This window comes from Glycine soja, chromosome 12 (genome assembly GCF_004193775.1).
Source record: "Glycine soja cultivar W05 chromosome 12, ASM419377v2, whole genome shotgun sequence".
Lineage (NCBI taxonomy): Eukaryota > Viridiplantae > Streptophyta > Magnoliopsida > Fabales > Fabaceae > Glycine > Glycine soja.
Window position 1 is genome coordinate 16,434,843 of NC_041013.1, and position 144,179 is coordinate 16,579,021.

A 144,179-nucleotide genomic window follows, 5' to 3' on the forward strand; every position below is an offset into this window, starting at 1 on the left:
AAATTAAAGGAATAAGACATAAGATATTGGTGAGTGCTATAAGGACACTACTGATGAATTGAATTCTTCTACCCAAGCAAGTATTTTATTTATCTCATGGCTTTACCTTCACCATGTTTCTAGCGAATCCTTTATGCATTTGGTCGGATCTTCACCTCTCAATCATTAATACTTCACGTAGACTCCTATCTCATTCTCACCATTATTATAGGGTTAATTCTCATTATTATCTTAGGATACATTCTTACCACAATCCCTATATAGTTGTCCACCATGATCAAGTCTAAGACTACTAAAGCTTTAAGATATATCTACTCAACTTATGGCATTTCATTCCTCATACTCTCCTTTTACATTAGATAATGACTTAGCCTTCTATTTTCTTATTCATAACCATCATTATCCAACTATTACCTTACAAAACTATATTATAAGGTATAGTCCCTCTCTATCATCAGTATAGATCTGGAATCGAATGTTGTGATCCTGTTTTAGTTTGTTTCCTCTGTTGGCTTCCTAAGAGGAGAACACAAATAGTAGCAGCAGCAACTGCAAAATAACAGATAGCTCCAACAATTAAAAAACACAATTAGCATAACTCAACAACATCAATATTTTAATGTTCCTCTTATTCAACAGTGCTTTGAAAAGACTTGATGATACTCCACAACCTAAATCCAAGGCTGCTGCTAGGTAGATTGTTGTTAAGGTATGTGATTTAAATTTATTCTACTTATATATACTGCTTATGTGTGTGTACACTAATAGTAGTTAACGTTTAATTAACATCTAAATTTCATTATGTATTTAGTGTAATAGACAAAAAGGAAGCACAGAGTGCAGCTATTACGTCATGCACTGGATGTCCACGATAATCTTAGGAACTTTCTGGAATAATTGGGAAACGGTAATTATTTATTTCAAACAAAGTTGGTTTTCTTATCATTGTTATTACATTATTAATTTATCTTTTATTTGATCATGCAGTATTTTAATGAAGTTAGACCGTTTGAAGCAGAGAGATTCAAGGCGCTTCACATCCAATGGACACTGTATTATCCAAAAGTTAGAAATCAAACATAGGATGTTAGGGAACTATGTAACTTTAGGTTACTTAATTAGTTTACCATACTTTGCATTACATTTTTTATAATTGTTGTTTCATTTTAACATTGAATAACCTTTGTTGATAGTTATTCATAGTTATGAATTGATTTTTTTCAATTAATAGTTTACTAGCTAGTTTTATGCTAAAACCTATTTGAAAGCAGAATGCAAATGATATATGTTGTGTGCTGTGTGGTTTGATTTTAAATTTACAGGTTAAATTTTGGTTTTTTTTGTAAAAACAGAGAGAGTATTTAACCGATGTAGAAAGTCATAAATAACCGATGTAGAAAACATATTTTCTAATAGTGTCGACCTTAAATCTCCCCTAATTTTTGGGCATGTGTTAATCTCAAACTCAGTTAGTTTGTTAATAGCCAGAAAACATGTGAGTTGCACATGCTTTTTAATTATTTTTTTCTTCTCCAAATTATCCTTACCTTTTTCATTACACAATTACATGTCCAGTTCTTCTTTGGAAATATCCTTACATTTCCTTGCAATGTTATCACTCATGTCCTTCACCAAAAAGATTCTTTCATAATTTTTTTTTTCAATTTGGATTTGGCCAAGCACGTTATGAATAGAAGTAAAACTTAATTAAGGAGATTTGACCACATTCTAGTGTTTTAATTCTCGAAAACTTTTCTTTAAGCATCTACTTTTTCTTTTAACCATAATTTTTTTTAAACTTTAAATCAAGTAATTACACATCAAAATCTTTAAATGAAGCTATTATAAAACACTCATACAAAATAACATAGAATCACGTGGATTGAACTAAAAATTTATAGAATTTGATATGAAGAAAAAGTATCACCAGTTGAATGTGAATTGATCAAAACAAAAACATAAATTGATTGAAACACAACTTGCACAACTTGTACACAAATTAATGGAGATCTAAAAAGTCCTCAACCTCCAATAATACTCAAAATGACAAAGAGAAGACTTGGATCTGAGGCACTCCAAGATCACTAATGCTTGCTCCTTGGCCACCATGGGGGAGATCTGATTTGGTCAAATTTCATGGTGTTGAGTCATATCTAGCGATGTCAATTTGGACTCATAAACAAGGATTTCCGTTGGGACTACCCTGTATGAGGCCTCGCAAACAGAGTTTTTTCTTGTAGGGATGGGGATGAGAATAAATATTCTCCTGTGGGAATGGCAGGCATGAGGATGAGGATCACACCCTACGTCCCGCGGGATCCTTGTCTCAAGGAAATTACATAATTTCCCCTATATTAATTGTTATTTTATATTTAACATTAAAGGTTGGTTATTGAACATTATATTTGTATTATTTCAAATTAAACTTGTTGCCCATTCTTGTTTATTTGAGTTTAACAATATATGGATTGTTTGAGTTTGAATATTATGTTGGTGAGACCTTTTAATTTTGTTTTAAATTTATTTGCATTAGAATTTCAAATTAAGGATTTTTTTTTAAAATTTCAAGGCCCCACAGGAACGAGATAGGAGAAAAAAATGCCTCACGGCGGGGATTGGGAACGGGGGGCGAAGGAGTACTCCCCGCCCCCACCCCACCCCCTTGACATCCCTAGTCATATCTGGTTGGATTTCATGATACCAACATCAAATGTGTAGTCAGATTTAACAAGCTTGATGTTTCTCGATTTTAGGAAGAGAAAGAGAAAAGAGAGGGGTGATGGTGGTGAGGTCAAATCTGACCAGATTTCATGGTGGCGGTGGTGGACTCGTCATATGGGTGGAATCTCAACTTGCTACTCACCTCGATTAGTGAACTTAGTTACGTACTTGGGGTGGAGGACAAGGCTGTGATGCTCGAGAAGTGTGGGGCCCCTATTAGGTACAACCCCGATGCTATAGGGAGCTCTGATGTCATGCTCATCGGAGGAAATTTCAAGGTGTGAGGGTCAAACAGGGTGCGCGGTGTGGCATAGTGCATTGATAACCTCGACTATGATGAGTAACAGGATTACATGGCAGAGGCAATCTTGCGACTAAAAAGAGATTATAAAATGACTGTGAGATCTGACGATTGAGGTGAAGGATCGATTGACGGTGAGGGTTGTGGAGGGGGTGCAACAAAGAGGGCGAAGGGGTTGAGAAAGGAAAATGGAAAGGGGTTGGTTTGTGGGTGGTGGTGGTGGTGATGAACCGTAAGGGTGAGGGAAGAAAAAAAGGAAGCTCATTTTGCCATTTTCTCTTCATTAATGAATCCTTTTTATAAAATTTGTAGACGATGAACATTGTGACTTGAAGTTGTAGGGTTGGCTGAACATTCTAAGTCTTCATTTAATAAATTTTTCAATTCTTTAATCCTAAGAACACCGATGGGTATAGCTGGTTAGCAAGATGTGTAAATAACATATTAGCTTAAAGGATGTGGTTACGGTAGAGAACTTTTGAAGTGATCCACCAGCGATTCACATAGTTTTCACTTTGTTTTACCGGATACAACAGGTATGTTGAGCTATGTAAGGTATTAATTTGTTTAACAAGTAAAAAAAATGGAAAATCTTAACAACTTTAGAAATATGAATAAAATATTATATGGATATTGTGTATACTCTACTTATATGAATGGTTTTCTTTTTGAAGTTACCAAATACTCAAATATGTAGGATGATTTGCATTCCCTATCACAAAAAAATTCAAGAGAAACAAACCCACCACGACGTTGCAAAAGAGCCGCGTTTGGGTGTTTTCATTAAAGGTTTTTGAGGCGAGAAGAAATAGGAAAACACTTGGGTGGTTTGCATACTATAATGTTAGACGGTGAATTCTGGTCTAAGGAGGCATTGGAGTGAACACCTTTGGCACTTGAGCTTTTCTTATGCAGCAAATGGGAGGTGCAGGGAAGTAATTCCCGTGGAAGGATGTTTGATCTGGTTTACTAAAGCATTAAGATTCGTCCTTCTCTTTTGCATGTTGTTCACCCAAAGTATATTTCTTCTTTCTTCTCTCAACCTTGTTAACTTGTTCAAATGATTGTTTGAAGTTGTTGATTGGTTAGGAATTTTATTTCTCTCGTGTTTTGAATTGAATCGGGAATGTTAGTGCATAGAAATTAATTGGCTTAAATATATTTTTGGTCCCTGATATATATCCGACTTTTGCATCTAATTCCTAATAAATTTTTGTTTGGTGATAGGTCCTTAATATTTGAAATGTTTTGTCCAAGATTCTTGCCTTTAATCGAGATTGTTAACTGCTTACTTGGCCGTTAACTAGACACATTGACATGCAATGTATGGTGTTGCGTGTATTTTTTGTCTGAGTGAGATTACATGTAGAAAAAAGATTTTTTTTATTTTTAAAAAGTAAGTAATTACGACATCTTTTGCGTAATATTATTTAGGTTAAAAGAATTAAGATTAAGAGGAGTTGTTACAACGTCATTTGTGTAATAGAGAAAAGACATAACGACATTGCTTTAGAACACAAACACGATCCTTTGTTGTTGTTATGCTTTTCATCAATGTTCTCCACAAAAGGCGATTAGGGTAACGATTTGCTCCGTACTTGCTATCATGGAGGGCTTGTTTAGATGAAGCGTGGGTGAGACGTTTGGTCTTCATCTTTGTGGTTATTGTGGTCCACACATTTTCAGGGTTAGGGTTTTGTGTGATTGGAAAAAGATTCTAGTGTTGAAGCTTGTGGTCCCAAAAGTGAAGGTGGTCCAAAAAGGTACATCATTAAGTCTTGTTTATTGCATTTCTATTGTTTATTTTGTCTTTTTGTTGGTTTGTTTTGTCACTATGTGGTGGGGAACATATGGTGGTTGTGTTATTGATTAGAATAATATTTTTTTGGGTTAATTTTTTTTATTGTTGGGCAAAGATGTCTTTTTCTGGGAAGGTTAATCACGGGAGTAATTTCAGGTAAAATTCTATTTTGGTATGTTTTAGAGCTTGAGGGACATGTGTAATTGTTGGACTTGATAGACCTGCCTAAGGGATGGTCAACCTAGATCATCCACTTGGATTTAGGATACTTGACCAAAGAACTCTCGAGCTGAAGACAACCCAACCTTGTAAAAGAGCTAAAAAGGAAAGTCTATTCTTGCACCTTTAGATATGAAAAGATAGATATTATATCTTTATCCCCATGATCCTCACCACCCTTAATGGTTCTTATATCAGGTAACTAGCCCATGAACCTATAAAACTCTAGATATACAACTTCAGGAATATCAAGTAATCCAATATGAATACTAACCTTGATCTCAATACTTGTCTCCTACCTTTGTACTACTGACTTGAATATCTGAGTGTCTTTATAAGTATTTCATCGTTGTCCAAGGAGGAGACATAGTTGGGAGCAACAGAAGGAGGTTCTACCAATTTTGGTAAGAACATTTTTAATTTCTAAACTTTAAAAAAATTTAATATCTCAAATCAATTATAAATTCCTAAATATATGGAATGAAAAAGTATTTTAAAATTTTAAAGTTAAAAATATATGATAAGAATAATTTTGCTTAATTTTGAAAACAAAGGATATTAATTAACTCAAAATATATTTTTTTTATAAAAATAACATCATATTTGACTCAAATTGAAGAAAGTAAAACCCATATGGTTGACATAGTGGTATAAGGTCTAGCTGAGTTCACATGAAGGAAAACAATTTATTTATTATCAGAAAAACATGTGCTTAATTATCCCTTCGTGTAAAATTCTCTTAAATCAACAATAATAATACATTGTGCGTGAAATTAATATGGACATTTCAATAAACACTACTAAGTTTAATATATTAATCAACTTATATATATATATATATATATATATATATGGAACATTTCAATAACAAATTGAACTAATCATTTTGATACTTTTACTTTATTACCGTTAACTAAATAGGTATAAATGCATTAAAATAGATAAAATAGAGATACAAAGACAAATTTGTTAATTAAATGCATGAAAATCCCTTAAATGTGAATATATTTCCAAATATAAATTATAAAATAAAAATATTTTAAAATCATATTAACTTACCATGGAACATATATATCAATTGATGTGAGATTGTTTTAACTTAATAAGTGATATTGAATTTGAATTTTGAACATGTAATTACATAATCAGTCCCCTTAAAGTGGCTGAGAAAGCCTTGTAGCTTGTAGCATCATCGCCACCATTGATGTACACCTTAGTTCAAAATGTTTGCAAATTTACCATGGTATTTGTTCACGACGGATGGTCTGTAGTCTTGGAAGAAAGGTAAAGCTCTTTAATCTATTGATCTTAGGTTTTTGGTCTCTAGTCTTGGAATAGAAACATACCGTTTTATAAGAATCCGCATCACGTTAATAACTTAATATCCCTACCTTAAGAATCTTAGGACGGTGCACGGTTGAGTTTGATTCGGATTCCGAAACATTGTAAAAATCGGCATCACCTTATTTTTTTTCTGGAATTTTAAAATTTACTTAAATATATTATAAAAAAATTTATATTATCATTCGGTTACAAATAGTTATGTATTATAAATTTATTGATTTTTTTAACAACTATCTTAAAAAAAACTCTTCAAACATCATTTCTAATTAGTTAGAATCATAAAATTACTTACACTAACTATCACAAATAAATTCTTTATTCATGTTTTTATTTATCTTTTGTTTCCATAAATTTAAACACAATATAAAACTAAATTACTCTACATGTTAAAATAGTTTATTTTTCTTACAATAAAATATAATAATTTATATAACATATTTGTCTTACCCTTTAATTTTGATCTCTCTGTTGTTTTCATTTATTTATATTTTTTTAAGAAATATTTATCTAAACAATCTCACTTGAATACAAACTTTCACCGAAACGCACACGAGGAAAGAGGAACGCAACAGTTAACAATATATAAAAATTATTATAAATTTTTTAATACTGTCTTTTAACTTTTAGGGATAAAAAAATTAAAATTTCACCGAAACACTTTCGAGGAAAGCGACAGAACCAGCTAACCATAGCCAGGAATGTTCGAAAGCCAAGTTCCCAACGTGTGCTATGGTCGGCGTTTTCAACCGTTTCAGTCAACCAGTTAACGTCCGTTACATAACGGCGCCAACATCACCACGACCAACCGAATCTCCCCGCGCCGTTACCGTTTCTCCTCCGTCAAACTTCCAACGCCTTTTCCCCCCTCCTTTTTCTTCCCCTATATAAACCCCATTTTGAACGCTCCCCGTTCTCAATTTGCGGTTTTTCAAACAACCCCTTCTTCACGTTACCTACGTTTTCATTCAAAACCACAGTACGACATCGAAAAAAACAAAAAGTCATAATATATATCAACAAAAGGGAACGATATTTTCAGCAAAGTTTTGCTCTCCACGTTTATTGAATCAAGGTCTTTTCTAATGCTAGGTGTTGAATTTGGTTAACCAGTCTTGGAGGTAATGCTAATAGTAATTGCTAAGTGCTTACAATAATGTTTTTTCACTTTCTTAGACAGTTTTACTTTCTCCATCACCATGTTGTTGTTGTTGCTTGTGAAACCGTATTATTAATCAGTTTATGAATATGTTTTTCCCTGTTATGTCTTTGTTTGCATAGATAGATTATTACTCCTTGGTGATTTGAGGGTCTTGCGTTCTGAATGAAGTTTTGCATGTTGTTGTTTGATTTAGAAAAATGATGTAACATGACTAACATCATTTCTGCTGCTAAAAGTTGCAAAATTTGGGTCTGAGTTGAAGCTTTGGATTTGGATTTGATTTAGACGTTTTGCTAGAATAAATAGTTTGGGTGGTGTGGATTAGAGGACTTTGAATTAGGAAGGAGATTCTTTTTCTGGGTTTCAAGGAATTTTCTGCATTTATTGGTATGGTATGAAAAGGTGTATATATGCTGTTTCTATAATCTCAGTACCAGGGGGGGTGGGGCACCTTCACAATAACAGTAGATAATTGTGATGAAGTTTAACTTTTGGCTACATGGTTCAGTGATTTCCCTTAGTTTCAAACTAAGGAGTTTTTGGGTCTGTAATGAGGAATTGCGACTTACATGGTATTGTTTTCGTTGTTGCGGCTGTTGTTTTTATTATTGCTATTGTATGCTTCGTTTACTACATGAAATTAGCTATGTTTGTGATGTCTGTGTCTTTCTTCCTGTGTATATAAGCAAATTAGTATATGAGCAGATTTTCTCTTGATGTGGAGAAAACTTATGAAGGAATATTTTCCTGTGGTTTTTCATAGCACATGGGATGGGTTTTGGAATTGCATTCTTTAGAATAAATTCTGATGGTGTACAATTTTCCATCGTTGTTCGGATGTTTTCTTTTACTCTATGTGTTTATATGCATAATTTGTCCTACTTTGTAGATGATAATATGTTGATGAGACTGATGCACCACCATACCAAAACTTTAGCATTCAAGGAATCATTTTGATCAATTCCCCCATCTAATTTTTTGTTCCAAATTCATTATTAGTTTCTTTATTTTATATTGACACTGATTTTACTCTTCAACCTGCTAAATCAGTTATTCCAAATTTCTGCCCTATTTGTTCCTGAGAGCTAAGAGAGTAGCAGTTAATTCATTCTACAAACTACAAGAAGTATTGCCTTATGTGTGTTAATCAGTGTATATTTTTTAGAGTATGAAAGTTCATCTATATTTATGTGTGACCATTTATGTATGTGATGTTTTTTCCTTCTTCTCCACATGTTAGGCTAGTAGATGATTGTTGTTGTGAACAATTAATTGTGTTACTGTTCTGTTGTGTGAATATTGATAGATTGCTTCTCTGTTTTTCAAGGTTTATCTGCTATTATTAAAAGTGTTGGGATACAAGTACCAAGCAGAAGTTTGCCAAGGCAGCTGCTTTTAGCTGATGCCATCATCATAGTATGGACTTGAATCAATTTTTAAATTTTAACGTTATTAGTTCGGAAGGATTCCCTTGCACATCGTCTTGTACTCCTATTTCACCAATATCCAACCAGTTGCTTGGATCCTTGAAACTTGACATAGGAAACTCACCTAACTCGGCCCTTTCTAGTCATTTTGATTCTGATACTCTTTCTTCTGCATTAAGTGACAGTCAGGAATTGCACACCTCTGGGGAAATTCACTCTGGTGTCAACTCTTGCAAGTCTTTGCAGGAAAGCAATCATTATTTGCACAGGCCAGTCTCATTTGTAGACCATCTCCAAGACGGTTTACATCTATCTACTAGGAGCTTTCTTCCACAGGATGCAAGTTATGACCATGAAACTAGACATGCATTGCTGGAATTAGAAACAGCTTTGATGGCACCTGATGGTGAAGATCAAATCACCACATCAAGCACTTCTTTGGGTGTTGGCAGTAGACCAACAACATCTTGCCAAAGAAATAGGTCCTGGAGCTCTGAGGGCCAGTCAAGTGATGTTGCACATGTAGAGAAGCACCACAAATCAGTGGAGGAAGAATCGCTGCAAGGATTTCCATCATGCAATTTGAAACAATTGCTGATTGTATGTGCCAAAGCCTTGTCTGAAAACAACATGCAACATTTTGATCAATTGATAGAAAAAGCTAGAAGTGCTGTGTCTATAACTGGGGAGCCAATCCAGCGCCTTGGTGCTTATTTGGTAGAAGGGCTTGTTGCAAGGAAGGAGGCATCAGGAAATAACATCTACCATGCCCTAAGATGCAGAGAGCCTGAGGGAAAAGATTTACTCTCTTACATGCAGCTACTGTATGAAATCTGTCCCTACTTAAAATTTGGTTACATGGCTGCCAATGGCGCTATTGCTGAAGCATGTAGGAATGAGGACCAAATTCATATCATAGACTTTCAGATTGGTCAGGGAACTCAATGGGTGACACTTCTTCAAGCTCTTGCAGCAAGACCTGGTGGAGCTCCCCATGTGCGGATCACAGGGATTGACGATCCCCTTTCTAAATATGTTCGTGGTGATGGACTGGAAGCTGTTGGGAAAAGGTTGGCTGCGATATCTCAGACATTTAACATCCGAGTTGAGTTCCACGGCGTGCCTGTTTTAGCTCCAGATGTGACAAAAGACGTGCTTGATGTTAGGCCTGGTGAGGCTTTGGCTGTGAACTTCCCTTTGCAACTCCATCATACAGCTGATGAAAGTGTTGATATGAGTAATCCAAGGGATGGACTTTTGAGATTGGTGAAATCACTTTCTCCCAAGGTAACTACATTGGTTGAGCAAGAGTCAAACACAAATACCACTCCTTTCTTCAACAGGTTTATAGAAACCTTGGATTACTACTTGGCAATGTTTGAGTCCATTGATGTGTCTCTTCCGAGAAAGAGCAAGGTGCAGATTAATATGGAGCAACATTGTTTGGCTCGGGATATTGTCAACATTATTGCTTGTGAAGGGAAGGAAAGGGTAGAGAGACATGAGCTGTTAGGCAAGTGGAAGTCTAGGTTAACAATGGCTGGCTTTCGTCAATATCCTTTGAGTTCTTATATGAATTCTGTCATAAGAAGCCTGCTGAGGTGCTATTCAAAACATTATAATCTTGTGGAGAAGGATGGGGCCATGCTACTGGGATGGAAGGACAGAAATTTGATTTCAACTTCAGCTTGGTATTGATTACATGCAGATAGGAAATAATGCAGTGGTAGAAATATGTTGCCGACTGAGGTTTATGTTGATTTCTAGGGCCTTGTGTTCCTTACCATTGTTCTAAAGGTCATTATTTGATAAATTAGTCTATTGAGTTTCATGTCATAGTGATGCAGATAACTGCATACCAATTCTTTTATAAACTATTTAGGTATGTACAGTGTTTTGATCTACAAATATTGTACTTGTACCTGAAACTTATCCTTGGTATCCAATATAAATTAAATGAATTCACAGTAAGGTTATTGACAGATTGCTACATTCATATACGATACGTTTTGTTACATAACCATTTTGTCTCGCTGAGATTGTTTGCCTAAGCTGATAATGGTGTCTGGATTATGTATGAGTTTATAAATGAGGGTCATTTTTCCTGTTGGGGTATGGTTGGTTTTCCATGTTACTGTCTGGGCACAAGGATGGTTGTTGTATATACTCGTTATGCTTGCGAGATATCTGTCATAACATACAGCTAGCCATACATTACTACAATTACACTCTGATCATTTGGTCCATCTACATTTAGAAACACAAAAATAAGTACATGGAAGCATAGGAAGCAACTTCGAATTCTTCAAGGTAGTCATGGAAACTTGTGAATGTAGAAGTGACTGAGTCACTCCAATGTATTCTCATTTCAATAAGTGCTAGGAGACACATTTCTGGTTGAACCCCCAAAATTCCTTTTTCATTTGTTCATTGGCACAAAGATGACCATAACATTATTTTATAGGGCTCATCAATGCCCAGTTGTGTGAAAACTGTCCTCACATCAGAGTTAGTATGATTGCAGGGTTTACTCTGTTCAAGGATGGTTACACCCTTTCCATCAATCTCTGGTTGTCTTTTGAATGAAAATCTTCTGATTGTTCCTTTGCTCATAGCTAGGATAATTTCTGATGATATATTGGCAGTTAGTGGCATAAAATAAATGACAGATGTGAGGGCTATTCTATACGCCCAGATGCTCAAATTGATTATGCATCAACTTGATTATATTTTTGAAGGAGGGTTTGGAAGCATAGTTTCTTCCTTTATTTCTTTTTTCTTGCTTTGTTCCTTCATTTTATTCTTGACAATATATTTTTGATCCTTGATATATATCCAAATTTTGCATTTGGTCCCTAATAAATTTTTGCTTTGCGATTGATCCTTCATATTTGAAAAGTTTTGTTTGAGGTTCCTGTCGTTAGAAGGAATCTGTTAACTACAAATGTGGTCGTTAGCTGGATATGTCAGCAAGCTACCTATGATGTCACGTCGGAATAAATGTGACATGTAAGATGACCACATGCCAGTTGACATGACATCATATTTTAATTAAATTAAAATTATATTAAAAAAAAGAATATTAGGGTTCCTTTCTTTTGAAAAAGTTATCGTTTGACACGAGGCTGTGTCTTGTGTGTCTTTCCAAACTGGTACACCTACGTATAGTGTTGAGTTGGCTTCGTTAAGGGCTTCACACAGTCCAGAGAAGAGAATGACATCCATGTGAGCTTCTTCTTCGTCATTTGGGTCCCTTTTTGTTCGTTGTTGGTGTGACAAGGCGACAATTCAACTAACATCTCGAACCAAGAAACATCCTGACAAGATATTTTGGTGAAGTGCTAAATGGAATGTAAGAAAATGTTACTTTTGACATATTTGGTTTCTGCTATGCGTTTTTTTCTGTTGCATAATGTGCAGGAAGATAGGAGGTGTAATTTTTGGGTCTGAGATGATGATTTTGTGAAATATTTAAACCAAGGTTCTAGAAGTTCTTTGGAGGTTAATCCTTGGTTTAAATGTTTCACAAGTGGAGGGGTTGAAGCATAAGCTTATAGCAACAGAAGAGAAACTTGCATATCATGAGGATAGAATTTGTTTGTATGATGAACAAATACAAGAAATTAAGAAGATGCTTGTAAAAGAAGAGGCTCAATCTCGTGGATATGCCCCTGGAGTTGAAGAGCTATGGAAAAAATTAGCAAAGCAACAGATGAAGACAAATATTGAGAGAAAAAGGGTGAAGGTCTTAGGGTGCATTGTGGTCTTCCTTTGGGGTTTGTTGTGTGTTGTCCTAGTTGCATTTGCAATTAAGTAAATGGTGTAATATGTTGCTGTTTTGTTCTTTGAGATGTATTGATTCAAATTATTTTGTGATCAAATTTAAGGTTTTGAATTTAGTGTTTAGTTATTATAAGCACGAGTGTGTATGAACCCATCATTAGCATAATGACATTTTGTGGAAGTAGTAATCCATGTATGAGGTCTATGTATTATGTAATTACATTGATGAACTGGGTTTTAGGTCCCTATCAAATTTTAGAACACTTTGTTAGGTCCCTATTAGTTTGCATAATTTTGTATTAGGTTCTATCCAATTACATAACATTGTACAAGGTCTTTATAATTCCAAAGTGTACGTTTATAGTATTCATTTCTCTCTCCAGGAGAATAAGTTACCCCTAAAGTGTATTATGGTTTGGGCATTCAAGATGAGATTGAACAATTTGGATATTGTTATTATTAAGTTTAATTGAAGTTTTTATCCATGCTTTTTTTTTTTTTTCATTTTCTTACAAATTTTATTTTCAGAAAGTTAGTTTGACATATTTTATCTTTAATTTTTTGAAAAAACATAAAATTTTTATCTTCTACCATTGTACTGACATGGTGAGAAAAATAACTATAGATATTCAACTTTTTATTTTTAAGTAAATTTTACCTTCAACTTTTTTATTCTTGGGCAAATTTTACTCTTTATTTTTTTTAACCTTTTCGATAAATTTTATTTCTAACTTTTATGTTTATGTCAACATGCTACATCAGCACAATGACAAATGGTAAAATTTATAAGTTTTGAAAAAAATTGAGATACAATATTTTAAATTAATTGGTCGAAAGTAAAATTTGTCAAAAAAATATAAGAATAAAAAATGTAATTTAACCTTATTATTATTATTGGAACAACAAATACTCATATTTGTTATCGATAAATATTAATTTTTTATTGTTTAAAATTATCAGTTAGACAGATTTGAATTTAGTACCTCTCTTTCCTCTCTTCTTCATTCACTCTTTCGCAAGCACTCGTGTTTGTCTGCCCGTCACAATTATATTTTGGGTAAAATGTCAAATTTCATTTCTTTTAACAATTTCTTTTATCTTTTTATAGTTTATTATGATTGCCTTAACATTGTTTTATTATTAGTATTTTATTATTGTACAATAAATTAGAATTACAGATTCTCAAGCAATTTTTTTTCTCCCTTTGGAAGGTGTATTTCCTACGCTATCCTCACAATTAGCAAAAAAAATATATCTCATTCATATCACACTAGTCTCGTATCTTATTTGTATATTTAATTTTCTTAATTATTTATCTATTTTAATTTAAAAATAACCTTATATCAAAATTTAAATGATCTACTATAAATTCAATTTATAATCTACCTATTAGAAATATAATATAAAACGACCACGGTATTGTATTCAGGATTGGTGCAGTGGGTGAAGCTAGAAATGGTTAAACTAATATAGTCACCGTTTTTTTTTATTCATCTAATATATTGAGGTTTTTTTCAATAATTAAATTCATGTATGAAAAATGTCAAATACTAACAAATTAATTTTTGAAAGATTAAAACTTTAAATTTAATCTTTAAATTTATAAAAATGTAACTAATTAGTCCTACAAATGTAACAATATTATTATTTTATCGCATTTCTGATACATTCAAAAATTAAATTCATATTTTCTATCTTTAAACGATCAATTTATCATTACTTCATATGAATAAATTTGTTTATTTACTTTTTTTATTTTCAGACATCCTTCTCTACGAAGCAAATATAATTAATTAATTATTAAAAATCCTCTTATTGTGGGGTATAGGCGTATTTTCTTCGCAACTTCTCTGACTTAACCTTCTCATAATCGGATAAGAATCTTCCATCCACATTACCTTTAATTGAGACTAATGTCAATTATCCATTAGCTAGGGCTGTCAAGTTGGGTTAAGTTTTCCATTTTATTATAAAGGTAATGTGACACATTTTCTACTGAAGTCAATATATTAACGCTAACATACGTGTTTTTTGATTTGTACGCGTTCAAGACGCGACTCAATTATATTTAACCAGAATCTGCGCAATGCGTGGTTAAATAAGTGAACTATTTAAGTTGTTGGTGATTTTAAAAATTTCTTAATATGTAATCTTTATATAAATAAAAATGGCAGAGTGAAAAGAAAACATAAACATATTCTTAATGTTGCTAGTGCTTTGAAATTTCAAGGCAACCTACCTATTTCTTTTTGGGAGTGAGTGCATCTTAAAAGTTGGATATCTAATAAATAGAACGCCAACACCATTGTGGAACCGAAAAACTCCCTATGAGGTGCTTAATGGGCAGCCACCTTTGTATGATCAGTTAAGGGTGTTTGGGTCTCTAGCTATGTTATGCTCATAATCAAGGTAAGAAGGGCAACAAGTTTGCTAGCAGAAGTAAAAAGTGTGTGTTTGTGAGGGGTACTCTCATGGACAGAAAGGATGAAAGCTTTTTTATCTAGATAACAAAACTTATTTTGTGTCAAGAGATGTTAATTTTTTTGAGAATGAGTTCCTTTTTCTTTCCACGCGTAATGTTGCAGCTAGAAGTGTTGAAACTGAAATTCAAAATGCAGTGAGTGAGGAGTCAATGGTGGCCACAAAAGATAGGATTCTTGAAGTAAGTGAGGGGGGGGGGGGGGGATGTCGAATTGGAGCTCACTCAAGATGTTGGAACATCAAGAGAAGTGCATCATCATGATGATGCATCTGAATCAAATAATGAAGAATCTCTTGGACGAGGTAAATGTAGTAGAATTCCCTCTGTGAAGCTGCAAGATTTTGTAACATACTATCCACAAGATGAGCCCATCTGATTGTTCACTCTCTCCACAACGAAAATCAAGTGCGCCCTATCCTATAACACATTATATGAGTTGTGATAAATTTTTTGTTCAGCATCACAAATTTCTTGCTACTGTGATTGCAGAGAATGAACCAACAACATTCTCAGATGCAGTTAAAGATGATAGATGACGCTCTGCTATGCAACATGAAATACAAGCTCTTGAAGACAATGATACATGGACCATGTGTCCTCTTCCGGCAAATAAAAAGGCCTTGGGATGTAAATGGATCTACAAGATCAGATACCATTCTCCGATGACACTATAGAATGATTTAAAGCTCGCCTAGTCATTCTTGGAAACCATCAAGTGAAAGGAATCAATTACACCAAAACATTTGTTGGTGTGGCCAAATTGGTCACTGTTTGGATTGTTTTAGCTGTTGCTGCAGCAAAGGGGTGGGATCTTCACCAAATGGACGTGCATAATGCATTTCTTCATGGTGAGTTGCAAGAGGAAGTGTTCATGAAATTACTTCCTGAATTTGGCATTGCTCAACCAGGTATGGTGTGCAAGCTAGCAAAATCATTATATGGCTTACAACACGCTCCCTGTTGTTGGTTTACTAAACTTTCCTCAGCTCTCAAGCATTACGGATTTTGCCAATCCTACTCAGATTATTCCTTATTCACTTTAATTGATAAAGATGTGTAACTTGTGGTTATGGTTTACATCGATGATCTAATCATTTTTGGAAATAATTCAACATCTATTTAGCGCTTCAAGGATTGTTTGTGTTAGTGTTTTCATATGAAGGACTTGGGATTATTGAAATATTTTTTGGGAGTGGAAGTGGCCAAATCTCATGCTGGGATTTTTCTTTGCCAAAGAAAATACACTTTAGACATTATTGAGAATATTGTTGCATGGTCGTGCTGATCCTAATTGATTCTATCTGTATTAATTCTAATTGTATTTTAATTTTGTTTTGTATCTTGATCCCTTGATTATTGGAATCACTTATTTTTAGGATATATGTTAGGAGAGACTATAGGAGAAATCTTAACTAGGTGATTGGATGACCTTATATATATATATATATATATATATATAGATTGTTCCTAATAGAGTCAGAACAACAAGTTCCATTTACTGTTTTCTTAGAAATCCATCTATTATTCTCTCATTCTTCCATTAATGTAATCACCCAAGCTTATTGAAAATAAAATTTTAAATGCACCATTAAGAGAATAAATAAATTGAAATGAATTAAGATTTCTAAACTTGTTTAATTTGTATATTCATTAATGTAGTAGGAGTTGAAGTTTTGCATAAGTTTTTTGTTTGACCGAAAGTTTTGCATAAGTTTTGTTTTTTTGACAAACAAGTTTTGCATAAGTTAAATCACGTTAGATTGAAGTTCTTTTTATGTAGTAAGCTTTTTTTTTTTTTTTTTCAACAAAATACATTTACAATTAAGTACAATGAAAGAATCTTGTAATAGGTTTTTGCATATATATGCAGAAATAAATTCAATAATGTAACTAATATGAATTCAAAGTAACAACGCGGATTGTGTTGGGTATAGACGATATCATGCTTGTAAGCTATAGAAGCACAAGCAAATATAAATCAAACAAAGTTATTTGTCAATTTCATACTTTTTATCTATTTGTCGTTTTCCCAACTAAAGTGAATAGCCTTGGCATTTAAAAGAAAAATATTTGTTTTGTTTACCAAGATTGTGAAATAGTGTAAAATGATTATTGAATTTTTCTTACATATTTTAATAGGTTTCTTTTTATTGGGTTACAAAAAAAGGGTATAAGGACAATAGACTTTATATATTGGAGCAAACCAAACAAATTTTAAAGAAATTACAAAGTTAAAGTTTCGGAGCTTGTCGTTGTTATTAAAATTAATCTTGTGACATATGAAGTAAGCATTGAAAGAAATTGACATGGAAGTTTTAAGTCTATACTTGAAATTTAATAGATTATAAATTAATATTTGTTTCATGACCACTTCAATTGTCAAAATAACACTTACCATCATTACACATAATTTGCTATCTTAATATTGGTTTTCCAAAACGCGCAAAAATAATACCTTGTAGTCCTATTATTCTTTTTTTTTTAAGTGAATTTATTTATAATAAAGTTAAAAAAATTGAACCCACAAAATTATTTAAGAATAAGTACATCCTTACTTGAATGGATGAACTTGTTTTTAGTAACTTTTTTTCCATCATTATTTTACATGTGACTTTGAGTTGAATTTTACTATATATATATATATATATATATATATATATATATATATATATATATATATATATATATATATATATATATATATATATAGTCACACACATATATTATATAGATTTTAAATTTCAAATTATTAATTATTCAATAATTAATGTAAAATAATATATAATAAGAAATAAGAAAAGAAGGGAAAAGAGATTCATGAGTGATGAGGTTGAGAGAGACAAAAAAGATAATATTACAGAAACTAAAATTTTATCATTTTCAATTTCTAATAAAAATAAAATAATTAAATATTTATATTGGCAACAAATTTACAAGTAGAAGTTGTGTAACATACATGTTTTGATGGAGGAGATGGGGTAACCAGTTTGATTGATTTGTCCAAATGATTTGTTTCTTAAATAATTACCTGGCTGGATATCTCGATCTTTTGTACTTATCCATGTAAGCCAAAAGAAACTTAATATCTTTTTTATTTTATTTTGAATTTGATACCTCAATTTTATTTCACAATTTCCCTGTCGTGATTTTGATGACACCTTGACCGCTCTAAAAGCTATCTAGAAATTGACCTGCATCAGAAACTTAATATTGACATAAACACAAAAATTCCTTTCAATGAAATAATTGTGTAAGCGAAAAGAAATTTGGACTAATTAATCAAATACAAGCATACCCTTATTTCATGTTATTTTAGTTTTTAGATCCTTTTTAGCAGCTATAGAAAAAAACAACTTTATTTTCACCATTTGAGCAAAGCACATCATGATGTCACATTGAATTTTATATAGCACCAGCCATCATAGATTTTTACTTTTGACAACATTTGATGTTACTAAGATGTTCAATTAAATCATATGAAAATGATAGTTCAGAGAAAAAAAGGTCATGTACCAATTAAAAAACAATATAGAAAATGGAATTACTATATCACGAGATTCTTCATTAGAATTAATTAAAATTAATGTTTGATGTCAGAGACATATGATTTATGTAGAAACTAATAAATAAATAATTAATAACTAAGGATTAAATTATAATTGAATTAACTAGGAAAAGTTTCAAGAGGTAATTACTACTTGATGGGAGTAGTGATTATAAAAGAGATTAATACCCACTAACTTAAAATAAGGTCCCTTTCATGATAGAAAAATATTCTCTCTAATCTCTAGTCATCAGGTAGAGAGACAGAAAAAATAGTCAAGAGAATGAAATCTTGTTTCTTTTCTCTTCCAAGAGATCAAGGTGCACCAGAGAGAAGCCTTACAGTGAAAAAATGTACGTATTATTTATCTATTATTTGTGAGAATCATAGGTTTGAAGATCTTATTGGTTTCCTATAATTGTTAATCTAGGAAACTCTTAAAATTTACATACGATATTAGAGCATAAATTATAAAATTTATGATTCTCTGATAATTATTTTTTTTCTCCCAATTATGATGAACCCTAATTATAAAATTTAGGAATTTTTATTCCGCTGCATATATTGCTTTTATCTATCAAAATTTTGCAACTGAATACTAAGAACTATTAGATTCAATTTATTCGCTACTTTCTTCACTAAACCATAATTGAATTGAATGGATGTTCAGTGTATTCTTGTTATATTATTTTGAACGTGGAGAAAGAAAGAAAAACTCTTTGCTGGCATGTACATTCATTCTTTGACCGAAAGAAATTTTTTGGAATTGTTATTCTCAACCCATTTTTTGTGATTCTCAATCCCACATATTAAAGGATTGAACGTTTATGTCCTGTAATTAAATTAACATGAATGCTTTAGATTGTCGGTATCAGTAAATATGTATATGCTATATATTTGCTTGAATGTGATTGAATTTTTATTATTTTATTGGTTATAATGTGAATGGATGATATTTATTTGGTCTGGAATGAAATTAATAAAATATCTATGAATGGTTAATAACAATAAATATGTTCAGGCCGTATATTTATTTGGAATTAAGTGTATGATGAATTTGTTAGTCATCAAAGTGACCAAATTTATAAGGTTATTTAATTCCAAATTAATGATTATTTCAATTACTCATAGAACAATAGATACTAACTTATATGATTATTGGTTTATGGGTAGTTGAAATTCATTGTTATAAGACATTTATGGATCGCCCAAAGGTTGATTAGTTTTTCTTATAATTAATGAATACAATTGTAGGTGATTTGTATGTATCATTAATTTTATTTATGTCCCAAAGAAAATAGGTACTACTAATTGCATATTTAATTGTCAAATAATGTTAAGAATTTTATTAGCATTATCATGTTTGTATGTTATGTGTTAGTGTATCACCCAAAGGAGAACATCAATATACATTGATTGTTATCTGAATGAATTATATGTATGCAATGTGTTTTATGTATCAAAACGCTTATGTGAATTTTGTTATGCAGTACCTATTCCCAATTCATTGAACTCATGTATCATCTGTGTCAATTTTTAATGGGCCTAATTTCTCTTACTGGAATGAGCAAGTCCAATTTCATCTCGGTGTTTTGGATCTTGATCTTGCTATATTGGAAGAGAAGTCTACTACTAATACTAATGCTAGTAGCAATGAAGAGAAAACCCATTATAAAGTTTGGGAAAGATCTAACATACTCAGCCTAATGTTCATGAGAATGGTTGTTGCGGACAATATTAAGACAGTTCCCCCTGAAACTAATGATGCTAAAAAAATTATGGGGTTAGTGGGAGAGCTCTCAAACAACTGATAAGTCTCTTACTAGGACATTAATGAGTACATTGACCACCATGAAGTTTGATGGTTCGCATACTATACATGAACATGTCATTGAGATGACAAACATTGTAGCAAGACTTAAGACCTTGGTAATGGTTGCGAATGAGAACTTCCTTGTTCAGTTTATTCTAAACTCATTACTGTCTAAGTATGACCCATTCCAAATGAGCTATAATACCATGAAAGATAAACAAAATGTTCATGAATTGCACAATATGTTAGTTTAGGAAGAAGCGAGGCTAAAGAATCAAAGAAGTCACTTAGCCCATTATGTAAGCCACCAAGGAAATCAATGAGCTGGAATTAAATTTGTGAAGAAGCATGATAAAGGCAAAGGGCCATTAAAGATCAATGATGGTCTTGTGCATATCCAGAAGAAGGCATCAAAGAGTAAAAATTGTCATTTCTGTGGGAAATCTGGTCACTTCCAGACGGATTGCCCAAAGTGTAAGTCTTGGTTTGAAAAGAAAGGTGAGCTTATTACTCTTTTATGTTTTGAATCAAACTTAACTGAAGTTTCCCATAATACTTGATGGATCGATTCTGGATGTATGACTCATGTTTCTATTACAATGCATGGATTCCTTACAATTCAGACCATAAGCCAAAATGAGAAGTTCGTCTTCATGGGGAATAGAGTGAAAGCTCCAGTGGAAACAGTCGGGACTAGGCGTTTAAAACTCGACACTACACATTATTTAGATTTACTGGAAACTCTTTATGTACCTAGTTTATTTAGAAATTTAGTTTCATTATCTAAATTTGATGTTACTAGATACTCTTTTAATTTTGGTAATGGATGTTTTAGTTTATTTAAGCATAATCATCTCATTGGTATTGGTGTTCTTTGTGATGACTTATAAATTGAAATTAGATGGTTTGTATGCTAAATTCAATTTAACTTTGCATCATAATGTTGACACTAAATGTAGTTTAATGAATGAATGATCTGCTTTCTTGTGGCATAAACGTTTAGGTCACATTTCTAGAAAATGAAAAGATTAATAAAGAATGAAATTCTTCCTGATCTAGATTTTATGGATCTAAATATTTGTGTGGATTGTATTAAGAGAAAACAAACAAAACATACAAAGGAAGGAGTTACAAGAAGCACTCAGCTTCTTGAAATTGTGCATACTGATATTTGTGGACCTTTTGATGTTAATTCTTTCAGAAAGGAAATATACTTTATCACCTTTATTGATAACTACTCATGTTACGGTTATGTCTACTTACTGCATGAGAAATCTCAGGTAGTGGATGCCTTAAAAATTTACTTGAATGAAGTAGAAAGATAATTGGACAGAAAGGTAAAAATTGTTAGGTCTAATAGAGGTGGTAAGTATTATGGAAGATACAATGAAACTGGGCAACACCCAGGTCCATTTTCTAAAATCGTTAAAAATGTGACATTTGTGCGCAATACACAATGCTTGGTGCATTGCAACTTTAGTGGATATGGTTTAGAGTATGTTAAGTAATTCAACTTTACCCGTATCGTTGTGGATGTATGCTGTGAAAACTGTCATGTATTTGTTGAATAGGGTTCCTAGTAAGGCAGTTCCAAAGACACCTTTTGAACTGTGGACAAATAGGACACCTAGTATACGACACTTGCATGTTTGGGGTTGCTAGGTAGAAATAAGGGTTTATAATCCACAAGAAAATAAAATTGGATGCAAGAACAATCAATGGATATTTCATTGATTATCCAAAAAAGTCAAAGGAGTGTATGTTTTATTATTCTAATCATAGTATGGGAATTGTCAAAACTGAAAAAACAAGGTTCATTCAAAATGGTGAAATTAGTGGGAGTACAGTTCCACGAGATGTGGAAATTAAAGAAGTTAGAGTGCGAGTCCTTTTAACAGTAACATGATTGCTTCTTTAGTTGTGTTTCCAAACAATAATGAGAAAGAGCAACACAATAATGAGCCCATGATATATAATGAACCTATTATGGAAGAACCACAAGAAGTAACATTAAGGAGGTCTCAAAGAGAAAAGAGACCAACTATTTCAAGTGTATACCTACATGAAACAAAAATAGACTTAAGCATTAATGGTAATAATCTAGTTTCATTTTCACAAGCGGTAAGTTGTGATAATTCTGAGAAGTGGTTAAATACCATGAAAGAATAGATAAATTCCATGGAATATAATGGTATTTAGGACCTTGTAGAATTGCCAAAGGATTGTAAGAGAGTTGGTTGTAAGTGGGTCTTCAAGACTAAATGTGACTCTCATGGCAACCTTGAATGTTACAAGGCTAGACTTGTTGCCAAGAATTTTACTCAGAAAGATGACATTGATTATAAAGAGACATTTTCACCAGTCTCACGGAATGATTCTTTCAGGATTATCATGACATTAGTAGCCTATTATGACTTGGAGCTACATCAGATGGATGTGAAAATTACCTTTCTTAATGGAGATTTAGAGGAGAATGCTTATATGGACCAACCAATGGGGTTCTGAGTTGAAGGAAAGGAACACATGGTGTGAAAACTAAAGAAAACAATATACGATCCTAAGCAAGCTTCCCACCAATGGTATTTGAAGTTTAATAATACCATTATTTCCTTTGGATTTAAGGAAAATACCGTTGATCAATGTATATATTTGAAGGTTAAGGTTATTTTTATAATTCTGTATGTTGATGATATATTTCTTGCAACTAATGGTCTTGGTCTTCTTCATGAGACTAAGAAATTTCTCTCTAACAACTTTGTAATGAAAGATATAGGTGAGGCAAGCTATGTGATAGGGATATAAATATTCCAAAATAAAGATTATTAGGCCTGTCTTAGAAAGCACATATCAATAAAGTACTAGAGAGATTTAGGATGGAAAAGTGCTCAACATCACTTGTTCCAATTCAGAAAGGAGACAAATTTAGTCTTGGACAATGTCCTAGAAATGATCTGGAACGAAAACAAATGGAAGCAATTCCGTATGCATAACTTGTTGGGAGTATTATGTATGCTCAGCTCTGTACTCAACCAGACATAAGCTTTGCAACTGGAATGTTAGGAAGATATCAAAGATCCGGGAATGGAACATTGGAAAGTTGCAAAGAAAGTTTTGATATACTTACAGGGAACGAAAGATCACATGCTAACATATAAGAGGTCTGATCACCTTGAGGTGATTGCGTATTCAAACTCAGACTTTTTTAGATGTGTGGATACGAAAAAATCCATTCTTGGATTTGTATTTCTCTTAGCTAGAGGAGCAATATCATGGAAGAGCACAAAACAATCAGTTGTTGTTGCATCTACCATGGAAGTTGAATTTGTAGAATGTTTTGAGGCTACAATTCAGGCAAATTAATTACAAAACTTTATTTCAGGGCTTGGAATTTTTGACAGTATTGCTAGGCCGCTAAAAATGTATTGTGGTAACTCCGTAGTAGTATTTTCTCTAAGAACGATAAGTACTCTAAGGGTGTTAGGCATATGGAATTGAATTACTTTGCCGTGAAAGAAGAAGTTCAAAAACAAAGAGTGTCAATAGAACATATTAGCACAAACCTTATGATTGTTGACCCTTTGACAAAGGGATTGTCGCCCAAGACATTTATAGAATATGTTAAAAATATGGACATTATTGTTATTGATGATCATTAAGTGTAATTTATCTTATGTATTTTACTGACACTCTAAGCTCATTTATGATATGTTTATGATTACCTATTCTCTATGTTTGCATGCATGTTTGAATTAGAGTAATGTTAACAGGTTTGTCTTGAATAAAGACATTATATTGGGTCAATTATGTACTCATAACTAATGATCATATTAAGGAGAAGACTAATTTGTAGTACATGGAAGGGACTATGTCGATTAGGTGATGTACAACCACCATGACTTGAATTGATTTCTATTCTTAATCATGAAATTATGATGTATCCAATCATTATTAGAAAATATGCTTTCTACATCGGTTATTTATGACTTTCAACATCGGTTTTTGAACCGATGTTGAAAGTACCGATGTTGATAGTATTATCGTTAACATTGGTTTTTAAAAAACTGATGTTAACGTAAAATTACCAACATCAGTTATATAAATAACCGATGTTGCTAATATGAATTACACCCAAAAAATGTATATTAATGTTGAAAGTTAACATCGGTTTTCTGTAACAAACCGATGTTAATAAATGCGTTAATGTTGAAAGTTAACATCGGTTTTTCGAAAAAACCAATGTTAAGGTTAGTTAACTTCGACTTTCTGTAAAAAACCGATGTTAATGAATGTGTTAATGTTGACAGTTAACATCGATTTTTTGAAAAAACCGATGTTAAAGTTAGTTAACATCGATCTTCTGTAAAAAAATCGATGTTAACGAATGTGTTAATGTTGACAGTTAACATCGATTTTTTAAAAAAGCCGATGTTAACGTTAACATCGGTTTTTTCAAAAACCAATGTTAATTGTCAACATTAACACATTCGTTAACATCGGTTTTTTTTTACAGAAAACCGATGTTAACTAACATTAACATCGGTTTTTTTGTCAACATTAACACATTCGTTAACATCAGTTTTTCCAAAAAACCGATGTTGTTTTCAAGAATTTTTTTTAAATAATGTCTCTGTTTTTACAAAAAAAACCAAAATTTAACCTATAAATTTAAAATCAGACGACACAGCACACAACATATATCATTTGCATTTTGCTTTCAAATAGGTTTTAGCAAAAAACTAGCTATCAACAAAGGTTATTCAATGTTAAAATGAAACAACAATTGTAAAAAATGTAATGAAAGTATGTAAAATAATTAAGTAACCTAAAGTTACATAGTTACCTAACATCCTATGTTTGATTTTTAACTTTTAGATAATACTGTGTGTCGCAACGTGCCCTTTTGCCGGCGAGCGAAGGCGAGGCTCACGGGTGCGCTTTCCAAAGGAGGAAAGATGCGCGGAGTCACCACCAACGTTTATTTGTGGAAAACGTCGGAAAAACCGAAGGAAACCGGTCAAAATGAAAATTCTAAGTTCGGGAGTTGTATTTACGCTTGAGGAAGGTATTAGCACCTCTCACGTTTGTCTCAAAGGACAACAGCCTATTTTTAGAATTGTGGAAATTGTGTTATCTTAACTTTTAGTTCTTTTTATTTTTTGAGGTCGACAAAAGCGGGGCTCTCGCTTCTACGTACCCTCCATCGAAGAGGAAATCAGACCTACGTAGTTCTTTCTTACGCGTGAATCAAGTGATTCTTTTTACTTGAAGGGTGATCATTTTAAGGCGTTGGACCTTAAAAATGATCCATTTTACTTAGTAAGAAACTAAAATGATAAACTTTCAAAACCCTATTTTTGTGGACGAGCTTGACTAAGCGAGTTGATTTTAGCCTTAGTTTCACTTTAGTTATTAGTCAATTTCAATTAAGAATGAGAAATCCTAAAGAGAAAACGTCCGATTGATTTTTCGCTTTATTTTACTAAAAGGTATTTTTTTATTATTATATTATTATTTTACCTTTTTTTTTTAATTTCCAACGTGGTTACGGCACGACCGAACGGTCGGAATTCATTTTAACCGAAATTAACGGATGATACAATTCAAACGATCGGTGGAAATTTGTTTTATTTTTAGATTAGGCGAGAAATGACTTAAATAAATGACTTAAGCACGTCAAAAGGGGGTATAAAAAGCGAATGAAAACGAGAATAAAAATACATGAAACAAAATGTGGACCACCATGGGTACATAGAATGAATTGAAATGCTCGGTTTGAGGTACTTACCCGTTGAAGACTGAAGAAAACGAAGAACGAACGATGAATGTTGAAGAACAGTCGAGAATCTTCGCGTAATTACTCACGTAAACGTTACGGAAGCGCCTCGGTTTGGATTTTCTTCACGGAAATAATTTTCCTCAGCAATTTCGAGAGAATAAGAAGTGCCAAGAAGGCTGAACCCCTTCTCCCTTCACTCCTCCCCCTATTTATAGCAAAATAGGGGAGGAGCTTGCCACCCAGCTCGCCCAGGCGAGCAAGGTTTCTTCCTCCAGAAGCAACAACCTTCTGGAGGAAGAATCTGGAAGGCCCAAGTGGGCCTGATTGCTATTTGTACCCCCTTTTTACTAAATGCACCCCTCTACCTTTTTTGGCAATTCTTTTTCCGTAACGTTACGAAATTTTACGAATTGTAAAATTTCGTAACGATACTTATTTTCCTTCCGCAAGGTTACGAGTCCTTATGGATTATGTATTTACTCTTTTTTAGCTTTCGAAGAAGTTACGAAAACTCACGAATTGCGAAAAATATCTCCTTTCGATTTCCGTCACATCACAGAATTTTCACGGATCGCGTAAGCCTGCTTCCTTTTGATTTTTGGCACGTCTCGGGACTTCACAAATTGTGCAACAAAGGGTGCCAAACATCTCGAAGCGGCCAATCAATGGTTGTATATCATCAAATTATAATCCCCGGACGAAATTAGGGTATGATAGTTGCCCCTATTTACTTACCTCTCATCGGAGATAAGAGGAAAGCAAAGATAAGACACAGATTTTGTCCATCCTGCCCTTTCCGTGATGATGATTCTCGTCTCTACTCCTTCTTTTTTTGCTGTACAACACAAAACAAAACACAAACAACAACAAGAACAACGAATATAATATACATATACACATATACACATGTTTGGCGAAGGAACCGATCCGAAAAACAATAGAAGAACATATTTCCCAGTCACCAGAGGCTGCACGCTTGATAATGGAGGACACATGAACAGCGCTAGGCAATGACATTCATGGGGCTCCGAAAAAGGTGGAGAATGGAGGATTGCCTTGAAGGTCCACACTTAGGCAATCATGAAACATAGCTCAAAACTCGAAGGTGGAGGACACATGAACAGCGCTAGGAAATAACATTCATGGGGCTCCGAAAAAAGGGGAGAATGGTGGATTGCCTTGAGGGTCCACACTTAGGCAATCATGAAACACAGCTCCAAACTCGAAGGTGGTGGACACATGAACAGCGCTAGACAATAACATTCATGGGGCTCCGAAAAAGGGGGAGAATGGAGGATTGCCTTGAGGGTCCACACTTAGGCAATCATGAAACACAGCTCCAAACTCGAAGGTGGAGGAAACATGAACAGCACTAGGCAATAACATTCATGGGGCTTCGAAAAAGGGGGAGAATGGAGGATTGCCTTGAGGGTCCGCACTTAGGCAATCATGAAACACAGCTCCAAACTCGAAGGTGGAGGACACATGAACAGCGCTAGGCAATAACATTCATGGGGCTCCGAAAAAGAGGGAGAATGGAGGATTGCCTTGAGGGTCCGCACTTAGGCAATCATGAAACACAGCTCCAAACTCGAAGGTGGTGGACACATGAACAGCGCTAGGCAATAACATTCATGGGGCTCCAAAAAAGGGGGAGAATGGAGGATTTCCTTGAGGGTTCGCACTTAGGCAATCAAGAAGAACAGCTCCAAACTCGAAGGTGGAGGACACATGAACAGCGCTAGGCAATAACATTCATGGGGCTCCGAAAAATAGGGAGAATGGAGGATTGCCTTGAGGGTCCGCACTTAGGCAATCATGAAACACAACTCCAAACTTGAAGGTGGATGACACATGAACAGTGCTAGGCAATAACATTCATGGGGCTTCGAAAAAGGTGGAGAATGGAGGATTGCCTTGAGGGTCCACACTTAGGCAATCATGAAACACAACTCCAAACTCGAAGGTGGAGGACACATGAACAGCGCTAGGCAATAACATTCATGGGGCTCCGAAAAAGGGGGAGAATGGAGGATTGCTTTGAGGGTCCGCACTTAGGCAATCATGAAACATAGCTCCAAACTCGAAGGTGGAGGACACATGAACAACGCTAGGCAATAACATTCATGGGGCTCCGAAAAAGGGGGAGAATGGAGGATTGCCTTGAGGGTCCGCACTTAGGCAATCATGAAACACAGCTCCAAACTCGAAGGTGGAGGACACATGAACAGCACTAGGCAATAACATTCATGGGGCTTCGAAAAAGGGGGAGAATGGAGGATTGCCTTGAGGGTCCGCACTTAGGCAATCATGAAACACAACTCCAAACTCGAAGGTGGAGGACACATGAACAGCGCTAGGCAATAACATTCATGGGGCTCCGAAAAAGAGGGAGAATGGAGGATTGCCTTGAGGGTCCGCACTTAGGCAATCATGAAACACAGTTCCAAACTCGAAGGTGGTGGACACATGAACAACGCTAGGCAATAACATTCATGGGGCTCCAAAAAAGGGGGAGAATGGAGGATTGCCTTGAGGGTTCGCACTTAGGCAATCAAGAAGAACAGCTCCAAACTCGAAGGTGGAGGACACATGAACAGCGCTAGACAATAACATTCATGGGGCTCCGAAAAACAGGGAGAATGGAGGATTGCCTTGAGGGTCCGCACTTAGGCAATCATGAAACACAACTCCAAACTTGAAGGTGGGTGACACATGAACAGCGCTAGGCAATAACATTCATGGGGCTTCGGAAAAGGTGGAGAATGGAGGATTGCCTTGAGGGTCCACACTTAGGCAATCATGAAACACAGCTCCAAACTCGAAGGTGGAGGACACATGAACAGCGCTAGGCAATAACATTCATGGGGCTCCGAAAAAGGGGGAGAATGGAGGATTGCTTTGAGGGTCCGCACTTAGGCAATCATGAAACATAGCTCCATACTCGAAGGTGGAGGACACATGAACAGCGCTAGGCAATAACATTCATGGGGCTTCGAAAAAGGGGGAGAATGGAGGATTGCCTTGAGGGTCCGCACTTAGGCAATCATGAAACACAGCTCCAAACTCGAAGGTGGAGGACACATGAACAACGCTAGGCAATAACATTCATGGGGCTCCGACAAAGGGGGAGAATGGAGGATTGCCTTGAGGGTCCGCACTTAGGCAATCATGAAACATAGCTCCAAACTCGAAGGTGGAGGACACATGAACAGTGCTAGGCAATAACATTCATGGGGCTCCGACAAAGGGGGGTTGGTGGGATCGAATGGTCCACCGGGTTTTTCCACGTTAAAGGCAAACATGCTTTTTGTAAAGAAAAATAAATCATTCGCGAGAGCACCATATCTTAGAGAAACAATATACTTGTGCCAAGGGTAATGTTCCTTGTAACCGAGAATGAAGGGCAGGACGTCAACTTTTAGCTTTTAAATGAACATGCAGGGGAAACATCGGGCTGAGCTGAAAATAAATCACTCATAGTGTATAAAACTCACAAGGCAAGTGTTTTATCCTATTCCCAAACCATAACTGCACCATGACTCTATTTTGCACACGACTTCCTATCGAATCAAAGATCAAACGTACGATCACGGACCAATAGGATTTTCTCGAGGGTAGTGTTTTTTGGAGAAGAAGCTGGGTGTATCGGTCTTTTCCTCTTTGTTCAGGTGGGGTGGGATATCGCCAGTCGAGAACGACCTTGAATGACAATCTGAAAGGAAGAAACACCAAAAATGGGTTTTCCTTTGCCGGCAGTCACTTACCTTGCTGAAAATTTATCTGGTCTGAAGGTTCTCTGATCTTTTTCTTTCATTGATCGAGAATTATTCTATTTGCCTCCGATCTTTTCCATTTCCACCCCTTTCCGATCTTCGGCCAGGAATCATTCTTTCTCTTTCTTTTTTATTTGTTCTTTTCTTTATTTTCATCTTTTTCTTTTCTTTCTTTCTATTTTCTCCTTTTCCACCCCTTTCTTTGGGAAATCGGGTTTTAGCATTCTATTCGCTTTCCCTTGAGGAGATTCCGTTGTGCTTTGCTTCGGGGGAAAGGATGAGGATTCCTTTTTTATAGGCCAAGGTTCAACAAGGTCTAAGGTTGTGTCTCAATGGGGTATTTTATCGTGGGAACCCCAATCTTGATATCTGGGGCGAAACAAATTTGGGTGTCAAGGTGTCGATTTCGGGCTGAACTTCCATATTATTCCATAAGGCACGCGTGACAATGATGATTTGAAAGCAACGTGCAAAATTAGTCATGGCTACAACCAGGTGGGCACTCAAGCATCCCGTTTATGGCATTGTGATACTACGGTTGGGAATTTACACAGACAGACCCAACGTTTCCAAGTTATGTTCTTTCATCAGTTCAATGAATTCATCCATTCTTATCTCGGTTTATTCCGAAAAATAAACTCTTAGCATCAGTCCCTTGTTTCCAGAAGATACGTTTTCTCTTTACGAATGATTTATGCTTCTTAACTATAACATGTCGACCTTCGCGGTCTTTCTTTCTTTTTCCTTTTTGTTTCATTTTTATATATTAACAAAATTATACACCTATGGTCCTCTATGAAGAAATTTTTCTTTGTACATCTACATTCTTATACATGACAAACTTTTTCTGTACACGCATTGGAACCCTTTCTCTTTACGTCACACGGTCTATATTCAAACCCTATTTACGTTCAAAGATTTTTTCATTTTTCCCAACACACACTTATGGTTCATACAAAAGTTTCTTCATATACACTCGTTGCTCACACACACAAGAATTCCTTTCCACACATCATTTACACACAAAAAAATCCTTTTATACACACTTTCCTTTTTCTTTGTATACGCAGACATTTTATTCACAACGCTTCTTTCTTTTTATTAGGATTTTTGGTTCATTTTATTTTTTAGGACGACGTTCCTAAATGAAAAACTCTACACGGTCCCGGCATTTCAATAAACATTATTGACAACAATGAAACAAGTACCGACGTAACAACTCAAACGATATGTATGTACAAAACAAAAGTCAAAACATGAAACAAACGTTAGTCCCTTAGTCAAACAAAAATATATAACAGGAAAAATAGAAACAAAAAGAAATATGGATCAAGGGATCTCCCAATCATGTGGCCCTGCTTCCTCCTAAGAAATCAAGTAAATCGGTCATCTCCTCGTCCTCGCGGGCCTCATCTGCCTCGTCGGGAGCCTCTGTTGGCGCCTCTCCTGCCCGGGCCTCAGGCCAATCTCCAGGCCATGCGACCTCTGACCTGAACAGGTCCGGAGTAGGGCATGGAAAAGAAGTAAAACCCTGGCTCTGCAGGCTGAGGCTCATCTAGTAAAGTCAATCATGAGTTTGTACATGAGCCCGGTGGTTGGCCGCCTGCTGGCGAACCAAATGCCGCAAATACTGCTCTGTATCAAACGATTCGGCTGGACCAGCCTGATGAGGTGGCAGCGCGTCTGCGGCCTGCGAAGCATCCCCCTGGGCCTGTCTCTGTGTGCAATACTTCTCAATAAAAGCTCGGGTGATGGGCGGCCGAATAACCTTGCTAGGTGCAACGGGGACTCCGAACGACTGGCAGAGTCCTGTGATCAAGGCAGGAAATCCCAGGGCCCTGTTGGACTTATCCGGGTCCAGAGGGTGCCTGGTAGGCGCCATACCTGCAAATAGATAGATGATATCAGCGATTAACTGAGCCACGTGAATGCTCATCCGCGTCAGGATGGCGTACACCAGCTGACATTTCGGCAGGGGGAGGTCGGAATTATGGTCGTTGGGCTGGATGTTGCTGAGCAGCAAAGTCATCCAGATCTGAGTCAGGGTGATCATGTTGGTGCGCATGATCCGCACCCGTCTCCCGGCAGCAGTCCGGGAAAAATCCTGCCCCGGTATACATAGCAAATGGGCGATGGCCTCCTCATCAAACCCATCGGACCGGTTCCTCCTCTGGCCATACTCGCACTGCTGACCCTCTTCCAGCACTAAAGGATATCTCAAGAACTGGCCGATAGCATCTGCATCAAACGGGATCCAATGACCCCTCACCCAGGACCTCATATCTCGCACGCTCTCCTCTGTAGGCCAAGCATTGACATAAAATTCGAGGACTATGTCTGGATCGAACTTGGCCATGGGGGTGACCAGTGATGCCCACCGCCGGCGAACTATCTCCTCATGGAAATCGGTATACTCGTCGTCCTTGAGCTGGACGCGTCGCTCTCGGAGAAATGACCATCCCTTGATGGCCTCGAAGCGCTGCTGGTGTTCAGCGCTCCTAAAGCGGTGACTATCATACTCGAGAGCGGAACTAGTTCCTTCGGCCGCTTTATCCTTCCTGGATCTCTTTGAGGCAAGTTTCCTCGGGGCCATCTCCTGCGAGAACAAACATTTGGAAGTTAGTTTTACAAGATAATGCTTATCTTAACGCAAAAATGTCGTGCTAACCCCTCTGATTTAGACCAAACTCATGTAATCCATTTATGCACACGCGCATGTGTAGAAAATATCCTATTACTCATGTCAACATGCAAGAACATCTAATATATTCTAATTTCCATACACCTATATACATTCTGAAAAAGAAAACACACTTTCATGCTCAAAGTGTCAAACTTTACACCTAATTTATATCCTAAACATTTGCTATCACAAACTACCTACATACATTTGAAGTACACCATACAAATTTTTATTGTTTCACTCATATTTATTTATATGCATATTGGAAAGCTAATTACATCCTGCACATATTTGCATTCAAAAAGGCATTCCACGCTATCATACATTTATTTAGGAAAACAATTATTCATACTTGGTGAGGAATTTTATGCCCCTTATATTTACACATATATCTACACACCTTTGAAAAGCATTTCCCACGTTACTTAGGTGCAAAGTACCAATCATGGGGCAGCCCGAATTCTTACAAGCAAGTCCCTATTTTCATGCTTTTCTAATTTTAAAACCAAATTTTGGGTTCCTAGTCATGAGTATGTTTTCTTGCATTGAAGCTAAAAGTTTGGGTTCCTAAGCTTGGGATTGCATTTGGGCATCTATTTTGACTTTCCTATGCTGTCTCTACATACATAAAACAGCCCCACCATCCCAATTTTGCAAAATCATATTCATATATCATTGGGGCATTTCACCGAGCAGTTGATGGGCGCATGTTTGGACATAAATTGCAAGAGAATGGGGGCAATGTGGCATGCCCCATTGCTTCAGAACACAACATAGGCCTAAGGCCTTCTCATTCAAATCCTCAACTCCACAAAACAAGCATGGATTTCAGGTGCAAATTGCTTCACGAATTTTGCAAAAAATGAGCAACTAAAGCACCAAAACACATCAATGGAGAGCCAAATAACCAAGGGAAATTGCACTTACTTGTGGGGAGTGAATTAAAACGTGAAAAGGGAAGCAAAAACTCAACAATGGAAGCTTGGGGGCTGCTGTTCTCGTAGTTCCCATGAGCTTGGGGGTTTTTGAAGTGAGGGGGAAGAGTTTTGGGTGAAGAAAACGTTCCCCCTCCACCCCTTTATATTTTCGTACAGGGGTTGCTCGCCCAGGCGAGCTAACCTGTACTTTTTTTTTTTGAGGGGAACATTAACCATGTCTCCTCCTTCCTTATGGGTTAGCGTTTGCCCACTTGAACCTACTTAAATCAGCACTAGGTGTCGATTACTTATTTAAAACAAACAATAGTTAAAGAAACTGCGAATGCAAAGGATACTGGGCTGCCTTGCAGCGACGTTCTCTGCTTGTTTAGTGCCGGGAAGGGGCAACGATCGGTCGGTCGTGACCCTATCCCCACTTGCATCCGTCCCTATGTACCTGTAAGTAGGAAACAAAAAATCCAATGGCCAATCGTGTCCAGCCATCGTCTTACCTTGGTTGATTTCCGCAGTCAACTTGTCTCGACTTCTAATCGTGACCTAAGAAGGCCCTTCCCCTGTTACCACAAAATATGCATGTGTATGTGCATGTATGTTCCTTATGCGATAAATTTCTTAGTGAAGGCTGGTTAGATTCAATTTTAGATAAGCGTTTGGGGCACCCCATACACCGAGCGAAGAGGGCTCAAGTTATAACAAATCTAAAACACAAGGTTTGAAACCAAAGGGAGGACTGAAACCTCGCCCATCTTTTCTTTTCAAAGAAGCGAGACAAATACAGTGAATGGGAATCCCTAGAGGAAACCAAGAAGAACGAGAAAAACTCGGAAATAAAAACATGCAGCGGTCCTCTTGATTGCCCCAGACTTCAAGCGTAATATCGTTTAACTACATCGGAGTTCACGGGCGAGGGCAGCTCCTCGCCATCCATGTTGGTGAGTATCAGAGCACCCCCAGAAAAAGCTCTTTTCACCACGAAAGGTCCTTCATAATTCGGGGCCCACTTGCCTCGACCATCCTTAACTGCGTGGGACATCTTTTTCAGCACGAGGTCCCCCTCGTTGAACTTGCGTGGATGTACCTTCTTATCGAATGCGTTCTTTACTCTTCGTTGATACAGACGCCCATGGCTCATGGCTATCAAACGCTTACCTTCAATGAGGTTGAGTTGGTCGTAGCGTGCTTGAGCCCATTCCGACTCTTCTAGGCCGGATTCTGCTATTATCCTTTAAGAAGGAACTTCCACCTCAAACGGGAGTACTGCTTCCATCCCATAAACTAAGGAATACGGTGTTGCCCCAGTAGAAGTTCGTACCGAGGTTCTATATCCGTGCAGGGCGAAAGGCAACATCTCATGCCAATCTTTGTATGACACTGTCATCTTTTGAACAATCTTCTTAATATTCTTATTCGCAGCCTCTACAGCTCCATTCATCTTTGGCTGATAAGGGGTAGAGTTATGATGCTGGATGTTGAAGTCTTCGCACATCTCTTGCATCATCTTATTGTTCAGATTGGTGCCATTGTCAGTAATGATCTTCCTGGGGAGTCCATATCGACAAATCAGCTCCTTCTTTATGAATCTAACTACCACATTCCTTGTGACATTAGTATAAGAAGTTGCTTCGACCCATTTGGTGAAGTAATCTATCGCCACAAGAATGAAGCGGTGACCATTCGACGCTTTGGGTTCGATGGCCCCAATGACATCTATTCCCCACATGGAAAAAGGCCAAGGGGCGGACATAACATTCAGAGGATGTGGCGGAACATTGACATTGTCCGCGTATTCCTGACATTTATGACATTTCCTGACATGAGCGCAGCAATCGCTTTCCATGGTGAGCCAATAATAACCGGCCCTAAGGATTTTTCTGGCCATAGCATGCCCATTGGCATGTGTCCCAAAGGAACCCTCGTGGATCTCCTCAATCATGAAGTTCGCCTCTTTGGCATCTACGCATCGTAGGAGGGTCATGTCGTGGTTTCGTTTGTACAGGATGGTACCGCTTACAAAGAAACCAGTAGCCAATCTCCTCAACGTCCTTTTGTCATTGTCAAAAATTCCTGGTGGGTATTCTTTGTTCTCGACATACTGTTTGATGTCGAAATACCACAGTTTCCCATCCCGCTCTTCCTCTATTGCATAACAATATGCCGGCCTGCCTTGAGATTTGAATTCGATGTACAGCAGATCCCCGTGTGGGGCAAGTTGAAACATGGATGCCAAGGTGGCTAACGCATCAGCCATTTGATTCTCTTCCCGAGGTATGTGGTGGAAGGAAATGTCGTCAAAGTACTTGGCTAACCTCAAGATGTGAGTTTGATAGGGTATCAACTTCGGATCCCTAGTTTCCCATTCTCCTTTCAACTGGCGTATCACCAAAGCTGAGTCTCCATACACCTTGAGTAGTTTTACATCAAAATCAATGGCCGCCTGAACCCCAAGGGCGCATGCTTCGTACTCGGCCATATTGTTGGTACAATCAAAACCTAGCCTAGCCGTGAAAGGAATACACCGATCATCCGGGGATACAAGGACTGCCCCTACTCCGTGGCCCAAAGCATTAGATGCCCCATCGAAGCAAACAATCCATTTGTCTATGTCCTCGTGCATCCGCTTCTCATCAAACAGGGCCATGATATCTTCATCTGGGAACTCGGGGTGCATCGGCCGATAATCCTGGAGGGGTTGCTGGGCCAAATAATCTGCTAAGGCACTTCCCTTTACCGCTTTTTGGGTGACGTAAACGATATCGAATTCAGATAATAATACCTGCCACCTAGCGATTCGTCCCGTGAGGGCCAGTTTTTCAAAGATGTATTTCACAGGATCCATTTTGGAAATAAGCCACGTGGTATGGCTGAGCATATACTGCCTAAGCCGATGTGATGTCCATACCAGAGCACAACACGTCCTTTCCAGCATTGAGTAATTCATCTCACATGCGGTAAACTTCTTGCTCAGATAGTAAATGGCTTGCTCCTTTTTCCAAGAATCATCATGCTGACCCAACACGCACCCCATAGACTTTTCCAACACGGTCATGTACAGGAAAAGAGGTCTTCCTGTTACAGGTGGCATAAGCACCGGGGGATTTGCGAGACTCTGTTTGATCTTCTCGAAGGCCTCTTGGCACTCACTGTTCCACAAGACTGCCTGGTTCTTACGTAATAGCTTAAAAATGGGCTTACAGGTAGGGGTGAGTTGCGAGATAAATCTCGCGATAATTCAACCTGCCCAAAAACCCCCAAACCTGCTTCTCCGTGCGTGGTTCTGGCATTTCAAGGATGGCCTTCACTTTCTCGGGATCTATTTCTATCCCTTTCTGACTTACGATAAATCCTAATAGCTTCCCCGACTTCACCCCAAAGGTGCATTTGGTTGGGTTTAGTTTTAATTGGTATTTCCGCAACCTTCCAAACAGCTTACGCAGATTGACAAGGTGTTCGGCCTCAGTCCGAGACTTGGCAATCATGTCATCTACGTAGACCTCTATTTCCTTATGCATCATATCATGGAACAATGCCACCATGGCACGCTAATAGGTTGCCCCAGCATTTTTCAGCCCGAAGGCCATCACTTTATAGCAGAATGTTCCCCATAGGGTGACGAAAGTGGTCTTCTCTACATCTTCGGGTGCCATCTTTATTTGATTATACCCCGAGAAACCATCCATAAATGAGAAAACGACGAATTTGGCTGTATTATCTACCAATATATCAATGTGTGGCAGGGGAAAATTGTCTTTAGGACTGGCTCGGTTCAAGTTCGGTAGTCTACACACATTCGAACCTTGCCGTCCTTTTTCGGGACTGGGACAATGTTGGCCACCCACTCCGGGTACCGCGCCACAGCTAAGAAACCTGCATCGAACTGCTTCCTTACTTCTTCTTTAATTTTTAAAGACATCTCGGGTTTCATTCTTCGTAACTTTTGCTTAACCGGGGAAGACCCAGGATTCAAAGGCAACTTATGCTGCACAATGTCGGAATCTAGACCGGGCATGTCTTGATATGACCACGCAAAGACATCTTGATACTCTTCAAGAAGGGTTATCAAGCCTTGTGGATAGGCGTGGTCATACCGGTTCCTACCTTTACTTCTTTCTTTTCCTTCGTGGTCCCCAAGTTTACAAATTCGGTTTCTTCTTGGTGAGGCTTCATTTCACATTCTTCTTGAGCGACCAACCTCTCCAACTCTGGTGACAGGACGTCCTCTTCCTCTTCCTCATTTATTGTTTGGCTTATATCTCGATCGAAATTGATTGTCAAACCCTCGTTGTTAGGATCCTCAAAGAATCGACCCTCATATCTATACTAAACAAGACAAAAGAAACAAAAACATGCAAAATGATATGAGAAAAGGTGGTACTGCAAGAACAGATGAAACAATATCTCTTTGTTTATTTAATAAGGTAGGTTCCACAAAACAAAAGAGAAAGGAAATCTATAGGCTCTAATTACATTGAATCAACGGTATAGACTTTTGACTGGCTTATCACGCGCCAGTTCCCCACTTGGGAATCGGGGTGGCATGGTTGCACAAAACTTGGTGGGTCTTGAGGGAACTCCTCTTCTATTGCGGCCACCTCCACCTCGGACACCATTCCAGCACTGGTGAAACACTGGCTAATACAGCCGGGTCATACCCTATCCGCCCGAAATCTTGACGGCACGTTCCTCCTCCCCGGCATCCCGGGCTCATACCCTAATCCATACTTGTATGGATTTCCCTTGATATCGACCACGTCGGCATTCCCGAGGCAGTCCTTGCCTAGACCCATTCTAGGCTCAAATCCGTTCCTGAGCATAACACGCGCCACCATTATGGCCACTTTGGAGAGAAAAGGTAGCGACGGACTTGGTTCCACAGAGGCGCAGCTCACCACCTCAAAGGATTGGAAAGCCGTTTCCAATGATTCTTCCGCCACTTCTACGTACGGTGCGGAGGAGGGGCAGCTCACTAACATATCCTCTTCACCCGACACTATCACTAAAAGTCCACCCACTGCGAACTTCAATTTCTGGTGAAGCGTTGAAGGGACCACTCCCAGGGCATGAATCCAAGGTCTTCCTGAGAGGCAGCTATAGGCGGGATTTATATCCATTACTTGAAACACCACGTTGCAAGTGTGGGGGCCTATCTGAATGGGAATGTCGATTTCCCCCATCACTTCCCGCCGAGTACCATCAAAGGCTCGCACCACCATCGAGCTCGGTTTTAAACGTGACGCACTAAAAGGAAGCTTTTCCAAAGTGGTCTTTGGCATTACATTTAAACTCGATCCATTGTCGATAAGTACCTTTGCGACAACGTGGTCCATACATCTCACCGAAACATGTAGAGCCTTGTTGTGTCCTCTCCCCTCAACAGAAATCTCTTCTTCCGCAAACGCGATATAATTGTTGGTGGTTATATGATTAACGATGCCTTCGAAACCCTCCACCGAGATATCATGTGCTACATGGGCATTGTTAAGGACCTTCATCAACAGCGAACGATGAGGCTCGGAGTTTATGAGTAGTTCAAGCAAAGAGATCCTTGCTGGAGTTTTATTCAGTTGCTCGACTACCTTAAACTCGCTTTGTTGGATGAGGCGGAGGAACTCATGGGCTTCTTCCAAAGTCACTGTTTTTCCTTGAAGTCCTTCTTTCTTTTCGGCCCCTCTTACTACTGGAGGATCTACTTCTTTCAAGGGGGTGGCTATGTCTGTGGGCTCTTGGATCATGGGCGCTTTCCCTTTGGAGGGCAATTCCGCCGGGTGAGGGGAAGCGAACATCCGACCACTATGGGTTACGCCACTGAGGCCGGTGATGTTGGTTACTTTAGCTGATAGGGAGTCAACTTCGGTTGAAACTCTTTCGCTGGACGCGGGAGGGGTATACTTCCACGGAACGACCTTATTACTTTGATATGCAAATGGCGTTGGCTTGGGCGTCGCCCGGGGGTATATGGGTGTGGAGCCGATCCCTTTTCTAGTAAAACATATCGCTAGGGCCTTGGGGTTTAGAGGAACCCTCTTCTCTTCCGACTGCATGCAAATTTGTGGTTCTTCCCTCCCTCCTATGGACACTTCAAGCTGCCCCCAGTCCATGAGCCGCTGAAGCAATTCTTCTACCGCGGGACAGGTTTCCATGTCGTGTGACTCCCCGAGGTGAAACAAACATTCGTCCCTTTCGCCTCCGCCACAGGAGACCATGCATGCCGCTTGCAGTGATTGATAGATGAAGCGTCTAGAAGTAGCTACCTCTCCTAATCTCTTTGCCCGCGATGGCCCATCCTCTTCGACGGCGTTCACGCTAGCCCCTCCATGACTAGCTAGCGGGTTGGTTCTAACATTTGGGCCCTCCTCTTGAAACGATAGCCAACCAGCACTGATTAAGTGCCGTACCTTATATTTGAACGGGAGGCATGAGTCAATGTTGTGTCCGGGAACTCCACTATGGTACGCACACTTGGCACCCGGGTCATACCACTTGGGGTAGGGTGGCTGGAGGACCTTCTCGGGTATGGCCACCACCAAATGATTCTCCAATAATGAAGGCCATAACTCGGAGTATGCCATGGGAATAGGAGGGAAGTTGTCTTTCAGGGGCGGGTGCTGTGCATATTTATAGGTCGCGCCGGGGGTTGTATTATTAACTGGCCGGGGTGCGGCTGGAGCTGTGATTTGGGCCGGCGCTCTTTCTGCTGCGGGTGGTCCTTTTACTTGAGTCGGGAGAGAATTCCCGGCTCGGATTAAAAAATTTGGGGGATTGGGTTGGTATGAGCTTTGGATACTTTGGGGTGCTTTCATCCATGTCGGGGCGGTGGTGACTGCGTGGGCATCTCCTTCCTTTTTCCTCGCGCCCACTACTGGGGCTCTTCTGTTGTTGTTGGGGGCCATATTGGCAGCATATTCGAACTTGCCTTTTCGTAGTCCGGATTCAATCCTTTCTCCGGCGAAGACAAGATCCGCAAAGTTAGCTGGCATGTAGCCTATCAGCTTTTCATAGTAGAACGTGGGTAACGTATCTACCATAATTGTGATCATCTCCCTCTCCGTCATGGGCGGTACGACTTGGGCTGCGAGATCTCTCCATCTTTGGGCATATTCCTTAATGGACTCATGCTCTCACTTAGTCATACTCTGAAGCTGGTTCCGATCGGGAGCCATGTCCGTATTGTACTGGTACTGCCTAATGAAGGCAGTTGCCAAGTCCTTCCCCGATCGGATCTGGGAAGCTTCCAGATTGGTATACCATGCTACCGCTGCTCTGGCCAAGCTATCTTGAAAGAAATGGACCAACAACTTTTCATCCGTAGAATACGCCCCCATCTTTTGACAATACATCCGGAGATGCCCTTTTGGACATGTTGTCCCTTTGGACTTATCAAAGTCTGGTACTTTGAACTTTGGGAGGGATGACGATGTTGGGCACGAGACACAAATCCGCCAAATCCAAGAATGGGTAATTGCCAAGGCACTCGACTGCTCTTAACCTCTCTTCAAGCGCCTCAATCTTTCCCTTATCTTCCGCGAAGGGAACAGATTCTTTTACAGGTGTGGGTGAGGCCGGGATATGGCGGACTATGTTCGGTTGGGATAGTTCATGTGGGGACGGATCTTTGAGGTGGAGCAGGGGGCCAAGATGGGTACCTCCTTCCTCATCGTCTTGCCCGGGATAGTCGTCATAAGGCGGGAGTTGCCCCTCAAAAGTAGGGGCTTGGCTTAAATCTTCCGGGGTGGCACGGGGGGTGAAGTCCGTAGGCAAGCCATAAGGATAAGCTTGCGGACTATACCTTCGACCAAACACAGCCGTGTTTCTGTCTCGGCCCTGATTTAAAGCGGGTTGCAGCACCGGCTCTGCTTCCCTAACTGTACTGGAGGCGGTTGTCGTGGCTTTATCCTCTATAGTTTTCTGGAGTTTTAACATGACCTCCGAGATGGAAGCCATTTGATCTTTTAAAGCCGATAGATCGGCCTTCATCTATTCCTGCACGCCCTCTTCATTATCCATTTTTCTGGATCGAGTGTTATAGGGGTGCCTTGGTGTTTTCTTAGTTATGATGAAATTCCTAAAGAAATAAACAACGGTGAGTATGCCACCAAAACATGAATATGCAAATGGATGATCGGAGCACTTGGATCCACCCCAAGGTTTTTAGATAACATGATGAGTTCAGAACTTCTCATTTTATAAAAAGAACAAAGCTTTCATCTAGGCAAGATTATACAAAGGTATTACAAGAGAACCTAACGGTTTCTAATTATGTGGGCCATCAAATCTATCATGTGTTGACAGTAATTGATTAGCCCATGAATCTCCTCGGGGGTCATACACACTTCGGCCATGGCTTTTGCTTTGGCTAATAGACGCGGGAGGTCTTGACTTCCATTCAAGGTCAAGGCGAACCTATCCATCCACATAGTCGCTTCTTGATGCAATGCATCAATCACCCTCCCTCTTGCTTCTTTTCCGGCTTACACTTGTGCAAAATCCTCCACTAGCTTTTGGTCATGGGCCATAGACTGGTTCAATTCTTCCTTGTATTGCCCTATGATAGCTAGCATGCTTTGCTCCATGGCTTCCAAGTATTGAGCCAAACTCTTTTTGGACCTCGCGCAGGCAACCAACTCTTCTTTTAAGATCATGCCATGCACCCGTGACCGATATCTTTCCTCTCTTCGGAGCTTGAGCTCATTGTTGCTACCCCACAATGCTCCTTGGAATTTCTCTCGGCCATATTCCTCCTTGCGGGCCCTTTTGGTTTCTTGTTCAAGGGCTCTTGCAGTGGCCGCGTTTTCCTCTTGTAACTCGGTGCACTCTCTCCGGATGTGTGTAGCAGCTGCTTTGAACTTCTCCTTGGCGAGTCTTACCTTCCCTAGCTCTAATTTTAGAGCTCGGACTTCTTCATCTTCCTCCGGAGCTTCGAAGTTCTCCTCATCGATAACTTTCAACTTGGAGAGCTAATCTAACCCTCGCGTGTGAATTCTTAGCCATCCATGATAACATCCGATGACGCCATTACGGATGCCCCTAAGCTCCTTGTCTTTCCTCAACGGACTCTTCCACGCCTTGTGGATTCTTTGTATAACCTTGAGACCTTGCACGCCTAAATCTTTCACAAGGAAAGGTGAGAGACTCCCTTCCGTTGGCGCTCCCCTCATGGGGTACCCTAGCTGTCTTATGGCAAGCGCGAGATTATAATTAATACACCCCTTAGTCCCTATCAATGGAACATTAGGGTAGTCCCCACACGAGAAAAGAACTCCTTCCTTGCCTTCCTTCCAACGAGGAAACCAATTGATTGCGCTGCCCCCTATCTCCGCCAAATGTTGGTCCCAATCGACTCTTCCTTTTTCGGCGCATGAGCAATAACTTTGAAGCGGACATGGGTGTCTTGTGTCTTGTTGGAATAGGTGTGAAATCAACCACACACAGAGAACGGGTAAACACCAGACAATCCGTGCACTGCTTTTCTCACACCTCCGGTCAAAGGTGTCAAACAAATCTGCCAAGATAGCCACCACTGGACTTTCCTTGCTATGGTGATATGCGAGGAAAGCATCAATGGCGGCTAAGTCTACCAAACCGTCAACGTTCGGAAAGAGGACAACCCCAAAAATCAACAAAGCTAATATATCCGCAAACGGGCCCCACTTCTCTTGGCTTGCCATATCCCTTGCCTTGCCTTCCAAGTATTTTCGAGGCAGGCCCACTACGCCGTTCCGAGTTTGCTTCATGCGATCCAACTCTTTTGCTGAATCTCCAACCACAGCTGTAATCTTGCTCAAGGAAGGAAGAAAGCCGGAGAAAAGATATGGTTTTCTCCCCCCAAGAGGGTATCCTAATATTTCCTCAAACTCTTCAATAGTTGGTACCATTTGGAAGTCCCCAAACGTGAAACACCTCAACGGCTGGTCATAGTATTGGGCGAGGGATACGACAGCTTCCGTAAATACCTCCGCTGCGGTCAAATCTAGAATCTTCCCGTACACTTTGCGGAAGGCTTGCCTTTGGAGAGGTCCCATCAATCGTCCCAATTCCTTGAGGCTAGTGACATCTAGACTTTTAACCTTGACTTGATAAAACCTTTTGCCGTTTTGATTTGTCCCCATCATTTACCTAAAAAAGGGGTGGATCAAGACTCCGACATGAATGATGCAATGCGTATGCATGAAACAGAAGGAAAACAACACAAAGGGGTAATTCACACATACGAGACCGCATAGATCCAATTTTAATGCTATGTTTGGGCATGATGGCGCCTCGACGTAGCATTAAAAAGGTTACGTATTACCATAAAGAAACCAAACACCACTAGCAAAAAACTATAAACTAGTGCTATTTATCAAAAGATGCATGAGAACAAATGGCACGGAGCGTGTTTGCTCTTTGCCCCTATTTGGGAACCTATGAGATAATATCTAGGGGTCTCTAATAACTACTTCCCAACAATTTATAACTCACACAGCCGTTCTCTAGAGGTATCATCACTCAAAATAATAATATTGTGGCGGTATGGAATACCAGCGACAACACATTATAAAGAGAGAAATCTCTAGACGAGGTTTCACTATTATCAAGCAAGTCGGAGACCTAGCATGATGATAGATTCACCTCCACTCCTTAAATTCCCATGAACCCGGGTATAAGGCCCCTTTTTTACTCAAACCCATGGGTGCTTAGAATGCGGTGTAAAGAATGCGAAATAGACAACAGTTATTTACATTTTACACAGTTCAACAAAAGCACACACGAAGTTTCACAAACCCACAATTCCTTAAAATAGGCCTAACTCACAAAAATAGTCCCCAGTGGAGTCGCCAACTGTTGCAACGTGCCCTTTTGCGGGCGAGCGAAGGCGAGGCTCACGGGTGCACTTTCCAAAGGAGGAAAGATGAGCGAAGTCGCCACCAACGTTTATTTATGGAAAACGTCGGAAAAACCGAAGGAAACCGATCAAAATGAAAATTCTAAGTTCGACAGTTGTATTTACGCTTAAGGAAGGTATTAGCACCTTTCATGTTTGTCTCAAAGGACAACAGCCTATTTTTAGAATTGTGGAAATTGTGTTATCTTAACTTTTAGTTCTTTTTATTTTTTGAGGTCGACAAAAGCGGGGCTCTTGCTCCTACGTACCCTCCATTGAAGAGGAAATCAGACCTACGTAGTTCTTTCTTACGCGTGAATCAAGTGATTCTTTTTACTTGAAGGGTGATCATTTTAAGGCGTTGGACCTTAAAAATGATCCATTTTACTTAGTAAGAAACTAAAATGATAAACTTTCAAAACCCTATTTTTGTGGACGAGCTTGACTAGGCGAGTTGATTTTAGCCTTAGTTTCACTTTAGTTATTAGTCAATTTCAATTAAGAATGAGAAATCCCAAAGAGAAAACGTCCGATTGATTTTTCGCTTTATTTTACTAAAAGGTATTTATTATTATTATATTATTATTTTACCTTTTTTTTTATTTCCAACGTGGTTGCGGCACGACCAAACGGTCGGAATTCATTTTAACCGAAATTAACGGATGATACAATTCAAACGATTGGTGAAAATTTGTTTTATTTTTAGATTAGGCGAGAAATGACTTAAATAAATGACTTAAGCATTAATGGTAATAATCTAGTTTCATTTTCACAAGCGGTAAGTTGTGATAATTCTGAGAAGTGGTTAAATACCATGAAAGAATAGATAAATTTCATGGAATATAATGGTATTTAGGACCTTGTAGAATTGCCAAAGGATTGTAAGAGAGTTGGTTGTAAGTGGGTCTTCAAGACTAAATGTGACTCTCATGGCAACCTTGAATGTTACAAGGCTAGACTTGTTGCCAAGAATTTTACTCAGAAAGATGACATTGATTATAAAGAGACATTTTCACCAGTCTCACGAAATGATTCTTTCAGGATTATCATGACATTAGTAGCCTATTATGACTTGGAGCTACATCAGATGGATGTGAAAATTACCTTTCTTAATGGAGATTTAGAGGAGAATGCTTATATGGACCAACCAATGGGGTTCTGAGTTGAAGGAAAGGAACACATGGTGTGAAAACTAAAGAAAACAATATACAGTCCTAAGCAAGCTTCCCACCAATGGTATTTGAAGTTTAATAATACCATTATTTCCTTTGGATTTAAGGAAAATACCGTTGATCAATGTATATATTTGAAGGTTAATGTTATTTTTATAATTCTGTATGTTGATGATATATTTCTTGCAACTAATGGTCTTGGTCTTCTTCATGAGACTAAGAAATTTCTCTCTAACAACTTTGTAATGAAAGATATAGGTGAGGCAAGCTATGTGATAGGGATAGAAATATTCCAAAATAAAGATTATTAGGCCTGTCTTAGAAAGCACATATCAATAAAGTACTAGAGAGATTTAGGATGAAAAAGTGCTCAACATCACTTGTTCCAATTCAGAAAGGAGACAAATTTAGTCTTGGACAATGTCCTAGAAATGATCTGGAACGAAAACAAATGGAAGCAATTCCGTATGCATAACTTGTTGGGAGTATTATGTATGCTCAGCTCTGTACTCAACCAGACATAAGCTTTGCAACTGGAATGTTAGGAAGATATCAAAGTAATCCGGGAATGGAACATTGGAAAGTTGCAAAGAAAGTTTTGATATACTTACAGGGAACGAAAGATCACATGCTAACATATAAGAGGCCTGATCACCTTGAGGTGATTGGGTATTCAAACTCAGACTTTTTTAGATGTGTGGATACGAAAAAATCCATTCTTGGATTTGTATTTCTCTTAGCTAGAGGAGCAATATCATGGAAGAGCACAAAACAATCAGCTGTTGTTGCATCTACCATGGAAGTTGAATTTGTAGAAAGTTTTGAGGCTACAATTCAGGCAAATTAATTACAAAACTTTATTTCAGGGCTTGGAATTTTTGACAGTATTGCTAGGCCGCTGAAAATGTATTGTGGTAACTCCGTAGTAGTATTTTCTCTAAGAACGATAAGTACTCTAAGGGTGTTAGGCATATGGAATTGAATTACTTTGCCGTGAAAGAAGAAGTTCAAAAACAAAGAGTGTCAATAGAACATATTAGCACAAACCTTATGATTGTTGACCCTTTGACATAGGGATTGTCGCCCAAGACATTTATAGAATATGTTAAAAATATGGACATTATTGTTATTGATGATCATTAAGTGTAATTTATCTTATGTATTTTACTGACACTCTAAGCTCATTTATGATATGTTTATGATTACCTATTCTCTATGTTTGCATGCATGTTTGAATTAGAGTAATGTTAACAGGTTTGTCTTGAATAAAGACATTATATTGGGTCAATTATGTACTCATAACTAATGATCATATTAAGGAGAAGACTAATTTGTAGTACATGGAAGGGACTATGTCGATTAGGTGATGTACGACCACCATGACTTGAATTGATTCCTATTCTTAATCATGAAATTATGATGTATCCAATCATTATTAGAAAATATGTTTTCTACATCGGTTATTTATGACTTTCAACATCGGTTTTTGAACCGATGTTAAAAGTACCGACGTTGATAGTATTATCGTTAACATTGGTTTTTAAAAAACCGATGTTAACGTAAAATTACCAACATCAGTTATATAAATAACCGATGTTGCTAATATGAATTACACCCAAAAAATGTATATTAATGTTGAAAGTTAGCATCGGTTTTCTGTAAAAAAAAACCGATGTTAATAAATGTGTTAATGTTGAAAGTTAACATCGGTTTTTTTAAAAATCCAATGTTAAGGTTAGTTAACATCGACTTTCTGTAAAAAACCGATGTTAACGAATGTGTTAATGTTGACAGTTAACATCGATTTTTTGAAAATACCGATGTTAAAGTTAGTTAACATCGATCTTCTGTAAAAAAAATCGATGTTAACGAATGTGTTAATGTTGACAGTTAACATCGATTTTTTAAAAAAGCCGATGTTAACGTTAACATCGGTTTTTTCAAAAACCGATGTTAATTGTCAACATTAACACATTCGTTAACATCGGTTTTTTTTACAGAAAACCGATGTTAACTAACGTTAACATCGGTTTTTTTGTCAACATTAACACATTCGTTAACATCTGTTTTTCCAAAAAACCGATGTTGTTTTCAAGAATTTTTTTTAAATAATGTCTCTGTTTTTACAAAAAAACCAAAATTTAACTTGTAAATTTAAAATCAGACGACACAGCACACAACATATATCATTTGCATTTTGCTTTCAAATAGGTTTTAGCAAAAAACTAGCTATCAACAAAGGTTATTCAATGTTAAAATGAAACAACAATTGTAAAAAATGTAATGAAAGTATGTAAACTAATTAAGTAACCTAAAGTTACATAGTTACCTAACATCCTATGTTTGATTTTTAACTTTTAGATAATACTGTGTGTCGCAACCTGCCCTTTTGCGGGCGAGCGAAGGCGAGGCTCACGACTGCACTTTCCAAAGGAGGAAAGATGTGCGGAGTCGCCACCAACGTTTATTTGTGGAAAACGTCGGAAAAACCGAAGGAAACCGGTCAAAATGAAAATTCTAAGTTCGGGAGTTGTGTTTACGCTTGAGGAAGGTATTAGCACCTCTAACGTTTGTCTCAAAGGACAACAGCCTATTTCTAGAATTGTGGAAATTGTGTTATCTTAACTTTTAGTTCTTTTTATTTTTTGAGGTCGACAAAAGCGGGGCTCTTGCTCCTACGTACCCTCCATTGAAGAGGAAATCAGACCTACGTAGTTCTTTCTTACGCGTGAATCAAGTGATTCTTTTTACTTGAAGGGTGATCATTTTAAGGCGTTGGACCTTAAAAATGATTCATTTTACTTAGTAAGAAACTAAAATGATAAACTTTCAAAACCCTATTTTTGTGGACGAGCTTGACTAGGCGAGTTGATTTTAGCCTTAGTTTCACTTTAGTTATTAGTCAATTTCAGTTAAGAATGAGAAATCCCAAAGAGAAAATGTACGATTGATTTTTCGCTTTATTTTACTAAAAGGTATTTATTATTATTATATTATTATTTTACCTTTTTTTTTATTTCCAACGTGGTTGCGGCATGACCAAACGGTCGGAATTCATTTTAACCGAAATTAACGGATGATACAATTCAAACGATTGGTGGAAATTTGTTTTATTTTTAGATTAGGCGAGAAATGACTTAAATAAATGACTTAAGCATGTCAAAAGGGGGTATAAAAAGCGAATGAAAACGAGAATAAAAATACATGAAACAAAATGTGGACCACCACGGGTACATAGAATGAATTGAAAAGCTCGGTTTGAGGTACTTACCCGTTGAAGACTGAAGAAAACGAAGAACGAACGATGAATGTTGAAGAACGGTCGAGAATCTTTGCGTAATTACTCACGGAAACGTTATAGAAACGTTACGGAAGCGCCTCGGTTTGGGTTTTCTTCACGGAAATAATTTTCCTCAGCAATTTCGAGAGAATAAGAAGTACCAAGAAGGCTGAACCCCTTCTCCCTTCACTCCTCCCCCTATTTATAGCAAAATAGGGGAGGAGCTTGCCACCCAGCTCGCCCAGGCGAGCAAGGTTGCTTCCTCCAGAAGCAACAGCCTTCTGGAGGAAGAATCTGGAAGGCCCAAGTGGGCCTGATTATTATTTGTAACCCCCTTGTTACTAAATGCACCCCCCTCTTTTGGTAATTCTTTTTTCGTAACGATACTTATTTTCCTTCCGCAAGGTTACGAGTCCTTACGGATTATGTATTTACTCTTTTTTAGCTTTCGAAGAAGTTACGAAAACTCACGGATTGCGAAAAATATCTTCTTTCGATTTCCGTCACATCACGGAATTTTCACGGATCGCGTAAGCCTGCTTCCTTTTGATTTTCGGCACGTCTCGGGACTTCACATATTGTGCAACAAAGGGTGCCAAACATCTCGAAGCGGCCAATCAATGGTTGTATATCATCAAATTATAATCCCCGGACGAAATTAGGGTATGACACTGTGCCCACTGGATGCGAAGCGCCTTGAATCTCTCTGCTTCCAATGGTCTAAATTCATTCAAATACTGCATGATCAAATAAAAAAATAAATTAATAATGTAATAAAAATAAATTAATTATATTGTGCCCACTGGATGTGAAGCGCCTTGAATCTCATTGCATCCAATCTCAAACGGGAATCTAAGGTTCACTCATCACGAACACAATTTGTATAGCATATATCAATTGTCATTAATGACAGTGAACACATAATAAAAATATTCATTGGTAACAAACATTTATACCTGTGAAGATGAGTAGCACGATCCAAAATGAAAGCAAGAATCAAAGAAATAACTGAATGAACACCTACATCAATCATCACTCCGAAAAACAAATATCAATATGAATGCTACACTCAGAAGCAAAACTAATAAACAGGTGCTGATCAAAATAAATTTTATTTATTTTTTACTTATATCTAAGTCTAAAGGAAATACACTCATTTGTTACTTATATATAAAAGACTAAAGGAAGTATTACATTAGTTTTAAGAGTCATCAAATACTCTATTAGGAAAATATAGCTTTATCTTGACAATACTACCTTTTAATTCTAAAAATGTTGTTTCACTCAGTGGGTATATTAAAAAAAAGTAATGATGAAGTTACAGAATGTAATTAATGTTTCTTCGGTTTTTAAAATAATGATTTAAGACAAACTAAAAGCATAAAGGTGACAACTATTTTGAAATAAAGTGAGTAATTGTTTGTCTAGTTCTAATACTGATCCAATTTTTTTATTTCTTTTCTATCATGAGACTTGCAAGTGAAAGTACCCATACCTATAAAGAAAAACTGTCAACTAGTTTTGTAAAATTAATATTAATTAACAATTTGAAATGAAAAATATTTATTTTTATTTGTAGGAATATAAACAGATATTAAAAAATCTACAATAATTTACACTCAGCTAAGTTAAACTCCCTTTCTATTTGAAATGAGAAGTACTAATTAAGAGTAAAATATTTAATTTATTAGAAACATAAACATATTGTTCATTCAATACTTGCTATTGCCTATTTAGTAAGGACACGTTTAGCAAAATAAAACAAAACAAAAAGGCCACAATCCTCACCAACCCGGTTATTTTTTTCTCTTATTGGTCTTCTAAGGGCAAGGAACGTATTATGAAACAACCTGTAGCAACCACCAGACATGTATGGTATCGAAGAAAGAAGCAGTAAGCAGTTGCTTTCTGCACCTTAAAATTTTCTTCTTACACTTATTAACATTTTGAAGAGAATAATCTGGAATGTAATTTTACATTCCAAATTAGAGGCAGGAAGAAATTAAGGAAGTGCAGGAAGTAACAGCTGAATCAGCATCATCTGTTCTCATACAGGAATTTTGGGCCCAATAAACATTGGCCCACTAACCTGGACGGGTCAACTCAGCTCAAACACAGGACAATCCTACAATCTCCAAATCGTTACCTTCTTCCCTAAATAATCCTGTCATCAAGGAAAGGTTCTAAAAAGGAGTAACATTTTTTTTATGGGCACAAAAGTAGAGTAACATAACAGGGGCATGTCACATGTGCATTGGAGTGTTAAGACAAGTTTGACTAAATGTTTTACATAAGTAACTATCAATATTTAATTTTTTGTTTTTTTAGATATTTTTTGCATTTTTTTTGTTTTTTTTTTTATTTTCCATCCAAGTAAACTGGCCTTTTCTTAATTATGCATGAAAATGAAAAATATTTTCTCAACTCAGCTTTTAGAACTGTCAACAGCCTTAATTATCCTGTGAGATTGAATCGAAATCACCCTTAAGCAAGCATCCCTTGTGTAGAAAAGAAATTGTTCAACTTCATTATTGAATCATTTATCTCACTTTCTTCACAACAAATCACTGCACACCACTTTTTTCAATCATAATTTAACATTGCAACACCAAACCAATAGGTACTATAATCTTTCAATCTAATCTAATCTAGACACTGCATGTTACGATGCCTTAAATGGTTGATTTTGATAGGCAATGAACATTGGTAGTTCTTGGGTTATCCAAATATTTTCTCTTGGTTTCATTGTTGGTTTTGCTTCTTCCATTTTATTTAGACATTTATAAACCTACAAAATCATCTTCAAAATGTGATATTATATAGCATTCATTAAACTTACACGAATAGTTTCTTTAATAACAAAAGGTGTTTAGATTTTATTTTATTTTATGGAAGGTGTTTAGATTTATAAACTATATATATAAATTATATAGGCTTTAGATGTTTCTGAATATCCAAGAAATATTTCTATATTCACTCCAGAATAAAACTTAATTTCCAGCTTGTTCTTTAATGTTAATAAAAAAATGTTCATAACCAAAAGTATGTATTAAGATATGTTAATATGTTCATAACTAAGGAATTTATGTTTTCTAGCACTTCCTTAAATATTAGTAATATTTAATATATTTAAAAGAAAACACATGAAGGGATTTGATTTTCAATATCTTACGGGTTTATCGTGGATTCCTAGTTGAGCCCAGGTGATCACTTCAAGTAGTTCTTCCAGGGTGCCATATCCACCTAAAGGAATACAAATTTCCAATAAAATCAATGCTCTCATTTTTCGATATTTCACCTGCATTTTTTTTCCTTTCATTCCAAATCAAGCCTATTATACAATCTCTTTTAAATACGCCATGACTAGGTATTGCGAATCTGGAATGAATCATAAATAAAACACAAGATAAATTAAATACATGGAGCCACATAAAGTTGGGATCCGAAGCCCAATCCTGAGAAATTAACAAGCTATTGCAATGCATGCGACGGAGAGACTCACCCTGAAAAACGCGAGCGAAGGTTTTGTTGCAGACCCCGACTCACACAAAAGAAAGTGGTACGTAGGGTAGAATGAGGGTTTTAGTTTGGAGAAGGTAAACAATTGGTGCATTGCAACCCAACCCGGCCCAGTAAAACTATTGGATTAGTATCAGCCCATTACTATATCACATTAAATTAAATAATTAAAATACTGCTGTAGAACTTTTTTATTGTACCCTGATGTTTTTTATTTTTTACCCAACCATAAATGATGATAAAACAGCATAAAACCAGTGATAAAAAAAATTCTGTGACTTATTTTAAGAATTTAATTACAAGAAAATATGTAACAAAAAATTATATTTTCATCTAATCTAATCACAAATAATAGACCATTTGTGTGATAGAATTAAAAAGAGTGATTTTTCTTATGAGTTGAGTTGGATTGTATAAAGAACCAGATAGAGAACCATCTCAAATGGTGTACACAATTCATAAGGGTTTAACCATAACAAAGAAAAAAAAGAGGTTAATATTGTTGTTTGAGAATCAAACTCGAAAATAACTCTTAAGTTAATTGATAATGGTGTCCCTCTTTTTACTATTAAGTTAATATGAATAGTTCAAAATAATCTTATATCTTAATATAAATTATTTATCATAAATTTAAAATAAAATTTATGAATTTATTTATTATGATTTTGAATTATATATTCAAAATATTTATTTTTTTTATAAATTTTAGTCATATAAAAAAAAAACAAGCGAGTCTGATGAATAAGCTAGCCCTTACACATGGCCTACTCCAAAGTAGTTCAACACTGCAGTAGCATGGCCTGGAGATTGGACCGATTTTCAGACAGGGGCGGGGCCCACGGGGACCTTCGGGGGTGGGGACGAAGCCCAGGAAGATGAGGACATGGCTGACCAGATAGACTTCCTCTTGTGAGGAGGCAGGGCTAGACGCCCGGATCGCCAAACTTGTGATTTGTCTTCTTTCGACATTATTGCTTTTGGTTATTCTTTTATTTTCGTTGTAATTTGACATTATTTCTTTTGGTTATTTTCTTATTCTTGTTGTGATTTGACATTATTGCTTTCGGCTTGTTTTGTTATTTTCGTTGTGATTTGACATTATCTGGTTCCAGTTATTATGTCCATTATGATTGAATTGAACATGTCGTTGTCGCTTTCAGTTATTTGTTACTCGGTGTGAGTAATTTTATCGCATCTAGCATATTGTCGTATGTACTTTGCGATGGTTTGTCTGAAACTCCCTTTTGATGATAAATTGTAATCTCGGATACCAACCGTGCCCGAATTGCAAGCTGTTTTTAATCCTTTCTTTGCTTGAGAAAAATCGATTGCAAGAAATAGCTAAAAAGTAAAACAAAAATAATAATTAATCAATTAACCAAAAGAAAAAGAAAGGCCAACACGCTTTTGAAAAGAAATAACTGCCAATTTTTCTTTGGAAAAACTCACCGGTCAAAACACAAGTGGATTTTTGGAAGAAAAAAAATATGTGTGTACACCAGAAGGGTGAATGCTGTGAAAGTTTTCCCGAATGCCTAAATGGACTCAGATGTGTGCATAAATTGATAAAAGAACATCTTTTGGAAACACTGGGTTGATTTAAATAGGGAAAATGAACCCTAAGCCTTAGTGTTACATAGCCACAAAACTCGATGCTTGAGTGTCCACATGGGTGCATGCATGATCAGTTTTGCATAAGTTTCTAAATCATCATTGTTATATGTGTGTCACGGAAATAATGTGGGGCATTTCCTTATCCCTGAACCGCTTGCCAAGCAAATAGCCTAACATACGTCATGTCTTGCCTTCTGCAAGCCTTTTTGAGCCAAAGCCTCAACCCTTCGGCCATAAACCTTGACCCGAGATAGGAACTTTTACCCTTACCCTCAGAAGAAAGAATAGAAGGCCTTCCCAAAAAAGAAGTTTCATTTACTGTTAGGTTGTGAATGTGCTTCAAAAGGAAAAGGAAAAGAGAAAATCCCCGATCAAAGATTGGAGGAAAGAAAAAGAAAAAAGAAAAATTCCCGATCAAAGATCGGAAGAAAGCAAAAGAAAATATACAGAAAGGTCGTTGGACCAGACAATGTCTGAATGATGTACGAAATTGTCATCAGAAAAAAAAACAAAATAAAAAAAATAAAAAAAAACCCATGAATTGAAACACATGAAGTTCCCTTTCTTGGTTATCAACCAAATCTTTGTGCCTGCATCTCTTTTGCGCTGTGCTAAACAAAAAAAAAAAAAAGGAAAGGAAAAGGCTGAAACACCCAAAGCCAAATTTCCCACCAAAATCCAACTTCCTAAATGTCCTATTGATCCATGATTACGCATGTTATGTTTGATTTGATAGGAAATGATTTGCAAAGTCAAGTCATGACATATCTATGATTCAGAATTAGGATGAAACCCTTGCCTGTGTGAGATTTATACATTTTGAGTGGTTTTTGTCTATTTTCAGTTGGACCCAGTGTTTCTTCTAAATGATCATTTAGAAACGAAATGCTAATATCCTAAATCTCATTTGTGGTTATGAGAAAATTTTATCAGCATACTTTCCCCAATAGACACATTGTTTTTCTTCAAAATATATGTTGCTCTGATCGGTTGGAGGTTTGTTTCTTTGCTAAAGAGTGTTTGTATTTTAGTGAAAGAACACTGAGACTATTGCAGTCTCCATTTCATCATCCAGAGACAAGGAAATCCGATGACACGCAGAGACTAACATGGTCGTCTGCACTTTTTGTCGAAGACTCCATGTATATTGACTGAGACTACTTTAGTCTCCATATTGTCATCTATAGACAATCAAGTTCGATGACACGCAATGACCAACATGGTCGTCTACACTTTTTGTCGAAGACTCCATGTCTATCGATTGAGACTACTTTAGTCTCCATATCATCATCCAAAGACAACCAAGTCTGATGACACACAGAGATCAACATGGTCGTCTCCATTCTTTGTCGAAGACTCCATGTCTATCGACTGAGACTACTTTAGTCTCCCCTTCGTCATCCAGAGGCAATCAAGTTTGATGGCACACAGAGACAAATTATGGTCATCCGCACCCTTTTCGCCATCCAGAGATAGCAAGTCCGATGGCACGCGGAGGCAAATTATGTCATCCGTACCCTTTTCGCCATCTAGATACAGCAAGTTCAATGGCACGCGGAGGCAAATTATGGTCATCCACACCCTTTTCGCCATCTAGAGACAGCAAGTCCAATGGCACGCGGAGACAAATTATGGTTATTCGCACCATTTTCGTCAACCAAAGACAAGCGAGTCTGTTGACACACAGAGGCAAACTATGGTCATCTGCTCTTTTTGTCGAAGACTCGATGTCTTTTGACCAAGACTGTTACAGTCTACCCTTTGTTATCTAGAGACAACCGAGTCTGATGGCATACAAAGACCGTAATGGTCGCTCGCTTTCCTTGTTTCGACACTATCAAAGTCCCCTTATCATCCAGAGACAAGCAAGTCCGATGGTATGCGGGGACAATGATGGTCGTATGTTTCTAAGTTGTTTTTTCTTGAGATTGTTGCAGTCCCCTTTTGCTATCTGGAGACAATCAAGTTTGATGGCATGCAGAGACGAACATAGTCATCTGCTTCCCTTGTCGAGAGACTCAATGTCTGTTGACCAAAGCTACTGAAGTCTCCCCTGCTATCCCGAGACAAGCGAGTCCCATAGCATGCGGAGGTCGTCACGATTATCCATTTTATTACTTTCAAGGCACCAAAGCTTTTGCTGATGCACCTGATGTCTTTTATGCTCTTTCTTTTGACAGGTTTTGCTGATTGAGAAAATGGTCGGTCAGGTCAAAATTTTGCTCGAAGGAAATTAGTGTCTTATCTTTACTTCCCTTTTATCTCTAATAAAAGATAAGTAAAGAGGGGCAACTATCATACCCTAATTTCATCCGGGGAGAATTGTTTGTCAACATGCGGGTTTTTGCTTGTCACGTTGAGGTGCTTAGAGCCAATTGCCGCGTGATCCATAAGAATTCATGATGTTTCAGAAGGAAATAAGCCAAAAACTCAAAAATGGGGGTGAACTGATCAATTTAGGGGGTGTTCTTCAGCCCTGGGCCCATCTAGGCCCATTAGGAAGCTTCTACATGAAGCAAGCAGCTCGCTTAGGTGAGCATGTTACTTCAGGCGAGCTAGGCGGCAAGCTCCTACCCCATTTTTCCTATAAATGGACGTTGGAGGCTGATGGGAAGGGATTTAGCACCTTTGGCAATCAGATTTCACTTAAAATTAGTGAGGAGAAGAAGAAAGAAGGAGAAAAATCAAGGCTGAGGCGCTTTCGTAACGCTTCCGTGATGTTTCTGTGATCGATTCTGCAAATGTTCTTCGTCATTGTTCGTCGTTCTTCGTTGTTCTTCATCCGTTCTTCAATCTTCGACCGATTAGTTTACAATTTCGAAGCTTTGAATTCATTCTATACACCCTTGGAGGTCCATTCTTGCTTTGTATGTTTTCATCTTCATTCTTCTACTTTCGGTATTCTTTTTCTTTGTTTTAAGCAAGTTTCGACCGATCGTTTAAGCCGTAATCTCACTTAATCAATGTTAAAATGAATTTCAACCGATCATTTATGTTGTAATCTCATTTAATCATCGTTAAAATAAAATTTGACCGATCGTTCACGCTGTAACCTCGGTTAAGCAAAAAATAAATAAGTTTCAACCGGTCATGTACCTTAAAAGTTATCTTTACATAAGTTGAGAAATAACCAAGTGAAACTAAGGCTAAAATCAACTCATAAATCAAGCTTTTGCCCGCAAAAAGGTCATTTTGAAACTGTTTCAAGGTCCAACACCTCAACGGTCATTTTTACTTTTATCAGTTAAAAGGAACCATTTAAAAGTCTAAAATCAACACCCCGCATAACTTTCTTGCTTTCCAAAGAACTACGTTGGTCTGAGTTCCTCATCACAATTGAGGATACGTAGGAGCAAAAGCCCCACTTTTGTCAACCCCAAAAGATAAAAAACATAAAAAGGGGAAAATAAAATGAATTAAAAGTCATGATTTTGCACATTTAATTAAAGGTTGCTGTCCCTTGTGACGGACGCGTGGAATGCTAATACCTTCCCTGTGTGTAAAAACAACTCCTAAACCTTTTATTCTTAAAGTTCGTAGACCTGGTTTTTGGTTTTTCTGACATTTTCCTCGAATAAACATTGGTGGCGACTCGGTGTGTTTTCCTTCCTAGGAAGACGCACCTGTGAGCCTTGCGTCACCCTGTCGTCGAAGGGTAGGTTGTGACAATAATCATAGAGAATATTTTCTGCATGACCATGCACCTAGTATGAACAATGTTCTCCTTTTGAGTTTCATCTCTATCCTTATACACACTACCCATTAACCTCCTAACCATCAAAAGATCACCTTCCAGGGGTGGTACATCACATTCACTTTCACTCACACTGGAAGAACTAGAAGCGCTAGAAGAAGATGCACTAGAGATATCCCCATTACCCAACACAACCATAGTCCTTTTGTTAGGACATTGGGAGGCAATATAGCCCTTTGGCAAACACTTAGACCAATTTAATAGAACTCATTTTGAAGAAGTTGGAGTAGGGTTAGAATTATTTTTACTAATTGCAACACCTTTCTTATGAGATTTGAATGAAGATCCTCCCTCCTTCTTAAATATCTCCTTATCTTTCCAAGTTGAAAGACCAAAGGGGAACTTCTTGTATATTTGCTTCCTTTTTAATTGTTGCTCTAGCTTGATAGCTTGATGAATGAGATCCTCCAAAGAGGCATAGTGGTGCAACTCTACAATGTCTTGGATCTCCCTATTGAGACCATGCAAAAACCTAGCCATGGTAGCCTTTTGAGACTCCTCAATTTGAGCCCTAATCAAGGAAATCTCCATCTCTTTATAATACTCATCCATACTCCTATTTCCTTCAATTAGCCTTTGGAGCTTGTTGTGAAGGTCTCTTCCATAATAGGACGACATAAATCTCTCTCAAAACTCTCTTCATGTCTTGCCAAGTATTAATCAAAGGCTTTCTCATCTTCTTCACTTGATTCCACCACACTAAGGCATATCCCTCTAACTCCAGGGAGGCCAATTTGATCTTTTCCTCTTCATTGTAGTTGTAGCACGCAAAGACTTGCTCAACCTTCATCACCCACTCAAGATACACTTCTGGATCACAAGTCCATTTAAAAGTAGGGATCTTCACCTTCACTCCCTCAAATAAGTGATTGGGTAGATCCAAATCTAGACTATAACAAAATTTTGGTTCCAAATTTGAAAATCAAATTCATATCCTAACAACTTCAATTATCCAAATCTAGATTGTAACCAAATTTTAGCTCCAAATTTGAAAAACAAATTTAGATCCTAACAACTTTAATTATCCAAATGTGGATTGCAACAAAATTTTGGCTCGAAATTTAAAAACAAATTCAAATCCTACCAACTTCAATTATCCAAATCTGGATTTTAACAGAATATAGGCTCCAAATTTGAAAATTAGTTTTTTTTTTTTACTTTTTTCTTTCCTTTTTTTGCATGCATTTTTTAAATATATATAAAAAAGAAGACAAAAATATTGATACTAGATAAAGTTCCAAAAAGAAAGATAGACTCAAAGAAATAAAACAAAGGAAGATGAAATAATAATATAGAGTTAAACAAAAAGAAAAGAACAAATAAAGGAGAAAACAACAAGAAAAAGAAAACACAAAGGATAGATAACACCTGATTTCAAGAACCAAAGCTCTGATACCAATTGATAGAACCCTAATTTGCGGATCCAATTTTTAGCATCAGCAAATTAAGAACCTATTTGGGACTGTCTAAAATTGGGGGAAATAAAAAGGAAAAAGTGGAATTTGAAAAGGAGATGGAAAGAACAACACTAAAATCTTGGAAGATTGATAAGTTAATGATGATTCACCATAAATAATAGAATTTTTTTTATAAGAATCGAAGGTTTCACACAAGAATCAAGAGAGACATTCTCTTAACTATGTTTATTATGAAATTTCATCAAAAACTCCCAACAAAGTGTTTAAGGAATTTATTTATAACTCCAACTAATAACCCTAAATTAGGCACAAGGCCCAATAACTAATCTAATAATTAAAAGACTTAAAAAAACAATAAAAGATCATAACCCATTACAAGTCGAAAAATAGGCCCAAAATACAATTAAAAACAAAAATAAATCCTATTCTAAAAGTTGGTTTAACTTTTTGAGCTTTGCTTCTTCTTTTCTTTCCTCCATGAGAGAATTTAGTCACTCACCAAGCTCTTCTTGAAATCTCTTACTCCTTGCTCAAGTGATTGGCCCATTCATGTTGAGCCCTTCCAAGCCAAACTCTTCCTCCTTGGATAGCCCTCTATCAATCGTCCATGTCATCCTTGGATAGCCTCTTCTTCAAATCTCTTACTCCTTGTTGTGCTATGCTTTAAAACTTGATGACCATGTCATCCAAATATACCTCAATGTTTCATCCGATCTGTTGTTTAAAGATTCAGTCCATCAGCCAGTGGTATGTAGCGCTTGCATTTTTGAGGTCGAAGGGCATGAGCCTATAGCAAAAGTTGGCATCTTCAATGATAAATGTCATTTTATCCTCATATGAAGCATGCATCTTGATCTGGTTGTATCCGAAGTAAGCCTCCAGGAAGCTTAGCACTTGGAACCCAGATGCTCCATTGACTAGCCTGTCAATGCTAGGCAGAGGGTATGCATCTTTTGGGCATACTCTATTTAGATCATTGTAGTTGGTGCACATTTACCATTTTTCGTTGGCCTTTTTGACCATGACAACGTTAGCGAGCCAGGTGGAGTACCTAACTTCTCTGATCAAGTTTTCATTGAGGAGTTTGTCCACTTCTTCTCTAATAACTTTGCTTTGTTCTTCTCCCATCTTTCTTTCCTTCTATGATATCGGTTTGGCCTTGGGACAGATGACAAGTTTGTGGTAGATTATGCTAGGATGGATTCCCGACATGTCAGATGGTTGTCAAGCAAATAAATCTATGTTTCTGTGTAGCATGTCAGCGATGCGTCAGTGCTCATGGCTAGTGAAGAGCCATGTGTAATGCCCAAGTTTAGGTCTGAGCTGCAGCTTGACGAGCTCTTCAATGGGTTTTGAATTCATAGTCCAGGCTTGCTTGGTAGATGGTCAGGGGTCGGATTGGAGACCCTTCATCCATGCTCCCTGGTGGGAGGATATGGTGCTTCCTTCAGGCTCTCTACATAGCATAGTCGTGCTTGCTTTCGGTCTTCCTTGATGGTTATAATCTCATCGGTTAAAGTAGGGAACTGCATTTTCAAAAGCAGTGTGGAGACTATGGCTCCAAGCTTATTAAGTGTTTTTTTGCCGATCAAAGCAAAATATGATGCGTCTGCATCAACAAGTAGATATTGTATGTTAAAGCTCCTGGAGATCTTGCCTTGACAGAAGGTGGTCATTAAGTCCACACAGCCTTTGGTATCGCCTACAAAGCCGATGAGTGGACCGACGTGAGGATGGACAGTGTTGGGGGAGACCTCGAGTCTCTAGAAAGTTTTGCAATACAGGATATTAGTCGAACTGCCCTAGTCGATTAGGACCTTGGACACCATGAAGTTTTCAACAATGATGGAGACAACTATGGGGTCGTCCTGGTTGGCATGGTCGGTACCCTTGATATCATTAGAAAACTGTCAAACATGATGCAACGAATGCATTATAAAATTGTCTTAAAAAGGCTACTTTCTAAGACAATTGTCTGAAAACCATCTTAGAATGTCTACTTTATAAGAAGATTTTTCTAAAAATTGTCTTAGAATTGTGACGTTTTTAACATTTTTTAAACAATAAATGAAACAATCTACGATGGTTTTCGAATAACCAATGTAGAAATCAACTTTCTAACACGATTTAAAAATTGTTGTGGAAAGCATGCACTTTGGACAATGTTGGGATTTCCCCTACAGTTACTTTTTGGTCCACTCTTTCTTTATACAAATATATTCAAAGGAAATCCGGTTTACTGAAAAGTGCACCGGATCGTCAAGTATTTAAAATTAAAACGGATGAATCTGAGTATCGAACTCAGGGAACTAGTCTAAGACAAGGTTAAATTCAAAAATAAGGCATTGTTGAAAGAAACATTGATAATTGATGGTTTAAAACGGAATTAAATTAAGTCTAGGCTAAAAAAAATTAAAATGTAAGTAAGTAAAATTGACAACAGTAGGTAAATATGTTGGGTCTTTATAATAGACCAGCTGATGTATATAAAGATATTTCTCTAATCAATCATGCTTTTGTGTTCTATGTTGTAGCCTAAGCTACTAAGCCTCGATCCCTAGTCAGACTGAATCAATCCAAGCTTCGTTCTCAGATCCCTTTTGTTGGACTAGGCTCAATTTAGACAGCCCTGCTAGGTTTAGACTAACTTAAACTAAGCTTCATCCTTAGATCCCTCTTGTTGGACTAGACTTAGCTTAAATAGCTTATGAAAGTTTAGACTAATTTAGCCTAAGCTTTGTCCTCATATCCTTCTTGTTGGAATAGACTTAGACCAAACAACATTATTGTACCAATATACATAAAACCAAAACTTAATCTGCAGATCCCTCTTGTAAGACTAATTTTCAATTCTGTTTCATTCAAGTTCTTAGGCAACAATACATTTCCCAATGTTAAAATCACCTAACTAGGCACACAAATGGTTGATCAGACCAAGAGCATACAAAATTTAAGCACTGAAAGAAGCATTGAACACAAGAAACACAATCAATTAGATATTAAAATCATTACCTTAGCCGTTCATTAGAAATCCCCAACAAGGGTGTTTAGCTAGCCATTACAGAAAAACCCCTAATAATAACAATGAGATTACAAAACCAAGGTATCTATGCAAAAGTTGCTCCTCTTGCTTCCTCTAGAGCTCTATTCCCGAAATAGGCACTGTGGTGTGCTCTGTAATGTTGCTGCACCCAAGGTTTAAAAGCTATCTAAAAATTCTCTGCCCCTCTCTACCCTAATTTTGCACAAGACAGACTTTAAATAGCCTCTGAATTCGCGACGTTGCGCTTAGTGCCACCCTCGTGCTTAGCACGAGTAAGTGGATTTGAGCTTAACGCCAGTCGTGCGCTGAGCCTGGCTAAAGACAACTGCTGCGCTTAGCGCACTGATCTTGCGCTTAGCAGTGGACGCGCGCTTAGCCCACTGATGAGCTGAACTCAACTGTCACTTTTAGCACTTCATGACTTAGCCTCTTTTTCACCTGAAATTGCATAGATTTCATCATTAAATCCAATGGAAATATTCTAGATACAACTTTAATAATAAAACAAGATTTATTTACAAACTACTACGAAAATAACCATAAATTGAGGAACTATACAAGTTTTGGAAAATATTTTCTATACAAAAGTTAGTCGTATAAGACGACTAATAAACAACAACTAATTTAAAGGAAGTTTAGAATCTACATCAAAAGTGCCAAAAAACTGTTGTAAAAGCCTTGTTTTCTAGTAATGTTACTATCAACTAGACATAATAATTGACACACCATAATACCTTAGAGAATGAACCTAAGAACCTTGACTAATTTCCCAATCTCTTGTATAAATTAGCCAAGTTACTTGTTGAAGGAACAAGAGTTACAAGATGACTAAGGTAATTTGTGCCATTCCTAGCTACAAAACCCCTTAGATGCTCTACCTCAAAGGTATTTTCAAATAGCATTCAAGCTTTTAAATCATACAATGATTGATCAATCCAAAGCAATCATTAGTTAAGAGAAGAAGAACACATATAACGTGGAATAATAACTTTGATTGAAAACTTAAAATGTATACATGCATGAAGTTTGGTTTGGCTACATCAAGCCCCAACAACTAGAAATCTAGCTACACATGGAAGAAGGAAGAACAAGAGAAAATGGTGGAAAGATGCTGGAGATTGGTGAAAAAGCCATGGAGATCAAAGCTACATAGTTGACATACACTTCAAAACACACTTTCAGATCTCCAACAAGTTAGGTCACTCGTAATCATTGGGCCTAAAAGTCTTTGCAATGAGCCTCTGACAAGCTACCATGTACCCAGTCATGTTAAAGGGCAAGTTGATTCTTACTCAAGCGTGACAACACGCTTGGTTCCTTCAGCTCTAGTCTTGCTTAAGCACTGGACGGGGCACGCTTAAGTGTGACTAAATCTTCAATTCATTAGGAATTTTGTGTCCCAAGTTTAAGTGCAGTCTGAGACTCGTTTTAGTGTGGCATGCTATGTTTTCCTCATGCTTATTGGAATTCACTCTTAATTAAACATGTCAGAGCACTCTCTTAAGCATGGCTTCAACTTCATAGATTCTCTTGATTTGGATCCACCATCAGTTATCATCACCAATCCTTTGTTTTTGAAAGAAATTAAACAAAAATTAAAAGAAAATTTATTCTATTAAGTATTTACAACCTATTTTTTTTAAAAAAATAAAACAAAAGAGTGTTGAACAACATGAAAGTTTTTCTAATCTCAACTTGGTTGGTATCAAGAAAAAACTACCAATCCTCTACCAGCAAACCCAATATTATTAAAAAAGAATAAAAAAGTAACAGAAGATAAGATAGAGGTCATAAGCACCTCATACAATCTTAATGAAACTTATAGCTATCAAGATCACTCCTATCATGGAAAAAGATTGTCCAAAGAAAATTAGGAATAAGATCCCACCGCATAAATCCCAAAATCAGAATCCCATAATCCGTTAATTTGTCAGCGCAGGCAGCAAGCTATTCTAACTTATTTACAAACTAATTACTAAAAAGATAAATGGAAGTTTAAAAGTACTGAAATACTAAAATAATTACCTTAAGATTTCTATCAAAACAATTTCCACAAGGCAATTATCCTTCTAAAAATCCATTAGCTTTGTACCTATTACGAAATAAACCAGAAATTGCATCATCCTCTGATAAACATTACAACCAAAAGAAAAAGGGAAAAAGAACTTTTCAAGCCATCACAACCATCTTATGACAAATAAATAATAATATTTTATGCTAGCAACGTTAGGATTCTCGAGTTGAGTGAACAACAGCTTTTAAGTGAAAATCTTGCTATTGTTCCTTTGTACTTTGTAGCTTGTATAATTTCCGATGATACGTTGACATTCGTTGGCTGATGAAAGGATCATTCTATGGGGCCCAAATATGCAAATTGATTATGCAACAACTGGATTGTGTTTTCCCGAGAGTTTGGCAGCAACATCCTTTCACCAGTTTAGTTCTTCGTTTACTTATTTTTCCATGACACCTAAGAATGTTAGGTGCCGCCTTGGAGTCAAAATTGTAATTGGTCAAAGAGAGTTATTGCAAGGATAACTTTAAGTGAGATTCATATTAGAAAATAAATAATATCCAAAAGACATGTTAAAAAATTAAATGGCAGGTAAGAAAAACATTAGAGATGAAATAGTTAATTTTCTTTTTGTAAAAATAAAAACATAACAATGACAGTGAACATTTCTTCTTACCTTATCCAAACAAACTGAATTTAAAAATATTGCAGTTTATAAAGAGAGGATTGGACAGTCGTCTATCCCAAAATGACGCTACATCAGCTTCTACCGTGCGTCTTTGTTTGGTTTGATTGCTGCAAATCATGCTTCCATATGCAACAGTGCCACCAATTCTTCACCATGATGGAGGTGTAGCCACCATCTTAGAAATGTAAGTTATGGACTTAATTCATTTCTATGAAATTAGTTTATAAGATAAGGATTGTCTTCCCCTTATTTACACTATTTTGACCATATCTTTAATTGTAACATCTCCAACACTTCTGAGCCGACATCTTTCTGCTATGCATCTTTGGTAAGTTTGATAAATCTAGATCATGTTTATATACCCAAAGACGTGCGTATTTCTTCACCTTAGAATGAAATCCTCTCTCGCCCCTTATATCAAAATTCAATTTCAAGTCACCAACATGAGGTGTGCCCCCGCAAGGACATGGTGAAAAAAATAGTGGTCTATCAAAATACCATAGCCAAAGGTGATCTGATTCATCTGTGATTGGATCTTCATTGAGAACCCCTGGAATATAACAGGTGAAATTTGGTTTTTGAGGACTACCCATCTCTGAAACTGTTTTCCTTCCTTGACCTACGGCAAATAAAGCACAACATAGAACGCCAATGAAATTTTTGTCAATCTTGATTGGAGATGAGTCTATGCTTATTAAACTGTTCACACGCTGATTGTTGAACAAACTTGGTAATTCACTTCCAGGAAAGATACTTTCAATTCTTTTACTCCACTCACGGTCTTCAAGAGGTTTGTATAGGACGTAGGCCTGGTACCACAAACACAGTTATATATAAGTTAGTTCCCGGTTCCTACACACAAAAAAAGAGAGTGAAAGAGATGGGGGTGAGGAGGGGATGGAAGGAGAGTGCACATGAATAATTTGTATCATCCATAAAAAAAACTCATCTTAGTGCAGCGTTCTCTCTCAACTAATTCTGGGCAATTGAAAATATGTAATCCTACCCCTACTTCATCAGATGATGACCACCAAGTTATAGATGACGGTTCCTCATAGGATGCACATGTTTGATTTAGCCCTTCAGGACCGTAACATTTTGACCACAAATCAGTTCGTGAAGGGAGCTTAGGCAAGTATTTCAATTGCTTGCAATGATATATGTTTAAATGTAACAATTTGGAAAACTCTTTGAGGCTGGGCAGAGTAGCAATATTGTTTTGTTAGCACCAGCAGTGGCAAAGGAGTAACTCGAGAGGAACGCACCAGCAACAACGAAAGTACAACTCGAGAGGAACGCCCGCGAAGGACCTTCACGCGACCCCGATACTTGGAAAGCTACATATAAGGGTTTGGCACGTAGAGCATGCATGGCGTTAGCTTTCCATTAGTTAGTTGTAACTGCATGAGCCAGTAGTTAAAGTTGTTAGAAGTTCGTTAATACTCACTATAGCATGTATAAAAGCTGGTAGCATGTACGACTAACGGAGAGAATCAATTTTCAATAAAAGTTAGTCACCCAGGAGGGACCTTGACCTCGAACCAAGGCTTTTCTTCTTCTTCCTCACGTTAGTCTCATACCAGCACATAACAACTGGTTTGACCTGCTACTATGGCAGAACACAGTACATGCCGCACCACCACTGATCGCCTTGAAGATGCCATCACTGCTCTTTCTGAAAGGCACTCCGATTTAGCCAACAAGTTTGAAGCCATGTGCGAACATCTCTCGCACCAGACCTCCACCACTCCAGCAACAAACCAGCCTCCTTCACCTCCACGGTTGTCGGTCAAGCTCGACGTGCCTCGGTTTGACGGCCATGATCCATTAGGGTGGATCTTCAAAATTACACAATTTTTTGACTACCAGGGAACCCCAGAAGAAGATCTAATTATGGTGTCTTCCTTCTACCTCGATGGACCCGCTCTCAGTTGGTTTCAGTGGATGTTCGGGAACGGATTCATCACTTCCTGGCCAGCTCTTCTCCAGGCAATCGAAGCTCGATTCGCCCCTTCATTTTACGATGATCCACAAGGAACATTGTTCAAGCTTGTTCAACGTGGGTCTGTGGCGGAGTATCTCACTGAATTTGAAAGGTTAGCAAATCGAATCACCGATCTTTCACCTTCAATTCTATTAAGTTGTTTTATCTCCAGCCTCAACCCGAAAATACGCCGGGAGGTGCAAGCTTTTCAACCCATCTCCTTACCACAAGCTACGGCCCTCGCTCGTCTTCAAGAAGACAAGTTACTGGACCGCAAGAAACACACCTCCAAAAGTTCGTTTGGCTCCCCTCCACCTCCAAATCCACCTGCCTCATATCCAAACACTCACCACACACCTCGCCCGAAAACCCCATTTATCCAAAGAACCCAAGAAACACACCTCCAAAAGACCATTCCTCTCTTCAACCCCACATCAGCCTTCACGCACTGGCCGGTGTCTCCGCCTCTGATACTTTTCGCCTGTATGGACTGATCAATAGTGCTCGTATCACCATATTGGTTGATAGTGGAAGCACTCATAACTTTGTTCAACCACGTGTCGCGAAATTCCTCAACTTACCCATGGAGGATACGATGGCACTTAGAGTGATGGTGGGCAATGGTTCAGTTCAGCATTGCGAGCAACTGTGCCCTGATACAAAGGTGCTTATTCAAGGTCATACTTTCACTGTAACATTGTGTGTGCTGCCCTTGAGTGGGGCAGATGTCATAGTAGGAGTGAAATGACTTCGCACCTTAGGGCCAGTCATTACTGACTATTCCTCCTTCACCATGCAATTCACTTACATGGGCCAGCCCGTTAACTTGCATGCTGATGTGCAAGCTGGCAATACCCCAGCGTCTGCTAACCAGGTTAAGCGCATGATCTCTACTAACTCCACCTCAGGCCTGTTTCATATTTCGCTTTTACCTATTTCCCAAGCTGAACCCACAGATCCTCTTCACCCTATTCCCACCATTAACGAACTATTACTCAAATACCAGTCCATATTTCACCAACCCTCGTCTTTACCCCCACCACAACAACACGATCATCATATCAACCTCCTTCTTACAGCTAACCTCGTTAATGTCAGACCTTACAGATACCCTCACTTTCAGAAGACGGAGATTGAAAAGCAGGTATCGGAGTTACTTGATTTCGGCCTTATCCAGCCAAGCCGCAGTCCATTTTCTTCTCCGGTATTGTTGGTGAAGAAGAAAGATGGGACGTGGCGTATGTGTGTCGACTATAGGGCACTCAATTCAATCACGGTAAGGGATCGCTTTCCGATTCCAACAATCGAAGAACTTCTCAATAAGCTGGGGAATGCCTCTTGGTTCTCAAAGCTTGACTTACGGCAAGGCTTCCATCAGATCTTAATGGCAGACGAAGACATTTCAAAGACAGCCTTTCGGACACACCATGGCCACTACGAGTACCGGGTTATGCCGTTCGGACTCTGCAACATGCTGTCAACATTCCAGGCGGCCATGAACAACCTGCTCCGCCCTTTCCTACGCAAATTCACGGTAGTCTTTTTTGATGATATCTTAATCTATAGTGCCACGCTCAGGGATCACGTTCGTCACTTGGACTGTGTTTTAAGCTCTCTTTCGAAGGCTAGATATTACCTCAAGTGCTCATAGTGCCTATTTGGGCAACGCCAGCTCGATTAGTTGGGTCACGTCGTCTCCGGTAGTGGTGTATGACCTGATCCCTCTAAAGTCCAAGCCATCATCGACTGGGCCACGCCACGATCCCAAAAGGACCTTCGAGCCTTTCTGGGTCTCACGGGTTTTTACAGGAAGTTTGTGAAGGGATATGTAGCCATCATGGCGCCTCTAACTAAGTTACTCTGCAAGGATGCCTTTCACTGGGTATCGGAGTCTCAAACTGCCTTCGAGAAACTGAAAACAACCATGACTGCCGCACCGGTGCTGGCTCTTCTCGATTTCGTGATTCCTTTCGCCCTGGAAACAAGTGCATCTAGCACAGTTATGGGCCCTGTCCTTCATCAACAGGGACACCCTATAGCGTACTTCAGTAAACCCTTCTGCTTTCATCTTCAACAAGCTTCTGCATATGTTATGGAGTTGCATGCCATTGTCGCTGCAGTTTGCAAATGCCGGAAATATCTACTTGGCCATAAATTTACGATATTCACTGATCATTGTAGTCTTCGAGAGCTCATGTCTCAAATAATATAGACCCCGAAACAACAATTCTATCTAGCCAAGCTGCAGGGATATGATTACGATATCCAGTATAAGACCAGAGTTTCAAATACAGTCGTGGATTCCCTCTTGCACTGGGATACCTCACCTCCAAGCCATTATTTTGTGCTTTTGATCCCTCATCTTGATTTCATGACTCAGTTGAATGGAACATTATTAGCTAGTTCAGAGTTTCAGAAGCAACGAGAAGCCATATTATCTCACCCGGAAGCCTACCCTAGTTTCTCCATCTCAGACGATCTTATCATCTTCAAGGGCGTAATCTGGCTCGACTCCCAGAATCCATTCATTCCAACCTTGTTGCATGAATATCACGTGACACCTCTGGGCGGCCACTTTGGAGTAAAAAAGACATTACATCGCCTCTGCCATAACTTCCAATGGGTTAACATGATCAAGGATATTAAGGCATTTGTTCACAGGTGTAATGTGTGCTAGCAGATTAAACACATTACGCGTAAAAATGCTGGGTTACTTCAACCCATTCTGATACCTACCGGAGTTTGGGAAGATCTTTCCATGGATTTTGTCACTCAACATCCAAGCTCCCATGGGTTCACTGTTGTCCTCATCCTGGTTGATAGGTTCTCTAAGGGAGTTCATCTTGGCGCCCTATCCACTCAGTTCACAGCATTCAAGGTGGCCAATCTATTCATGGATACTGTGTGCAAACTCCACGGTTTTCCCCGTAGTATCATCTCGGACCGGGATCCAATCTTCATCAGCTCATTTTGGAGGGAGTTGTTCAAGATGAGTGGTACGACTCTACGTATGAGTACCGCCTACCATCCATAAGCGGATGGTCAGATGGAGGTCCTAAACTGCACCCTTGAGCAGTATCTCCGGTCCTTCGTTCACCATTAACCCATAGAATGGTACAAGTTTTTAGCATTGGCAGAGTGGTCATATAACACATCGCAACATTCGAGTACTGAGCTCACCCCTTATGAAGTGATCTATGGCAAACCTCCTCCTTCCATTCCAAGTTATCTCCGTGGCTCCTCCCGCAATGAGGTAGTTGATACCATGCTTAGCACGAGGGAAGAGACTTACGCAACTCTTAGACGTAAACTCCTCAAGGCACAAGATACCATGAAGCATTTTGCGGATAAGATGCGTCGAGATGCTCAATATGAGGTTGGCCAGTTGGTGTATGTTAGACTTCGTCCATATCGACAACTTTCACTCTATTCCCAAGCACCTAACAAGCTCGCTAAGAGTTACTGTGGACCATTTCGTGTATTGTAATGCGTTAACAGTGTCGTATATCGCCTACAACTGCCCGAAGGGTCCAAGATTCACCCTGTATTTCACTGTTCATTGTTGCGGCCTCACCATGGTCCCATTGATCTACAAGCAACCCCCTTCAACCAAATGCACTTCGTAATAATCCCATATTGGAGCCTTTAGCCATTCTCGACTCACGAATGGACCGTTCAACTCAATCGCCCACAAAGTTCGTATTGGTGCAATGGGTTGGCCTGGCCACGGAAGATTCTACCTGGGAAAAATGGGAAGATGCCTGTAGTTCCCATCACCTTGAGGACAAGGTGATTTTCCCAGGGGAGGATATTGTTAGCACCAGCAGTGGCGAAGGAGTAACTCGAGAGGAACGCACCAGCAACAACAAAAGTGCAACACAAGAGGAACGCCCGCGAAGGACCATCACGCGACCCCGATACTTGGAAAGCTACGTATAAGGGTTTGGCACGTAAGGCATGCATGGTGTTAGCTTTTCGTTAGTTAGTTGTAACTGCACGAGCCAGTAGTTAGAGTTGTTAGAAGTTCATTAATACTCACTGTAGCATGTACGAATAATGGAGAGAATCAGTTTTCAATAAAAGTTAGTCACCCAAGAGGGACCTTGACCTCGAACCGAGACTTTTCTTCTTCTTCCTCATGTTAGTCTCATACCAGTGCATAACATGTTTCCCTTTAAATTTAGCTTCTCCAAGCATCATAAATTTCCAATAGCATCAGGGATTTGAAGTAAATTGCATAAACTAAGATCTAGTTGATGCATAGATTGGAAAATAGGCGAGGAAGGAAACAAACAACTAACAAAATCATCATGTGCTTTCAAATAGGAAGATGAAGATTGGGAATGAATGGGAGCTTCACCTATTTCAAGCTTCTTCAAATTCTCGACATCCCTTGATTCATCCAACAACTGAATGTTATAAAGTTTTGAATAGCTGGAGAGACTCAGAAATTCAAAAGAAATGTGGCCTAATAAGCTGTTGGGTAAACTTACTAGATTTATGCAGTCTTTCAGATTCAAAACACTAAGTTTTCTTAGATGATCAATGGACGGATCAATCCACCTCAGTTGCATACATCCTTCGAGATATAGAATTTCAAGACTAAAGTCCTCTCCAAAGTGTGGTAACTTAGTAAGACTTTTGCAGTCTTTCAAGTTCACAAAAATAAGTTTCCTTAGAATACCAATGGATGGATCGATATGCTTAATTTGTATACACCCTTCCAGATATAAACTCTCAAGATTTAGGGATTCACCTAAATTTCCCATCTCAAATAGATTTTTGGAGTGAGAGAGATTCAAACGTCTCAAATTGGGTAGATGCTACAATGAAGGGCAAATAGTAGGTGTAGGTGATCAAATTAGTAACTAATCAAAGAAAAAGGAAATGACATGTGGGTTTTTTCTTTTAAATCATTCATTTAAAAAAATGGAAATAGAATAATTATAAATTATACTACCTTTGTGCCTTCCCACAATTGTTTAATGCTATTGCATCTCAAGATCAACTCAACAAGTTTGTCTGGCTGAAAACTTGGTGGCAAACAATCAAAAGGATATTCAAACCAATTAAGATATCCTAATTCATCGGAGAGATAATTGAGGCTTCCTGAAAATTTCACGAACTGAAGTGTGAGCAACTTAAGGTGACTCATTTTTGATAGAGCATCGACCCTCATCATTGTTTGAGGAAAATGATATTCGATAACTATGGCTTCAAGATATACTTTCGCCTACAACATTGCAAAAGGGAAAGAAAATGTTAGATCTTTTGAAGTACTTACAAATTATAGAAAAATAACAACTCAAGTTGTTTTACCTTATTGTGAGATAAAACTTTGTAGAGATCTTTGCGATGCCATAATCTACTCCATTTTCTTGGATCCTTACTTTACTTTTCTTGAGCAATACACCTTCCCAAGTCTCTCAACAAGCCATGCATTTCAATACAACCTTCATGAATGACTATGAATGATTTGTCAACAAGAACTTGTAGGCCATATTCTGGATAAAGTCCACGAAAATCTAGAATTTCCTTTACATATTGCTCTTTATAACCATCATAGAAAAAGCAAGCAATAACTAAAAATACTTCCTTGTCTATATCATCCAACTCATTAAAACTTATTCGCAACACATCTGTAATATTTCTATTTTCACTAGTAAAATATATACATTTAACATCGTCAGGTTAACATCGGTTTTGGACAAAACCGATGTTAACACAAATGCGGTGGCATACTTGTAAATAAGACGAGTTTATTAACATCAGTTTTGTCAAAACCGATGTTAACATAGTCTCGTTAACATCGGTTTTTTGAAAAACTGATGTTAACATAGTTCGTTTACATCAGTTTTGATAAAACCGATGTTAACATAGTCTCGTTAACATCGGTTTTTTGAAAAACTGATGTTAACATAGTCTCATTTACATCGGTTTTGATAGAACCGATGTTAACGAGAATATGTTAACATCGGTTTTTCAAAAAACCAATGTTAACATGTTTCAAAAAACCAATGTTAACATGAGCTAGGTAACATCGGCTTTTTTTAGAAAACCGATGTTGTGTTTTTACTAAAATTAAACTACAGACCCTTTTCACCTCCCGCGATCATTCTCGCAAACTTACCCTCGTCACTGCCCGTGCTCATTCTCGCAAACTTACCCCCGTCACTGCCATTGCTCCTGACCCACCTTGGAAAGCCACCCTCTGCACTGCCATTGTCCTTGACCCATCATGCGGAGTCTCGCAAAGCCACCCTGGTCGTGCTCTGGTCGAAAAGCCACCCTCTTCGCTGCACTTTGGTAAGTTTTCTTGCTTCGTGTCTACTATGTCTATTGTGTCTGCTGACGTTGCTTTCCTTGCAGCCATTGGCACCAAAGCACTTTTTGCTCCTCTTCTCGTGTCTGCTGTGTCTTGGTAAGTTTTGCTTTCGGCTGCCATTATTTTAACTTCCCTTAGTGTTTTGTTTGTACTTGTTATTGTGTTTTTGCTTGTATTGGGGTGTCTAATCCCGTTATATTTTTAGTGGGATGCTTGAGTTTGATAATGTATTTGGTTGAATACATTAATGTGTTATCACCCAGACTTAGAAACTTACACTTTCACAATGTTAGTAATTTTCTATAACTCTAGAAGCTAATAGGGTTTAGTTAAGAAAAGCATAAATAGAAAGAGAAGGATGTAGGTTCATTTACTATGTAGTGTACTTGTAAGGGAGTGGTTATGGTGATGTTCTGTTGCGTTAACATTGTAGTCATCTTCTATTTTTGGTTAGTTTTAGACAAATGATGCTCCTCTGCCATAAGGTTTCTAATTTAAATTCTGAGCAATTGAATTTGCTTCGATAATTCCTAATCATGTTCATCCCTGTGCCTTTGTACATCTTCAAGTTGTTTGGACTTAATCTCTAGTTCTTGTGACATAATTTATATTGCCTTTTTATTTTGAATCAATTTGGTTCAAAAGTTGTGTCAGTTTTGATTCATTCTGATTTTTAATAAGCCTGAGCATTGGAGATGTACAAAGGCTGGATTCCTTTGGTTCTTGAAGTTTGATGGCAGCGGAATGGAGAAGGAGAAAGATGATTGGAGATGCCACTTCAAGGAGAAGATGAGTCTAGAAAAAGCTCACCACTATAGGAAGCCATGGATAAGAGCTTGAAGGAAGGAGAAGATGAATGAAGGGAGAGGGAGAGAAGGAGCACGGAATTTTGTGTCTCAAAAGAGGTTTGAACATTGAAGTTTAATTCACAAATGATCAAAGTTCCAAAAAATGCACACACATGGCCTATATTTATAGCCTAAAGTGTCACACAAAATTGGAAGGAAATTTGAATTTATATTCAAATTTCACTTGAATTTGAAATTGAAATTGTGGAGCCAAATTTTGGAGCCAAAATTTCACTAATCATGATTAGTGAATTTTAGCTATGGCTCAGCCCATTAATCCAAGATCAAGTCCAAGATTCTCCACTAAGTGTGCTTAGGTGTCATGAGTCATGTAAAGCATGAAGGACATGCACACAGTGTGACTATATGATGTGACAATGGGGTGTAGCAAGCAAATAATCACCTCCCCCTCTAAAATTTAATTGGATTGGACTTCTCCCAATTCAATTAAATTTATTTCCGACCACACACATCAAGTATTCACTTAATGCATGTAAAATTACAAAACTACCCCTAATACAAAAACTAGTCTAGGTACCCTAAAATATAAGGGCTGAAAAATCTAGATTTCTAGGGTACCTTACCTATATTATGGAGCCTTAAATACAAGGTCCAAAAATAATGAAACCTTAATCTAATATGTACAAACATAAGCGGGCTCATACTTAGCCCAAGGGACCCGAAATCTACCCTAAGACTCATGAGAACCCTAGGGTCTTCTCTTGCATCTCTGGCCCAATCTTCTTGGAGTTTTCTATCCAATGCCCTTGTGGGGTACGATTGCATCATTCCTTCCCCCTTGAAAAGGATTTGACCTCAAATTCCGAGGTTCTTGAAACTCTGGGCTTTTTTCCTCAACACATGTAAAAAGAACAAAAACATATGTATTAGTGGTGATTGGTATGTTGAAGTAAGGTAAGGTCTAAAAACCCATTTCCTGGGCATCTTCCTATGAAGGAACATGGTTCCTCAGCAACTCAGTGAGTGGTGCTACAAGTATAGAAAAATATGGGACAAACCTTTTGTAAAAGTTTGTTAAGTCATAGAAGCGCCAAATTTTTCTTATACTTGGTGGAGTAGGCCACTCAAAAATGACCTTTATTCTCTTAGGGTTCATGGGAACCCCTTGATCACTATTTAAAAAATTAAGAAAAGTAATGCAATAAAACATACCTTTTTTCTGTATTTTTATGTTGATTATTCCTACCAAAAAGTATGACAAACCTAAGGTGTTCCATATGAGTACCTAAGTTTGTATTGAAACTAAATATAAGAACAAACCTACCTAATGAGTCCCTATGTACACAAATCATGAAGATGTTGGGTGCACAAGTGATTTTACAAAAGAGTGTTACACCACTCAAAACATTCATCATACCACCTATTTTAGGGATTTGGTGCCTTATAATACCTATTTTGGGCACCAACAAAGCACAAGGATTTAAGCTCTTGCAAACCAAACCCTCATCCAACCCTCATTCATCATACTTGAGGAAAAAACTCAAGCCTAAGAGGTGTGGCAATGCTAACAAGTGTCTTTTTACAAAGGAGAAAATGTGGAGGTTGTCTAAGAGGGGAAATTTCTTTAATATTTGTCTTTATTTTAAAATGCCTTTCCTTCTTAGCTAACCTCTTGGAGGAGACACTTACCTCCTTACACTCCGCCTTAACCATTAAAGGTTATCCTTCTTCTTGGGGGTAGATCTCTTCACTAGATTCTTCCCCTTTTGCTTCTTCACTTTCACTAGAGGAAGGTGAAGTAGTAGCCTCATCTTGGCTACTATAAATGTCTTGGCCCCTCATAATCATGATTTTCTTAGTGGGGCATTGAGAAGTAATGTGTCCTCTTCTAAGACATTTAAAGCACTTCATGGAGCTAGTCTTCTTATGCATACTAGCCTTAAGGGGTTGCTTTTCTATTGTCTTCCCCTTATCATCTTTGGGCTTAGAAGGTGTCACCCCTAAGATGCCTTGACCTTGGTCTTTCTTTGGATAAGAGTGAGAGCCATAAGATTTTGAAGTAGACTTCCTTTTAAGTTGTTGCTCTACCCTTATTTCCCAATCTAAGTTAGCTTCTACATTGTCCTTCCCATGGAAGTATGGGAGGTTAATGTTAGCCTCTTGATGCTTTCTTTCCTTTTCTCTCCTATGGGAGTGAGGTCTAAGATGTGACCTATGTCTTCCTTCATAATAGTCACGAAGTTCTTCACTTAGGATCTTCCAAGAGTTATGACTACTATAGGAGGCATGTTTTTCTTTTCTTAACTCTTTTAGTATTCTCTTTCTTTCTTCTTCCTTTATTTGTTCCCTCTCATCTTGATTTATTTTTACCCTCTCTTTTCCTTTTTCTTTTCTTTCCATAACTTGAGGGAACTCAACTCATCGAAGATTCTAGATAGAGGGTCCTTATGACTAGTACCCTCTCCATTAACACTAGATGAATGATGACTCATGTTGGTTCCTAAGTTGTGGTTCTTTCTTGTTGGGGGTTTGTAAAAAAGGTAAAAGCTAAGGTTCCAAAGGAACTCAAGATAAGCGTGATAAGAAAGAAGAAAGTACTATGCAATAACAAGATAAACTAGGTGTGGCTAGTAAAGAAAATAAACTATGAAAGTAAGCAAGAAATTAAAGTGAAAGAAATGTAAACTAGGCAGATCCTAAGAGTGTTTGGATGACCTCATTTAAGGTTCCCAACAAAACACTCACTATCCTAAGGAAAATTGCCTACAATTATTACACACAAATGGAAGTAGGGTGACCTATCGGAGACTCCCAACTTACTTCTAATGAAAGGCCTTTTTGTTACAAAATTTGAAAGCAATGAAGGTAAGTAAATTCTCAATTAAAAAAATTACAAAAAGGTCCTTAATTTTGGTGGTTGTTCTCTCTTTGGTGATTCACTCAATATGGAGGGTTTCTTAGTCCAGTATCTCTTAAGGTGGTAGGCTCCTTACTTCTTGACTCAAATTCTTCAAGGGATGGCACCAATCCTCCTTTCCAATTCCCTATATGGCAACTCACAAACAAGGAAATAAAGAGACAAGCAATAACCAAAGACCAAAAAAATGAAATGAAAGCTAAACCAATAGAGTTTTAACAAGACAAATTTTCAAGGATTATTCAACAATTAAAGCAATGAAAAACACACAAAATCAAGCTTGGACTCAAAGAGAAACCTAGAATGGCTCTAGAGTATAGTAGAAAAACTATATAAAAAAAAGACTCAAGAAACCTCTAGTTTTGACACTTGTTTTCACAATAATTTTCATTGAAATTTCAGAACTAAGATTGGTATAAAATAGGCACCAATTATAAAACAAATTTTGAGCCAAAACAACAAGCACACTTCCCTTTCACTTTTTTTTTCCTGGACACTGATTTTTCTACCAACTTGTATGATTTTTATTATTTTTTACTTTTATCCAAATCACTTGTTTCTTTTTTTATAATTTTGATACAGATGTCTAGAAAATTTAGTAAACAATTCAGTTCAAACTTCGTAGTGACCAATTCCCAGTAATTTATACAAGTTTGTATGTTCAAGCAGCCAACACCAACGATTTCAACCTAGAAATCAAGAGTAGTGTTTATGTTTCTTAAGGCTTGGATAGTTACAATTTGTGCTTGCTTATGCTCAATTATCTTGAATAACACAATTCAAGAGAGCTTAAGACTTATTTTGATTCATAACCCAGCACCATAACTCAACTTGATCATAGGCATCATGTAGGAAACTTAGAAAACAAAAAAAAGTTCAACAACAAGATTACTTCTAGGAATTGATTTAGAACATGTTAGGAACTAAATAACATGCATGAATTAGACTCAAAATTCAAAAGATAGGCTAAGAATGACAAGAATACATGAACAAATGTATCTAGAATTCAATCAACAAAATAAAAATTCAACACAAACATAGAACATAATGTGACAATTATTATGACTAAACATGACTCTAAGACAACATGGATTAAGTGATTTACACTTAGATTTTTGTATTTTTTTTTCTAATCAATATTTTGGAAGAAAATTTAGATCTAAAAGTTTAGCACAAGAATATTATGACTGAAAAATGATAGAACCTAAAATCAACACAAAAACATGATTCAAGAGTAGATCTATAAAATTTGAACCATAGAAATGCAAGAACAAGTGTAGATCTAAGATTTAATTAGTTTATTTTTTGAATCTACTCTAAACAGAATCAAACCACAAGAAAATGGAGGATATACATGGAGAATAAGATGAATAACAAGAATTTAAAGTGAATTGATCGAACAAAAAGATAGAGGAAGCAAAAGAATATCACCTAGATAAAGATATGCTCTTGATACCACATGATGTAGCTCCATGTGGAGCTTGTAGGCCTTGGATCTTCTTCATCAATGGATTCCTTTTCTTCTTGAAGTTTGATGGCAGCGGAATGTAGAAGCAAAAAGATGATTGGAGACGCCACTTCAAGGAGAAGATGAGTCTAGAAGAAGCTCACCACCATAGGAAGCCAAGGATAAGAGCTTGAAGGAAGGAGAAGATGAATGAAGGGAGAGGTAGAGAAGGAGCACGAATTTTTGTGCCTCAAAAGAGGTCTGAAATTTGAAGCTTAATTCTCAAATTATCAAAGTTCCAAAAAAACGCACACACATGGTCTCTATTTATAGTCTAAGTGTCACATAAAATTGGAGGGAAATTTGAATTTCTATTCAAATTTCACTTGAATTTGAAATTGAATTTGTGGAGCAAAATTTCACTAATTATGATTAGTAAATTTTAGCTATGGCTCAGCTCACTAATCCAAGATTAAGTCCAAGATTCTCCACTAAGTGTGCTTAGGTGTCATGAGGCATGTAAAACATGAAGGACATGCACAAAGTGTGACTATATGATGGGGCAATGAGGTGTAGTAAGCAAATAATCACCTCCCGCTCTAAAATTTAATTGGATTGGGCTTCTCCCAATTCAATAAATTTATTTCCAACCACACACATCAAATATTCACTTAATGCATGTGAAATTACAAAATTACCCCTAATATAAAAACTAGTCTAGGTGCCCTAAAATACAAGGGCTGAAAAATCCTACATTTCTAGGGTACCTTACCTATATTATGGAGCCCTAAATACAAGGCTCAAAAATAATGAAACCTTAATCTAATATGTACAAAGATAAGCAAGCTCATACTTAGCCCATGGGCCCGAAATCTACCCTAAGGCTCATGAGAATCCTAGGGCCTTCTCTTGCATCTCTAGCCCAATCTTCTTGGAGTCTTCTATCCAATGCCCTTGCGGGGTAGGATTTCATTACAACACATACAGGTGAGCTTGTTTCAAATCTTGTATAGTTGGAGTGATAACATGCAGTCCTCTTAAACCCTTACCGCCCACTCTTTCATCATGTTGAGACTTGGGAAGTCCAACAGGTTTAGCTTTTTCAATGTACTCTGAACAAAATTCAATGGATTCTTCTACAATGTACCTTTCAACAATAGATGCTTTTGGACGATGTAGATTCTTGGTATACCCTTTTAAGATCTTCATGTATCGCTTAACCGGGTACATCCACCACAAATAAACAGGACTAGTCTATTTGATTTCTCTGACCAGATGAACAATTAAGTGAGCCATGATGTCAAAGAAAGCAAGAGAAAAATACATCTCCAACTGACACAATATAATAGCAGCCTCATTTTCCAGCTCATTTAACATCACAGGATCAAGGATTTTGCTACATATGGCATTGAAGGAAAAGCACAGCCGAGTTATGGCTAACCTGACTTCGTTAGGCAAAATGTTAAGAAAATTGCATTGTTCTAATTTTCCTATAAGATATTATGTAGTGGTTACATGTCACCCATACTTGATGTCATACCCAAGGTTAGGAAGTATTTGAAGGAAACCATTGTCACCAAACAATGATCTATCCATGATGGGGCTGATTTTGGGTTTGGAATTTACAATGATCACCATTATCATTTAGGGTACTTCTTTTATGGAATTGTAGTGCTTGCTAAGATTGATTTGGTGTGGGGTTGGAAGTATAAGCCTCAAGCCTATTCACTAATGGCAAATTTTATGACCTTGATCAGAAGATCGAACTCAAATTACACAAGACTAAGGTGTTTTGACCTTTATAAACTGCACTCATGGGCTAGAGGGTTAACTGAGTTTGGAGATGGAAGAAATCAGCAAAGTACTAGTGGAGCTGTTAATGCATATTATGTTGCTGCCTTGATGGGTCAAGTGTATGGTCACCCGAATCTTCTTGCTATTGGATCAACAGTCACATCATTGGAAATTCTAAGTGGAACAAATGTGGTGGCATGTGAAAGAGGGAGTGCAATATGATGAAGAATTTGGCAAAGAGAACAAGGTAGTTGGTGTCTAAGAGCTTCCCTAATATTTCTGGATTTATCTTTCTTTGGACTAATAAGTTTTACTTCTTATATTTATGTATTTTTATCACTTCTTTTATACACTTTTATTTTTGTTGCTAACTAAAAGAACAAGAATATTAAATGAAGGATTGGAAGGATTCCAATTCATTTGTTCATGCAATCAGCAATGGGCATCATTCCAATTATTACTAGTAATTATCAACTAGTTGATAGAGTTGGTAGAGTTGGTAACTTTTGGTTAGCAGTTAATAAATAAACTACTAATTATTAGCTAGTTGATAGAGTTGGTTACTTTTGGTTAGCAGTTAATCAATAAACTCCCTATAACTCATGGTAGACCTCTTCATTTGCTTCTTGTTGTATTTTTCTCCAATAAAATTGTCCAATTATTTGTTTATCGTTGGAATGGATCATAAAATTATAATTGTGGCCATTATTTACCCTTTATTTTTTCTTACATTTCTGTGTTTAGAGGAAAATTATAAAGAAACGAGTAACATAGTTAATGGTATATCATAAACTAATTAATATCTTGTAACTGAGTGGTGATTATCTTGTAACTTCACAACTTGAGACAGAAAAGGAGTGGGGCCATCATGTGATATGATGCACCGGCATGGTAGTAGCACTATAGCGCGTGATTAACTACTCTGGTATATAGGGAGTGAGTTGGCTGTGGCTGGTAATCAGTTTTGTATTGTTGAAGATTATAATTCATGATTGCAATGGTTACAATTGCGAAGGAAGATCAATGAAATGGAGAAGCAAACAACGTTGGATTATTTGGATAAGAAACTGAGGATTGCTAAATTGATATGGAGAAAGAGGCACATGCTTCTCTAGAGGAAACTACAGCTATGTGCAACTGCAAAGTAGTGAGACACTGGCTAAAGTTATATTGGCTGTCAAGAAGGCTGAACTACCAAATCTTGATAGTACAAACTAGGTGGTGGTTGTTGGTGTATGCTGAAAAATATCTTAAATCAAGGCTAGCAGTCCAGAAGCAAATATCCAGATGGCTTTTATCAGTATTTAAGGTAGCAGTAGCCATTGGTTTCATTGTCTATGAAACAAAATCCTACACCTGGAACGGGAGATGGATTTAGATATAAATAAAATAAGAGGAATGGAAATAGAAAGTCTAGCAACAATGTAATTCAATTTATGAGGAATGAAGTTTAGCAGCTACTTTTGGAAATCCAGTGGAAGTTGTGTGGCACCTAGTTTAAATATTCTCTTTTGTTTTGCACCCACATCTACAGAGTCAAACTGTGGTTGTTAGTTGTGATCTAGGTGATTTCCTTAGACGTCTTGCAGGGGGGTAATATTGACTGCAATCTAGTATTTCATACTACTAAGTTTTCCTAAAATAGTTCCATTAATAAGTCTACTAGTAAGAGTCCATTTGGTATTACCCCCTTGGCCTCACCAACTTGTTAATCTTGTGACTTTTCCTTTTCCTTTTCCTTTTCCCTTGGCCTCACCAACTTGTAAGACAACATTAGAGTTTTCGTGTAGATTCATTTCATACGGATGCTTAAATATATCAATCAAATTAGTTGAATCAGTATAGCAAGATTAATGTTTCAATATATCACATAATGACCAAATTAAGAATAACAAATTGGAAGATATGACTTTCTCCCTTGTGACATTATGGCAATCATAAACTTTCAACATATTAAGTGTCTATTAAACAAATAGCATATTCCGCTTACAACCAATCTCTTCCATTAAGCAATCAATATGAGATACCAAAGTATTTTGCCTAACATGCTAGTTAAAACTGATTTCTGTGGGAGACTACATTACCAAACAAGATAAACAACACAAGGATAAATATAAAAATTGACTTCATAAGCATAAAATTTACATGACCTAAAATCATATCTTGTAAGAACATATACCTAAAATTTACATAGTAAATGGCATAGTCTGAGTGGTGATTATCTTGTAACTTCACAACCTGAGACAGATAACTCCCTTGTCAACAAAGCAGCTGTTGGGTTAGTTATTAAAATGACTGAAAAAGCACCAACGGATCCTTCATATCTAATGGAATGCGATGCTTATTGTTCACTGGTTTTTCCAACTAGGGAATCCGAGTAACTCCACTAGTCTAGTTATAGGTGGGTTATTTTTTGCTGAGTCCATGACTATGCATCCAACAATTCTCTCTTTTTTTAGACTTGGTCCAAGCTGCTATGTATATATGTATATATATGGTTTTGAAACAGCTGAAACGGGCTTGGATTAGTTGCATGGTATCATCTTCTCTTGACACTAGAAAAGTATGTACATATATGTATCAAAGGCTTGTATGGTAACACAAACTTATGTTGGTGTAATTCCTATTGCAAACACTATTTGTTGGGATACAAAGACAACTAATGGGACTCATAATTTCAGGCCATTCCTGATAACTAACATTTGGGGATATAGCTATAGTCATGGATCAAATATTCGAGCAATATAACTTGCAGAAATACCCATATTTTTTACATTTCATGGCTAATAAATATTAATTGTATCAACTTCCAAGATGAAACTTTTGGCATCTTGAAAGCAAATAATCCTAGGCAATGCATGAAAAAACAAAAAACTATTCTTTATGATTTAGCTGCATTAACAACAATTTATATAATCACAAATACCTAAACTACATAAATATATACCATTAACTATGTAGATTTATAGATAAATCACATGGACCTACATAAATATATACCATAATCATGTTTCATTCAAACAAAAGATAAAAACTAGCAGTTTTTGGTAGCTGTCTAACCTCTGAAACAAAAATATTTTAGGAGTGGTTACTTGTTGTGTCTCAATATGGTTTAGATTGGATTATAACCCGAGCTCCTAAAGCAACCCTATAGAGTTAAAATCAAACTCATCAATCAATGACTGAAAACTATAAGGGGGTTGAATATAGCTCACCCACGATTGACACAAACCATTGACACCTTTCTTAAGGGGATCTAAATAAGTTTTCACATGGCATTAGGAATAACAGAAAACAAGGTATATACATGAAAATAAACCCAGCGTACCAGGCCAGAAGCAAAAATTTAAATCATCCAACACAATGGTGCTCACCACTTTCTCAATTCCTGAAAACGACATCTGCAAAGCAAAAAATGCATTCTCATTTTATTTATCCTTTCGAAAGCACAAGTCAAAGTATTCAAAATGAAAAAAAAAACACAATGAAGGACATTATTTAGGGAGTGAACCTACCGAATCAACGAGGACATGGAAGGAGTGGCTAGCGACCCAAGCAGAAGTTTCCCTCTCTGTGTTGTTTCTTTTGCAGCAATGACATGAACCACACACCCTTTTAGCGGTAAGGTGAGGAGGAGACGATGGGAGAGAAACGTCTTTTTAGCCTGAGCTATGGTGAAGGAGAAAGGGTCTGCAAGACAGAGCGCGCGAGGGCAAAAATGATTTCAGGTTATAATTTATGGATAACACAACATCAGTTTTTTTAAAAAACCGATGTTAACATTAATTCATTAACATCTGCTTTATACAAAACCAATGTTAACTATTCTACGTTACATCGATTTTTGAATAACTGATGTTAATGAATTAATGTTAACATCGAGTTTTGGAAAAACTGATGTTAACATGAACTAATTAACATCAATTTTTTGAAAATCGATGTTACTTAACTCAACTTATTTGCGAAAATGTCACCGCACTCTTGTTAACATCGATTTTTCAAAAAACCAATGTTAACCTTGCGATGTTAATTCTACAAATTCTAGCAGTGGAAGCTTCTTTGCAGATTCTACGGAGCATCTTCCACTTTCCAGTTAAAATTAAGTTCCCACGAGTGCTTCATGACCCAACATCAATCAAATTAAAATATTTTAAAACAATATAATAATTAGTATATATTAAATTACTAATTTATATTAATTTAAATTTGAAATACATTTAATTAGTGCGTAATTGTACTTGATTTTAGACCAGGGTTGTGCCTACAATTTTTTAGTCCTTAGACAAATTTTATATTTTAATTTAAATTTAATATGATTTTTCAATTTCTATATCATTCTTCTAATTTTTTGAACTATAAGTTTGTTCATTAAAATTTAATAATCAAGAATTTCAACATTTCATTGTGATAGTCCATTTAACCATTATCTTGCAACATATATTCAATCTTTGATTAAATATAAAAGATTTCATATTTAAAAAACTTTTGTTTCAAAATTAGAAAAAAAATGCAAGTATTATAATATTCTATAAATATTACATATATTAAAAGAAAATTATTTTTACTATAGATTAATACTTCTAATAGAGAATTGATTTCTCTTGTTAGTATTTCTTTCGGCATCTTCAATTTAAGAAAAAAAAAGTTGATCTCACAATTTTTATAAAATTAAATATCTATTTTTATTCTAATGCCAATTTTTGTTTGAATTTAAAACAAATGTAAATTAATTTTTCATAAATTTTTAAATGAATTATAAAACTTTTCAAATCATCTAAAAACAGTATTTATGTATATGTATATTTTTAAATTGCATATATTATTAGCAAAGTAACGACAAATAATATAATTAATAAAACTTATCATGTAATTATTTAAATTAAAATTATTATTTTTATATAATTATATTTTATTAGGTCAACGACTATGCGTTTAACATAATTAAATTTGTTATTGATAATTAGGTCAATTAACTTAGATATATTGTAAAATTCAAATATATACAAATGATTCATATTGCTTTTAAATCATTAGTTTTAATTCATATTGTTTGTGAACTATATTTTAATAACTAAATTGAAAACAAATTATATTAATATATATATATATATATATACATAATAATTTAATAATATTAATAACTAAATTTAAAACAAACAGATGGTCACTTTTCCTTTTTAGGGCATGGTTGTTTGTCCATGCTGCTATCTTGGCACCGGGATGGTTGTTGCCTATAGTCGTTATGGTTCCAAGATATTTGTCATAACCATTATGAAATTCTGATACTGGGGACAGATGTCGTACAGGATGTCACGACATCACGCTTCAGAACATGCAGATTGTGTTTGACTGTATGAACAGATTAAACAAGTAAATAACACAAGAGAATTGTTAACCCAGTTCGGTGCAACCTCACCTACATCTGGGGGCTACCAAGCCAGGGAGGAAATCCACTAAAATAGTGTTAGTTCAAGGTCTAACAGCCACTGTTTACAACCTTCTCACCTAACCACTACCCGTGCGACCTCTACCTAAGAGCCACTCTTAGATATGAGAACCCCGCTCACTCCCTCTCAATCACACTCCCGTGTTTACAATCAAATCAAAAACACACCAGAGATTGCTCTCTGAACAAAAGAGATCAACTCTACACACTAGAGATCAACTCTACACACAAGAGATCAACTCTACACACTCAGGTCCAACACATGATGTTAGAGTAACATCAAGGTGGCTCACAAAACACTCAAGTCCCAAAACTCACAAAATAACTCTTCAATCCCGGACTTGGTACAAAACTCGTGCAGCCTTCGTGTTTATATAGCAGTGAGCGTATCTGGGCTGCAACTTCTTGTGCTGGATGAGATCTATCATTCTTCTGAAAAATCTGCACTTAAAGATCTAAAAGATACAGTTTGATCTTTTAGTTTTTATCTTTAATCTTTAATCTTTAATCCCTGAACGAACTCTTCTAGTTTGTAATTCGAACTTTAATTATCTCTTAATTCGTTCCTAAAGATAGATCATCTTATCTCTTGCTAACTGCACAATAATCTGTTAAAGATATAACAGATTTATATGTCCAGTATTTTCGGGCCAGATGTCCTGGACATCGTATCCGACATCGTGGATCCTGCAGCTTCAATGCTTTTAGCAACTCCAGTATTTTCGGGCAGGATGTCCTGGACATTGTATCCGACATCGTGGATCCTGCAGCTTCAATGCTTTTAGCAATTCCAGTATTTTCAGGCAGGATGTCCTGGACATTGTATCCGACATCGTGAATCCTGTAGCTTCAATTCTTCATTTGACATTTCATCTTGCCTTGTGCATTGTGCAGCCCGATCTTATTCTTTGACATAACGTTGGACATCATGTGCAGCAACTCCAGCTTTCCTTCATTGTCTAAGTGCTTATGTTTTAACAAAATCTTAGCCAATCTTTTAAAGCTTAGTAAAGCTAAGCACTAACAATCTCCCCCTTTGGCAAATTTTGTCTAAAACATACTTAGACACTTCCTGAGCAGGTACGAGCAGTTATGCAAGTGGGATCAGCAACTTTCATTATCAGAGTAATCAAGCACAGCGGAAATTCTGCAAGTTGCAAATCTACAAGTCTTCTCCAGGATGTCAAGACATCTCACGTGACATCAGCTTTCTGCTCCCCCTGTCTCAATGCTCTTTCACTGCAGCATCTTCTATCAGCTACCAGTCTTTTCAGGATGTCAAGACATCTCATGTGACATCACCATTCTGCTCCCCCTGTCTCCATGCTCTTACTGCAGCATCTTCTATCAGCTAGTAGCTTACACCAATCATCATCAGCAGCAGCAGTTTGTCTCCCCCTCAAAATCATATACATACAACTCCCCCTCAAAATCATGAATCATGCATACATCGTATCCTACTACTATTGCATACATAGTATCTTACTACTCAAAATCATGCATAATACATACATATACATACTACTACTCCCCCTTTTTAGACATAAATTTGGCAAAAGTAGAATGCATGAAATTAATGTGCAAATATTACAGACCAATAACAATCAATTGTTCAAAGGGACATGCCCTTATAGCTAGTAAAAGTAAAAAGCAAAAGTAAAGGTCTGATGGTCATGGGGTGGCTTCAGAATCATCATCTGATTCAGTATCCTCTACTGCATCTTCCTCTTCCTCAGCAGCTTCTTCTTCTTCCTCAGCTGCTTCATCTTCTTGCTCAGCTGCTTCTCCATCATTAATGCCACTTTCTGAGAGCCTATTGATCAGCCGTTCCAGCTCCATCTTCTTCTCTGTGGTGGCTTTGATGGTTGCTTCCAGCACCTTGCATGTGTCCTTGAGTTCAGCAATCAAAGCATCCTTGGACACAGCACCTGAAGCAGCAGCTTTCCCTGATGTCGAGACAATGTCTGGGACATGTGTCCCCTCAAACAATTTGTAATGCAGGGATAGAGGAGATTCTCTCTTCATCACAGAGTCAGAGTAGTTTAAAATATTTGGATGTTGACTCAACATAATGCCACACAATACAGTTGGGAAGGCAATGGGTAATTTGACAGCAAAGGATTCTGAATGCTTAACAGTTTGATCAAATATATAGTTTCCAAAATTAAATTTGGGCTTGGTTCCAACAGCATACAGAAATTTACCCAAACCTGTGGCAACAGTGGAAGTATGATTGGTGGGTACCCAGTTTGCAGCTCCAATCCTGTGCAGGATTGCATATTTCACACTCAGCTTCCCTGCAGACAGCTTCCCTTTCTTTGGCCAATGCTGGATTTGTTTGGCAGTGATTTCCTTGGCAATTTGATGCTCAGAAACAGTAATGTCCACCACTCCATCTGTTGGTCTGCCCAGGTATTTGTTGATCACAGCAGGGGAGAATCTAACACATTTTCCTCTGACAAACACTTTCTGATACTCATCACTTTTTCTGTTTGTTATGTCAGAGGGAATGTTGACAATGAATTCCCTGACTAAGCTTTCATAGCAATCTCCCAGCTTGGTGACAGTCTTCAGCAGTCCAGCAGCCGTGATGAGGTCCATGATCTCCTTGCAATCCAAGGCAGCTCTTCCCAGTTCTCTTTCCAAGGCAAGTCTGCGTTGATACACGAATTTCCACCTTTCAGCATTGCCAATGGAGTGGAATGAGATGTTGTCCAATGGTGCATCAGGGACATTTTCAGGCACCTTTTTCCCAGATTTCTTGGCCCTCTTTGATGTCGAGACATCTAGTTCGACATCATCATCAGAATCAGATGAGGAAATTTCTTTCCTCTTCTTGGAAGGAATCGCGACTTTGCTTCGTCTGGATGAGGTAGGAGTGATTGGAGTGCTCTTCTTCTGTGCCATAGTCTTGATTCGTCCAGACCTCTTAATGGGGGTTTTTCCCTTTCGGCTTTGTAGTTTTTCTGCAATGCCAGGTGCCAACTTGTTGGCAATGGGTTCTTCATCAGATTCTACTTCTTCCAGGTCAATGAGGTCACCTGGAGCAGGTTCTGGTGCCCTTGGTGCAGGGGTCTCCTTTGTGGTTTGATCCTCTTCCTCTGTTGATTCCTCTTTGCTGGGTGAAGAGAGGACTTCAGTATTTGGGGTGGAAGATGTCGGAACATCTTTCTCAGCATCAGGAACAGCAACATCTGGGGTGGAAGATGTTGGAACATCTTCATCAGCATCAGGAATAGAGGCATTTTTCAGAATGTTACTCACAATGCTGCGGATCTTCTTGTCCATCTCCGTGTCTACTTCCCTAGGACTTGTTGCAAGGCTAGGGTTTTCAGCAATCTTCACACCCTGTTGTCGTTTGGGAACCAGTTTTTCAGGAACAGGGGCTGAACCAGGAATCATTTGTATGGGCTGGATATTGAATTCAGGTCGTTCCTGGTTTGCTGGTGCTTTGGTGGATGATGGAGATGATGGTACAGCGGATGAACCAGGAGCTGAAGTTTCTTTTGGTGAGGTAGCCATGGAAAAGCAGAGCGTTTGGAATGGTTTCGCAAATTTCTGAGAGCTGTTGGGGAATGCTGAAAACGAGATTACCACGAAAATATAAGTTTGAATGAGGAATGTAGAGGGACGTGTGAAACAACGGTCGAATTTGTTTTGGCTTAGTAGTGAACGTGCTATTAATGTTAAGTGAGACGTTTGAGCACGTTCAGATAGCAGTAGCTGCTATAATTCCTCTAGCAGACAAATGCCCAGCTTGCCCCTCAGTTTTTCAAACTGATTTGCATCCAATGCCTTTGTGAAAATATCTGCTATTTGTTCCTCAGTGTCAACATGCTCCCGTGTGATAACTTTATCATCAACAAGCTCTCTGATATAGTGATGTCTAATGTCAATGTGTTTGGTTCTGCTGTGTTGCACAGGATTTTTAGAAATATTAATAGCACTCAAGTTGTCACAGTATAATGTCATGACATCTTGTTCGACATTGTACTCCTTGAGCATCTGCTTCATCCAAACTAGTTGTGAACAGCTGCTTCCTGCTGCAATATACTCTGCTTCTGCGGTAGATAGGGACACACAGTTCTGCTTCTTGCTGAACCATGAAATAAGATTGTTTCCCAAATAGAAACATCCACCAGAAGTGCTTTTTCTGTCATCTGCACTTCCAGCCCAATCAGCATCACAATACCCAACTAGTATTGAATCTGAACAATGACAGTACATAATCCCATAGTCACTGGTGCCATTTACATATTTCAGAATTCTCTTTACTTGAGTCAAGTGACTTATCTTAGGATTGGCTTGATATCTTGCACAAACACCTACTGCATAGGTGATGTCGGGTCTGCTAGCTGTTAAATATAGTAAGCTCCCAATCATGCTTCTGTACAGACTTTGATCAACACTGGTGCCAGCTTCATCCTTTGACAGCTTCAAGTGAGTAGGTGCAGGTGTTCTTTTATGGCTGGCATTCTCCATCCCAAACTTCTTGACAATGTTCTTTGCATACTTGCTTTGTGAGAGGAATATGGAGTCTTCCATCTGCTTCACTTGAAGTCCCAGAAAATAAGTCAGCTCTCCAACAAGACTCATCTCAAATTCAGATTGCATCTGTTGAACAAAATGTCGAAGCATCTCATTCGACATCCCTCCAAACACAATGTCATCAACATATATCTGTGCTATCATCAAGTTTTCAGCATCTTGTTTGACAAAGAGAGTCTTGTCAATTCCTCCCTTCCTATACCCTTGCTGAGTAAGGAACTCTGTTAGCCTTTCATACCAAGCTCTTGGAGCTTGCTTCAATCCATAGAGAGCCTTCTTGAGCCTGTATACATGATCTGGATGAGTTGGATCTACAAATCCCTTTGGCTGCTCCACGTAGGCTTCTTCATTCAGGTATCCATTCAGAAACGCGCTCTTCACATCCATTTGGTACAGCTTGAATTTGAGGATGCAAGCTACACCAAGTAACAATCTGATGGACTCAAGTCTAGCAACTGGGGCAAACGTTTCATCAAAGTCTACACCTTCAATCTGAGTGTAGCCTTGAGCAACAAGTCTGGCCTTGTTTCTGGTTATGACACCTTCTTCATTGGTTTTGTTCTTGAAGATCCACTTGGTGCCAATCACATTAGTTCCCTCGGGTCTCGGAACTAGCTCCCAGACTTCATTCCTTTTGAATTGCTCCAATTCTTCTTGCATAGCATTGATCCAGAACTCATCAGCCAGTGCCTCTTTCACATTCTTGGGCTCAATTTTGGAGACAAAACATGAGTTGGAGACAATCTCAATCTCCCTTGATCTTGTAGTGACTCCTCTGTTTGGATCTCCTATAATCAGCTCCTTGGGGTGCATCTTCTGGATTCTAATGGAGGGTCTCTTGTCAGGTTGGTTGATGTTTGATTCATCTGTAGCAGAATCAGAGTTTTCTGCATTTTCTCCACTTTTAGCTGCATCTGCTACATAGTCTCCCGATGTTCTGACATCTTCTTCGACATCATTCTTTCTTGCTGGAGTTAGATCATCAACAACCACATTGATGGATTCCATCACAGTTCTGGTTCTGGAATTGAATACTCTATATGCTCTGCTGTTTGTAGAGTATCCCAGGAATATTCCTGCATCACTCTTGGGATCCATCTTTCTCCTTTGCTCTCTATCTGCCAAAATGTAACATGGACTTCCAAAGATGTGGAAGTGCTTGACAGTTGGCTTCCTCCCTTTCCAGATTTCATACAGTGTGGTTGGAGTCCCTCTTCTAAGTGTGACTCTGTTGTGGATGTAGCATGCTGTGTTCATGGCTTCAGCCCAGAGATTATAGGGAAGTTCTTTGGCATGAAGCATGACCCTAGCAGCCTCTTGCAAAGTCCTGTTTTTCCTTTCAACTATGCCATTCTGTTGTGGTGTAATGGCTGCAGAGAACTCATGAGTGATGCCTTCAGATGTGCAGAATTCAGTGAACCTGCTGTTTTCAAACTCTCTGCCATGGTCACTCCTGATTCTCTTGATGACACAGTCCTTTTCTCTCTGAAGTCTTAGACTCAACTCCTTGAATACTTCAAAGGTGTCTGATTTCTCTCTGATAAAGTTGACCCAGGTAAATCTGGAGAAATCATCCACAACAACATAGGCATACCTCTTTCCTCCAAGGCTTTCAACTTGCATAGGCCCCATCAAGTCCATGTGAAGTAATTCCAGCACCCTGGAAGTGGTCTGATGTTGAAGCTTCTGGTGGGACATCTTGACTTGCTTTCCAATCTGACATTCACCACAGATTCTGCCTTCTTCTATTTTCAGATTGGGAATGCCTCTAACAGCACCTTTGTCAATGATTTTCTTCATACCTCTTAAGTGCAGATGTCCAAATCTTGATGCCATATTTTGACTTCATCTTCTTTGGAGGATAGACATGTGGAGGAGTAACTGGTTTCTTGAGGTGTCCATAGGTAACAGTTGTCCTTTGATCTGTTGCCCTTCATTAGAACTTCACTCTTCTCATTTGTCACCAAGCATTCTGACTTTGTGAAGTTTACATTGAATCCTTCATCACACAACTGACTGATGCTGATCAGGTTTGCAGTCAGTCCCTTCACCAGCAGTACTTTGTTCAGACTAGGAAGTCCATCATGAACTAGCTTTCCCATTCCAATGATCTTTCCTTTAGAGCCATCTCCAAATGTCACATAGCTAGTGGAGCAGGGCTCAATGTTCACCAGGAATTCTTTAACTCCTGTCATGTGTTTGGAACAGCCGCTATCTAGGTGCCAATCTTCCTTAGCTGATGCTCTAAATGAAGTATGAACAACAAGACTGACAATCTTGTGTTTTGGAACCCACATCATCTTCTTTCTGCTGTTGCTACTTTGAGTTCCATGATGTGGATGGCCATGTAGATGATAGCAAAAGGGCTTTATGTGACCATACTTGCCACAGTAGTGACACCTCCACTTCTTTCTTTTACTTCTTTTGCTCTTTTTCTGCTGCGTTCCATGATGTCGAGACCGATGTTGTGACATCGTGGCTCCAGTGCTGTTTTTGGCAGGAACAAATTCTGTCATGGTTACTCTGCCAGCAGATTTAAACCCAAGTCCTCTCTGGTTTCCAACATTCTTCCCAAGCTGTAGCACTTCATCAAGCATATCTGAGCCTTTATTCAGCATCTTTATTGATTTTGTCATGTTTTCCAGTTTAGAGTTCAGAAAACCAACTTCTCCTTTAAGCTCAGAGATCTCCTCTTCATGTGCCTCCTTTTCAGCCTCCAGATTTGCAATGACCTTCTTCAGTTGTGCTTCTTGCTGAAGGATCTTCTCACTTTTGATGCATAGTTTTCTATAGGATATAGCAAGCTCATCAAAAGTGATTTCACTATCTGTATCACTTGAATCTTCAGCAGATTCAAATCTCCCAGTGAGTGCATTTACATCTCTGTCAGAATCACTTTCTTGTTCACTCTCTGTATCATCAGACCGACATACAGAAAGTCCTTTCCTCTGCTTCTTGAGATAAGTGGGACATTCAGCTATGATGTGTCCATAGCCTTCACACCCATGGCATTGAATTCCTTTGCTGTGACTGGGCTTTTCATCTGACCTTTTCTGGTATTTACTACCTTTCCTGATGTCGAAAGGGATGTTCTGGACATGTGGTTTCTGCCTCCTGTCCATTCTGTTCAGCACTTTGTTGAACTGCTTTCCAAGGAGCACAACTGCCTTAGTCAGACCTTCATCAGTATCCAGGTCATACTCATCTTCTTCTCCTTCATCATTGGACACGAACGCCAAGTTCTTGCTCTTCTTTTCAGCCCTATCCGAGAGTCCTAGCTCAAAGGTTTGAAGGGAACCAATGAGTTCATCTACTCTCATGTTGCAAATGTCTTGGGCCTCCTCTATTGCAGTGACTTTCATGTCAAATCTCTTAGGCAAAGATCTGAGGATCTTTCTCACCAGCTTTTCGTCTGTCATCTTTTCTCCCAAGGCAGTGCAAGCATTGGCAATTTCAAGTATGTTCATGTGGAAGTCATGAATACACTCTTCCTCCTTCATCTTCAGATTTTCGAATTTTGTAGCTAATAGTTGCAATCTGGACATCTTCACTTTGGAGGTTCCTTCATGAGTAGTTTTCAGGATCTCCCATGCATCCTTGGCCACTGTGCATGTGTTGATCAGTCTGAAGATATTCTTGTCAACTCCATTGAATAGAGCATTCAAAGCTTTGGAGTTTCCAAGTGCCAATTCGTCTTCTTCTTTTGTCCAGTCTTCTTCTGGCTTCAATTCATCAGTGGGCTTTCCTTCTGTGTCCAGCATCTTGGGATGTTCCCAGCCTTTGATGACAGCTTTCCAGGTTCTGCTATCCAGTGATTTGAGGAAGGCCACCATCCTTGCTTTCCAGTATTCATAGTTGGTTCCATCCAGAATAGGTGGTCTGTTCACTGGTCCTCCTTCTTTCTCCATGTTCATCAGAATTTATCTCCCTAGATCTCACTCAGTGATTTCGAGTGCAAGCTCTGATACCAATTGAAATTCTGATACTGGGGACAGATGTCGTACAGGATGTCACGACATCACGCTTCAGAACATGCAGATTGTGTTTGACTGTATGAACAGATTAAACAAGTAAATAACACAAGAGAATTGTTAACCCAGTTCGGTGCAACCTCACCTACATCTGGGGGCTACCAAGCCAGGGAGGAAATCCACTAAAATAGTGTTAGTTCAAGGTCTAACAGCCACTGTTTACAACCTTCTCACCTAACCACTACCCGTGCGACCTCTACCTAAGAGCCACTCTTAGATATGAGAACCCCGCTCACTCCCTCTCAATCACACTCCCGTGTTTACAATCAAATCAAAAACACACCAGAGATTGCTCTCTGAACAAAAGAGATCAACTCTACACACTAGAGATCAACTCTACACACAAGAGATCAACTCTACACACTCAGGTCCAACACATGATGTTAGAGTAACATCAAGGTGGCTCACAAAACACTCAAGTCCCAAAACTCACAAAATAACTCTTCAATCCCGGACTTGGTACAAAACTCGTGCAGCCTTCGTGTTTATATAGCAGTGAGCGTATCTGGGCTGCAACTTCTTGTGCTGGATGAGATCTATCATTCTTCTGAAAAATCTGCACTTAAAGATCTAAAAGATACAGTTTGATCTTTTAGTTTTTATCTTTAATCTTTAATCTTTAATCCCTGAACGAACTCTTCTAGTTTGTAATTCGAACTTTAATTATCTCTTAATTCGTTCCTAAAGATAGATCATCTTATCTCTTGCTAACTGCACAATAATCTGTTAAAGATATAACAGATTTATATGTCCAGTATTTTCGGGCCAGATGTCCTGGACATCGTATCCGACATCGTGGATCCTGCAGCTTCAATGCTTTTAGCAACTCCAGTATTTTCGGGCAGGATGTCCTGGACATTGTATCCGACATCGTGGATCCTGCAGCTTCAATGCTTTTAGCAATTCCAGTATTTTCAGGCAGGATGTCCTGGACATTGTATCCGACATCGTGAATCCTGCAGCTTCAATTCTTCATTTGACATTTCATCTTGCCTTGTGCATTGTGCAGCCCGATCTTATTCTTTGACATAACGTTGGACATCATGTGCAGCAACTCCAGCTTTCCTTCATTGTCTAAGTGCTTATGTTTTAACAAAATCTTAGCCAATCTTTTAAAGCTTAGTAAAGCTAAGCACTAACACATTACAACTTGCTAGCCATACATAACTAAAATTACACAGATCATTTGACACATATACATTCAGAAACTCAAAATGAGTATACATCGAAGGAAAAGAAGGAACTTGAGTAGCAATGAAACTTGTGAGTTATGAATGTGGAAGTGACCGATTTCCCCAATATATGAATAAGCGCTTGGATACGCATTTCTGCAGGGACCCCAAAAAATTCCTTTTCATTTGTATTGGCACAAAGATGCTGATAACATGTCATCTTGTAGTCCTTATCATTTGTCTTAAAACAGTCTACACATCCAAATCAATATAATGGCATGGCCTACTCTTTTCAACGATGGTCAGATTCTTTCCACCAATCTCTACTTGTCGTTCAAATGAAAGTCTTTCCATATTGATCCTTTGCTTGTAGATTGTATAATTTCTCATGATATGCTGGAAGTTCGAGAGGCATAAAATAAATGGCAGATGGGCCAGTAGGGGTCATTCTATATGCCTAGATGCACAAATTGATCATGCATCAACTTGATTATATTTTCCACTTTCAAGGTGTTTGACAGCATCCTTTCACCTTTAAATCCTTTTCCTTGCTTTCTTCCTTCATTTTATTCTGTGATAAACACATGAAAATAATTAGAGTAGAAGAGCTACCATTTATAATTAATGTTAACATGGCAGTTAACGTGAGAGAAGAATGTTAAATAACATACAAATTAGAGTCTCAATTAAATTGGTCAAATAGAGTTAACACAAGGATTAGCTTGGAGTGATATGATATTCCTAAATTTAGAAATCAAATAATATGCAAAAGGAAATTAAAAAATTAAATTACAAGTAAGAAATATTTTCATTGATACGATGCATGAATAATAACGAGGAACATGCATGAGCATTTCTTCTCACCTTATTCAAACAAAGTCGAATTTACTTTAACAGTATATTGTTGCAGCTTGTAAAGAGAGCATTGGACAGCTGATCCCTAAATGTCATGGAGAATTGGAATGCTAACGCTGCCTCTACTACGCATCCTTTTTTGTTTGATTGTTGCAAATTAAATTTGCATCCATATTCAACAATGCCTCCAATTCTTCACTATGATGGAAGTGTAGCTGAAATCATGTTGCCAGTTACTACTTGTTTCCCTCAATTCTCAAAAACCTGTGCTTCCGAGGCAATGAATCTTCGTGGTGCATCATTGTTAAGTTTGATAGTTGTAGATCCTGTTCGTGTATCCAACGATACCCATATTTCTTCATCTCATCATGAGAACCGTGGGAACCCTTTATTTTGATATCCAATTCCAACTCACCAAGATAAGTCGTACCCCAGTAATTACATATTTCAATGAAAAATGGTCCATTCGCCTTTTATTAAGTACCACGAATATTGCACTACAGACAACAACAATGCAACTATTTCCATTCTGCATAATTAAGAGGAGACGAGTCTATGTTTATTAAATTACCTACATATTGATTTTTGAACCACCTTGGTATTTCACTTCCTGGAATGATACTTTCAATGCCTGTAGCTGTCAAACGGCATGCATGTTTGTTTTGGTGGAATGCCTAGCACATGGACACAACTTTATGTTAAATCATGGTTCCAACACATAAAAGAGAAAAAGAAAGAGACGGGGGAGGAAGCAAGGAGTGTACACACTGATGAGGACACACCTAAACAATTTGTATCATCCATGATAAACCGATGCCAGTGCAGCGTTCCCTCAATTAATTCTGGACAGTTAAAAATATATAATCCAAATTTTGTGTCATCATCAAGTAAATTTTCTCTAATTGACCATGGCGGCATGTAGGTTCGTGATGGAAAATAAGTTCGTGAAGGGAGCTCAGGCAAATATTTCAATCGCTTGCAGTGCTGTAAGTTTAAAGCTAACAGTTTGGAAAGCTCCTTGAGACAAGGCAGAGTAGAAAAGTTGTTTCCCATTAAATCTAGGCATTCTAAGCAATGTAAATTTCCAAAAGCACCAGGGATTTTATGTAAATTGCAAAAACTTAGATCAAGTTCACGCATACATGAGAAAATAGGCAAGGAAAACAATAAACGACTAACTGAATCTTTATGTGCTTTGACATACACCAAATGTAAAGGCCTCGAAAACAACCTTTTCAAAATGGAGGATGTTGATTGGGATTGAGTAGGAGCTTCACCTATACAAAGCTTCTCCGAAAGCTCATCATCCCTTGGTTCATCAAATAACTGTATATTGTACATTTTTTAACAGCCAGAAAGACTTAGGTATTCAAGAGAATTGAGACCCAGTATGCTGCTGGGTAAGCTTACTAGATTTTTGCAATCTTTTAAATTTAAAATTGTATGCTTTCTTAGAAGACCAATGAATGGATCTATCTTCCTGAGTTGTGTACATCCTTCTAGATTTAACGTTTCAAGATATAGAGCCTCTCCAAAAAATTGTAACTTGATGAGACTTGTGCAATCTTTCAAATTCTAAAATGCAAGCTTTCTTAGAAGACCAATGGATGGATCAATCTTCCCGAGTTGTGTACATCCTTTGAGATTTAGATGCTCAAGATTTATAGCCTCACCCAAATTTGGTATCTTGATTAGATTTTTGGAGTGAGAGATATCTAAATGTCTCAAATTGTGTTGAGGCTGCAGTGAACAATAGCAGGAGGCAAAATAAATAATAACTAGACCTTCTTCTATCTCGATCTTAAATTAGTTGGAAAGAAAGAAAATATATAACAAAAGATAATATGTCTTTTTTAATCATTTAAAGAAAAGTAAAATAGAAAAAGAATAAAAATTTACACTATACCTTTGTGTCTTCCCATAATTGTTTCATGTTACTATCAGGAAGGGACATCTCAACGAGCTTATGCGGCTGAAAAGATGGTGACAAACACTCAAATAGATATTTTTTTTTCCAAAAAAGATATCCTAATTCATTTAAAAGATGATTGATTTGAGGAATTTAAGGTGACTCATTTTCGCTCATTGTTTTTTGAGGAAAATATTCTAGATATTCAACAACTATGACTTAAAAGATTATTTTACTTCCTACAACAGAAAATGGAATGAAATGTTAGATCTTTAATTTTGAGGTGTTTACAGCTTCTAGAAAAATGACAACCTAGGATTTTATACTCCAAAACTATTTTACCTTATTATCTAACATAACTTCGTGGAGATCTTTGTAATCCCACAACCTATTCCATTTTCTTGGCTCTTTAGGTGATTCTTCTCGAACAATATACCTACGCAAATCTCTCAACAAGCCATGCATATAAATCTTTCCAAATTCAATACTTATGAGTGATTTATCAACAAGAACTCGTAAGCCATTTTCAGGATGAAATCTGCAAAAATCTATAATTTCCTTAACATAATCCTCGTCATAATCAGCGAAGAAGCAAGCAATATCTAGAAATATTTTCTTATCTTTGTCATTGAGCTCATCAAAACTTATTCGCAACACATCCATAATGTTTCTACTTTTATTTTCTTAGTCTAGCCAATGCACTTCTCCACTGTGAGACATTTCCACCAAACAATGTTGAGCCCATTACTTCGATCAATTGCCAAGGGGTGACCTTCAACATGTGATAATACACCCTTCATCAACTCTTCATAACCACTTTTAATATAATTACTTTTGAAAACATTTATGCAAAACAACTTAACAGCATCGATGTGATTCACTGGCAAGACTCAGTAAACATCATCTACTCCATGTTTCCTCAATATATGTTCATCCCTAGATATTATGATTACCCTACTCCCTCCACCTAGGCATTCACGCAATAGAGTTTCTCTTCTCCCTGTAAACATCATCAGTTGTCCAACTTTATCAACATGATCAATAACTATGAGTGTTCTTGCATTTCGTAGGCTAGACCATACCAAACATGTTCCCTCATAAACATTACAAATCTCTAGATTTTCTTCATTTAGAAACTGAGAAAGTAATTGTTTTGTACACCTAATGCACAATGCACCGGAATCTTGATAAATTTTCCTTACATCATCAATAAAACAACAAAAATCATAATGATGAGAGATTCTTTCATATAAAGCACAATCAAGAGTTGTCTTTCCTATTCCGCACATCCCACTAATTCTGACAACTCGAACAACATTAAACAACTCCAATTCTAAAAGCTTTACTAATACTTCAACACGGTATTCCATCCCAACTAGATGATCATTTGGAAGACTTGAAAATTTGGGACCCAAAATTTTTAGTATGTTTTGAACAATTTCTTCAATCTCTCTGCATATTGTTGTAGCCTGAAAATTTAAAGATGGTAGAGAATGCAAAATCACCACCCAAGAGAACCAAAAGTGAATGTACATGTATATAACAAGATAATAATATAGTACTTTTTAACTTTTAAAACATTGTTGCATTAAACGCCTAAAAATTTAGACTCAATTTGCAGATTACCTCCTCAACCACTCTCACTTCTAATTTAAAAAGGGATAATAAATTAATTTAAGAAAACTGCATGACTAAGAACTGGTGAAATATATGCACATGAAGGTAACTCGATGCATATATACTAATTAAGGTCCATCAAGAAATGACACATGAATACTTACTTATTTTGGATATCCCAACCAGGTAGATTGGCCCCATGTGTAAGAGCTTTACTCAATCTTTGCAATTCCTCCATCTTCTCTTTATCCTCACTAAATCTTTCTTCGTGTTGGGCAAAGGCTTCTCATAACTTCCACTTTGTTTTCGCACCTCTGATGGACCAACATCGTAAAAAATAGGCAGAACATGTCTTGGCGATATTTCAATGCAATTGCAGATGTGTGCTAGTTCACGCAAGCACCAAGTAGAGGAAGCATAGTTCTTTGAGAACACCACAATGAAAAGGCGAGACCCTTCAATGGCTTGAAGCAGCTTGGGTGCTATGGATTTTCCTTTGTTGAGACTCACATCATCTCTGAAGACATCAATGCCTTTTTTTCGGAGAGCTTCAAAGAGAAAACCAGTGGAGTTGTTGTGTGAGTCTTCACCACGGAAGCTCACAAACACGTCATATTTCCTTTTTGTATAAGTTGAAGGATTGCATTGGATGATAGTGTTAGAAGCCATTGCAATTGTTGTGAAGGTGCAAAGCTAAGACAATGGTTTCTGGATACAAAGAAAGCCTTGGCAGTGAAATAATATAATTATATACAATGGTTTAGGCATAGCCCTAATTCATTGTGCTTCATCCATATGTTGGGGCCAGCTGAAACTATCATTTATTTAGTGAGTAACTTGGTCGTTGGCTCATGGCAGTTAACGCGAGACACACGGGAATGTTCATTAGCACCTTGTAGAGACAACTAAAGTTGGTCAAAGAAATTTGATAGAAGGATCACCAATAGGAATTTTAGGGACGAAATTGTTAGTTTCTTTAAGATAATGAAAGACCGTGAGCATTATTTCTTCTTCTACTTGCTTGTGTATTGTACGGTAATGTTGATATTTTAAAATAAAATTTTAAATTATAATGTTTATTATAAATTAGCAAGTGTTATTACAAAAAACATTAATGAAATACATAATATTCAAGCATACGTCTTAATGAAAAATTGTTCATCTACTATTACACATAAATTACTTTGGAAGTAAAGTATAGGTGTATCATTTGTTAGAACACATAGTTTCTAAACAAATTAAATTATTATCAAATTTAGAAATAATATTTTTATCACATTTGAATAAGAAATAATATTTTTATCACATTTAGAAATAATATTTTTATCGCAATTGGAGTTATAATGAACATGTGTAGGGATTTTTATATGATTAAATTGGGTTTTTTATGTTTATTGAATTTTTCCTTTATGATTATAAATGCAATATTGATGTCCTGGTGTGAATTGATTGATAAAATTGAGTTCTCTTGGTGTTTTCATTTTTCATACCTATGATTTTGATATAATTGTGCGAAATTATTTGAGGGGTTTTATTTCCCATGTTGTGATAAAAAATTTTTATAAATTGTTATATTGAGATTCTGAAATTGTGAGTATGTGATAAATTGAACTTGTGATAAAAGGTGAAATACATGTGTATTAAGATGTGTATATTGAGTTGTGAGCTATGAACTGTGTAATCACGCAATTGTAAGACCCTTTTAGGGCGACGAGTATTATGATGGAATCAACTGTAGGAACCTGACGAGTTTAATTACAAGCGCGACCAGTCAAAATGATATTGAAAACAATTAAGTAGTTGTGTATATTGCATAGTTCATAGGTAAAGTGTATATGATTCATGAGGTGTGATAACATGCTACTTTGGGATTATATCATTGTGATTGAGACCGATTATATGTGATAAATTGAGTATGTATTGACTCGTAATATATGTGTGCATTGAGATGTTGTGTGCATTGAGTTGTGAGCTATGAATTGTACAATCACACGACTATAAGATCCTTTAAGGGTGACTAGTTAATGCTAAGACCCTGTAAGGGCAACGAGTTAATGCACGATGAGTATTGTGATGGGAACCACTCTGGGGGTCCGAGGAGTTTAATCACAAGCGCGACAAGATAAAACTATTTTGAAAACAATTGAGGAGTTGTGTGTTTTATACAGTTCATAGATAGAGTTTGTGTGCTAAAATGTTTTCTCGGTTGGACCTGAATCAGGAGGGAGAGGCCCTGATGGACTCTTCGGAGTGTAGGCCTTGGAGGTAAATACACTCGGTTTGAGTGCTCCTTTAAGCATATGCCGATTCCACATGGTTGGAGCATTCTCGCAAAATAGCGTGACTCTGACTAGTCTCCCTATGATTTTACCGAGTGAAAATGACCTGACTTGCTAGTGTGTGGTTTGTCTTGTCATGTACTCCTAGGCGCCTGACGAGGTTTTTCACTGACATGGTACCACATTGCATATAGGATTGAGTCTTAGTATATATGTTGCATAATGCTTGTGTATCGATCGATATTGATTGACTTAGTGATACTGTGTTTTGATCATTGAGTATGTGAATGTTGTGAAAATGAATGAGATGTGTGGTGTTGTGATGTGATGTTGCGCGACAAAGTGGTGAAATAACATGAGCTATTCTTAAGTAAGTTATATTTTGTTTATATGATATTTATACCTACATGTTGTCTTGCTTCTCTCTATTAGTTAGGAATGTGATGACTCACTCCCCATGTGCTATTTGTGTTTGAATCCTGTGATGATCTCAAACTTTGTGTTTGTGGGAGCAAATGGTTAGGTGGATGACTATGAAAAACATCATGCTAGAGCACACGAAAACACAATGCTCTGATAGGATGTGAGATTTGAGTATAGGTTTCTATATTAATTGCATGAAGTCTTAGATGACCTTGTTTTGAGCCGAGATGATTTATTATTTATTTGAACAAGTTTTATTATACATGTTAGAAAAGTGAATGTGAGCCTTTTATCCTTTTGAAAGACTAGCATTTAAATGTATTTTAAAAACATTTAATTAATTCTAATTTCTTCTTCATTTTATTATTAATACATATATGTGAGGGGTAGAGGGTGTTACACTACAATTTATCACCTCGGGTTCCTAACATGGAACCTTACACTTTTATTTTAACACCTCGTGCATAAAATTTTTTTTCTTAAGGTAAACACAAATCAAGTTATTGTATAATTCACAACTCACAACACAAGTAATATCACCTCAAGTATTAATCACACACTTATTCACAACCAAATTTCATGTTCACAATTTTAATATATCACAATGTCACAATTCACCATCACATGTTTATTTGTATCTCACAAATCAACACATATTCAATTTATCCATTACACACAATTTCAATCACAATTTCATGATCCCAATATAACAATTTATCATGCTAGTCTAGTAAATCTTGTCCAAAATAGAAACAAATTGTACGAAAATGCTTCTCACAACATGGGGAGTAAAACCCCTCAAACAATTTCACGCAATCATACATGAAGAATTACAATACAGTAAACATCTCAAGATAAACCCCAATTTGATCCTCTAAGGATCCCTACACATGTTCATTCTAACCCAATTGCAATAAACTCATCTCTTACCTTTAAACGGGCTCACGTGTGTAGTTTGGTAGTGATAGAGGCATCTCTAGCGGTTTTCTAAGATTCTCCAAACTTTTTCTCTGGTTTCTCTACTAGGGTTTCAAAGCCTTGGAGAGAAGGAGAAGGGATTAGAGCCTTCATTGCACTATCTGTGTGCAATGAGAATTTCACCCTCCACAGATGTTACTTTTCAAAACCCAATGATGTAGAAGTGCCAAAATGAATTTCAAATGCAAAGTTAAAATTTCACAGTGATCCAATGATTAACAAGTACAGGATCGTAGTTTTATTATGACAAGTTTGGGTGTATATGGAAAAATGAGAGCTACATGCAAATGACATTTCTCTCACAGTAGGCATTAATTTACAAATCCCAATAATGGCTTTGTGTAGAAATGAGTTCCAAATCTGGTGTATAAATTTTATGACGATCCAATGGTTAACGAGTCCAAGATCATAGGTTTATTGGCACAAATTTGGATGTATGTGGAAAAAAGAGAGGATTTTGGGAGAGGAATGAGGGAAAATGAATTTGAGAGGAAGAGAAAGTGTAGAGATGTATCGTAAATATAAAAATTGACATAATATATCTATTTATATCTGCGGTACTCTTAGCCTATTATTTACTCTATTTTTTTATTTTATCATTTTATAAATAGAAACTCTATTTTACTCCTTATTAAATTAATAAATAAAACATCATTTTTATTTTTCTTCAAACCATTATCCATTTTGTGTAATTCGGAATGATTCCGTCACATATAAGACGTAATCTTATGTCATTCACCTACTGGTGTCTCCCATTTTCACATTTAACATAGGGACAAAAAAATTTCCCACACAAAGTGTAGAAGCAAGCTTCATGATGATGAATCAAGTTGATTCAAGTAGTTTTGATAATGACAAAGATGATGAAAAAAAGCCCAAAGAATGATTTCAAGAATGAGTCAACAAGTTCAAGATCAAGTTTAATTTCAAGTTTCATGAGAAGAAATCAAGAAGATTCAAGAATCAAGAGAAGATTGATTTCAAGAATCAAGAGAAGATTGATTTCAAGATTCAAGAGAAGATGAATTCAAGATTCAAGAGAAGAAATCAAGAAGACTTCACAAGGGAAGTATTGAAAAGATTTTTCCAAAAACAACATAGCACAGTTTTGTTTTTCAAAAGAGTTTTTCTCAAAAAATTTCTAAGTTACCAGAGTTTTTACTCTCTAGTAATCGATTACCAGTTTCCTGTAATCGATTACCAGTGGCAAAGTTTGATTTCAAAAGTTTTTAACTGAATTTGCAACGTTCCAATTGATTTCAAAATGGTGTAATCAATTACAAGATATTGGTAATCGATTACCAGTGTATCTGAACGTTGGAATTCAAATTCAATTGTGAATAGTCACATCCTTTCATAAAAAGCTTTGTGTAATCGATTACAAGGATTTGGTAATCGATTACCAGTGATAAGTTTTGAACAAAAATCAAAAGATGTAACTCTTTCAATGGTTTTCAGGTTTTTCTAAAGGTTATAACTCTTCCAATGGTTTTCTTGACTAGACTTGAAGAGTCTATAAAAGCAAGACCTTGATTTGCATTTGAACAATACTTACAACCTTTACAAACAACTTTTCCTCATATTCACTTACAACCTTTGAATCTCTTTGAACATCTTCTTGAACTTCTTCTTGAACTTCTTCTTCTTCTTCTTCCTTTGCAAAAGCTTTCTAAAGTTTTCTGGTTTTCCAAACCTTGAAAACAGAAGTGTGCTATATCTTTTCATTCTCTTCTCACTTTTCCAAAAAGAATTTGCCAAGGACTAACCTCCTGAATTCTTTTTGTGTCTCTCTTCTCCCTTTTCCAAAAGAACAAAGGACTAACCGCCTGAATTCTTTTGTGTCTCTCTTCTCCCTTGTCAAAGAATTCAAAACGACACAGTCTGAGAATTCTTTTGATTCTTCTTTTTCCCTTTAAACAAAAGATTTCAAAGGACTAACCGCTTGAGATATCTTTTGTTTCCCCTTCACAAAGTTTCAAAGGACTAACCGCCTGAGAACTTTGTCTTAACACATTTGAGGGTACATCCTTTGTGGTACAAGTAGAGGGTACATCTACTTGGATTGTTGTGACTGAGAACAAGAGACGGTACATCTCTTGTGCATCAGTTCAAGTGGAGAGTACATCCACTTAGTTGTTCAAAGAGAACAAGGGAGAGTACATCCCTTGTGGATCTTTGCTTGTAAAGGATTTTACAAGGTTGAAAAGAAATCTCAAGGACCGCAGGTCGCTTGGGGATTGGATGTAGGCACGGGTTGTTGCCGACCCAATATAAAACTCTTGTGTTTGTCTTCTTTTTCCCTACACTTTTAATTTTCGCTGTGCACTTTAATTATCGCTTTTACTTTTGGTTAAGTTTCTATTTCTGTTCTTTACTTTCTTAACATTATAGTAAAAGCCTAATTGATCTTAATAACATTAAGAAGGATAGATTTTTAATTAGTAAAGGTTCATTAATAATTAATTTAACCCCCCCCCCCTTAATTATTCCGAGATCACTTGATCCAACACAAAGATGGTGCATTATGTTCAATAAATTGCAGGAATTGTTCAACCCCATTCTTATACTCGTCACTAATGCGTGATACTTTCATCCAACTTTGATTCATGTTTCCCCTTTGTTGTGACACTTCATTAAGTTATCCAACATGCATGAAAACCTCATTTTTTCATTAAAGGTGTGGCCCTATCCCATTTAGGAAGACGTTTTTTTATAGTAGATTTATGCATAAAGGTTAATTATCCTTTGTTAAATTTCACAAAATTTTGGCAGCATTTCGCATTGGTCTCTAAATATACAAGATGAAAGCGATGACATGTCATCATCCACCACATTCAACTATGCACTCGGATAACAAAGTGAAATCAACTATACTGAAATATCGTCAAATTTAACAAAAGACAATTAACCTATACGTATGAATCTACTATAAAAAATAAGTATTCCCAAACTATCAAAACAGACAATTCAAGATTCAATACATCAATTAATGCAAATTGTCCATATTAATCATTGTATTGAATCTCAAACGAGAAACTAAGGTTCACTCGTAACTCACGTAATTGCTAAAATAGGTTTTTAACATCGGTTGTTTTCGGCTTTCAAAATCGGTTAAAAAATCAATGTTGAAACTACAGATGTTAATTTTATCAACGTTAACATCGATTTTTTGTTAACATACACTACACGACATCGATTATTATGAAAACCGATGTAATATAATAAGCAATATAAAAAAAACAAAAACTGCAAAAACAACATTGGTTTTGATCAAAACTGATGTTGTAAGGTGCATAACAACATCGATTCTTAAAAAAACGATGTTGAATTGTGTATTCTAAAACGTTTTCTACATCGATTCTTTTAGAACCGATGTAAAAAATACCTTTATAACATCGGTTTTAGGCCAAACCGATGTAGAAAGTGCATATAAAACATCGGTTTTGCCCAAAATCAATGTTGAATATTTTTACAACATCGGTTTTAGTCAAAACCGATGTTATAAGGGAACTTTCTACATCAGTTTTAAATCAACCGATATTGTTTTTTATATAAAAAAATTATTTGTTTTATAATAAACCAATTAGAATCAATTTATAAAAAATATATTATTTTAAATTAAAATATTTAAAAATATTATTTTTATTACAATATCACATTACTTACAATCTCATAATATTAATTTAGAAACAAATTTAAATAATAATTATCAAACTATAAGATATAAATATTACTCATTTTCAACTTACATGTATATCGCACAACAAAATAAGTAAAAGCTAGATTTTTTAACTAAAACTTAAAATAGGACAATTACTTATGCAAGGCAAGTAACTAATGTTTCTTAAACAATATTGGTCCACGAAACACTTGTTATTTTTATAAGTTATTAATATTTTCATTTTAAAAATGAAAATTGCAACCTAGTCACTCTATAAGTCATGTTAAGAGTATATGTTAAATAAACTAATTATCCAAGTTGAATATTGAATAAGATAGTAACAATTTGCTCTTAATATTGAATAAGATAGTAACATATATTTCATTTTAGTGTGCCATTATAAAGATCTAGCTTTCTAAGGCATACCCTTAATTGATTTTCCAATTGACAATATGATAGTGACATGTTTCAATTTTTTTAAGTAGATTTTAAAATTCTGCTGATAGTTTAGTTACATTAAAAAAAAAATATACGAGTTTATAGTGTTTTGTAATTCTGGCTTCTGATTTCTTATGTTTTATTTTTCTTTTATCCTTAAATTATTTATGACATTTTCTTTCTACCTTCTCTTACATACAGTACAGTTTTATTACTCATTTTTAGTTTCTCAACTAGATACTAAGTGTATTTTACTTATTTTTTTACTAGCTATTTTTTATATTGCACTACTTATATTAACTATTAAACTATTTTCATTAGTTATTTTATTATTTTAGCACTATACTTTAAGATGATGATAATAGATTAGTATGACAATATATACTAATATATACGATGATATTTAAAAGTACGTAATAATAATATCATACTAATCAACACAATAAAAGTATGACATCTACTTAAACATATATAATTATTTTATTATATTTTAGAATTTGTTGGAAATATTTTAAAATTTAATATTATGTTATAATTATAGAGTTTTCAATAAAAATAAATAAATAATTGAAACTAAAAATATAATTAAAATAACTAATCTTTAAATAAAATTTATTAGAATCCAAAATAAAATTAAAAAACTAAAAAATTATAATTACATGTATTCAGCTTTTGATGCAATACTTTATGGCACTAACATTTACTGGAGACTAGAAGCAAAGAGAAGCATGAAATAAAGAACACAAATACCACTCATTAATCCAAAGATGATATTTAATCAAGAAAAGTACTATAGAAAATTTGGCATTCAAAAAGTACTACATATGATTAACACTTCAAAGCTAAAAGCACACAAAATTATTACTCAATACATATGCCGATAAATCAAAATTAAATAATTCAAAGAAATAATAGAATAATTAGGAAACAGATAAAAAAAAGTCAACAAATCAAGAAGAAATCAATCTAAGTACACAAAAACTAGTGTTATATATAGTATATTAGCATAGTTGTAGGTACAATAATATGCCAAGCATCAAACGTAATGTATCCCAATGTAATTAAAAATAAAAACAAAAGGACAAGATAGGCAGGACAGAGCAAAAGAATGAGAGATATTAGTTTCACTATTTCAAAATTACAATATTTGTCTCTCCATTCCAAAACATCGCATTCCAAGTATACAAATAAGATATAGTTTTTGTTTGTCTAATTATCTTTAATTCATTTTATCATATTATTTTACTAGGAAAAAAGAACAGACTCCAGAACTACGTGCACCAACAAAATATCAAGTTTGCAATCTCATGAAGCTTAATAGCAGAAGCTTTCAAGTAAACAATATAACTTCATTCAATATAACTCTTTCCAGTATAGCAACTCTCTGGTCAAAGGATGAACCACTTGTATTACTCAGACCACTAAAAGTGCCCACAATCAACTGAAAAATGTCCTGCAAAAAGATCTAACAATGATTAGGATGTAGGAGACTATGTTCCTAACTAAATTTCTCTTCATGTTTGGCTGAAATTAAAATGATAGAGACTATTTATACTGGAACTTATGAATAATAAGACAACCTAAATTTATAATTATATTATCAGATAACCAGAGTAAGAGTAAATGAAAGGTACCTTTAGAAAATCATCATTGTAAGGAGCTTCAGGTGCAGTGATTTGAGTTATCTCATAGAGACATGCTGCAACTATAAGCTTGATATCACTATCCTGGTGCTTCAGCAATTCTGGCATAACAATTGCACCAAAAAAGGGCTTCATTGACTCTAATGTTGAAGCCGATTAAGATTGATCCAGGTTAGTTCGGCATGTTGCTGCTTGCTGCAGATAGGAGCATATTTTGTTGAGGGGAGGAAGGGTAGAGGGAGGTTAACAGTTGCCAATAAAAAATACTTGTATTTAAAAAGAAAATTTTAATGTTGTACAAAAGCAACATAGGTAATATATATATATATATATTAGAAATGTTATAGCACACATTTTGACTACATCCAAGGAGGTCTTCTCCCCAATCTTAAATCTGTACAATATCCATCTGAACATGATTACAAACACAAAATTAGTAAAAAAAACAAAAATAAAAGTATAACATAAAACTCCATAGAGAAACAATGCAATCCCGAATTCACCAACTAATTCATTTTCAATTCCCTCATTAGAAACTCATTTTCAAATTCTTAGTATTCACAAACTCGTAACCTTAATACAACTTGCGCATATAAGAACAAAGCCTTAGGGAATAAAAAATGGTTTCAGAAATCACCAAAACCAAAACCCCATCTTGAAAATGGCTGCATCAAAGTTTCCAGCCATCATAATAGCAATGTTGGAGTCTGCATGGTCACATACATCCATAGTTTCTGAAAGAAAAAAAGATGATGAATTCTGATAAAAGATACAATACCACCCATAGTTTCTAAAGGTTGAAATTGACATCGACATAAATCGTGGCGGTGACGAACTCGACGACATCGGCGAGGACCTTGGGCGCCTTGACGGATCCGCCGTAGCGACAAGCTGAATCTCGAGCTTGACGGCATCGACGAAGCACTTGACCTGGTCAATGAGGGGATGGGCATTGTGGCGGACGTAGTGGTGGAGGCCACTGCGGACTGCAACGCAGGCGAGCTTCTCAGTGCTAATGTTGGCGGCACGGAGGGCGGAGAACTGGCCGGGATCGAGATCAGGGTAAGCGAGAAACAAGTGGTTGTGCATCCACTCATGATGGCGAGACTCAAAACGTGAGAGCCCGTACTTGCGGCACACCGCGTACACACGCCTACTCCTCGCTCAAGTCGTGCACTTCGTACTCATCCTTGCACGCCGCGGAGAGTTGCGAGTGACAACGAGAGTGAGATCCAGGAGTGGAAGCACCATGAGAGTGAATAAGGGAGTAAGTTTGCAATGTCGAGGGTTTGGTGCCAGACTTTATTATAAAACAACCAACAACATCAGTTTTTAAATAAAACCGATGTTGTTCATGCAATCCACGACATCGGTTTTCAAAAACCGATGTTAACTATGAACAAACAACATCATTTTTTTTAAACCGATGTTAACTATTAACTAACAACATCGGTTTATGAAAAACCAATGTTAACATTATGCTAATAACATCAATTTTTTGAAAAACCGATGTTAATGATATCCCTTTATTTACGAAAATGCCACCATAAGTAGTTTAACATCGGTTTTTCTTGTAACCGATGTTAAACTGACGATGTTGAATGTACATTTTGTAGTAGTGATATATCAACAAGCATGTAATAAGCACAGGAGTGGGATAGACAAATACATACCTTGAAAGATGGTCACTAACAACAGCAAGGAGTGCAACAATTAAAGTGCTATGGTGTGCAAAATTGTCGATCCAAGTACACTGGTTATAAAAGAAGACTCAGCTTCCTAAGCTTGAGTCAAAAATTTGTACCTACAACCAAAATCAATTGTTAAAAATTGAACATGCTATTAACAAAATAAAACACTTATGTTTACAAATTCAGGCATTGTCCAGCTAAGTGTATTGAACAGACTGTTAACAATATATGAAAACAAGTGTTCATCATTTATGCAAGCTTTTGCCATTTATAAACAGTAGTTTTGAAACAGTAGTTTTGAAATTTAAAAAAAATGTCTAAACTTCTACGACAATTGGATAGATTTTTAGAAAAGTAGCATAATCCCTAAAAAAAAAAATCATACAACCATTCTTTATCAAAGCTCAATGCAAAGCATACATGCTAATTTGAATGGGTGAACATTAGACTATTCTAAATTCTATCTTTTATGATTCATTATGATTCCAAATGCACCCTTATCTTCTCAACAAAATGAATCTTATAGTGCAACAATGAGTGTATATGGTTCTAATCCACATAAAATAGGCCATATAGCTCGGTTTATGGAACTTGCTATGAATGGTTCTTGTTTGGAGAATGAAGATTGAGAAGTAGTAGTTGTTATAGGATGTGGTTTTAATTATTGCCTAAAAGATTATTGACATTATGTTGTTACTTGGTTGTCATTGTACATTTGTACTACTAGATTAATGTATGTCGGTTAATGGTGCAAACTTTTGATTGGCCATTCAATCATAGGTGGCTAAATGAGGTCCACAGAATATGCCCTCAGACTCAGGAAGTCCTCTCTCACTCCATCCTCACCCCTAATTACTTGCTCCAAAACATGATTTCACAGTGTTGTAACGACCATGGACTTGAACTACCAAAGCCCGTTTGGGACATTGACGACAAACAACTAACCCAGGGTCACAGACTCTGTTTGCATACATTACTCTACAAGCTATGACTCTCTGTCTCCGAACAAAAAGAGGGTCTATACAGAAGACTTGATCACAACCCTTGTTAATCTTTCAATTCACGATGACAACAAGACGGTCAATAAAGAGGACGGAAAACTCATTTCACTTCTTATAGAATTGCTTAAATCAGAGGAATAGTTCAAACAAGAAGAAATGTAGCTGCAACAATTTTGTCAATAGGCCACTCAATCTATGAATTTCAAAACATTTTATTATGACAACAAACTAAACAAAACCAAATATATTTGTTATGTGCTCATTGTGGAAGTCATTACTATATAAAACACATAAGTGGTACAACTTACATTGACAAAGCAGTGCACCAAGATTGCGTGAAATGCTCCATATGTGGTGATACAAGCTCCAGAGAGACCCATGCACCTAAAATGATGGGAAAACCAAGTGCTTGGTTCAAATTGGATCTTCTAGGATGGAATTCGAGCACCAACAACAACCCAGAATGAGTTTTAATTTTCGATCGTATCTCAGTGTACAGATCTCGGATTTGAGTGATTCCAAAATAAGGAGAAAGATTACGCTCTGAACTACAATTTAGGGTCAAGAAACAACAGAAACAAACTCATAAAACGTGTAGAACGAACCTGGGAAAATCAGGCTAAAGGCACTAACTGAAGAACGCTGAAATGCAGAAACGAACAGAAAAACATGGAAGACAGAAAATCGAATAGGCACCACAAACAACGAGGTTTGATAAGCCTAGATAGAGGATCGCCACAAGAATTGGGTGAATTCCTTATAAGATCAGTTGGTTCAAGGAAGAACCCTAGCAGAGACAATGCTCACACTTTTGACAAAAACCACAATTGTCCTCTTCATTCAGTTCCAAAAGGTTTTATACAAATTAGTTCTCAACAAAATAAGAGAAATGTAAAATCCCAAAGTCTATAAATGGGCCTTCATTCCAAGCATTCAACACATAGGACTAGCAACTATCCCTTGTGGGCCTCCAAATGTTAGGTCTCTCCCTGCATTTGAACTGACCTCAGAATAGTCACCATATGCTCCAAAGCTTTTGGGCCTTTTGCGCTCTTGCTCTTGTCATGGGTCCTCCTATGCCTTGGATTGGGTCTTGGGCTTCCATCTGGTCATGAGTCTGGGTCTGGTGGTTGTCATGGGCTTGGACTTTGATGTCCACATCATAAAATCTTATAGTTTGATGTCTATGCTATGGTTTATAAATGTTTCCAACAAAAGTTAAATCATTTTAAGCTTCTTTTTTCATACCTAAAGCAATAAAATTAAATATAGTTAATAAAAAATGAAAGAATAAAAAAAATAATAATATAAAAATATTGAAAAATTAATATAAATTAAAAGAATAATTTAAAATTTATGAAATAATTTAAAGGTAAAATTGTACAATAAATAAAGAATGATTAGTGAATAGTTATTTAATTTTGATTAATTGATCAATTTTAATCTGCATAATTAAAAAAGATTGATTATTATTACTACTTTAACATTACTAAAAATTATATATATATATATATATATATATATATATATATATATATATAGGTATAAATTAATGCCTAATTACAACCAACCATTTAATTAATTACCTTCCGTGACATACGGACAATAATTGAAAGCTAAGGGACATTTAGTTAGTTCCATAACGTTGATAGTTTAACCCTAAATCTCTAGATTCAACCACAAAAATATAAGTTCCATGCTTATAGGTTCAGATGTGTGGCTTAGGCTACTTCATAAGCTTGATCTTTATCATATTAAAAAATACTTTTTCTTGAATGTTCTAATCCAAAATGCTATTAGCTGATCAGTACACATGTTAAACACCTAAACTAATATACATCAATGAGTAATTACAAGAAGGGAAATATAAAATTGAGATAAGATCTAATATAAAGTTGAAATTTGGGCACGGCCGGGCACTAACCGACAACAATAAATTATAACATTGATATATGCACCATCTATTATGGGACAACTCATGGTAACTGTGCTGAGATTTCAGAGTCTCACATGGTCCACATATATGCCATTTGATTACTAAGCGAAAAAAGGTCAAATAAAAATCCATATATAGGCGTGTAATGAAAGGGACCAGAGGATGCTGGATGCACGTTTTTTTTTAGAAGGATGCTGGATGCACTTGTACACACACATAACAGCCCAATCTAGAACAAAAAAAAAAAAAAAAGAGGATAGGGAGAATCGGAGGATAAAAAAGCTGTGTTCCTTCAAGATTATAACTTAATGTGTTCAAACAATGGTTTTGAATCAAATACTAAAGCCTGTAAGGGAAGTATAGTTAATTTACAAAATATTGATGATTAACACACATTGAGCATTGCACTAATAAGTTAAACTCTAATTAAGAACAACAACTCCGAACACATTACCTTGCAGCTCAGACTCAAGCACTCTAACTAATTAAACAATATTTTAACTATAAATTCTATATATAATTAAATTAAAATTATAATATTCCAACACCTTATATCTATCTTCTTCAGCCCTAATAAGAAGACAGATAAGCATATAGGATTCTAAAAGTTATTTTACATAAAATCGAATTAGAAACAAGAGGGGTTTGGATCATACCCCATGTCACAGTGCATTCCTCGCTAGTGACGCTAGTCTGGTTGGATTGGCACTCGATACCTAAAATAAGCTAATCAGAATTTTCAAGAAACGGAAGGAAACACTTCAAATCAAAGAATTGTTTTCAATATATTGAAAAATGTAAAATTTCTTACATAGATCCATGATGTAGTTTCAACAGATAACACAGTTATCGACAATGATGTCTGTAAAAAAAAATGAAAAAGTGAATTTCAAAAAAAAAAAGAATCAGAAAAATTAGAATTTAAGGAGGGAGAAAAAAATAAAAGCTCATATAGCAATGGTGTTCCACTTCTTGATCTCAAAGCACTTGGGCTTCTAGGAAGAAGGACCGGTGTTGCTCGAGGGCTCACAGGGGGGTTTTTACACATAAAATAGTTGTCCTTTTTGTTTCTTCTAATTATATTATTGTATATTTTAAGACGGTTTGATAAAATTATTTTAAAATATGCGTCATTAAAAAGATTTATTTTTCATAATTATAAAACTATCACCTCCTGATATTTAAAAAAAAAACATTATAACCGTCTTAAAATGTGAGTGATAAAAAAACAATTTTTTTAATGATATATCTTCTAATTATTTCCACTCTCACAAACAATATTTAAAAAGAACATAATTTAGAGTGTAATTAAATGAATATCCACCGTCATGTCTTCCAAAACAAAACTAATCAGTACGGAAAGGCATGTGCTTCATGTGTTGAATGATTTATCCGAACGTGTGGCCAAAACTGAATTACGCATCAAAATATCATGCAACATTATCTTGTGTGGACAATAGGAAATGGAGAAAAACAAAGAAAAAAGACCTTCTATCTAACGGTGAATAAGAAATTGTCGGTTTGCATAAGTGATAAGAAAATAGTTGTGGAAACTGTTAACTTGAGCAGTTTGAAGGAGGTTTAACCTCGTACCCAAGTGAGAAAAAGAAACTCTTACAATCCAAATAAATTATTTGATATCAAATATATATGGTTGGACTAATGTAAACTTGTCCTTTTTTTTTAGAAAGTTAAATTTATACGAGAGTATAAGAAAGAAATCTGAATCGTATACATAATCATACATGAGAGAGAGGGAGGTAAAGATCATTTTATTCCAAAATTAACTTTGTATATATTAAGTTTAAATGATCTAAAAATTTATGAAAATTTATTGACTGAATTATTCAATAACAACTTTTAGTTTAACTATTAGATAATTAAAATTTAGTATAATATAAGTGAGATTGGTAAGCATCACATCTACCAAAAAAAGATTCGTAAGCATCGAGCTCTAAAAAGAATATAATGTAATTAAATGATATAATCATTTAGCATGATAACACTATATAATAATTAATTATTATGGTATTGATTATGATTTAATGTAATATTTATATATTTTGTATATTTTTATCATACTTATTTATGGACATTAAATAAAAAAAAGAATTTTTTTAATTATTTAACGATAATGTTCATAAAATAATTTATAATAATAAATGATTATATAATATTTATAGTTTGATTATGATAATAAATTTAATTTTGGGATATAAAAATATGAATTGATCATATTTTATGAGATATATTATATATATTTTAATTTTTTAACACCAATAAGTGATATCCTAATTAGACCTTTGATCCTATCCCGTACTTCAATCATATCTATTTCTGGCTCAAAGAAGGAAGGGATAAGATAACCTTAAAAAAAATGTGTTCAGAAATCCATAATAAAATGAGTAAAGTATCAAATTAGTCCTTCACTTTTGGAAGCATGTCAATTTCATCCCTGAGAATTAAAAAATGTCAAAATGATCCTCGACTTTACATTTTGTTTGCCATGTTAGTCCTTGCCGTTAGTAGTCTCTTATCCTTAACACCGTTAATAAATGTGTGATGTGACACGTTAAGTGGCATCCGGACGCACACATAAAACTTCCACATCAGTTTCTTCTACTTACCACGTAAGGAGGGACTAAATTGACATTAAAATGACTAAAATGACATAATTTAGGTGATCATCAGATTCTGCAAAGAGAAGTTAGGATGATAGTATGAGTAGGAGGAAAAATGGAATGAAAGCGTGAATGTTAAAGTAGCCGTTAGGGTTTTAACATTTTGGGAAAAAAGATAATCACCTAAATTATGTCAATTTAGTCCCTCCTTACGTGGTGACAAGTAGAAGAAATTGATGTGGAAGTTTCAACGTATGTGTCCAGGTGGCACTTAACGTGCCACATCACACATTTACTAACGGTGTTAGGAGACTACTAACGACAGAGACTAACGTAACAAACAGAATGTAAAGTCAATGATCATTTTGATATTTTTTAAATCTCAGAAATCAAATTCACAACACCTCCAAAAATGAGGAATTAATTTGATACTTTATTCTTAATAAAATTGGATCTTATTCAGCTTGCAGTCAATTAGGCTGTATGATGTTTGCTTGCGGCATTATGTTCTGAACAAGACGAAAGGTAGAAAAAAAAACAAAGAAAAGGAAAACCATTATTATATAGATCGCAAGTGTCACTAGCATAGGTTACAAGAAAACAGCTGTTTAAAAGTCAGAAAAAGAAAATCTTACGATTCAAATAACTTCGTTGAAAACTATGTAAAAATATTGCAAAATGCATTTTTATTTTTTTTGTCGTAATAGTAGTAGAACGGGATGACACTACTTATACTATCTAATAAAGCGTCAATAACATGTTGGAACTGGCACCAAAGGCCTACCAAGAGAATTACTACGCATTCAAGTATAATTACTTATTCAATTATTTCCAAGGCATCAGGGTTCTCCTGGACGTCAATGTCTTCTTGATAGGAATTGAAATTGCCCTCAACATCTAATTACAATATATCTGGAAGAAGATTTTCAAAACCAAAATTAATAAAATCTTATATTATAAATAAATGACGTTTGAAGAAAAATTAACTAAATTAATTTTATTAACAAATAAAAAATATTAAACGAGATTAATTACAAAAATTCAATAAAAGAGATTTATATTTCACATAATTTGAAAGATAACTTTTAAATAAAATCATATAATAAATTTAATAAATCAATTTTATTAACTTTGAATGTATTATTTTAAAAATTCACTTTACGCCTACGTAAAGCTTGACTGGTGAGTGATGACCATTATATCTCTTTAGCTCCCTAGCTATAAATAAATTGAGTTGGGTCCTTGAATATTCGAAGCAAAGCTACACTACTACACCATCCAAATCAACCTTTCGCCCTTTAACCCATACAATACAAAATACCCGAAAGCCAAACCATGTCTAATGTATCATGATCATCACTTCCGGTTTTCGCCCTGGATGCCAAACCCAACTCGAACATCACTCGACACACTGCAACTTTTCATCCTACCATATGGGGGGATTATTTCCTTTCCTATGATCCTAGTTCTGCGGCAAGTGCATATCCATCTATGTCTAATCTTGCCTTTTAGATTTAGTTTCATTTACTTAATGTCAGATTTACATGTGTTTAACATTTATTTTGGAATAACTTTACTAGTTATGAATCAAATTTTTGGCAAGAAAAATTTCATGATAATATATTTATCATAAGAAATATTCATTTAAATATGTTTTTATTTGTTCCCTTAAATTTAAATTATTTTTTATTTTTGTCCTCCAATTTAAATTACTTTTTAGTTCATTAATTTCAAAACATGCTCTTTAATTTTATTCTCTAAAAAAAAGTAAATAACAATAACATCGTTTGAGGTTTTTTTTTTTTTAAGATATACATAATATCCCTTGTTTTTTACATCTATACTAAACCCCCTAATTGATTGAAGAACATTACATTGACACTCTTTTCATACTTATATTAACCCTTTAATTGTTTGAAAAACATCATACCGTGCATTCCTGTAAGGGGTTGCTGTAATGATAAAAAATAACAAAGAATTTGTGTAATTTCAAGCGGAGTTACTGTAATTTACTCAAAAAATTAACATCTTTGTCACCCTAAAATCAATATGCATGAGAATATATATTTTTTTTATGGAGAGGAACTAAAAAGTGCTTGAAATTGAGGGACTACAGAAAATAAATTTAAATTTGGAAAACTAAAAGCAAAAGTAACTCAAATTTAAGCTAAATTTTTATATCCTGACTTGATTATTGACTTTTGTCAAAATCAACAAAATATTATTTACACTAGACTTTTTATAACTATTTGCAGGAAGGTGATAGCGACATCAAACAAGTTCAACAATTAAAAGAAGACGTGAGGAAGATGATTGTCTCTCCCATTTATAACAATTTCTCTTTTAAATTAAACTTTATCGACTCGATACAGCGTTTGGGTGTTTCTTAAAATCATATTAGAAAAGTGAGTCATTCCTAAAATTTTAGAAAGATGGAAGAAAAAGATCAAATAGTAAGTTTGCTAATTAATACCATTAACAAGATCAAATAGTAATTATATACCATATTAGGATTCATGTTAATTTTATTCTACCATATTTATGCAGTATGAACAAGAAAGAGGACATGTGGTTTCAAGCCTTGATTGCTATATGAAGCAACATAATACCTCAAGGCAAGATACCATTGAAGAACTACTTAAGTTAGTTGAGAGTGCTTGGAAGGACATTAATGCAGCTTGTCTTAATCCTACTCAAGTACCAATGAAATTTCTTATGCGTGTTGTCAACCTTGCGCGCATGATGGATGTGCTTTACAAAGATGAAGATAGTTATACAAATGCAGGGGGAATAATGAAAGACTACATCAAAATTTTACTAGTTAATAAGATATTTGATTAAGTATCCAAGTTAGAAGTTTATTTTATTTATTATATTGTTGATCTATTTCTTGAATTTATGTAATATTATATGATAATTTCTCTTTAGCTTAATTATCCCATAAATTTTTAAAAAGTTTCAATTAAATATAATTAATCAAAAGAAAAAAAAAAGCTCCCTATTTTCTGTTAAAAAAATGCATTTTCCCACTCCAAATCCTTCCATCTAAACATAAAGCAATACGATGAGTAAATTAGAGGCTATCATCCTTATAATTAAGTATTTATATATAAAAAAATTCGATATGATTTTTTACACTAATAAAAAAGGCTTAATTACTATTTAATTTCGTCCCATTACTTTTTAAAATTGCTCAATTAAGTCTTATTATTTTCAAAATCCATAGCATTCCCTTCCAGTCCAATTAATGTAACGAATTTAATTTTAAATTTTTGGCAATTTTCATTTTGCACATACCGATAATTTATAACTGCCACTATTATTTTTTTAAAAAAATTAAAAATATAGTAATTCATCTTTTCCTCCTTCACCATGCACCAGCCAAACGTCCAATTTCCAATGGTCATCTTCAATTTTTTATGTATTTACAGAGAACCTATATTATTGCCACTAAATTTGGATCAATAATTTACACGTTTGCTTCCATCTCAACAATATTCCCCACATCACCAAGCAAGTCTTCTAACTAATTAAGCAGCAAACAAACTCAAATTTTTCAGGGAATATTTGTTTCACAAAATTATCTTACATTTCAAGAAATCAAATCTCCAACAATATTACAGCCGAGAATGTTATTCTTTGACATATATAAAAATAAATTTCATTAACTTTTAACATTCCTAGAAATATTTTTAAAGTTTTAAAATAATAAATGAAAATAAAAGTAAAAATAAAAATTACAGTGGAGTTAGCCAATAATTACTCACGTATATTCTCATGAAAATAAAAGTATGTAGACATGAAAATGCAATTTTCTTAAAAATAAAAGATATCCATGAATATTTTCTTACAATCTCCTAACGAAACTAGGAATAAACATTCCTATCTTCACATTCGTGGAAATGTAAGATGCTTTCATGAAACAAATGTACTCAGTAAAAAAAATTCATCCACTCGATTTAAAGAAAATTTGAAACGGGGGAAAAAGACATTAGTTCATTCCACCACAACAAGCAAAATGAAAGTAATTAAGTGACCCAAAAATGCTATGTTTGCCTTCTCGACCTCGAACTGGTCCTCCCCACCATTGAACTTGAATGTCTCCGCTGCCTCACACTGCCTCGACCTCAACTCGTACTCCTCGCCGCTGAGGGCTCGACTCAACTTGCGTCATTGTTCTTCTGCATCTCCGTGTCCGCTAACGCGTGTGGATGTTGTGGAACCGGGGTCGTGGTTCGAGATCTTAACTATTTTGTTCTTCGCGATGCTATTGGGGTTCAGCAAGCATGGTGGACTTGCGGCGACGAATACCAAAGCCTCCCACTTTGGGTGAGGGGTGGGGGTTACGTCAAATCCGTGAAGTGGAACACATCTGCAAAGGATTTTTGGCTTCTGTGATTTGGTTTAGGATGTTGGGTTCTATGAAGATAAACAATCCACCACAAGAAGCGAATACATTGGTTCGGTTTTGAGAATAACGGCACTTAATTCAACCTTTTAAAAATAGTGCAATAAAAATAGTAATTAAGCAAATACTATTAATATGATTTTAAGATAATTAAAATAAATTCAATAAATTAATCATATATATATGATGATTTTTTAAAAAATATATATATTTGGAATTCTTCCAAAACTTAAAAACTATTAATTTGATCATCATAAAAATTTTGGTATTAATTTAGTCCCTATAAAAATAAAATATATTTTTTATGATTTTTAATGGTAATTTCTTTAGATAATTCTCTTATATAACTAATATATTTAATTATTTTTTCTTACTATCTTTTTAAACTAAAATCCTTGATTGTTTCATATTATCTCTTAATCTCAACAAACAAACAAAATTGTCTAATGAAAAATTATAACGTATGATTTTAATTGTCACAAATAATTTAGTTTATTTGTAATCAAATTAAATGTGTAAGTATAAGTTTATCAATCATGACAAAGTACATTCTCATATAATTATCAATGAGAATCATAAAAAAAACATATTATCTTTACATAAATCAAATTCATAAAAAAAAATTATGAAATTTAAATTATTATTTTAAAAATTTTACAAGAACTTGAAATAAATTTTTAAATATACGTGACGATTGCAAGATAATATAAAATTACTTTATATTTATCAATAGGTAGTGTATTTTCTGATTTCTAAAACATGAAAGAGAAGCCAAAGTGAACTATTCCAATTCCCTTCAATTACCAACTCCATTGCAAGCATTTTTTTTATTAGTTTATTTTAACAACTAAATTTTTTTTTAGCAAAAGGTTCTTAAAATAATATTTAAAAATTAATCAATTTTAAAATCCAACTATTCTCAAACATACACTTATTAATGACGTCACCAAATAAATGAAAGAACGCAGTAACAAAACAAAAACAGAACAACATGAGATAGTGTTTTTTATAATAATTTCGTGGAGGCAAAACAAATTTTTTTTAGCTTTAGGTAGCTAGTATTATTTTAAAATATTTATAATGGTTATAGAATGTGGTTTATAGTATATTTCTTTTATAATTAGTTTGTAATATGTAATTTTTATTGTAATAATTAATAATAAGTATTAAATAATTTCTTATATTTTCTTTCTTTTATATTCAAGATGCATATTTTTCTTTCATATGTTAAAAAATGATATATCAATATCATTTTTGCTATAAAATAAAAATAGTAATAATAATAATAATAATAATAAAAATAATAAGTCATATATACACAAATTACTATTATGTTATAAAGATTTAATAATATCATTTTATAATAATATTAAATCTAATGGAAAATAATAATTTTGAACTAAAATGTGTTAAATAAAATTTAATAAAAGAATTAAATTCATTTTTAAAAGAATGTAGCATAATAATTATGTAAGTTTAACTAATCAAATTTAAATTATGATAATTGATTAAAACATAAAAAATCATCAAATTGAATCAAATCAAATTGTAAAAAATTAGTTTGATTTAATTTAAATTTTATGTGATATTTAAACTGAATCAAATCAACCATATGTTTAATTCTGATAATTTTTTTTATCTAAAAACTAAATCAGAAACTGCGCCAGAAACACCCTAGTTAACTGACCCCTGAGAAAAAGCTCGTCATAAATAAATGAAGGAAAGCTAGCATGGTCAGAATTTATAACACAAATAATGCAAAAAAAATAAAAATTTACCTAAATGATACAAACCAACAATTTTGTAATCCATGATACAAATATTGTTCATAGGTGTGGATCGGTTTCCTCAAAACTGATCTTTCACCGCTCGTTTATTTTATTTTTCTCAAATTTGTGTTAAGGAATTGATTCCTCAGGAACGATTTCTTAATATCTTATATTTGTTTCGAAACGACTTTAGTGTACCGGTTCTCCAGAAATCAATGTCGTAAGGCGTTTTTTTAAAATGTAGGTTAGAATGTGGTTTTTTTTTCTTTTTTAATTTTTTTATTTATTTCACTCTTGTTTTTTATATAAAAATATTTTTCTAATTTTTGTTACGCTTTGTTTTTTTAAAAAAAAATGTGTTTTTTTGTTTTAATTTTGTTTATTTTACTAATTTATATATATTAATTTAAAAGAACAAAATTTATCTACCACATATGTAAAAACTTAAATATGAAATACATGTTTAAATTGATTAATAAACTAAGTTAAACTTTTAAATAAATCAAATAAAAGTTGAAAATAAAATCTATAACCGATTATAAACTAAAGTCAATCATTACAATTTTTACCTACTTATTAACATTTTATTTTTTACATATTTTATTTTTGTTATCATATCATAAATTCAATAAAAGTTATAGTTTTTAAAATTATTTTTTCTCTCTCTTCCTAGATGTATGATAATAACATTGTTAATGTTCATCAAATATTTTTTCTATGAAATGACATCACTTATGATATGTATACATATCAAATGTTTTGAATTAGTGAGAAGAGAGTAAAATTGAATAAAATTTTAAAAGTCACTTTTTAAATTAGAAAAAAATTTAAGTTAATGATAAAATCAATTTAATTTTATTTTCAAATTTTAATTTAATAAAACTTCAGTTGATTAAAAATAAGTGGGAAAAATATAAATAATAATAAAAAGAAAAAGAACATGCAGCAAACAATCATAATAAGATTAAAAATATAAAAACAAATTCAATTGAAGTAAAATATTTAAATTTAAATTAATACAACAAAATTTTACAAATACAAACAATATGACATACATTCAACATTGTTATTAGCTTGAGCCAACACGACGAGAGCAATTTTTCTTTGAATGACTTGCAATGCGGCACATGAAACACCACTTCGCTTGACTCGTTTTTCGGATATCTATTTCGGTGCAGATACGATTGGAGACAAGACGATCTTAGTACTTTTTTCTTTTCTGGGTCAGGAAAGATCATTGACTCGTGATGCGGTGACCAATAGGCTTCGTTGCACAATTCTCCAAGCAATCCACTATATACATTTGAGATATTTTCCAACATATACACGGGATGTATGTAGTTTTTGTACTCATGATGAGCATGCTTACAAGTAACAAAAACATGAGAACAAGGCATGTGCAACTTCTGGAATTTGCCACAGTTACACCACATTTCATCCCACCTGACTGTGAAATCTACAAAGGGTCGAAACTCTCTCGGGTTTATTGTCTCTTGGACCAAGAATCATGTGTTGCATTGATCGAACTCAAAAAGATTGTGAGTGTTTGACTTTCTAAATGCGTCTTCGATGGTTTTGTTTAGTACTTTCGTATAACCTTGGCCAAATGCAAGTATTGTTGTGGCTTATCTCCTTCTCTACTACCATACCAGTAAGAAATTGTTGCATAACTTGCAATAATATTGGTAGATCATGGTACGATCTTTCCTTGTTGTCGTAGATGTCTTCAATAGCCTTTTGCTTTGCCAACAATACTTTGCGGTACGTGGTGGTGTATACATCAATGCTTTTGATGTGTGCTATCAAGGTTGACACTAAAGTTGATGGATCATTTTCAATTAAGTTATGGATGTTTTTACTAATCAACAAATACGACATGTTTGCTTAATCTTGTGAAACTGAATGATTTGAACATATGTGGGGTTCACAGAGCTTTCTTATTTCCTACTATTTGGAGGCAAGGATGTATGATGCCCTGCACCTCCAAGCACAACTATCGTCATTACAAATGGAAATTAGCTTTGTTGGGTTCAATAGCTATGTCTTATAGTTAGCTCCTTTGCTCACATGATACTATTGCAAAGCATTTTGTACGTCTTATTTTGTCAGGAAACGCATCCCTTCGAAGAGAGTCCCCACCAAATGTTGGACTTCTTCATGAAGTTATGTCCGTATTTAAAATCTTGAAAATAGGATTCTTCAAAATTTTGCATATGGGGTGATCTAAATCATGGTGGTACGGTTGTGATTAGTGAAGTAGGTCGAGCTTCTTCCTCATCATCTTCCTGGGGTTGATTATGAAGAACTTCTTCTTTGTCCTCACTAAAGGGATTGAGTTCTTTGTTAGGTAAGCTTGACTCCACTGTGAACTCAAGCACCTTTGGTCGAGTTGACGAGGAAGGCTTTACTATAGGGGTACTGAAGTATGTGTGAAGATGATCCTCAGTAGCATCCAATGGTTGAGTCAAAAAAATTGGTGGAAAGTGGTGCAGAAAGAAGTTGGGTGAAAGAAGATGTGTTTGGTTCAAATATATTTTGTTCTTGTTGGGATAAAGCTAAAGTGTCTTGGGTTGCATCTAATAACTGTGAATAATGGGATTAAGGATAATATTGTGGTTGATAAGGTATTGGTTCAGGGTTTGGGGTAGGAAGTGTATTGCACTCGATGTTTGCATACAATTGCAACATTAAAGAATCTCAATTTGGTGAATAACTAAAATCATACATTTCACGTCTTCGTTGTCAACAAGTTGGACTACAATAAATTTCAGCATTCTGCCCCCCATTACTTGTGGGTATCGATATGAAATATTGTGTACTTGGTCCAATGGTTGAAGATGAAGGCATTGGTGGAATTTTGTTTTCAAGGCCTCGCTTTGTTTCAAAGAACAATGGGTTAGGGCTTTGAAAAGTATCCCTTTCATCTGTTTCGATGATTTCACCATCATAATGCACTAAACATTTGGTAGATGAGGAAGACATATTGTATAATAGACAAAGAACAGAGAAACAAATGTGACACAAGGTTTATGTTTGCAAACTTGGAAGAAAGTAAAAAAGCAAGAAAATGTTATGTGGATGTGTTCAACAAAGGTGGATATGAGTTTTATATATAGGGGTAAGGGTTAAGGGATTATGACCTAGGGTCAGGGTAAGTGTTAGGGTTTGGAGCATTGGATTTCTTGGGGTGAATAAATGAGAGTCTGAAATAAATTGGATCCCCTAACGTGAGTATATAAGGGTCTGAAATACATTGGATTCTCTAACGTGAGTAGATAAGGGTCTAAAATAAATTGAATTCCATGACATGAGTAGATAAGGGTTTGAAATACATTAGATTCCCTGACGTGTGTAGATAAGGGTATGAAATAAATTGGATTCTCTTATGTGAGTAGATAAGGGTCTGAAATACATTAGATTCCCTAACGTGTGTAGATAAAGGTCTGATATATATTGGATTCTCTAACTTGTGTAGATAAGGGTCTAAAATACATTGGATTCATGAGTGAGAGAAAAAGAAGAACACAAGAAACATCAGACAAAAGAGGCTCTATCTCCTCTTAAGTGTAGGGTTAGGGGTTAGGGTTTACGCCCTAGGGTTAAGGTTAGGAGCATTGGATTTGCTGGAGTGAATAGATGAGGCTACAAAGCATTGGATTCCATGATGTGAGTAGATAAGGGAAATAAGTTGGACATGTAAGTGAGATAAAAAAGTTCATGAACCAAGTGCCAAAAAACAAGAAAAAATTAGTAAGAGTTGAACATTTCAATCCATAAGAGCAACTATGGTCACTTAGATCTTTATTTGTATCAGGTGTTTTGGTTGAAATAATGATTCATTCCCATAGTTTTCATGTCAATAAATCAATTAATTCAACTTTCGAGTCTCCATTCGACCCACAAACACATGAACCAAGTCGCAAAAGATAAGAAAAATTTACTATGACTTGAAGATATGAATCCATGAGAGCGACTAAAGACACTTAGATCCTTATTTGTGTAAACTATTTTTGATAAAATAATGTTTCATTCCCATAGTTTTGATGTCAACAAAGGCATTAACACAACATTTCGGTGTCAATTCGGCTCTTAAATGCAACAAATAGGGCAAAATGAAGAAAAAAATTACTAACACTTGAAAATTCTAGTTGATACTTAAAACTTTTGGCATAAAAACACAAATGTCGACAACTAAAAAACACAACAATGAAAAACACACATATGAGTACTACAAATCATTCAATAACAAAATAGCAATCAAATAAATTGTGGGGGGTAGGGTTCTTCAAAACTCGATTCAAGGTTCATTGCTTGAGTGAGGTATTCATCCAAATCCTCAAAATTGAAAGAGCTTTTAGAAATTGGTGGTGAATATGCACATGTTTGTATAGTTTGGTCTGTGGTGGTAATATACAACTCCAGGCATGTGAGTTTAGAGATGTCTACAAACATAAAAAACACAGTCATCACATCCTCATCATCGTGCAACATGCATGCCGTGTACTTGCCACAATCACCAACAAATGATACAGACAATAAAAGATGTATATCCCCTTTTAAATTTTTATTGACGTTAGCACCAAAGCTTAAACACTGGCATCTATAGTTGGTCCTCTTCTTTGGAAACAAAACCTTCATAGATTTGGAGAATTATGTAATATATTCTATTTAATTGAATGTTAATTATGTACATCATGAGTAGATATGATGATGTTTTTGTTCTTCATGTAACAAACGATGTAACTCAATCATATGCTAAGGCAATGCCCTCTCCAGATCCTAGAATTGAACCTTTGTCGGTTCAGTCTGGTTTTTCAAATGTTGCAGAGCTCGGACAAGTTAAAATCAGTGGTGCTTTAGTGGCTGCTTTGGTTGAAAGGTGGAGACCTGAGTCACACACATTTCATCTTCCTATTGGTGAATACATAATCACCTTGGAAGATGTTGTTCTACAACTAGGTTTACGCATTGATGGTAGACCAGTTACTATCCCAACATATTATGATTGACAATAAATTTGCACAAAATATATAGGTGTTATTCCCCTAGAGAATGCACTGGCGGATCAACACTTAAACTAAAGTGGTTAAAAGAACACATGTTGACTCTTCCAGCAGAACCCACACCACAAAAACTAGCAGGCCATTGTAAGACATACATTTTAGGGCTCATTGGTGGGGTGTTAATGCCAAACAAGTCAAGGAACAAAGTTCACCTGATGTATCTACCCCTGTTAACAGATTTTGATCGGGTTGGCCAGTATAACTAGGGTTCGACATGTTTAGTACATTTGTACAAAGAAAATGTTTCGAGTGCCAACCGTAATATCCACTTGCAAATAAGTAAACAAAAAATTCTAACTCAAACAAAGCTCATTTTTCAGTAATGTATTTGACACTAACATATCCCATTTGACTAGATGGAGCGGGAGAGGCTTACGGTTTTATGGAATTTCACGTGGTGATGTCATCGGCTACAAGTCAAGATTCGACAACATGCATAACGAGAAGGTTAAACCCTTTGTTTTATTTATTTATTCAAAAATCAATATCATTATTTTTATAAACGCAAATTAATTTTTCAATTCCATTGGATACCTTATAGAGGTTTTGACTTATTTCTGCTAGAAAATGCATACAAAGATTTCAAAATATGGAGTGCTTATATAGCTTTAATCTGTTTTCCAGTGGTAGTATGACATCAAACTGACAGGGTCATGCTCCAATTTGGACTTTATAAAAATATACCAGATCCACTGCATAATCTTGACAAAGTCCATCATACTGACATGAGAGGACATATTGACACAATTGGACAGAGGAACATCAACAGTGGATTGCAATTTGAAAGGAAAGACACAAATATATGTTAATTAGCCAACCAATTCTTGGGAAGATTGAACATATTAGTCACTACATGAATTGATATCGAGAAAATTTTAAAATTTTCCTTAAACAATTTTCAACTTTTCCAAACGATAGAGTGACATCTCGTTCAACTCCAGGCATTGAAGCTAAACAACATCCTCCACAATAGAGTCCACCAGTGGCTTCCAGCATGCATGATGAAGGACTACAACTACATGCTCAATTATATGAATTCATGCCGCAACCTCATCATCATCAACAAGATTATGCGTACAATCCATAATTCTTTAGTGCAAGCGGAGAATACTTTATAAGCAATCTCATGGGTACAGATCTTCGCATATCGGAGTTTGCTTATGCATACATGCAAAGTATGCCCATACCATTGTTTGCATCCTTTCACCAAAGTATTGTTGGATGTTCTTCCACTAATAACTTTGTGTAGGAAGAACCAACCGTTGTTCTTGATGAACAAGTTGAACCACAAGAACATAGTCGAGTATGTCGACAACCGACAAGAAAAAGGCTACCACCTAGATGTGGAATTGGTGAACACAGACGACATTAATTACTTGCCCTTGTTAATTATGTCTTATTATGTTTGTTGTCAGTTTGTCCTTGTTGATTGAATGAACAAGTAAATAATGCATTGAGACTGAGCACTGCATTTTTCTCACACGAATTTCTTGAACATGTATTTCTTCGAGATGATCTGACCCCACGTTGCTTGTATCGAGACAATGTGACTACACAATACTTTCTAAAAGACAATTTAACTACACACTGATTTTCTTAAATAGCACAAACCAAACGTAATAAATTAAGACTCAATCTAAACCATTTATATTGTCAGTGTCATCTCAGCCGTTGATATGTGTCACGTGAAAACAATAAATCACCTAATATATATAACAATAGGGGGTTAGATGCAACTCAACGTATTTGCTTAAAACACGGACAATTTATCTGCTCTTGTGTATTGCAATGGTGACATGATTGCAACAAATGAAGGGATAGTGTTTGAATTCCTTACTGATCCAAAAGTCATCACAATAACTGAGGACATGTCGTGTGCTTCCTTAAAGAAAACAATTTTTGACGCCAACGGAGGCTACAAAATTTTAATAAATGTTTTTTACCATCAACCAAACTACGTAAGTGACGGTTGTGTTGCATACAACTGTATGAAGCTAAAACACAACGATGATGTTGGAAAAATATTTTTCATCTATTCAGAATATAGTAGCAAAGGTTCGATTAAGTTGAATGCAACTTTTGGGTGTTCTCCAGAGGAAATCCTTGCCCAGCTGCAGAAACCAATAATGGCTAAATAGATAATTGCTTTGATGCATGATGAATCTGTGTAGTCATTATGCAAAGTACTTGTCACTTTTTTAGAATAAACTTACAATTCATAATTGGAATTTTGTTGTTGCTTTCTTTTTAAACACTATCTATTTTAATTGTGTTAGTCCCAGAGGATTATGATGCTTACGTAAGTTTCATCTTGGAATTTCATTGTTGCAATTCATCATTCGTCTTCTTCAAACTAGATAAATTTGGTTTTGTTTAAGGATTAATTATTTTTTAAAAAATATTGTTTAAGTAATAATAGTTTTACATGAATTAATGCATAGTATTAAAATTTAAAATGTTTTATTTATTTAATTTGTTTAGGTAAAATAATTGGATTACTTAAATATATGTATATATATATATATGTATATATATATATATGCATTTATTGTTCACTCGTTAGGAATCTTGTAGAGACTTGTCCTCTGTGCCAGAAAATGAGAGGTTGGGATTGCACTGACTACAATCAACCGCACATAATGCATTCACAAAAACGAGGTCATTGTTCACCCGTTAGGAATCCTAAAGAGCTTTGTCTTGTTTGCCAGAAAAGGAGTGACCGAGATTGTATTGACAATAATCAATGACGTGTTACAAAAATGAGGTTATTGTTCACCGGTCAGGAATCCCGTCCTTTGTACCAAAAAAAAGATGTGACCCCATGTTGCTTTTTCCCATACGATTTTTACCTCACATTGCATGTTTCGAGACGATGTGATTGAACAATGTTTTCTACTAGCGATTAGACTAAACATTAAAATTTTCAAATAGTACAAAACAAACTTAATTAATTAAGACTCAATCCAAATTGTTTATATTTTCGATGAGATCTTAGTCATTTGTATCAGTCATGTGAAAATAATAGATCACCTATTATATATACAGTAGAGCAGTTAGCTGCAACTCAACACCTCTGTTTGTTATCCACCCTATCTCATCATCCTCAAACCATTTATTTTTCTCACAAACTCTAATTCATAATGGATAACAATTCATGGTAGTTTCTTGACATTGATGACTCAGATCTCTCATCCTTTGTTTGCCCAACTAATCAGTCATCCTCTAATTCAACAAGACTTATTCTTGGTCTGACTAGGATCGTATAAGCTGCCATGATGAATAACAAAAAAAATGGTGCATTTTAAAATAAAAAACAAAAGTAAAAAATTTTAAAAAATTAAATAAATAAATAAAGAAAAAAACTTTCTTGCCTACATTTTTTTATAAAAGGACTTTATCGGTTTCCTCAAAACCTATGTAGTAAGTTGGTTTCGAAAAAAAAAATATAAGATATTAAAAAATTGGTTTTTCAGAAATTTGTTTCTTTAAAAAAATTGAAAAAAACAAGACCATGACAACACAGTCTACACTGAGTCATCGTTCTAATATTGCAATATTTTCATGTTCAAAACCTGTTGGAGTAAAAACATTAAGTAACGTGTCTAGTTCTTTTACTTGGTGCTTCTTTTGCTTTGATTTCATTTTTTAGATTTTATTTGTATTAATAATTAATAACTTTATGCATTAGGCAGATAGAATATACGCTGATTGCTATAGTTGTTTTTTTGTCATTAATTGCTCAAATATATTAATTATGTCTATAACTATTTCCTTTTACGTCAATTTCTTTTGATCATTTAATTTTTTGGCAAGAGTCTCAATTATATTAATTTCTTTTAAATAGGTTTTCTCATTTATATGTTTGGTTATAAAAAATATATTTTATAAATAAATTCATTTGTATAAGAAAAGTTCATTTTAACTATGGATTATCGATGATTCAAGTATTAAGACTATGTTGGATAAGATATTTTGGTTAATTTTTAACTATTTTTACTAATTGAAAAGTTTGTTTGACTGTCAGTAAATAATTTTTTTAGTAGTTTCTAAAGTTTTTTAAATCGCTACTTAAAACACTAGCTTCTAACTTCTAGTTTTTTATAGTTTCTTTATTTTTTCTTGATATATTTATCAAATTTCTTTATTACCATTTTTAAATAAATCATGATTTTTTTTGTCATTTTGCATTTTTTAACTAATTTAACAATTAGTTTTACGGAATACTTATCATTTAGGAAGTTAGTTTTTAGTTTCTAGCTAGTAGCTTTTAGTTTTCCTAACTTTTCAGCAACTTTTCAACTTTCAACTAGCTTTTCAGTTAATTTTATTAAACATAACATATTTTTAGTTCTATTTGTACACTTGTTCTTTAATATGAGTGCATTAGCAAATTATAACTAGAAATTGTTTTAAAATAAACCAATAATATTGCACTCATACAAAAAAATAAGTGTGGGTACATTGAAAAATTCCTATATACATAAAACGTTTATTTTGGTAGTATACTAAGTTTATATGTTTTTTTTATCACTAAATATTAGAATGTTAATTTTTCTTAATAGAGGAGATTGAGCATGTGATCTTTCTCCTCTTTCCTTCTCCCTTAACCATCCAACCCACCTTATATCTCTCTATAATTTTATATGTTAAATCAAGTGAAGTATGAGCATGTGAACCATACGAAAGTCGCATAAAATAAAGAGAAGTACTACAAACATACTCAAACACACTAATTTTTAATTGGTCAAAATTGAATGAAAACTAAAAAAAATAAGGAGAGATGAGAATATATAATTCAATATGATGTGAGACTCATATATAAATTTTATCATTTTCAATAAATTTTTATCAATAAAAGTGTGTTCAAAATAGTATGTCAAGAACTTCCTAACATTTCTCTAAAATAAATAATAATAAGTGAATTTGCCTAATATATATCATCTCCATTAAAGGAATGCCTCCTGGTAACACATTTTTTAAAATACTTTTTCTACTACATTTTTAACCTATGTTTAAAATTCATGAGTAGAGTTTATTAAATATTTTAATCATTGATTGAAATTTATGAAAAACTTAAGTTATAAGTAGGGTTAGTCAAACTTGAAGTGTGACTCACATAATTTTGTGATTCTAAATATATTTTAACTAATAAGAAAGAATGAAAAAATATGTTAAAAATGTATCTATTGTTAGTATTTCACAAAAAAAAAAAAAAAGATTAGAAACCTTGTTGCCTAACTACTATTCATCAATTGATGCATATAATTAAATGGTCCTTCTTTTTACTTTATGGTTTTAAAGTTTTGATATATTGAGTTGACCATTGACTCTTGTCAACATTAGTGTAATGTTTCATATGCTCAATTTTTCATAAACCCAGGAAGATGATAGTCACATCAAACAAGCTCAACTAATAAAAGAGGAAGTGAGGACGATGCTTATTGCTCCTATTGATAACAATTTCTATTTTAAATTAGAATTTATTGACTCAGTCCAACGCTTGGGTGTTTCCTCCCATTTTGAACATGAAATTGATGGAGCATTGCACCAAATTTACAACATTTCAACAAAGGACAATAATATCATAACTCACGATGATGATCTTCCTCATGTGGCTTTACTCTTTCGGTTGCTTAGACAACAAGGTTATCACATTTCATCAAGTAAGTGTAAAACAGTTCACCAAATCTACATTTCAACATAACAATAACACATCGTAACTCACCATGATTATATTAAATTTCTCATTCACTACTTTGGTACTAGGGACATTGCATTACATCAAGAATGATATTTAGCTGCCTAGGAATATACTTGAGTCAACTTTAGAGGAAAAATAAGCTCAAACAATTCAAGAATGATTGTAGCTAGAACCTGAACTATTGATAATGTAGTGCTTTCGGGAAGCACAAACCAGTGGAGTATAGTAATGAGATTTTTACCTTAACAAAGAACAATTTCAAATGTATATGCAAGGGAAAGAAAAATACATAAACAACTATAACATATATAAATATTTTAAATAGTAATGATATGGAGCATGTTAGCGCAGCCAAGATAGATCATTGGCAGGTTGAGAATAACATTGACAAAGTTTGCCTTTGCTTTATTTCGTTTGGGGTAAAAAATGAGAATCATAGACTAATTATCTTAAATAAATTTCCCAAAATACATATACTTTGGAATAGGTCGGCTCAAATCTCTTAGATTTGAAATTTCCCTAACATCCTAAGATCTAATTTGACATAAGGCTTTTGTCTCTTTTAAACTAAATAAAACTAATTATTTGATTCAAAAGAGTTTTTCACCTTCTGGATTGGGTTAATTGGGTTTATAAGGTGATTCAAACCTATTTATACAAATTGTTTGATTTTAAATATGCATTGAATTCATTTGTGTGATAACATCCACACATATATATTGGAATTAACACATATATGTTTATTAATTTAACAGATGTATTTTACAAATTCAAAGACCAAACTACAAACTTTAGTGAAAAAGCAGCCAATGATATACAAGGAATGTTGAGCTTGTATGAAGCTGCTGAACTAAGAATGCATGGAGAGGATATACTTGAAGAAGCACATAATTTCGCTCTTGTTCAGTTAACTAAGTCTCTAACTACCCAATTAAGTCCTTCTATGATTGCACAAGTCAAGCATAGCTTAAGACGATCACTTCGAAAGGGATTGCCTAGGCTGGAGGCCACATATTATATGTCTTTCTACGAAGAAGATCCTTCACATGATGAAAATTTGCTAACATTTGCAAAACTAGATTTTAATATGTTGCAGGAGTTACATCAGAAAGAAGTTAACAATGTGACCAGGTAATATCTTTCTCAAAAGTTAAATATGATCTTTAATTTCGTTAAACAAATAAATGAATCCAAGTCTAAGATCCTTTTTATAGGAATTAATATTGGATTTGGTGATCAGGTGGTGGATTAAGAATTTAAATGTCTCAACGAAATTGCCATTTGTACGAGATAGGATTGTAGAATGTTACTTTTGGATTTTGGGAATATACTTTGAGCCACAATATTCTCTTGCTAGAAGGATAACAACGAAAGTAATTGCTCTATGTTCTGTCATTGATGACATGTATGATGCCTATGGAACCATTGACGAACTTGAGCTTTTCACCAATGCAATTGAGAGGTTAGACACATCAAAATGACATATATATTATATCTTTAGTCTATTTCTTTAAATATATCAAACTCAATTTTCCAATGACTACCAGGTGGGATATTTGTTGCTTGGATGATCTCCCAGAATATATGAAAGTATGTTATATGGAAATTTTGAATGTTTATGAAGAAATAGAGGAAGAGATGAGAAAACAAGGAAAAGTATATTGCATCAAGTATGCTAAGAAAGAGGTATGATTAATTTTATTTTCATTTTGGCAATAGCTACATACAGTTTTTCTTATCATTTTTTTATTGACAGTTACAAATTAATTAAGCAAAGTGAATTTCAATACCATTTGACTTTTTCTTTGTTTCTTAATTTTGAATTTAAAACTTTAAATTGTATTTTTTTTTATTTTCTAGTTAATGGTTTTGAAGTGTGGGAAGGCATTAGAATATGGATCTTTTTCTGTGTATACTTTTTCTTAGCAACAACCAAACTTTATTGAAGGAAAGGTCAACCACAAGCAGTGATTGGTCCCCTCAAAGAAACAAAACTTACAAAACAGTGCGGTCCACAAAATGGACAAAATAAAACACCATTATTAGTAACAAATTACAATAGGAAACTTTTCCATCCTTTATGCTTGGGCAAATTTTATCCTCTGATATTAGTCCGCAAGCATATTGTTGGGTTGTGAAACCAATCAAATAAAAAGTACTAAAAATCCCTTTTTCCTTGTTCTAAGCCATTTCCATGAATTGATTTTGGCCATCTCCACCATGTTTGTTACGTGCACTTGCTACTAACGAAAGATCATAGCATTTCTACCTAACCATATTGACAGCATCACAACAAACCATATAAGTTGCCATCCCTCAACATCAATAACAACATTGATTCTCTAAATTGTAGAAAGTGAACCTGCATATCATTGCTTAATGTCAAAATCATGTTCAACCAATCCAAACATGTGCTCTATAAAGATAAATATCACAAGAAAAGGAGTTGAATTGTGATTTTTACAAATTTTAAAAACTTTTTTCCAAAACAACATTATCGTCTGAAGATAAACATGTATGAAAACATATATCAAATTTTTGCAAAACAATCAGATGATGGTTTCAAGACTAGCAAGACAAACAAAGATTTTTAAAGACAAATTAAATTCAAACCCTAACTCAGTTTAAAACATAGACGAGAAATTAAACAAGATAAAACACAAGAAATTATACTCGTTCATCTCAATTATCGAGACTAGATCTAGTTCTTGACTAATCACCAAATTTCACTAACTTCAACAAGTTACAAGTATTTATCACTACCACTTCTAGCTTCTTAACTCAAGCTCTACAACAAGTATTCTTAATCCTACCAAACCGCTGTTAGCTCTAACACAAATTATAAGATTTGTGTATTTGATTGCACGATGACTAACACTCAATCGTCTTACAGACGGATAGACAATCTTAGCGTACAATGTTTTCTCTCAATATAATCAAAGTATTTTGAGAGCAATTTTGAACTTTACAAGAATTTACACATAGATCTCTTACAAAATTAATTTGAAGTGGTTGTGATATTTATAAGCCTTCTTCAACAAGAATTTACACAAATCTCGTCAATGGTTTCTTTTTGAAAATCTTCTCTATGGTGTAAAGCATAGATTTGTCACAACATCACGATTCTGAGGTTCACTTTCACTCTTCTTTAATTACGTCACAACTTCAATGTCACCAACTTTGGTAGATCTGTGATTGTTACAGTGTGCAGCTTTGAATTTCTCATGGTTTATGATTGTTGTTGATTCTATGGATAGTTTATTTTTCATTAATTATTTTTGTTTACGAAAAGAGGATAATGAAGAAGAAGAGGAGGGAGATTATATTTTGTGGTGATTTTTAACCACAAATATTTTTATCTGATTAATGACATTAGTTTTAGATTGACAATAAGACTATTTTGAATCAAATTAAAAAGATAAAAAATTAAGATGAACTTTTTAAAAGATAAAAGAACAAACCGAAGAAAAAATAGGATAAGAGACTAAATAGGTTATTTGAAAAAAAAATTTCTCCTCCTTTTCCATTCCCAAACCCATTCTCCCTCTTTCCTGCTACTTAGATCCCTAATAGAGGTCTATGGTTACACTACACACCTTGCAAACCACTCCTTAATAAGCCCTCCATTCACCCATGGATCTAACCAAAAGCGTGTATTTCTACCATTCCTAACAACCTTCTCCAATGACTCTCTAAACCAATTAACACAACCCCGTCATTGTTCCTTATCTACACCCCACACCTTTAATTTGCCCACCACCACGACCATTTCCTATCTGTCCATTGTAACTCACCATATATACCTACTAATGCCTTAGACCACATACTTTCCTTCTTGACCAGCATATGCCATCTCCATTTTCCTAACAAGGCTAAGTTTAGAGCCTTCAAATATGTAATACCCAACCCCCTTTCACTCTTACTCTTAAATATTTGATCCCATCTCACCCAATGTATCTTTCTACAATCGACATTCCCCTCCCCCCAAATATTTTTTTTTTTTTGAAATAGAGATTCAATGAGAGAGATTATACCTATCGGAGCCTTGAGAAAAGAAAGATAATAGACCGATATAACTTGCAAAACAGACTTTAAAAGAACCACACGTCCCCACCATAGACAAGTTAAAGGTGTATAGAATTTTTTTATATTATTATTATAGGAATCTAACCAATAATATATAATAACAAAACCTCCTAAGAGATTTTGATTTACTACAATTATGAATATTGTCATTGGCAAAACATGCTTTGACAATAAATCGAACATGACTCTCTATTCGAGCTACTGAATGAACATTGGACAATGCGTATTTTGCCAATTGCATCAATTATACCATTTAGGATTTCAAAAAATACATATCCTTTCATAAGATATTTTTTCTCATTTGAAAAAAAATGAAAATTTATGTTTGTCTGCTAAAAAATTGTTATTATGACTGGAACTTAAAGCTTTTAATCTAAATATTAATTTTCATTTATTCCGAAACCTATTATATATTTGAGATACATGTGTGTGGAATAATTTATTTTTATAACCAATCAAAAGTATGGAACATGTTTCTCAATATTATATAATTGTACTTAATTCTAGATGAAAAGATTAATCAAGGCTCACATGGCTGAGGCAAGATGGCTTCATTGCAATCATACACCGACAATAGAGGAGTACATGCAAGTTAGAATTGTATCAAGTGGTTACTCTATGGTGATCACCATATGTTTTGTTGGCATGAAAGATACAACAGAGGAGGTCCTTATATGGGCAACAAGTGATCCAATAATTATTGGGGCTGCTTCGATTATTAGTAGGCTTATGGATGACATTGTTGGAAATGAGGTAAATACATTATTTTCCTTTTCAAAATGTTTTATAACGTTAGATTAATTTTTCATTAATTTCACTAAAAAGAGAATATGTTAATGTTTTTCAAGGGAGTCTCGTAAACTAAACCTAATTATATAAAAAGAAGTTGTTGACAAGAAGTAATAATAACACTGCTCTTATCCTAACATTTGAGCTACTAGGTTGCATATGACCACTCATACAAAAGAAACTTGAGTTTAAAAGATGAATGAAAAACACATTTAATTTACCTTATGTTAAAAAGATCTAGTCATCCCATAACTTTTAAAGAGTTAGGAGAGGAAGACATTTAATTTACCTTATAATTTTGGTAAAACCAACTTTTACTTTAACGGTTAAACATTGGTTTCTTTAGTATTATTTTTTTCCCCGAAGTTTGAGCAGGAAAGAAGACACATTGCATCAAGCATTGAATGCTATATGAAGCAACATAACACCTCAAGGCAAGATGCCATTAATAAACTACTTGAGATGGTTAAGAGTTCTTGGAAGGACATCAATGAGGCATGCCTTAATCCTACTGAAGTGCCAATGAATTTTCTTTTGCGTGTTGTCAACCTTGTGCGCATGATGGACGTGCTTTACAAAGATGAAGATAATTATACAAATGCAGGAGGGTTAATGAAGGATTACATCAAAACTTTATTAGTTAATAAGATGTCTGCCCGTATAAGCTAGAAGCTTAGTTATTTTATTATTGATCTGTTTCTTTAATTTATGTAATATAACATGGTAATTTCTCTTTAGCTTAATTTGGTGTGTATACCTTAATTTTATTAATGTGTTTTCTAAAATTAGGCCTCTTATATAATTAATAAATTAAAATAGGGAAACGAATATACAACCACACCTTGAACTTTTAACTTTTAGCAAATAGATACCCTTAACTTATAGGGTTGGCCTAGTGGTCATTTCTCTTTAGCTTAATTTTGTGTATATAGCTTAGTTTTATTAATGTGTTTTCTAAAATTAGGCCACTTATACAATTAAATTAATAAAGAAAAAAGAATATACAATCACCTTGATCAGTCAACTTTTAGCAAATTGACACCCTTAACCCATAAGGTTGGTGCAATGACGTAAGGTTCATTGCATTCAGATATGAAAAATGATTTATTTAGTACGAGAATTTATATTCGATTTTTTGTGTGTAAAATTTTCTTAGACCAACAACAACAACACACCGCAAATAGAATTAATATTTGACGCAGTAAATTTGGAGGAAACATGTGTGATTTCTGGCTCAGGAATAAAAAAAACTTATCATTGTTTAAATAAAAGTTTCTGTTAACTTTCTATTAAATAGTTAACAAAATTAATATATACCAATAATTTAAATTGAATGTCAACCCTTCAACCAAGTTATCTATTCACATATACATCCATTGTAACTTAATGAAAAATAAGCGGAAAAACCCCCTAAAAATTGTGTTTTGTGAACATTTTACTATGAGTGCATTTCACGTTGTTCTATGAGTGCATACTTGAATTTGATGGATGATGACATGGCACTGCTTTCATGTCGTGTACTTGGAGACCAATGCAAAATGTTGCTGAAATTTCGTCAAATTTAACAAAATATATGAAATCTTTACATATGAATCTACTATAAAAAATGTCTTCTTAAATGGGATAGAGCCACACCTTTAATGAAAAAGTGAGGTTTTCATGCATGTGGGATAACTTAATGAAGTGTCACAACAAACGGGAAACATGGATCGAAGTTGGATGAAAGCATGACGCATCAATGACGAGTATGAGAATGGGGTTGAACAATTGCTACAATTTACTAAACATAATGCACAAAGTATGGGTGAAAAAGTTTTCTATCCATGTATTAAATGTGGGAACGAGAGACACCACTCAGTAAATGACATAAGATCACATCTTATATGTCATGAGATCATTTCGAATTACACAAAATGGACATGGCATGGGGAATTGTGAGACATACCAATATTCTATCGCACTGAGGCGGTTGATGAAGACATCAAAGATCGTATAGAAGAAATGATTCGCGATCTTGGGCAAGACTATTTTCAGCAAGCATGTGCACCATTCTATGACAAAATAGAAAGTGATTCAAAGAAGCCATTGTATTCGGGTTGCACAACTTTCACAAGGTTGTCAACGATGTTAGCTTTTGTCAACATTAAGGCAAGATTTGTGTGGAGTCACAAAAGCTTCACTGAATTGCTTGTGTTATTGAAGAAGATGCTTCCTGAAGAAAACACATTGCCGAAAAATCACTATGAGGTGAAGAAGATTTTATGTCCTATGGGAATGGAATACCAAAAAATCCATGCATGCCTTAATGATTTCATATTGTACAAAAATAAGTTTGCAGAAATGTGTAAGCGCCACACATGTGGGGTACCACGGTACAAACTGAAGGATGATGAATGCAGTAATGATGCAACCACAAACAATAGTCGTCCAACAGATGTGTGCTGGTATCTTCCAATAATATGAAGGTTTAAGAGATTGTTTGATAATGGACATGATGCAAAAAATCTTACATGTCATGAAGATGACAGAAAAGTGATGGATTGCTTTGACATCTGGCCGATTCTCTGCTATGGAAACAATTGATTGTTTGTATCCATATTTTGGGGACGAGCCAAGAAACCCAAGGCTTGGCCTTGCTTTGTATGATGATAGTGGGTCCAAGGAAGCCAGGGAATGATATTGATGTATATCTCACTCCGTTGATTGAAGACTTAAGAAAATTGTGGGAAGACAGGGTTGATGTATGGGATGGGAATCGCCAGCACACTTTCAAGTTACGTGTAATGGTGTTTTATATCATTAATGACTTTCCAGCATATGAAAATTTATAGTGTCAAAGGTCATTACATGTGTCCTATATGTGAGAAAAAGACGAGTTTCATCCAACTCAAACACGGAAAGAAGACAGTATATGCTAGGCACCAAAGATTTCCCAAACCTTATCACCGGTATCAGTGATGTGCCATTATTTTCTCCTATTTCTTAACCCTTTTTGCACCATTTTAAGTACTGATTATTCTTAATTGTCAAATTAATTAGGTAGTTTTATTATTTGGGCCCATTCAGCTAATTTGATGTTTTTAATCTAATTTCAGGAATTAATGAAGCATTGGGCTTGAATCTAGAATTGGCCTTAGGCTTGAATCCAGAATTGAGCTTGGACTTGAAGAGGGCAGGCTATTTTATTCTACAAAATTAGATCTTATCTTATCTAGATATTATTTAGATTTGATCTCATCTAGATATTATTTCATCTAGATCTTATCTTATCTTATCTAGATTTGAATTTAATTTATTTATGGGCTTGGATTTAAAACAGATTTGTAAGCTTTGGAGCTGGAAAACTATATAACAGCACCAAGGTTCTAGTTTAGGCCCTCTCCTCTCTCTTCTCCCTCTCTCTTCTCTCTCTCCTATTTTCGTTTTTTTTTTGTTTTAGGCTTTTCTTTGAGACATTACTTCGTTTTGCAATTCCAGTAGCAATAAAATTTCGTTCTTCAATTTATAAGTTCGTTCTCTATTGATTAATGGAAGGCTAAGTCTCCAACGTTGTTTTCTCTTGAAGATCAAGCACAGTTCTCTTTGAGGTTCTATTATTACAGTTAAATTCTGTTCAGTTTTTCCTCTTCACTAATTACTCTGAATTTGTTGCTTTTAATTCATGCATGCTTTGTGCTTGATTAATTGTCTCTGCGCTTAATTTATGTTCATGCTTAATGATCGTTTATGAGTAATTGGTGTATGTGATGCTTAATCACATAATGAATACCTTATGTTGAATTTCGCTTAGTAATTTAATTTAGGGTTGGATTAAGTGGTTAAACTGATAAAGGACAAATTCTCGCAACCTAGGATAAGAGACTTGCTTGTGAATCAAGGGGAAGCAACGTATTTTAATTATGATATTTTCTAATTCAATTTTACTCGCTGTTTAATTTACAAAAGGCAAACACCCCCCCCCCCCCCAATTTGTTACTATTTCCTACTATCTGTTATGAACATTTGGTTTATCATTGCTCGTTGGGAAACGACCTAGGATCACTTCCTAGTTACTACATTTTAATGTTTATTTGATTTGGGTACGGCCTCGATCAATCAGCGATTGAAGAAAGCTTTTAATGGAAGCTAGGAGAATGAAAGTGCACCAAAACCATTAGCTGGAAATGAAGTTTATGATCGAGTAAAGGACATCATAACTATCTTTGGGAAGACCCAAAAGAAGTCATCATTTGAGACGAACATATGGAAGAAAAGGTCAATATTCTTTTATCTTCCATACTGGTCTGATCTACATATGCATCATTGTCTAGATGTAATGCATGTCAAGAAAAATGTTTGTCATAGATGGTCTCAAATGTTGTCAAGACCTGGTTGACATGGGAATACGAGAGTAGTTGCATCCGATATCACAAGGTCGATGAATATATCTATCCCCAACATTTCACACAATGTCTATAATAGAGAAGAGGAATTTTTGTCAACGTATGTGGAGTCTAAAAGTCCTACAAGGATACTTTTCAAATATCAAGATCCTTGTATCCCTCAATGATCTTAAGTTGGTTGGCTTGAAGTCTTATGATTGTCACGTCTTAATGCAACAACTATTGATTATAGCAATTCGTGGTATCTTGCTTGAAAAATTTAGGCTTGCCATAAGTCGTTTGTGCTTTGTTTCTAATGCTATCTATAGCAAAGTCATTGACCCTCAACAATTGGATGATTTAGAGAATGAGACTGTCATTGTCCTTTGTCAATTGGAGATGTATTTTCCTCAATCATTTTTTGACATAATGGTTCACTTAATTGTTCATCTCGTGTGGGAGATCCGGTTGTGTGATCCCATTTTTTTATGGTGGATGTATCTAGTTGAGAGGTACATGAAGGTCTTAATTTTGGACCAGTGGCCTCAATAACTTAAGAGGGATAGACTTAAAATGCAGAAGAAGCAACAATCAATTTAGCAATGTTCTTTAAACATGAAAGACAAAATTGATTGCAACAAAATAAATGAGATAAGGGAAGAGAGAATCCAAACACAATTTTTATACTGGTTCGGCAAAGTCCGTGCCTACGTCCAGTACTCAAGCAACCCACTTGAGATTTTCCACTCCCTTTGTAAAAATCCGTTTACAAAGTCTGAACCACACAGGGACAACCCATCCCTTGTGTTCAGGAATCCTTACAACTTAAGAGACCCTCAGTCCCTTAATCAATCTCTTTGTATAAGAAGAAAGAAGAGGAATTCTCTCTTGAAGAGAAGGATATTACAATTGAAGTCAGTGGATGAACTCTTAATGGATTTGTAAGTGTTTGCCCAAGAGTTTCTTTTGAGAGAGCATTTGACAATGAAGTTCTCTTGGAATCTCTCTCATTGCTTTTTGAAGTCACACACACACACACACACACACACACACACACACACACACACACATATATATATATATATATAGGCCCTTCGTGCCTTTTCAAAATGGTTTGAAGAGATGTGTCTTTTCAAAAAGCTTTTTTGAAGTTTTCTCACTGGTAATCGATTACAGGTTTCTGGTAATCGATTACACAGTTATATTTTGAAGGGTCATGACTTTTGAATTTGAATTTCAGGAGTTTCGTTGCTGGTAATCGATTACGTGTTCAAAATTCAAATTCAAAACCCTTCTCAACAGTTATTTCTCAACCATGTCTTCTGGTAATCGATTACACTTCTTGGTAAT

The 144,179-nt window shown here is 35.7% G+C and overlaps 4 protein-coding genes, 4 long non-coding RNA genes and 1 pseudogene across 10 annotated transcripts; 3 read left to right on the forward strand and 6 right to left on the reverse strand.

Annotated features, from left to right (window-relative positions):
- Nucleotides 1-7,304: 7,304 nt before the first annotated feature.
- On the forward strand, nt 7,305-10,954 carry LOC114378436 (scarecrow-like protein 21). The gene is made up of 2 exons (XM_028337028.1): nt 7,305-7,504; nt 8,873-10,954. The coding sequence occupies exon 2, from the start codon at nt 8,964-8,966 to the stop codon at nt 10,668-10,670; it is 1,707 nt and encodes a 568-aa protein (XP_028192829.1). The 5' UTR covers nt 7,305-7,504; nt 8,873-8,963; the 3' UTR covers nt 10,671-10,954.
- A 38,822-nt stretch (nt 10,955-49,776) lies between these two features.
- Nucleotides 49,777-52,639, reverse strand: LOC114378146. Of its 2 annotated transcripts, XR_003659264.1 has the most exons (4): nt 52,580-52,639; nt 52,250-52,320; nt 50,034-50,097; nt 49,777-49,814 (listed from the first exon to the last, which is right to left on the reverse strand). It is a non-coding gene; the product is annotated as an uncharacterized LOC114378146 (long non-coding RNA). The 2 variants fall into 2 exon arrangements; XR_003659265.1 differs by lacking the exons at nt 49,777-49,814; nt 50,034-50,097 and adding an exon at nt 50,107-51,241.
- Nucleotides 52,640-63,397: 10,758 nt separating this feature from the next.
- On the reverse strand, nt 63,398-64,840 carry LOC114378293. The gene is made up of 2 exons (XR_003659292.1): nt 64,451-64,840; nt 63,398-63,991 (listed from the first exon to the last, which is right to left on the reverse strand). It is a non-coding gene; the product is annotated as an uncharacterized LOC114378293 (long non-coding RNA).
- A 559-nt stretch (nt 64,841-65,399) lies between these two features.
- On the reverse strand, nt 65,400-100,650 carry LOC114378820 (annotated as a pseudogene).
- An 8,230-nt stretch (nt 100,651-108,880) lies between these two features.
- On the reverse strand, nt 108,881-111,201 carry LOC114378426 (sister chromatid cohesion protein PDS5 homolog B-like). 2 transcript variants are annotated; one of them, XR_003659330.1, is made up of 3 exons: nt 111,077-111,201; nt 109,395-109,598; nt 108,881-109,213 (listed from the first exon to the last, which is right to left on the reverse strand). XR_003659330.1 is itself a non-coding variant. In XM_028337017.1 (2 exons), the coding sequence occupies exons 1-2, from the start codon at nt 109,536-109,538 to the stop codon at nt 109,091-109,093; spliced, it is 267 nt and encodes an 88-aa protein (XP_028192818.1). In that variant the 5' UTR covers nt 109,539-109,685; the 3' UTR covers nt 108,881-109,090. The 2 variants fall into 2 exon arrangements, 1 of the variants encoding a protein (XP_028192818.1); XM_028337017.1 differs by lacking the exon at nt 111,077-111,201 and having other exon boundaries at nt 109,395-109,685.
- On the reverse strand, nt 109,775-110,728 carry LOC114378425. The gene has a single exon (XM_028337016.1). The coding sequence runs from the start codon at nt 110,490-110,492 to the stop codon at nt 110,037-110,039; it is 456 nt and encodes a 151-aa protein (XP_028192817.1). The 5' UTR covers nt 110,493-110,728; the 3' UTR covers nt 109,775-110,036.
- Nucleotides 111,202-112,416: 1,215 nt separating the features above from the next.
- Nucleotides 112,417-115,049, reverse strand: LOC114378088. The gene is made up of 3 exons (XR_003659251.1): nt 114,843-115,049; nt 114,688-114,747; nt 112,417-113,343 (listed from the first exon to the last, which is right to left on the reverse strand). It is a non-coding gene; the product is annotated as an uncharacterized LOC114378088 (long non-coding RNA).
- A 3,859-nt stretch (nt 115,050-118,908) lies between these two features.
- On the forward strand, nt 118,909-119,579 carry LOC114379504. Its single transcript, XR_003659505.1, has 2 exons — nt 118,909-119,105; nt 119,200-119,579. It is a non-coding gene; the product is annotated as an uncharacterized LOC114379504 (long non-coding RNA).
- Nucleotides 119,580-134,404: 14,825 nt separating this feature from the next.
- LOC114379503 ((-)-germacrene D synthase-like) lies at nt 134,405-139,253 on the forward strand. The gene is made up of 5 exons (XM_028338186.1): nt 134,405-134,724; nt 134,834-135,055; nt 135,141-135,279; nt 138,187-138,432; nt 138,835-139,253. The coding sequence occupies exons 1-5, from the start codon at nt 134,417-134,419 to the stop codon at nt 139,135-139,137; spliced, it is 1,218 nt and encodes a 405-aa protein (XP_028193987.1). The 5' UTR covers nt 134,405-134,416; the 3' UTR covers nt 139,138-139,253.
- The last annotated feature ends 4,926 nt before the right edge of the window (nt 139,254-144,179 follow it).

Coding starts and splice junctions, on each gene's coding strand:
- LOC114378426 (XM_028337017.1), bottom strand. CDS start 109,538: ATGAAGCCCTTTTTTGGTGCAATTGTTATGCCAGAATTGCTGAAGCAC. Junction 109,214..109,394: donor ACAATGATGATTTTCTAAAG/GTACCTTTCATT, acceptor ATCTTTTTGCAG/GACATTTTTCAGTTGATTGT.
- LOC114378425 (XM_028337016.1), bottom strand. CDS start 110,492: ATGCACAACCACTTGTTTCTCGCTTACCCTGATCTCGATCCCGGCCAG.
- LOC114379503 (XM_028338186.1), top strand. CDS start 134,417: ATGTTGAGCTTGTATGAAGCTGCTGAACTAAGAATGCATGGAGAGGAT. Junction 134,725..134,833: donor GAAGTTAACAATGTGACCAG/GTAATATCTTTC, acceptor TTTGGTGATCAG/GTGGTGGATTAAGAATTTAA. Junction 135,280..138,186: donor TCAAGTATGCTAAGAAAGAG/GTATGATTAATT, acceptor ACTTAATTCTAG/ATGAAAAGATTAATCAAGGC.
- LOC114378436 (XM_028337028.1), top strand. CDS start 8,964: ATGGACTTGAATCAATTTTTAAATTTTAACGTTATTAGTTCGGAAGGA.